The sequence below is a fragment of the Colius striatus genome, chromosome 2, assembly GCF_028858725.1.
Source record: "Colius striatus isolate bColStr4 chromosome 2, bColStr4.1.hap1, whole genome shotgun sequence".
Lineage (NCBI taxonomy): Eukaryota > Metazoa > Chordata > Aves > Coliiformes > Coliidae > Colius > Colius striatus.
The window spans coordinates 14,008,356-14,130,251 of NC_084760.1; the positions used below are offsets into that span (position 1 = coordinate 14,008,356).

General features: G+C 36.3%; 1 protein-coding gene across 1 annotated transcript; it reads left to right on the forward strand.

The window, feature by feature from the left end:
- The first annotated feature begins 60,172 nt into the window (after positions 1 to 60,172).
- Positions 60,173 to 119,854, forward strand: IMPG1 (interphotoreceptor matrix proteoglycan 1). Its single transcript, XM_061988986.1, has 18 exons — positions 60,173 to 60,239; positions 70,618 to 70,851; positions 75,509 to 75,675; positions 75,888 to 75,916; positions 78,606 to 78,673; positions 80,255 to 80,346; positions 83,287 to 83,433; positions 85,783 to 85,841; positions 87,460 to 87,480; positions 88,985 to 89,238; positions 90,659 to 90,735; positions 91,210 to 91,744; positions 111,223 to 111,785; positions 112,555 to 112,774; positions 117,144 to 117,354; positions 119,018 to 119,194; positions 119,293 to 119,474; positions 119,823 to 119,854. Exons 1-18 carry the CDS (start codon positions 60,173 to 60,175, stop codon positions 119,852 to 119,854), a joined length of 3,135 nt encoding a protein of 1,044 aa, XP_061844970.1.
- The last annotated feature ends 2,042 nt before the right edge of the window (positions 119,855 to 121,896 follow it).

The window sequence follows — 121,896 nt, forward strand, 5'->3', positions numbered from 1 at the left end:
GACCACTATTATGCCACAACTCAGATCAGCCTTTGTAGTACAGATGGGAAAAATAAAAAGTTTGTCTTAATGTAAGTGTGTTATAGAGCAGAATTTAGAACTTAGGTTCTGTGACTGTTCATCTCGCACCTTCCTTGCGCAGTCTTGCTCTCTTATTTCTTTCCAATCTTGAGAGTGAAGACAGAGATTTCAGCAGAAGCAGTAGAAGAAAGTGAACTCATGGAGGAGTCTGGCAACTAGATTTTTACAGGCTCAAATCACCAGCTACTGGAAGATATGACATAAAAATATGAAAAGAATGGGGTCAACTTTGTTAGGAACACTGCAGAAATGACAGTCAAACTTGAAACAATCTGCTATTGTATATGCATGTCAGGAGCAGAAACCTGGGTAGGATTAATGGGAAGCAGAGACAAGAGACTGTGACAGCCATGTCTGCCTAACTATGAAGAAACTGTCTTGGGACAGGCACCTGTGCATGTACATTCATGTAATAAAAGAAAATAACTCCATCCTGTGTGTGAATTGGTGTCTGCACACCAGGTGACAAACCCCTGCTTTTTGGGATAACAAATGATAAAAGATAAGTTACCGGGATGTAGCTCAAGTGGAAAGATAATACAGCAGCAAGGACAGGTAGAATAAAAGACATTTTCTAGGCTGATCTTGATCACCACTATCATTCGTTCCTGCTATTTTTCAATCCAAATGAATTCTAGTAATTCCAAGTGTACTGTCTTGATTTCTCTCAAGATTTTATTTTCTCTCCTTGCACTCATACAGGTTTATTATGCAATAGCTCCACAATGAGTGCTAGGCAGGAAATAATGATTCATTTAATTATTTGTTTGCCTTTGATAAAATAGCGTTCTAGAATTTGTTTTGGAACACAATATTTCTCAAGAGTCTTAGCAATTATTCTAAGATTGTAATCCAGCAGGCACACAGATGGGCTGTGCTAGTAAAACCTGATCAAAATCTTGGAAATAATGAATAATCATTTCCATTTAATAAATGTAAAGAAAATAGACATCTCTTTCGGTCCTTTTCTCCCTATCAAAAAAAAACCCAAAAACCACCCAAACATTATTTATCTAAATAAAAGTATAAAGACTCCCAAACACCTCCATCAGTACAGAAAGCTTTAAAATTAAAAAGTAACAGGCTATTCATTATATCAGATGGTGACTTCAGTGTTACAACTGACTTTACATAGGAAATTTCAACTTCAGTCTTCCCTAAGCAGCAGAGCAACAGTGTGCCATTCCTATGTAATTCCAAACAGCAACTTCCAGCAGCTTCATTGCAAAGCTATCAGAAAGGTGATAAAGCCTACTGTGCTGGAGTTACAAACTAAATTAAGAGCAGGATCCTTCTTACATGGCCTTCTAGTTCTTTCAGCAAGAATCAGACAACCTCTTAACAATCAAAATGTCACTGCTCTTTGCAGAGCCAGCACTGCATTTTTGCAGGGATGAGCCGTGGTTACTGTACTTGCTGCAGTATGAGAAACTCACTTTGGACCCAACTTCTCATTTCTTGTTTTGACAAGGAGGTCTCAGTCCCACTGTGCCATACCAAATGTGAACATCCATTCAGAAGAGTGAGCATACACTGCAGAGACTCTTACAAGGAATGCTGGCATATATAGTATCTTTTTGTCACGAGTAGGAGAGCATCACTCTAAAAATGCTCTTCTTAAACCATTTCATTTTGTTCATCATGCTTAATACTTTGTTTCATCTGTAAGAGTGGGAATGTCCTCAGACCTCCTCAGAAGACCGGCACTCTCTCTCTGCCCAAGACAGGAGACTATGACTGTATACAGTAAGCATCATTCAAAATCTTATTAATAAGAAAGATCCATGTGTGGTTTTAGAGCTGAAGAAAACAGTTGGTCCTTATTCAATAGTATGTGTGATGGAAACTATGAGTATTGGATTAAAAATATATATTTTTAAATATATAAAAATGTATTTAAAAATTATAGCAAGGTGGTTTTAAAAAAATTAATAAACTTGCAACATATGTTCTAGAGAATAGGTAATAAAAATTATCATTTTGCTTAGGAAAACCTGAGCATACATCTTCGTCCAGATGCTAAAGTTTTAGAGACTTTAAGTTTGAAATAACTGAAAATAACTATTTAATTTTGACTAAGTCAGAACCATAATCATTACATTTTCTTTAGCACAAGAGATCATTGTTTTAAAAAGACTGCAATTGCTTTTCATTATGCAAAGAGTATAATCTTCAGTAAGTGAAAAAGCTCTTGTGTACCACTGGTAAGAGTCACGTCAGAAAACGTTTTGTACAAGAACCATTTAATTGGTATATAAAAGTAATAAAATAAGACAGTGAAATTGTAAGAGGGTAAAATTGTTCTGCTCTCATCTGAGGAATATAAATGTGTATGGGAGAAACACATGCAGTATCTTTGGGGATAATCTACCATATTACCTAACCTAGGAGTCAATTCACAGTTTAGTATTTTTGTGATCATTAACATTTTTGCTCTTCCTGCTTGAAAATTAGGGTGGACTTTTACTGCTTAAAGGACACTTCGTGAAGCACTGGAAATAGAGGATCATATCCATCCTGTTGTTAAGAGTTTAATTTGTGGCTTCAATAGGAGCAGAGACCTCCACACTCCATTTAGAATTATACATTTGGTATATAGACATATCCTGCCATATTATATTTTTGGAAGAATCTTCTTGTACCTATGATGTTTTAAGGTGAAAAGAAAAACAAGATTTGGAGGTGGAAGTCAGTCATTACTTTTACAACACCAACGAATATATTTGTAAAAAGTAAGAGTCTTTCAGGCTTACAAGCCTTCCTTAAGGTCTTCATCACAGCAAAATTAAGGGTTAAGCATGTAGTTGTCAGTAATTAGAAACCCCACAACACTGACCTTTTAAAATTTCTTCAAAGTTTACTAATAAAAAATAAAATATAAAAGTTTAATAAGCAGTATTCTCAATATATTTCAAATGTTTTTTTATCCCAAAGGATCATCTACTAAAATGGTTCTAAAAAAAAAAAAAAAAAAACCACGTCAGGAAAATCAACTCAATTTGAAACTTCATAGCTCTCCTACAGCATATACTGACTGTGACATAAACTAAGCTGGACTTTCTCCACAATTCTGAGAACACAAAAAAACTCCAAAAGGTAGGCTGGAGTAGTGGGTTTTCATTCATGGTGATATTTTTGTTTAAGAAACCTTGTAAAATAAATATTTCTAAATGTTTCATTGTAATTTTTTCAAATCTACAAAATTTATTATCTTAAAGAGAAATTATTTTCATTCGGGGGAAGAAAAAAAGGCTAAACTAAAAAGAGTTTCCACACAAGCCTAAGTATTGTCAGCAAGAAGAAACATATACTTAACACTGTAACAATGAAACATTACAAATCCCTGTTTGCAGGCATTCATTTAAGTCAATGTCAGTATGTTCAGTAGGTACTATGGCTCACAAAAAGGCAATAACAGTGCTAGATGAGACCTATAGCCTTCACATGAATAAAACAGATAATATCAAAGACAAACTTCAGTTGGTTTGCCTAGAGATATTTACACATTCTTTTAGAACTCTTTTTAATATTAATAACCCCATCTCCAGACACGCCGAGATCATAGTTCATACACAACTACTTCAGAGAGAGCACAAGGTCACAAAAAGCCTTGACTAGACTCAGGCCAGAAACTAAATCTACTTCACACAGAGTCTGGAAAAAATATGTAACATCATAGACATCTACTGGGGAACTTGTCCCTGCAGAACTGCATCGAGCACTGCAACCTGCATGACTGTCTTCAGATGCTACTAAATCAGGCTTCTTTTCTTTATACATTAATATTAATCTATACTCTAGTTCTGAGCAGCAGCTCTGCAAAACACACACCATTACCATCCTATATCTAAAAAAAGCCCTCCACTTAATTAGATGCTTGACTGTTCTTATTTTAGTAAGATATTCTAGCAAATATTTAAGTGCATGACCAAGATGTACACAGACAACTAAAGGTTTCAGTATTTTTAGTAGAACAGAGAAGACATGGATCTAATTTGAAGAAGTTAAAGATTGTTCTAGGGACTACTGAGTAAAATGGTTTGAGATTGATTTGACTTTGACATTGAAGACAGCTCATCTTTGTTGCCAACATAAAAGGGTAACGAATCTGCTACTTGTCATTTTGTTTGGACTGAAAGGTGTTTTGACTAAGAAGGATAAAGCTAGTTGATATGATACTTGCAGATTATATTTATGAGAGACAAGTTGTTTTGACTTGAATTAATTAAATTGTAAGAGTAAAGATAACAGTTTTCTTCTGTACACACAAATGTCTCTATACTTACTAGAATATAACACTCTGACTTTATCAAGGAGTCGTAATGGCCATGTGCTACAATTTAACAAATGTGTAGGTATATTGGTGTGAAAATAAAAAGGTGTTAAGAATGGTTCTTTGGAGATGTTCCTCAAAGTGACCACTTAATGAACTTTGCTCAACTTTTTCTTCTGCCTTATCAAGATTTCGGACAAGTTATCCGTTGAAACTGTCTTTAGCCAAGCAATGACTGAACACCTTTTGCGCAGTTTGCCTCTTGCTGTGCAAACACAGGTAAACACATGGGTTTAACACATCTTTAACACGGCTTAAACACAGGTAAACACATCTGTTATTTATCCAAGTTGGAATAGAATTGCTGAGTTATTTTGGTTTGCTTGCTGCTAGTCTAGGACAGACAACAGCCTCTAAGAGGTAGAACCGGGGGAGTTTCTGTTCAAAGATATAAGGTAGGACAGCTTGGCACAGAAAACAGAAGAGTTTCAGGAGCTGTAGAGAATACCTGTATCAAGATATCAGTGTCTGATGTAATTGTTGTCAAAGGGCTCTCAGGACTGCGAATGAGATGGGCTGAGGCATTCAGCAACAGACTCAGGAGCAAATGGAGACTTATTTGGAAGTATAGTTCAAGCATTCTCTGGTTTAAATGAGGAACTTGAAAGACAGGTGTTGGGAGATGGTGTCTCTAGCACCTGTCTTGTTAGTCTTTAATGTATTTGACACTAACAAAAGCCAGCTGTGAGATTTTCACTGTCTCATTGACCACAAAGGAAAACTTCCTTTTGTAAAACAATTAATGGCGAACACTAGCTTTGCTTGAATTCTCCCACTTTGGATACCATTCACCTCTCTCTAATAGAAACATTCTTCTGGGCTAGTGGGGGAATTTCTTTGTTATGAATCAGGTGAGTCATACATGTATTTAAACAAAGAAGCCAATAATGATATTTTTGACCATCTACTGCTTTCAAAAGCACTCATTATTGTTCCTCTAACTTATTCCAATTCAAAGACATACTTACAATTAATTTATAGTGAGGCTTTGCTATGCTCCCTATTCTCAGAGAAATATTTAAATAACAGTCTTGTTCTTATAGCTTCCAAGGGCAAGATAATAAGGTGCATACCCCAACTGAGGAATCCTCTGCCAGTCATTAAAGAACCACTGATCAAAAGGATATTAAAACAAAAATCCTTCTTACAGTTGAATCAATCACTTGGTTTCTTTTTGAAAGTAGCTTTCTATTCTTGATAATAATGAGAGCATTCAAGTTTCTTACCCACAATTTTCCAAATAGAAGATGCTTTTATCAGTTTGCAGCACTACTAGGGAAGTAAAAGGTACTATGCTGTAAATTAGCAGAAGGAAAGAATGCAACAGAATGCAAGAGGAACTCCCTTAGTTACTTAAAAAACCCAAAAAACCCCCAAAAAACCAAAAAAAACCACCAAAAAAACACCACCACCACCAAACAAAACAAAACAGAATAAAACAAGACAAAACAAAATAAAACAAAACAAAACCAGTTCAAGGACATCTGGAAAATAATTTTTGAGTATGTAGATAACATTTTGCCAAAATGCAAATTCCAGTGAAGGGCACACATCCTTTAGAAAGTGTCCCCTGCCTACAGAAGTAAACTGTGTTTCCTTCAAAGAACAAAAGAAAGTTTCATAAAATTGTCATTTTAGCATTTTTACAAAGACTGTAACAACTGTTCAACCACAGAAAAACCTGGTCATTTTCTCTGTTGGACAACCCAAATTAATAGGGTTAATATCCAAGAAAAATCTACAGAAATTGCAAGGAAGTTTCTGGGTTTGGAACTGAATTTGAATCTCAAAAGACAGAATGACTATTGTGTGCCAAAGACTGCAGAAAGGGTTATGATTTAGGATAGCATTTTCTATAAAGTCTTAAAATTGTCTGTTCCTTAACCTTTTCTTAAAGGGCCAGGATTAACATGAAAACTGAAATATGAAAATGGTTTAAAAATGTATCTTTCTTTCATGAAAACAGAAATATGCATTTTGTGTATTCACCACAGACATCTGCGTTTTCAATCATTTTCATATTTTCAATAATGACATACCAGCTCTTTGAGAGAAGTTCATAGAGAGCAGAGGAATGAGGAAACTTTTCCAAGAGGACTAGCAAACGTAGGTTCTGAAAACATCTCAGAGCTACTTCTCTAGAACACCTCTAATAAGCAACAGAAAGAGATTCCTGTAGCACTCTGCCATGAGTGCAAAAATTATAGGGGCAAACTATCCTATCCATTACCTATCTTTTCTCATTAACGGTAGGAGGTGTCTTGTCAAGAAGGGTAGACAAGATACTTAACTTTTGCATGGTTAAACTAGGTGCAACTAATTTTTTCCTAAATGATGTGGAACGTGTGCTTCCTATTTCCAGGTTTATCTGTTAAACTATGAGAAGCCACAGTAACCAATCAAAACTCAAAGATAATTTATTATAAGCTGTAATTATGTAGCAATGGGGGAGTAAGTACACAAAAGGCTTTAAAAATTTAATTAACCCTAGGAAATATAAAATGAAAAGTGACTGAATGTGCATCGTAATAAATGCAGGATAAATTATGCTTCAATGACAGCTCAGACAAAAGACTCTTTTTCAGTTAAAATAAAAAAGATGATTTTACATTTAAACTGAACTCTCACTTTCTGAACACTAAGATTGTAAAGGGAAATTAATATAGGATATCTTAGCTGGTAGTAGAATGCCCAGAGATTTCATATTATTTCTTCCAGTCTAACACATTCAAAATATTGTGACTCCTTTATTTGACAAAAATTTACTCACCTCTCCGTCTCATGGAGAGAAAGACATGCTATGCTACAGAAAAAGAGAAAATGAGGGGTTGGAAGGGACCTCTGGAGATCATCTAGTCCAACACCCCTTCTAAAGCACCACCTAGATCGAGTTGCACAGGAATGCATCCAAGGGGGTTTTGAAAATCTCCAGAGAAGTCTACAACCTCTCTCTGGACAATGTGTGCCAGGGCTCCAGAATCAGATTACCGTGTGGTAAATTATCAAACAAACAAAGTCAAGAATAAGGAAATGTGTTTCCAGCCTTAATTTCAGCTTGGTTTATATATGTGTGTGTGTGTGTGTGTGTGTACACAAAAAATATATAGGACATATATTAATATATACATGTTGCAATACATACATAAGGTAAAAAGTTTTCTTTGCTCAAATATCACCATATTTTTGAGAGAAGCATTATCTACTTGTTAGTGACGCAGATGGTCTCGGAAAGCATTAAAAATACAGTATCTTACGTGTTTCAGGAAAACTAAAAAGCTATGCTAAAATGTTGAAACATTTTGGAGAGAAAATGGGTTTATGAATAGCATTAGACTTTTCTAACTGGGAAGAGTTTAGAGGAAAAGAAAATTACAGATGAAGCATTTAGGATATTAATTTTAAAAAAGCCAAAAATGAATCAACAGAAGAACACCAAAAATCCCCACCAAAAGTCAAACAACTGATGTTTTCCTGTTACAAAGAACCCTGTTTAATGGTTCCATCTTTCAGACTCTTACAGAACCAGAAGCTGCAGTTGCATGGCCCTACTGGATAACCAAATAATTTTACTGTCAAGAGATATGAAGGTCACATTTTTTACTCTGAAGGGATAATAGATACAAGATTTTAAGTTGGCACTTGTGCATGATTGAACAACTTTTTCTGTACTCAGACCAGCTTGTTTTGGAGGTAAAATTCCTTAGCTTAGGGACAATTGAGTTTCTAAAGCTGCTTAGAGACTTGGACTATTAAAACTTTCCTAGCCAAGACAGGTTCATAGACAGAAGACTGATGAAGTAGATAAAATATTAGAGGCATAACAATTACAGTTAATGATCTGACCCTGCATTTTATGACATATTTTTTACTCTTGCAAGTGGTCACTGTTTCTGTAGTAGTTGATCAGGACAAAATCATAACAGGACATTAATCTGCATTCAGGGATTATTTTTAACGAACAGACTGTTTTAAGATGACACACAAAAACACAATAGATGAGTCGCAATGCAAAAAGATAGTTCTGACAAGACTAAAAAGAGATCAGTTAACCTTGTTAGCACAGGAAAATCTGGTCTGAACGGCTGATCATTCTATTCATATTTTTAAAAAAATAAATGCTTGGATTTCGGTGCTATCGTAGGGTGACCCTGGCTGAATGCCAGACGCCCACCAAAGCCACTCTATCACTCCTCCTTCTCAATTGGACAGGGGAGAGTAAATTTAACTGCTGGCTCACAGGTCAAGATAAGGACAGGGATATCACTCACTAATTACAATCACAGCAAAAACAGACTCAACTTGGGGAAGATTAATTTAATTTATCAACAGACAAAATCAGAGTAGCATAATGAAAAATAAAACCAAATCTTAAAACACCTTCCCTTCCCCCTACCCCTCTGTTTTTCCCCAGGCTCAGCTTCTCTCCAAGAGGTGCAGGTGAACAGTTAATGGAGGTTATGGTCAATTCCTCATATATTCTCTCTTCTGCTCCTTCATCCTTGCACTCTTTCCCTGCTCCAGAGTGGGGTCTGTCCCATGGAGACAGTCCTCCATGAACTTCTCCTATGTGGGTCCTTCCCATGAGCTACAGTTCTTCAGAAACTGCTCTGGCATAGGTCCTTTCCATAGGTCTTTCAGGAGCAGACTGCTCCAGGGTGGGCTCCTTTCTCTACAGAGTCAAAGGTCCTACCAGGAGCCTGCTCCAACATGGGCTTCCCACAGGGTCACAGCATCCTTTGGGCACCCATATGCTCTGGCATGCGGTCCTCCTGGGCTGCACTTGTATCTCTGCTCCCCTGTGGTCTCCATGGCTGCAGGGGCTGGGCCTTACCATGGGCTGCACCACAGGCTGCAGGGGAACCTCTGCTCTGGTGCCTCCTTCCTCCCCTTTTTTACCTTCTTAAATGTTATCACAGAGGTGCAACCACCATCACTGATGATCTTGCCTTGGCCAGCTTTAGGTACATTTTGCATTCAGCTGGCATTGGCTCCACCAGACATGAGGGAAGCTTCTAGCAGCTTCTCACAGAAGCCACACCTGTAGCTTCCCTGCTACCTAAACCTTGCCATGCAAACCCAATGCACACACTGGGCCTCGATTCTTCTGCTGAAACAAAGACCAGGAGAACACAATCTTAGTAAATGACATATTTGTTATCATAAATACTGATCAGATATTTCTGACCTAAAACATACCAGGATACTAGAAAGATAAATCTAAGTTATGTGAGTTAATTTAAATTTGAACAATATAGATTCTATCAATCAAGAAATTCAGAAGTCGTTTGGCAAAGTCACATAGCAGACAAATGGTTCATCACTGTCTCACAGTAAATCACTGTATGCAGTCCTTTCTGCCAATCCAAGGGAGAAAATAAGGATGAGGTGTTGCACCCTATTATACTCTCTTATTAAATATAATTGATTAATCTTACACTAATACCTAGAAGCCATAGCCCTAGACCAATACCTGTGCTAGAATTAGTGTAATACATAGTGATATTAAACTTATTACAGCTGCTTTTAAAAGTGCAAATCAGACTGAGGACCATGGAAATGGATAAAAGACAACATTGTTGTGGGTAGCAACTGTATACCAGACTAGAATACACATTGACAGAAGAAACTAACCAAAATCTTAAAATCCTGAAACAATAGGAACACTAGAATGAAGGCTTACCTTGGTACAGGGTCAAGTTGTAATGACAAGGTCTGCAAAACTGCCTCCAAACCTTCCTCTGTCTTGTTTCATATTATTCATTTAAAATACAACAAGTTTAAATCTATTATTTTGAAGTACTCCAAAAGCCTCTTCCCATACATCTATGTCTATTTTTACCTCATAAGACATCAGTAAAGACGAAAAATATGAGAGGCTTGGGAAAAGAAACAGCTTGGAAAGAGAGAAGCAGAAGGGATAACATGCATGAAACTGCTAAAAAGCTACTGGGACACTAAGAAATGAGGTATTAAAGAGAGTGGACAGGAGTCAGATGGAGAAAAGAAAGGCTGGCTGTGACCTTTAAGAGCAGAAAATATGGAGGCTACATACAGCTGACATCTAATAACATGGAAGATAAGCATTCTGTTGGCAAGAAATGAGCCTGAATTCAGGGTTGTCTCTAAAAGCTCCATTTTCCTTCCCTGATCTCTGTTCTGAGACCTCAATAACTCTATAAAAAAGAAAATGGCTTTTGTATTGTATGGCAAAATTCAAACTTCAGTTGGTTTAGATGATTCTAATTCTCTTACTCTGCTATTTGTTCATATGCACAGCTCCTGCCGGTGAGGAATATCAATTGATGCTTACTGTACATATCTGTAAACTGATATATGTTCCACATTTGTTATTTAATAGAAAGAAACAGAGATACTAACCCATTAACATGGCTTACTTGAAATATGCTCCTGCTACAGAAATGATGTGTTATTTACTGACCAACAGCTTCTGTGTGTGATGTATTTTTACATAAGGCACCCATCACTGTCTCACGCCATGCAAGAATGCTTCACCCTGAAATGTTGGCTGTTAGCATCCTGACAGAAAAACACACAAGGCTGTCATGCCATTTTAAAAGGCATTTATCTGGTTGAGAAGCTATCACTAAATTTCCAGAAAAGCCTTCTTAAAGCTAAGTATAATGTTAAGACCCAAAATTTTGTATTAAAGTATATCTATAAAAATATGCAATCTATATTAATTTCTTATTTCCTGAAGTTTTACCATCTCCTGAAAAGCTTACCATCATTACCAGCTGCAGTAAGTTTCTGTAAAGTTGTATGAAAACCTTCCTATTTCTTATCTCTACAGAGAACTTTCAGCTATTTAGGTTTTCTAACCTCCAAATTTACTTCAGATTAGAGTTTGAAAATATGCCACTGTCTATTATTTGTCCTCTCATATATGGTTATTTCTCTTCTTCTCTCTCCAATACGCTCTACTTAGGACAGATTAACACATTTATAAAAGAAAATTTAATAACTATGATAATTTTACTTCACAGACCAGCTTTACGTTCCATAGCAGGTCACACCTCCGTTTCCTACTTCCCTGCTTTTGCAATGCATAGTGAACTTCCACATGTAACAAGGATGGTGGATCAAATCCTTATATAATTGTTCAGTACGAAAATTTGTATTTGGAACTATCATCCTTTTTTAAGATGAGCAACTGTAGTGCTTCTAAACAAAGGGTACCACAAGACCAACATTCTCCACAGGACAAACTCTTGGTTTAGCTATTTCCGTTACTAAACCACTGAAAGACTTTCATAAATCATCAGGATGAAAATATCTGACAAATGGGATTATACATAGGAGAATAAAACTCTAAATGAGAAAGCACAAAATAAATTTACTCTTGAAATCTCAAGTATGGTACTACAAGAGGAATATTGCTTTCAGTTGACTCCAAGATAGGTCATTTATTGACTGAACAGGTTTCAAAAACTCATTCCCAAAGGAAACTTTTTTTCCTTTGGGAAGGCTATGCAATTGCTAGCATTCCACCTGATTCCTTTTAATACTCAGGGAGAATAAATGTATCAGTAAGGCAAGTAGATTACATAGTAGATAATAACAGTTTGGTGAAGACAGATTTTTCATGACAGTTGATGTAACACATTTGTGAGAGATATTGCCCATTAAAGTCCATACACTGCAAGAGTGCCTCATAAAGGAAAAAAAAAATTACACTTCTTTAGCTTCTTTTTTTCAATACCTTGTGTTCTTTAGCATCTTATGACTGCAATTTCTATTTCATAAATAACTTGTCTAATTGTTTAACTTTTGTTACTGAGGGCCAAATGAGAATTAAAAAAATAACTTATTAAATGAAAAAAGCTAAAGAAATGTATCAGCCTGTTGACCAAGAATCCTCAGATAAGATAATAATAATTTATTTGCTAGGTGCTGTTCAAAAAAAACCTTTAAAATGGCTTGCAAATGAAATAATTTTAAAAAATTAATAATAACTTTAGACCTTAATTCATCATTGTTTTTTAAAGAGGTATCTTTATAAGGTTATGGAATCATAAATGTAGGTGTATATATGAATAATTTAATCTGAATTCATTGAAGATATCTAGTTTTATATGGCATGTTTATTCTAAACCTAATATGTCTGTATATATGTATTTGCAGTTACTACCTCTGTTGGACACCAGAGTTCTAACTTGATCATTATCTGGCTGCTTATTTCCAAAATATTATTTGTGAGTCAAAAACATAATTTTTCTTTTTTAAAGTTCACTATTTAATATTCCAAATGCTGGTACACACAGGATGGAAAAGTACAGCCTACGAATCACATGGACTATGAGAAGCATTCGTATGCAGATATATGCAAACACATAGCTTCTTTGCCATCCATCTGAAGCCATGATTTTCTTACACACCTTCATGGTATATCCTAGCAATTAAGCAGTCTTTAATGAGGAAAACCTCAAGGCCGAATCACAACACATATAAAAAGCAAAATCCTATCTTTGTACCTAGCAGTTAACACGTTATTTTTCAGGCACGGGCACTGTTTACCTCAAATGAAACACAAAAATGTGGTTTTGTATGCAGAGACCATTTAAAACCAGATGTATTGAAAGTAGCATTATCTTCATCCACAGAGCCTAAAAACAATCTCATGCCCTTAGCTCCTATTCTATCATCAGCTTTCTCCATACAGAAATACTTCATTCTGCATCATGTTTCAATGGCAAAATTCAGAACAAAAGCATATGAAGCACTATTATCCTCCTGAAAACTTTCTGAATAGAAGGAACAAGTATAGTAAAGGGTGCACCTAAAATATGACAAATAGGTGTTTTGTCATTTTGACTTGTAAATGTCAGTGGATTCAACTTAGTGGCTAAAGATGTTCCTGCCACAAGATATCCACCCACATACATTCCTTCATTGCTGTTGCTACATAGGAAGATGGAATAGCACCAAACCCACCACAGTATGGTCAGTAATCTGATCCTCATTTTCAGGTACCTTAATATGCTTCACTGTAAATGTTTCATCTCAGTGTATGCTTCAGCTAGCCCTGCCGTTTCTAGCAGAAAGATCTGCTACAGAGCAGACAATAGAAAGTACCAGCTGCCTCAGACACACAACTTTAATCCATCTGTTTTCGTCTGCATTTCATTAATATCTTGCTAATGGATATAAATTCTCCCTTACTGCTGTAAACAGCAAAGAAGATGTGTAAAAGATGAAGAAATTCTGTATTCCATATATACACAGTTTGAAAAGCACAGGAAAATCAGTAGCACCAAATAGCAGCATATAGAGCTGCTATGCATAGTAATCTGATTGTTCCAGAAATGCATTTAAAAAAAAAAAAAACCAAAAAAACCCCCATGCAATTTGCTGAGACAGAACCAAGATCCAAGAACAAAACAGAAGACCACATTCTGAAACACATTTACAATGAGAAAGGTTCTGGAGTCATGGTAAATGAGCTAATTAAACATGAACATGAACATTCAACACAGTGTTATAGATAAAGAAATTACTGTGATTCCTGGATGCTTAAACCAGCAAATACTAAGATTACTGAAGAACCAGTATTTATCTCTGTAAAGAGTATTAGTGAGACAGTTGCTGGAATATTATGTCATACTGTGTAGTGAACACTTCAAAAATTACTCAGTAAAAAGTTAGAAGGGATACAAAAAAGTTCTTCAAAACAACTTGTAATACAAAAAAGTCATCTATGAAAGTGTCACTAAGCTCTAAAGGGCTAAAATATGACTTGATCAATATCTACAAATACATGCAATGAAGATTCCTGATTTATAGCTCCTTGCAATGAAATGTTTGATGAGAGCCAGTAACCGGAAAACTGAACTGCAAGGCTGAAGAAACCCTGAAAAAATATTAGGAAAGTGGCCAATTCTCAGACATTTTTGTCTTTTTTTACATCATACCTTTTTTTTTTCCCCAATATACGGCATATCTTATGCAGAATTTATGTGCAGCCTAGGGACTAAACACAATGATCCCTTTTGCTCTTAAAATTCATGAAGCTCTGAGTATTCTTCAGATTGCATGGTTAAAAGAATTTCTTTTAAAAAGCAAGGGAGTCCCCAGGAAAAGTATGTTTGTTTTGCTATATGTTTCTCAAGTGAGTAGACTATTTACAATACATAAATAATCTAGAACAGTATCTGATTGTATTTCAAAGTCCTTCACAACCTATTCAGAACCTATTTGTCATATTCAGTACTCAAAGATTAGTTCCTGAAGCCTTTTTAGAGGCATTCCTGAGAGCTAAACCTAAAGACAATCACATACAGCTCGCAAACAAGAGTTCCTGCAGACTGCTTCTAAATAAACTCTTGCTTTTAATGCTCTAAACAATGCTTTCACTTTGACCATTCTAGAATAAAATCTTTCACTACTATGCATAATTTGATTTTCTCAGCTTTTCAAATTGTCCCTTGTACAGCGTAGCAGCTGGACAGCCACCTTCCTGCCCTCATTCAAATTGTGCCTGAGTGTCTGAGATGCTTACAAGAAAGTTTGAGAACATTTAGGCTGCTAATACTCTGCATTTTCTTTCTAGGTAAGCAATTTTGTCTTAATGTACTATACTCCTATTTTATGGTAACCACATTTTACTCATAATCTGTATAATCTGGAGACTGCCTTTTTGCTTTAACTCTATACTGGTCTAAGCCAGTAGTCCTGGGACAGAAGTAGGTCCAGCTGACAATAAGAATTAAGTACAGATAACTGACAAAAGCCCTGCACTTTACAATATTTTTATATCTTTGAAAACCTTGAGCTGAAGATAGAAACTATAATTCCCTAGTTTATGTTTGCCACCACTGCTATCCCCAGATAGTAAATATACTTTTACTTGTGATGCAGACGCAACTTTTTCAGGATTGAAAAATCTCACTTCACTTTTTGGAAGTGAGTTCAGCTAAGGTCATCTACAACATCAGACTACTTCAGAAAATACTTTTTTCCAATATCAAACTATTGTACAATGTTTTTAAGTACTGCTCTTTCCAGCAAGTCAAGGAGTCTCTTCCTACAAGGAATACTATCTACTAAATATCACATTTAGCAATCCAAAACAAACTTATCCAATTCCTACTATGGACCTTTACTATTTGGCCTTGCCTAATTATTTATATTCCTCCTTTTCTCTAGGTTTCCTCTATTCCCTTTTTGTCAAAATCATTGAGTGCAAACATCTATTTGTTTACTTCACAGCCATCACTTTCAGAAATATTTTTCCTGTACTGGCATCACCATCTGAATCTACTTCACAATCATTTCCTTGATTTTCAACACTTGGTATAGCTATGTTGCTGTCCATACAGTATTTTCAGACACCTGCTACTCTTCCTCCCAAATCTCATATTCTTCTGTGATAATGGCCATTCAGGTTCCTTCTGCTGACCTCTCTCAAAATCTGTCTTTTGTGTTAGCTTTTTTTTGTTATCATACCCTGTATGCAGAAATGCTTTTGGAAACATGTATAAGAATAAAACTTTCCCTACCCTCTACAATGTCTCCTCATTCACTGGCATTTTTCCCGATCTCCACAAAAATAGTTTTCTGATTACCTATAAACTGAAGAGTGTTATCTTCTTCCCTGATTCGTGGCTCATAGCTCAAGACATGCTGGTGTTATCTTTTTTTTTTTCTATTTGTAAGACTATGTCTGATTTACTTAATCCATCAAGATATGTACCATACGTAAATAACTATCTGGTACTGTTCCCATAACAGTCTTATCTTGCATCTCATATTATCTGCTATTCTTACGTGTTGCGGGGTGTCAAAATTACACAATAAGTCTTGTAGACACCCCTGTTCACTCTGTGATAGGCTATGCTCACTTTTGGCCGTTGCACAGATAATGTAAACAATGGAAGATTTGTATGGATATTACAAAACGGATTTTGCTAACATAAGGAACATTTTAAGAAATCATAAATCCCAGAGGAAAACAGAAATTGCATTGAGAGAGCACTATGGGGTAGTAATAAAGCAACAGGCAGTTAATATCAAAATCCTATTAGCCTCTGTTGATATAAAATATTATTTGGTGACGTTCTCACACACACATGTATCCTCATCTTTAATGAGTGCACTGTCACAAAACTGTGCTGGTAGCAAAAGGTAGCTATTATGCTCAACAACCAGGTCAAAGTTGAAGTAAAATCTAACCCTGTGTGAAAATATGAATAAGCCAAAATTGTGAAAAATAAATTGCAACCTGTCCTACATGTTAGAAGGAAAGGAGATATTTCTTTTAGTCTTGAATGTCTAAAAAGACACGAAAAAAGTAAGTAAAATACGCATGACAGCATGTCAAGCTATTCACTATGTGAGAGTACATACTTTGGCACCCATATCTTACTGCTCACCTCGTCCAAAAGCACTTTTGCATATGGAATTATACTTCAGAAGCTAATCTGGAAAGTTTACATCTAGAGGGCCTTGTTGATTAAATATCTTCCTTTCATCCCTTCCATTCAATTTGCAAAATAAATGTATTACCAATACCACTCCCCCTTGGTGGTCACAAGCTTTCAGAACTCTTTTTCAAGTTACACAGTATTGTAACTTTGGTAGATAATAATTGGGATGAGCTCTTTATCCCATATGCCTCATTTTCTTTGGCCTTTTGACCATCCTCCCACTTTCACTAGGGATTCAGTTACAAACGCCAAAACTAATATAAGCACATGCACCTGTGCTTTGTATTAATATTTTGTGTGACCAGACTTGATCTTGATAAGCACACTTTTAAGACTACAGGCTGCACAGGAGAGGTGCATTAATCAGGCATGGTAAAAAAAAAAAAAAAGTTTTTTAACATTAGTCTGGTTTTGCAACAATAGAGTGATTTTTAGAGTCTTTTTTTATTTGCCATGTGGACAATTCAGAAAGATAGGGCTGATTAAATAAATGAAAGTTCTTTTCAGATGAACTAAAAGGGAAAAGGATCTTTGAAGGGAAAATTATACTCAACTCCATTCTGCAGCAAATAACTATGTAACTCTAGTTTGGCTAACTTGCTACTGCTACAACAGTACAGAACACATAAAAAAAGGGGAACTTATTTATTTATGGTCACCTAGGGAGAGTAGCCAAAAGACAATCTTTCTGAGTTCAGTTAAAATAAGCAAAGCTATTAATATATTAATATGTGTTTCAAATAAATACTAAATTTAGAAAGAACATTATATTACATTAGGGCTTCATCTTATTAATTAATTTCTGGTAAAATATTTAGGGCTGAGTTCTGAGAACTGACACCATCTGGATGTTAAGTTTATGTCCAGAAGGAAAATTTCTGACATCAAGTGTGTCTGGCATCACATGTGTCTTCATCTGTCTTTTCACAGTATATTGAAAGTCAAAATCCTGTTATTTGTATCTTCATCAGTTGTATTCATCAGTGGATCATGGCACAAAGTCAAAAAATGTTTTAAAAACTTGTTTAAGACCTACTTTGCATAAGCTGTTCTGTGAAAAGAGAAAAAAAAAAAGTAAATATATACAAACAAAAAACCACAGTTCTGCTACTTAGCGCAGCTCAGATGAAATGATATTCAGATAGAAATCATTAAAGCTCTAGTATTAAAGAAGTTAAAGCATTTCAGTGCTATGAGTCCTTCAGAATAATAATTTAAAAATGGAAAAATCCTCCATTATTCGTAAGTATAGTGGAGATATGAGCTGCAAGTGTACTTCATTGCCAATTATTGCCATAGATGGATGTGCTGGAGATGTTTGCTTTGCCCAGATCATTCTTAGGACAGTGCAAATTAGGATGTATGAAGCAGCACAGTTCCTTTCAAGCTGCATCTCCATATATCTCTTCCTGCTAATTCTGAAATCAAGAATATTCTACACCATCTGCTGGACTATCTACTCTTCCTATTGAGAAATTAATTTCCCATAGAAGCTTGTAATCATAATTCTACTTCTTCAAACAAATGATTTTTCATTTTAATGACAATTAGAAATCAAGTGGAAAAATATGTATTTGGATCAGAAATGTAAATCTTTGTTTTCTTCAATAAAGGAAAAAAGTAGCATTTTTTACTATTACAGGATGAATGAAGAATCTCTCTTCTCCCTTTTTTCAACAGTGAAATATTAACAATTGATGGAGTAGACTGAGAAGACATACCCAGAACTGATGAAGAAAATGTGGCATCTTCTTTTTTTCAAGCAGCCCGAAAGCAATGCCTTTCAGTCAGATGTGAGACTCATGTTCAAACATATACCTGTTCTTGTTGATGGGATTTGAACCTTTGTATCCTAGGAGAGTTTCTTTACTAACAGGTTTCAGTATATTTCTCAGTAAATTGCTCTCAATCCCTCTTCTTGACAAAAACACTTTTCAAGAAAAGCGCAATATATATTGCATTAGAAAGGGAGTAAGAACTATTTTACTCCTGATGGTTTACTTCCAAAACTCAGTTTTCCATCAATGTCTCACTTAAGATACATTTTCTGTAAGTGGAATAGCAGGACAGACCACAAGAGACAGCATACTTGCAATTTGCCTATGGAAAATTTGGACAGAAAAAGCTACAGTTAAAAGGTGTTGAAAAGAACTACCTGCTTCTCATTTTTCTGAAATATTTCTTCTTCTAAACAATCAGAAAAAAATCAGTTCACAAACTGTTTTGCATTAAAGTAATTTTTAGTATCTTAAAAAATTATCTGTAGGATGGATCCAAAGGACATCCAGGTACTTCTGAAAAAGCATTGTTATTTTGACATTTGCAGCAAAACACTTGCAAAGCTGAATTTTAAGACACATCAAATTCACTGTCTTCAAACAGCAAGTTGGCTCAGTATTGGCTTAAATATCTGAAAATATTACTGATTTTCATTAAAGTTTGCTCTTGAAAAAACTTGTGAGAGTTGCACATGTGTCATATTCCGCTACAATTTTTCCTCTTCGTGCTTGTTTTTCCTAGTAGATATATATTAAATCAAATAAAAACAAAATCATATGAGAAACGTTCCCACAGCTTGGTCAATATACCACAGTGCTTCAAATCAATTGTGTAACTGACAGAGGCTACAGAAAAATAATCACTTCCTGTTTTCTGTCAAAGTGTTGAAGGAGCTGACATATTGACCAACACAAATTAGCAGACAATATTTTAACTGTTGAACTGAACCCTAGTTTAATTATATGATACACTTCACATTATAAAGCATTTTCAACTGCCAAAGGAGGCTTCTGAATACAGAATAACATAAGGAAGGGCAATTCCTGAAATAGCCTCAAACCTCTCTGTATGGCAAAAGGGCACAGGCAGACATGGTGCAACGACTCTAACTACTGGTTCCAAATGAGTACAGGTGTATCCTTGTGACACTTGGTTAAATGAATGAACTGTGCTTTATATGCAAACAAGCTGCTTAGCATAAGTAACCCACTGCTGTGAGATGGTTACATTGCCTCCAATTCTGGTTTAGTGAGAAGTCAGGTGAGTACTACTTCAGCATTGTTATTTCTATCTAACTTCAGTAATATCTAAACCATTTTTTTTTTGTTCACAAAAATAGAGCATAAAATGGAAAATGGATGTAAAGAAGAAATGGCAAAGTTACACTCCATATTGCAAGAGTGCACGGGGATCTGAACCATAGTTCATCATCTCTCTAGAGGTCTTTTCGAATCCCTACCATTTTATGATTCTATGATTCTAAGTATGATAAATATACTCAGACTTATAGATGGAAACAATTCAAATGATTCTATGATTCTATAATCTCTAGTTGAAATACTTCAAGAGATATAGTATATGAATAAACTTGAACTTTTAGAAAAAACACTCTTTGCAGAAAGACCTTGCATGGTCTCCACTCAGAGCTCTGCAGAAGTCATAGGAGATCACCTGTGCAAATCAGATCATAAATTCAAAAAGAACCACTGGCAAAATTAGCTCTTGGGCTTGAAGTCACTTTATGAGATAGCCCAAGAACGGGTGCTTTAAGGTATAAAGTCAGGATCCGTGTGATAAAAACAGCTTCTACCTACCTTCAAAGCCAAGGTCTAAACTACTGCTTCCCATGGCAAGGCCACCACTACTGCTTGAAGACAAAGGCTTAAATGAAAGGTGGTAACTCATGGTCTAAGCATATTGTTCTAAAATTTGGTTCCTAAACTCTATGCCTGGGTCCTGTCCACTGAGTTGCACGAACTTTCAGAAAGGCTGAAAATGGCCTGGTTGCACACTGTTAATTATATGTAGTGAGCTAACTTTTTGAATCAATTGTTGGTGTTTGCAGTAATTTAAGCATTTAAGTGGCTCACCTGGCATTTATTTCTAAGTTTCTAGGAGATATACGAAGGAAATTGAAACAGAAATAAAGTTAAAACACTAATCCTGCCTCTCAAGGACATGAAAATCAAATGGCCACACAAGTCTTTCACAGGCTATCATTGGGAAACAAGTAGGTAGTCAGCTAAAGTCATAATGTCTTCAAAAGAGCACTACAAGACAGCCTGACTGGAATGTTAGATATAGACACCTCTTTTCCAAAACTATAAAAAATTTCAGTGTTCAAAGGCAACAAATTAATAGTATTACTCAAAGTTTATGTAAAGACAATTCAGCAGATATGCACTTAGACTATATTTATTTGAGGTAGAAGTTGATTAGAATTTCCTTGAATAGTAACATAATACTGTTTTAATTTGGCCCTAGGTAAGCTCTGTCATGGACTATTACTATGAGACTTCCCCCCCAAACTTCAGCATTCCCTGTAACACTGGAACCCCCGTCTCCAAAGCAACATGCATACTGTGTTAGCTGTTCTGTGACAATAACAAACATGTTCACGCTCTTATTTTTGTAGACAGGAAAGAATACCCCACTCAAATTGCATTCAAGGTTATTTCAGTGATCTTAATTTCAACTCCAGTTAAATTACATAGCCACCTAATCCCACAATCTGTTTTATTCTTCTAGCACCTAATAGAACTTCTTCAGCTGCTCAGTCCAAAATTTTCAAACCCAGAGATATTTCTCTGAAGTTGAAGTTCTCCACTTTTCTCTCTTTGGACAGGACACAGTGGTTCAAGTTGTTCTATAATGGTTCAAACTCTCAATTTATTGCTTCATCATATAATCAATGATATTTTCAGCTCTTCAAGATCTCCATGTCTACAGAATCTGGAAAGGCAATTCTGAGTTCAAAAGGATTTCCTTTTTTTCAAGGTCAAGAGCAATCCAATCTTCTTAATTCTTCTCTTTACATACCCAATGGATGTCACTTTAAGGAAAGAGAGCAAATTACATAAAGAAAAACAGAGTCTGAGATATTCATACTTGTGTTGCTTGTAAACCACTTTCCAAAGGCTTTTACAAAGACAAATACACTATTTGGCTATGTATTATCAGAACACGCTCTGGAAGAGAGAGGGCATGGGAGTGTACATGGGGAAATAGCTCCTGCAGGGCTGCTTCTCACAAAACATACATCTAGAAAGGTAGCAATGTATTGGAACAAGTCCAAAGAGAGAAACAAAGGGTTGTAGCAAATTATGCTCCTCACTGAATGAAGAAGGCAAAAGACACAAGATTATTCACAAGTAGGTTCCCATCTTCTTAAAGCAAACTAAACAAACATATTATCTTAGACTACAATTAGACTGCAAAATCACAAATTAATGATATACAAAACAACCTATGTTAAAAGAGCATTATCAAGGTTGCCAATCAAATGCGGAAACCAGACTTTGGAAATGACAGAACTGTCTGTACAGACATCATTCACCTCTCATCTATTCCAGAAATACATCCTCCACAATAACATATTCTTCAATAGTCATACTCCAAGTTCAGATTTACCAAATCTCACAGACCAACAGTGAAACAATGGGATCACATCCTATTGTCTCTCACTGCAAGCTCTATATCTTTTAGTACAACATGGGACTTTCCTGTTGTCCAGTGGCTTCAAATCAGGTTTCTCAAACTGCATGGGTCTGAGGCAACCTGTGTGCAGCCCACAGAAGGAGGACTTGTGCCTTCTGAGTAATGTGCCACCCATTGCTTCACTGCTGTGTTCCACTTCATGTCATAGTGCATAGATGTAGAGGACTGAGTACACTGAAAGGGAAAAAAAAAAAAAAGAGGCATGTATTATTTCTTCAACTTCAGAACCTATCTGATTTGATCTGCAGAATAGTCTATGCTCAGCTAATGGGCTTACGGTTTCACGCACAATATTCAAACCATTTTATGCAGGCAATTTACAATTCTTCCTATAGAGATTCCCAGGGAGGGTGTGGAGGCTTCTTCCTTGGAGGTCTTCAAGACCTGCCTGGATGTGTTCCTGTGTGACCTTATCTAAGTGGACCTGTTTCTGCAGGAGGGTTGGACTAGATGACCTCTAAAGGTCCCTACCATTCTATGATTCTGTGATCCTATGTTCGCTTATTCTACAGGATTCATTTTGGGATCTATCTGAGAAAAAACTGATATGAAGAGTTCTATTGGTCATTTTAACCATGGAAATTTAAAAATTCTCTATCAAGTGTTTGCCAATTTCAGTTTTCACAGAGATTGCAGAAAGATAATCTTTTCTCCAAACATCTGGGAAGGCTACAGAATTTTAAAGATATAATTACAGAACACTACAGCACAGATAAAGCAAAATATCTTTCCTCTGATAGTATAACAGTGTGTGAGAAGCAAAAGAGAGAGAGCAAGTGACTGGAAAAAAATGACTGTATCATTTTGGTTGAAAATAAAATCAAATATGGAAAGTGAAAGTTTGAAAAGCTACATAACATTAAGGTATCCCATTCAGACCAGTTTCCGATTACTACTGATTGTAAGAAATATTGTAAGAAACATCTATACTTATGTATCTTTTAGCACTTGTGTTTCTGTGGGAATTGAATTATTTATTAGACAAAATTTGTAACATTTTGCATACTATATCTATAACTTAGATTATAAAACTAGAAACTCTATGTCTTTCTACATATTTGACAGGAATAGTTTGTGTGCCATCATTCTTACAACAGAAGGGTGAATTCATGTTTTTCTAAGTTTTCTTTCAAATCTATTTCATTACAAGTCCTACACCTATACATCCTTAAAACTATGAGTATGGATATTCACATCATCAGTAGCTTAAAACATTCCCTTGTGCACCAGCAACATAAAAAGAGAGGCACTAACTGCTTTTGCTAAGTGCAGCTAAATTTATCAAACTAAGTCTTTTGCCTCTAGCAATTTCAGTTACTTCAAGTCATGCAATTAAAAAAATCCAAGGATTGTTGAGGTTACATTTCCATTAACTTCCAATAGAAGCAGATTTATAGGTGAAACAAGTAGTGATGAAGATCTATCATAGTCACTAAGAGACGGATACATATTTGGGGTGTTTTAATATGGCCTAGCCCTGTTCTACTCCCATGGACAGGCAGTTAGCTGTTGGAGTAGAGAGGGTTGGCTTCTGAAGTTCATCTTCTGACTTAATTTCATCAGAAAGCAACTAATTCTCTTTCCAACTGAAAGACTAACTTCAGAAGAGCACTCCTGGCCCAAAGCAGGACTCTAATATAGGCACACCTTGATACCTTGAGATTTCTGAAGCTATAGAGCAAACCAAGACCAACACTACTGAAGTTAGTGTTATCAAAAGAAGTAAGCAAGATCTAAATCTATATTACTTAGCTTTAAAACTGACTTAACAATATTTATATAAAGATTATATTTGTATACAGAGAAAAGGAAGGAAAGTAGACAGCTTGAGGTGTAAGCATTTAAATTAGAGATGGTGTTCATCAACATTTTAAAGAATCATCTGGAATTCTTACTTTAGCTGGTTAAGCTACATGGCCTGTAAATTCATTACCATCTTAGCTGAATTCTCCAAATATGCCGCAGGAACAGAAAACCTACTTTACTACTTCTTGGGGTCATGTAGGGCTAGATGCTGAGAATCCAGATGGACTGTGTGACATGAGGAATTTACAAACTTTTGCAGGGTAGCCAGAAGCTACCAATTTCTAGATTCCCAGAAGTCCCTATTATAACTAAATTGCAAAAATGTAAGAGGAAGCTGTGATGTAAACATATGCATTGTTCTAGTTATAATATCTTCAGCCCAAGTAACTCTTTTCCAAATGAGGTATATAAATGAATTCTTCTGATAAGCAAAGAGACTCTCTGCTTATTTATCCAGTATGGGTCAAGGGACCTGTGCATGTGTGGAAGGGTTTGAGGAGTCGTTTCTTTGATTTAATGAGTAGAATTTCTGCATTGAATTTTCAAGCACACATGAAATTTCAAGCAGGCCATTATTTCTATGCAGAGTATCACAGAACTATGCCCTTACAGACCTTAACAAAGAAAAGCCCACTACATAGTTTAAAATTTTACTCCCTTCTACTTTTCCATAGAACTAACTAACTAAATAAATAAAGCTATAGCAAAATCTGTAACTTTAAAAGAAAGTATTCAGCTAACATGGAAAAAAAACCCCTGAAGATTCAGACTCTTTCTTCATGATCAGCTTTTCTACATTCCAAATTCAGCAAAAAGAAATCCAGCAAAAAGAAATCAATGCTTGATCTAGATCCTTGGCCACATAATAATTCTTTGAAGTATTTCAGACTTCCACAAAAGTTTGAAAGGTTTTCCATTCTTCTGTTGTTCCAGGACCAGAAGATTCAAATGCAAAGAACTTATTCCAGTAGTTATTCATCATCCATGATAAAATGAAAATTGCATCTTATTCATACTATGTGTTCTAATAAGTGGAAAACCTTATGATTTTTGTCTGTTAGGTTAAAAAGTTTCCTACTTCTCAATATCTGTTCTCTTTTTTCTCCATAGGCTGTAGTAAAATAAATTCTTAACTGTTCCTTGAGATATAAATAGATTAATTTCCTTAAGTCTTATAAGTGTAACCCATTTTTCAAGATATCAAATAATTTCTCTGATTTTTTCCTAGGTATACTTCAGTTTTTCAAGTCATTTTTAAGTGCGTGCTCCAAAGCTAGATTTTAAACCAGAAGTCTAAAATACAGGTTTCAGAAATGCCAAGTGTGAGCAAATATTTTTGTGCAAAGGCCGATCTTCTAAATTGCCAAACTAAAAAAGAAAATATGTCTGAACTAAAAAAATCTGTTTATAAAAGTCAACCAAAGCCCAAGTGAAACAGAATGGTACAAGTTGTATGGTTTTAAAAACTCTGTGACAAAGGGGTCTCAAAACACCTGGTACAGTTGTAGGCCAGTATAATTTTGATCTGAAGGATTCTACAAGCAAAAAGAGACGTTTACCATTGAGGTCACATACAGATACCTTTTCTGTACATTGTTAATGGATTGAGGCTGCTTATGTCTCCTGAAACTTGTAGAAACACAGGAGACAATTAGAATTTACTGTGAGCTCTGTTATCATAGTTATAGCACTCCTGCCAGTGCCATCAGCACTCTAGGATGTACCCCATCCAACCCCACAGATTTGCGCACATCAATGTGGATGAGCAGGTCACTGACCATCTCCTCCTGAATTGCAGGGGGGACATTTTGCTCCTCACCTCCATCTTTTGGCTTAGGGGGCTGACTTCCCCCCGTGGAAGTGCTCCTATTACTAAAGACTGAGGCAAAAAAGGCATTAAGCACATCAGCCTTATCCTCATCTTTTATTACTGGAGTTCGTATCATCCTCAAGACTACCTAAACCAAGTCAGTCATCTGGATTTTTCTTCTAAAAGTACTTAATAGCTGAAGGAATAAAGAATTCTACCTAAACAAGACATATTTCAGAGCTGTTGTTGAAGTTAATGTATACTTCAAGTGCTTTAACATCCATCCTAGCTGTATTAACATATAATGATGGTAATCTATCATAAACTCAAAAAAAGAGTTAGTTTTTAAAGAGAAACTTCCTACCTTTTATGTGCATTTATCACTTTACTGGCTCACTAGTCACTTTTCGTCTCTTCAGCTTAAAAGGACAGAGGGGAAACTGGCTTCATACCCAAATGAACCTAGAGAGGAATTCTTGCATAAAAGGAGACTCTTGAGAAGTGAAGTTAGATAAATTCAACTGCAACTACATTGGAAGACCCTAATACAACTCCCTTGGATCTCACACCAGCCCTGTGCTTACTAGGATTACCATTAATAAGTTTGGGGATTTTTTTACTGTTTATAATTACTATTGCTACATGTTGCTAAAAACAACACATTTCCACATAAAAACGGCATGCATGTACAGTCAGGAAAGATTATGTTGAGGCATTTTGATAATTATCCATGAAACATTCAAATTTCTCTGCTGTTTTTTTCCCCTGAGAAGTGGCTAAAAGCCAACACTGCAACAATTGGAAGAAAGATTCTTTCCCTTTTCATTTCCCTCATTTTAATCAAAGTATTTTCTTTTGTCTTTGGAACAACCTTTCAGTCAAAAAAAAGCTACACAAAATCAATGGAATTATTTTCTTTGTAAGGTATCATTTCTTGTTTCACATTGAAGTCTTAATAACTTCAAAACAACTCATCCTTCCCAGGGGATGAGAACTTGTCAACATCTTAAATCTACTGCATGAGCTCTATGCTGTATAAACTAGATAAGAAAACAGTTATACAACATGATGCAATAGAAATCTGCATTACAGGAACTTTGTTTAAGTGAAATTCTGTCAGGTTACCCTGAGATAATCAGAAAGTCAGGGAGACCTCATCCAGTACAGCAAAAAGAACATGAGTGCATAATCACATCATCCAGTTTGCGGCTTCTACCTTGGAACTTATGCAATAAGCACAAAAGTGTTAATAAGGACCCTGAACCACTGAATCAACTCTTTCCAGTTAATGTTCATTGCTGCTGGAGTGCTTCAAGCTGTATCAGTGAGTGGCAACGGCCTGCACTGTATGGTATGGAGTGGAAGAAAACCCCACTTTTTGACAAGATTTCTTTAGACTAGACCATTACACCACAGAAATAGGGGGTGAGAGTTACAGCACAAGAGGGATTGAAGAAGGACAAAGACAAAACCAAAGCTTCCTCACATGGTTTTGCTGCCAGGAGCAAATGGAAATATCTATCTACTCTGCTCAGGTGTTGTCCTGAAGAGCAGGGCAGACACATCAGGGACAGGGGAGCAGCAGGAGAGGTTTACAGCTTCATCAAATCTATGTCCTTCCCACACCTAGGTCCACACACTCCACTTTGTGAGGGGCTACTTGCAGGAAAGATATTTGGCTCTCAAGGCAATCACGTCTCTTCCATTCCAAGGAAAGGACCTCACAGAGGCACAAGTATTTTGAGAAGTTTGGAAAAGTCTGTCTCGAAGCCTACCCATTTCTGTCAATATGTAGCCTTTCCTTTTTACATATCCAAAGAGAAAATCCTGTCAGAAAGATTTTTTTAATAGCAGAAGTTGTTTTGTGACGAAGAACATGGAAGCCTTATTTCAAGCTTTCTTCCTTCTTCTGTCTTTGTCTTGGGTACACTGACACGAAATTTATCTCTTCTCAAAGTTTAAAGGACTTAGTTCCATATTCTTTCGTGACTGTTAAAAAAAAAGAAGCAGGAGGCAAATTTAACCACAATGTGAGGTTCAATTATTTCAATTACCACCTCCTGCCTAAATGAAGTCTGTTCCTTCAAAGACATCTGCAATTTTACACTCATTTGCTCTTAAAATAGCATTAATTATAACAGTTTCACTGGAAATGATAAAAGACTACATGAACAAATTAAATAATTACTTACATGCATTTAAAAGTTGCATGCATGTTTAATTTATAAATTAGTTATTTACCCCACATAATTAGCCATGCAACCAAGAAGAAGTCTAAACAAGCATCTCATGAATGCAATGTGAGATTTTGTTCCCTTTTTTACATATATTGCAAGAGTCATATTAATATGGGATGTCATTTTGGAGGCCATTTCACAAAACAGAATAGATGGATCTTGAGTACCATAAAGCAGCGCTGTTTTCAGAAATGGAGATTGCAGATGTTGGTGGGACTGATTCTCTGTGTGGGATTTTGCTAAAGGGTGGATCAATGAAATGAAAGAAAAAATAAGGAGAAAAAAAATCAAAATCAGAAACAAACAAAGCAGAGCAGGAGATAAGAGAACAAAAGATAGTTACACAGTCAGAAAAGGAATGAAGTGTCTGTGGAGCTGGCACTGATGTTCCACTCAGTGCTCCACTCTAGGTCCCAGAACACCCACTCCCAAAAGCATGCAAGAAAAACCATGGATAAAGGCCCTCAAAGGAAGGAAGGAAGGTCTTTGTGACTTTTCCTATAGAAAACAGTATTTGTCAGTCTCTGTGTAAGCATTTTATTTCAGTTATGCAAAGTGATAGTGAATAAAGGCCTTATAGCAGAGAAAATACTTCAATGTAGCAGGAATTAAATTAATTATAGTTACAGAGTACCCTGTCATCTGTTAGTGTTACCGAATTTCGTTAAAACAGAAAATAAATTGACACAAAGGAGTACATTTCTGAAATGTCCATTTTAAATCATAATCATGTTTTGTGTCTAATTCTAGGCAATGAAGGCAGATGTTGTAGTTTAGAGTTGAATAAACAATGAAGTAATTTAATTTCTGATTAGACTGACAGATTCTATTCAACCTTACCTACAGAAATCACCCTCTATATGGAAGGCAAGATGTATAATCCCAGCATAAACAATCAGCAAATAAAAAATTTCATTCCCAGTTTTCAGTCAGAAGTACAATGATCACTGACAACAAAACAGTGCAAGGAATCTTTAATTTCTTTGCTCTTTTTACTGTGCTCCATAGCACAGACTGATGCCACAGCTTTGCTGGGATAAGTGTCAAAACCACCCCTACTTATTTTAAGATTACTTCTGTGTGTCTTGTTTACTGGCTTCCCAAGACATGTACATAGTTAGGTACATAGTGTTTCTGCATTATTATCTTAGAAGATTGAGTCAGGAAGACCTCTTTTTGCAGAACAATATTATTTGTCCCACTTTGATATAAGGATAATGTTTGTCATGATTCTGCAGTGGATTTGGGTGACCAGGTTTAACAGGATGACTATTAATGGAACCAGATACTGAAATTCTTGGCACAATAGTGAAGAACCTCCTGAGTTAACATAGTACTAAACACAATACCATCATTCAGCAAATAACAATGAATCAGATCCCATATGATTGCTTATCACTAAATCAAAAACATGTACATTGATTTTATTCCCCATTTGTAGAAAAGTTCATAAGAATTTTATTCTGGAATCACAGTCTGTGTGTCCAGTTACAACTCACTGGCTCTCTGTAGGACATGTGAAAGCAGGGACTGCACTTTTAAAAGAAAACTCTGAGTATTGTCAGCAGCATTATGGGTAAAAAAATTGTACACACATAATAAAACTGACCGAAAAGCAACTAGCATCTCCTCTCTATTATTTCAAGATAGTTGGTAAAGGGTGCAGGAAATCTTAGCTTTGATGACTCACTGAAGGCATATTTTCTTATTAAGATCTTGTTGAAGGAGATTTAGTGCATAAGAGCCAGGAGATTACCCTTTCTGATTGAGTAGTGATTAATGGGTGATATAAAAAGTGAGTGGAAGTGTTGTTGAATTTTGTACCCCTCAGAGAAGTTCCATCTGAATTGCAAGATTGTTAGATAATAAGAGGTGCTGGCTCCTCATTTCTCTCCACCACAAATAATTCCAGAAGTAAATTTCACATACAAAAACTCTCACTATCTGAACTGTGATTTTTCAATCATTCTCTGTCTGCATTTCACTTTCTTGTTCCTTCATGCTTCTCCTTAGCTGTGTCACAGTTGTAAAAATTCTGCAAGTATGGCATGATAAAAACGTGTGGACAGATAACTAGAGTATATGTTTAAATCTCAAATATTTCTATATTAAAAATATAATTTTTCTGTTCATTGGATATTATTTCCTCCCACTTAATCAGCCATTGGCAGAAATAGAAAACAATTCTGAGGAACATGAAAAAAACCACTTTGTGCAAAAATCTGTCATATTTTTTCCATGTTTGGGGTTTTTTTGTTTTGTTTTTTTTTAAATAGATAAAGTAAAATTGTGGGGGAAAAAACTCCTCAAATGCTTATCCCAAATCACTTTTGTTCTCCATAGTAATGCAAACATTCTCTATATGCCAAAAAAGTCATAAAATACAGTATAAATAGAATGAAGATTTAAAGGAATTTTCACAAATGTGAAAAACATCTAAAAACAGCTGGTAATTTTATTTTCTGCTTTTATTAAGTTGAAAAAGATATAGCATATTCCTTTATTAGCTGACAGCCTTTAAACTCGCACTTAAAAACTCGGCCAATGATAGCTAAGCATCATGCAGAGATTTCTTTTTCCTGCATTGTCCTCATGAAGTTACTAGTTATGCTGTCACTGGAAACACTCACCTGGAATTTGGTGGCCAATGACAATGGACCTCTACCTTGGCATCGCCATCTAGGTGACAGGGGGTCCTAGAAAAAAAGAGACTGTGGTAAGCAGTGGTTACCCTGAAAAATGTTCTTATTGACTCTTTCAGAGGGCAGAGCAAATAGGATCTGGGACCAAAGAAAAGGAAGAGCTAGATAAACCATCTAAAGAACTCATAGAGATATCATAGAGATATCTCCTTGGTCATTTTTAGCCCATGATCCAGTGGTGATTTCTACGATACACTAATTCCACAATAGTCCTCTTGGTTACATGAGCAGCAGCACATCAGCTACATGAGTAATTTTCATTCTCACAGGAATGCAAGTGCTTCTCATAGTATTTGCCCTTCTCTAGAATGACATGATGAAGTCAGAAGGTACAGGAATGGTAATTGCTAACATATTTCTATAGAATATTTCTCCAGGGACATACTAGCTAGCCTAGATTATGTGATTCTGTGATTCTGTGAAATGTGGAGCAGAAAGAAACATTCTCAGCAGGTATTTTTGGAGAATACTACTAACAAAATTAACGGCAGACAAACTGTCTAGATTGCCCTAAAATAGCCTGGATTTCTTTATTGCTTAAATAAGGAACCTAGCCACCTGTTGATGCTGCTGGACTCAAATCCTAGCTCTTAAGCACTACAGTATTTAAGAGTAGCTTGGACGGGCAGAAGGGATTTTATGCATAGCTCTTTTTTACCATCACTACTTATCAGCAAAATATAAGCATTTGTTTTAAATTGAGAGGTGATCACTAGCTTAGGAACAACCACATATTAGGAAAATGAGGAAAAAACCTATTTCAAAGAGCCTTGTACATTTTTTATAGCAGGTGCAGGTACATACACATCTTTAATTCATCCAGTCTCATCTTTACTATTTTATAATTCTATGTCATTCAAATGGGATTTTATGAAACTATCCAAGTCCCTGCAAATATCTGTAGTGACACTGTTCCTGCTGACATTTCTGTCATGAGAGATATTAACATTTTTTAAAGATGCAAGTGACCCTCTAAACAGCATCTGCTATTATACCGATATAAAGCAAGTAGGTTTATACCCCAGATCAATTCCCATCCTAGTGAAGAGAAATATTTTGTGTCTTTAATATCTAGGTGAAAACACTGGTGAAACATATGGAATCCTTTTTATAATTGTTACTGCACTCTTTCTGAATCCTGTTAGCAGATTTCTCAGGAAAGGCCCATTGTGGCATGTTACAGGAAACATGTTACATGCCTCCTAACCTAGCCCAGAACAGGAGAACACAACTAAAGAAAGAAAATTCATACAGTCAGAAGCATTCCAGAAGCATTACAGAAAAGGACTCCCCATATGTCTGTCTATTACTGTACAAAACAATTAAGAGTGAAAATTAAGCAACAACAAATTTCTGGCAATTGCTCTTTCTGGTACAATTAGCTTTTGTTGAGTTTCCCTTAGTAGAAAAAAAAAAAACACAACTGCAGTGTTTTTCACGGACCCCTTTTATATAACCATCCAGATTAAAATATTTCTTCCAATTCTTTTCATCTTTGCTATTGCACTTTTTCAGCATCTCCTCCAAGGTAAAGGAAAACCATACTAAACTATAATTAAAGGACAATTCTGAGCTACTGTTGGTGGGCAGATTAGAAAAAGACGAAACCAGCATTATGTTAAAAACACTGCAGGTATTTTCTACTTCCACATGAAATTTCTCAGCTAAATGCAATTCTAGATATAGTTCTGCAGACTATTGGGAAACAATGTTAATATTGTACATTATAAGTATTTATTTATGTTATGTCTTTTTATCAATATTTCATTGCAGCCTTCCTTTGTGTTTACAACAGTGAAGTCTTTGAAAGAAGCAGCTGTATGGATAGATATGTGCTAAAGAGAGCCTGCCAGCCAACAAAGTCACACAGGTTGCTGATTAGGGAAAAACATACATATTTGAACACAGAACTAAGTAAAAGATTGCTTATCCCAACATACTCTCTCTGTCCGTAGGCCAGGGACTGTGCTTGAGGAAAGAATTCAAGAAACAAGGTGACTGAAGATTGATCCTTTCCCCAGATTCCTTTAAAAAAGCCTATTGAGGACCTTCTTCAGTCAAAAGTTGTAAATAGACTATTATGCCTAATAGTTATTTCATGAATTCATCCAGCTGTATGGTCTTATTGCCTGTACAGTATCCCAGTGCACTAAATATCAAAGTTAAATTATATTTGATCAGCAGGTTCTCTTTTCATTTGGTTTTGGTTTGGTTTTTTTTTTTATGTGAAACAAAGAGGAAGTATTCTCAGGTATTATTTTTACAAGCTGTGAGATCATCATGTTTTGTGTATTCTCATTTAACAGCAATCCTGTACTTCAGGACCATTTTGTTGTCCTTCACAATTCCTTTTCTTGTACAGCTGGGATGAGCAGTTTCTTTCAGCATATGTAGATGGAGTACACAAGCCCGAGTCGTCCTAGCCATCACCAATTTTCGTAATTCTAGCCTTCATCACAACTGAGCTTAAGGATGAATTACAAATATAAAGTACTTAAATAACAGATTTTAAGGCAGAGAAATTACCTGTATAATGAAATAACAGATACTGTTATTTGGTTCCCCAAGTTATAGAATGATATTTGTGACTGTTAGGGTTGTTCTTTTACCTTCTAATTTTAGAATAAGGGGTTTGAGATTGCTTAGTTTTCAGTACTTAATTCTGCTATGTCCCTAGTCAATCCTAGTTTATTTGAAAAATTACAGTCTGACATAGTATTAGACTGTAGTATTATAAACAGAAGACTTTACCTTTCAAGCAACAGCAAAAGAAGTTGTGTCAATTTGTATCTAGGAGGAAAGATTTCTCATTCAAAGATATATTTTCAGTAAAAACAAGTGGAACGCAGTGAAAACTGAATGTTTTTTTCTATCAAGTTTGGGGGTTTTTTTGCAATGAAAGTAAAAGTCATAAAGTTTTATGCATGAAAAGTAATGCATAAAACTCATCCAAAAATTATTTCTAATCCTAAATATTGAGTTAAACTCTCAACATTCAATACAAATGTGTAAATTAGCTGTTAATGGCTGTGTCACAAATACTATGTAATAGCATCACAGCTGAACAAATTTAACAAAAATTCAATAGCAATCCACTGATCTAAACAAAGTAGAAGCTGTCTGGTCTTTCATGAGATGAGAGTGATATATGTCTCTGCTTTCTGGATAAAGTTAAATATATTTAGGGGAGTCATCTGAAATAGTGTTGCATTAAATACCACATTGAACTTGTATTATTTTCAGGCAGGTCATTGAAGTTCAGAATGCATTCACATCTAGCAGATAATAACATCACTGCATGTACAGTGAACCTTGACACAGGGCAGTTTACACATGAAAGGCAGAAAAGCATCCAGGTTGATCCTTTTTAGAGTTCAGAGTTTGTAAGCTACTCTGAGTGTAAGGACTAGAAAATAAAGATATGACACAATGCCAGCTTGAGAAACCACTGAGAACCTCCTCTCCTCTTAACATTTTTTAGTATCTTTGGATACAAAATAACAGTTCTAGAGAAATAAAACTATGATTTTACCATCTTGAGAGGATAACAATGGGATTCCATAAAATTCTCGGGTTGTAATTACATGACAGAGGTCAATAAATGTATTTCTCTTTCTTAATAAGCTTCTGTAATTGTAAAAATGCCTGAAGTGTGGGTTCAGTCATCTTACTAAGTAGAATTCCAATATGTATGCCTTCTAACATGTCCATAATTATCACAAAGTGAAATATATTTTATAGTTGTGTCATTTATTAACCACTGGAAAACTATTCCTTCACATCTAATACAGATTACTGATTATCAAGTTATAAAACATGAGTCTTAACAAAAAAAATAGGAACTCTATGATACTTTCCCAGAACTGAGAAATTTGTAAGACACATCCTATCTCATTTCTTTCAGAAGTAGCTATATCCCAAAAATAATGATTCAGCAAATAACTTCTCTGGTAGCTTTGTTAAGATGGCCACAGAAAGTCTCAATCAAAAGGCATGATGAGAAATTTTGTGTCATTGAGAGAAATGAGAGCTAGTCCTAGCTGGAAGATAGCAGTCTAAGAGAGCTAAGCAAGTATGAAATAAAAACTAAAGCTTATTCTATGAAAAGAAAGCCATAAAATTAATGTTTCTATAAAATGCAATCACTACTAAAGTCTGAATTTAGAAAACAGAATTTAACTGGTCTTGCAGATTTTTTTACAGAGTTTTTTGTTTACAGAGTGGTTAGGTCCAGGCTGTAGCCAAGCAGGGAACACTTTGCCATTATCACTGTCTGATACTGACGTCAGGAAAGGTTTTTCGTTACACAGTGACTGGCTTCTTTTTGTGGTAGCAAAGGGAAAGGGAAAAATAATTATTAAAGTTAAGAATATATTTCAAAGCATCTAGGGATTGGTGTAGTTATTGACCTAGGCTGGATGATGAATAAGTATTTCAGCTTCATGGGATGGACATTGTGAAGCACAGGATTTGTTCACCTCTAGACTGATAAACTTACCAGTATAGGCAAAGGTAAGCTCTGTCTGCCACTAAATGTATCAAAAGTTCTGTGCTGAACACACGCAGTATACTCTGTCTAGCTTTGAGCACCCAGGGTACAAAACATTAACACACTGGAGTGATTCCAGTGAGAGCCACCAGGATGGTCATGGGCCAGAGCACAAGATGTAACAAAAATGTCTGAGAGAAATGGGCTTGTACAGCCTTAGGAAGAGAAGGTGAAGTGGATGCTTTATAATTGTCTTCAGCTCTGTAATAGGAGGGTATACAGAGGACCTGCTTCTGCAGGGGGGTTGGACTAGATGATCTCTAAAGGTCCCTTCCAACCCTACCATTCTATGATTCTATTACAGATAGCCAATACCTTCTTGCAGGTTAACAGTTTTTTTCTAGGCCACTCTAATAATGAAGACTTAGCTTAATGAAGGCTGATAAACATTCAGAAGCAGAGTGAATTTTCTCACATCTTTTCTTACAGTGTATTTACGTCTATATTTTGTGTCCACATGTGTAGATGTGGCTTACATTTTTGACTATACTGGAGAGATAGTGTGAGCCTGAATACAGTCACATGTCTATGACCATTGAGAAGTAATGACACTAATGCAAAACTAATTTTCGGGCATTATAAGTGGGGACAGAAATGACATTTGGAGCCATTTTACAGATTTTTCCTACACATTATTAGTAAAAGCACAGAGGGCTTACTTTCAACTTCACTATTGTACTTTACAGATTAAGTATATCTTGTAGTCCAGGTATAAAACTGTTCACTCCTTTAGTTGCATCTTATATCAGCCTGACAGACCTTTATTGATTCAGCAGGAAAACTCAAACTTTTATTCCAGTATTACGAATGCACCATGCTAGCAGAGAGTTCTGAATAGTGCCTGCAATATAAAAGCTTTCCCATACCAGTCAAAAGAATCTGCTTATAATGTATATAAATTTTCCTTCTTTCATTTAAAAAAACTGTAATTGACTTAGTAATATGAATGACAGGCCTACAAAAAATTGTTGTAGCTTGCTGCTGTTGTTTTGGTTTAGCTGAGTAGAGCAAGCAAACTTTCAAACAGTTATTAACATTTCAAGAAATGCCTGTTTGTCCTTCGTGCTTTAATTTGTGGCAGAAGCCAATGCAGTTAAAATTCTTCAGGCCTTGAGGGATACTTCAGTTTGTCTGATGGAGCTCTTTAGTTAATGTTTTGATGTGGTCAGCTTTTCCTCTAGTTTAGTCTGACACTGCTTCACATTTGCTGTCTAATAGCAAGTATAAGGAAAGCTTTTCAACACCAAAGAGATTTGCACTTTTCTTTAAACTCCCTCACCAGTAACAATACAACATTCAGTAATTCCTCCACAACTCCTTCAACATTAAGAGAGTTATGCTTGGCTTAGAGGAGCAAGGAAGTTTAACACTCTTGGTAGCTCCACATATACCCTAAATTGGCCATTAATCACACTGCTGAAGATCCAATTTAACCGATTTTAAGAGCACATTGGTTGTTTCTTCACAGTAGTTGAGAAGTATATTAAAAATAACACTTTGAAAATGTTCCTGGGGATACTTTGGTAGATATGACAATGTGGTTCTTGTCATCCTGTACTAATTCATTTTCATGCGGGAGGATGCAGTAGAGCAGGTAAGTTCTTTGAACTTTCAAGAACTCTGAAGTTCTAGAGGTATATAAATATGAACAAGTCATCATTTGCATTTTAAAATGTATACTTAGATTTGACTTTACGTTTCTATCCAAACCAAGGTAAAAGAGCTCTTTGCATACTTAAATTTGACACCTTTAAAATAAAATATCAGTTTAATATCATATGATAAAGACAAGTTACCATATGTTCCTTCTGAAAATGCTGCAACAATGTGTGCTGTGCATTCTTCAAACTACTTTGCAGTTTGTATGTCAGAGAATATAATTAAATTCATATTTCACATTCAGAAAGATGAAAAATTTGTTACTTTGAAAAGCATAAGTACAACTTCAGCATTTATTGATATGCTGTTCAAGCTCCATAGACATAACAAAGAACTTGTTCCCTCTTTCCCCTCTTTGTCATTTGAGAATGTGATCTAATTCCACAGTTCTACTGCTGAAGCTTTTAATACATATTAATCACAAAACAAATTTATACATCTCTTCAGCAACCTTTAAGAGAAATAATGATCCTGATTCCCCTCTCACTTGCATAAGTTACTGAAGTTTTAGAATTTATTTAACCAATATAGCTAAGAACACAAGGTCTGATGCAAGGAGCCATACATTATGTATACTTGATCTGCAGTGATGCAAAGAAAAAAGAAGTGTAATATAAATTCTCAGAAAAGTAGAATTAGTACTTATTTTCTACAGGCATCCTTCAGAGCATAACCTAGCATTGTCACAGAAGGGCATGGGATGAATGTGTTAGTGTCATAAGAAGTATCTCAAAAGTCAAGGTCAAACTAAATCCTATTTTGGTGCAAGAATATTCAAACAAGAAATCCAGTGATCCCTTGAGGGGAAGGCTTTATGATTTGACTCTTTGGCAGTACATTTTGTACTGCCTGTCAGTCACAATTGTATTCCTATGCAAGACTGAGTATATTTTCAGGACTCAATAATTAGCATTAATGATGGAGAAAAACTTATTAAGACAGTAACTCAAGTAACCAGTAAATTAAAGTCAATGAAAAAGAAGAGTGGGATTTTTAAATGTTGGGTCATGGTGGACATTTCTTTCCAACATTTGCCCTATTTCCCATATCTTTTATCATTGCAGAGTGACAAGGACCTTGTGAAAAATAAAACCTCAGAACCTGACAAGTCAATTAGAAACAGATTAATCTTAAGAGCTTGACAGGAATAAGAATGCAGCATTACTGGACTGATGTTGGCATTAATACAGTTCCAGCAAGCTGTGGTTTAGATTTGTCTGACCCTTGACTGCTAAATTTCCTCTCACAAATTTTTCTTCCTCACATTTTTTAAACTTAGACTGAAGAGGAGCAAGTTATTTAAATTAAATTTTAAGAGATGTGAGTCGGCATTCAGAGAACACACCTCATACCTCTGAATAAAATAGTGGGCAATAGATTTCAGTTCTACAGCCTTTCACTTATTTTTCCCATCTTATCTCTTAGATGCTAAGAGGTGACTCTGAGTGTTTGAAAATTACTTGTATGCCATCCAAAACTGCAAACTTGCAATCAAGTTCGAACACAGGACAAAATAAGTAGCCATAAAGTTAAATGACCTACTATTCTGAGGCAGTTGCAGAATGCTAAAATTTTGTCTCATTTAGACATCACAGTCTCTGTATCCCTTTTATCTATTTCATGAACTCAAATTCAGAAAAAAAAACAATAATTTCCAAATCATCATCATTCTGAAATCTCAAAGCAATAGTCTTGTCACACCTCAGAAATATCACCTCAATCTTTTAGAAGATCGAAACACATGGGATTATAAACAACAGTGATATTTCAGTTTTCAGTTCCTTAGCTGAGGATTTAAAAGTATGACACTTAAGAGAAAACAAGAAAAGACAGAATGCAGCTATGAACTAAAGACAAATTTCTTATTCAGTGACAGAGATTTCACATAAAACCCTCAATATACTGTTATCTTTCAAATTAAATGGTGATCCCAATTATGATTTTTTTCTTTTAGCCATCATACAGAGTCAGGGTTTACTTTCTTGGTTGAACAAAGTGATTTCCTTAACCAAACTCCACTTTCCATAACAACTCCATAAAGAATCTTTACTCATAGAACATTTGCTGAAAAACTATCAATATATGTGTTCTAAATGCAATAATGAAACCACAGCACGTGGATAAATACTTCACCCAGCTCTCAGTTTTCACAGATGTGGAGATGTCTCCTCTGACCTTTAATGAGTAAGAAACGTATAATGCAAGAAAACACCCTGAAGCCAAGAATTTTGCAAGGGGCTGGTAACAATCTGAAGAAACTATTTAAATCATATCTACTTGTGCTAAGATAGAAACATTTGCATAATGAATTCTACTTCAATGACATGAAAATAGTAGATAATACATGTGTATAACCTGTGTATATGCTATTGATAAACTTTAATTACAAGAACATGTAGACTTTTTATATATCTAGCAGATGAGAAGTTTACTACAACATACTCATTTCCAAGTCATATTATTACTTTAACATTCCAGCAGTTCAGAGTAAAGCCTTTAAGAGGTGACAGGCAACCCAGCTGAGACCATTGTCTAAGTGCTTCTTCAATGCTTTAGTGTTTCCTATAGTTACTTCCCTGCTGCAGTGGACTGTAAAACCAATAATTTCTTAGAGATTGACATGATTCCAATGAAATATAGCTCACGTGCTACATCTCTGTGTGAAAGAGAGTACAGTGCAACATTAGCTCCCCTCGGGATGAATTGTTAGAAATGCAAAGATATTTCATATAAATCAACACTAATCCCCACAAAAACAGACAGAGCAGCAGCATTTATTTCCCAGATATTTTCAAGAGAGGTTGTTAAGTCACAATATCAATCTACAGGATGATTTGTGGAATGGAGACAGCACTGTGTTAACACTCTCTTGAGGTAGAGCAAGAAGTCAGGCCTTGGCTAAGACTATTAAGTTCTCTGGACCAATCAGACTCAAGGAGATTAATTTTAAAATGGCAACAACAGCATCAACAAAACCTACTGAATATATTTTACTTCAAAAAAAGCTTCACACAATTACTTGTACTTATTAAGTCAATCAAGAAAAAAAAGCTCCAGGAGCTACTGGAAGAGCATAGAAAAGACAGAACCAGACTCTTTTAAGTTAACAGTGAAGAAGAGAGACAACAGGCAAAAGCTGCAGAAAGAGAAACTCCAACAAGATATTTGGGAAAAAAATCACTATGGAGGCAGTTGTAGAAAAAGTTGCTCAGAGACATTGTGGCATTTCCAGCCTTGGAGATACTCAAAACTTTATTGATCCAGGTCCAATGTGACCTTCTCAGACTGGATCTGTTTTGATATGAGGGTTGGATAAGATAAACTTCAGCCACCTCTTTCAATGAGATTTATTTTATTGTTTTGAATATTTATTTACAACTGTAAATACAGATACCTCTAGGTATAAATCCTGTTGTGTCCAAAGGAATACTCCATCCTGATGTTCCTAAATCTAATTTTAGTTCTTATTGGATATAGAGCATGGAAAGCAGTTCACATACACCTAGACTCGTAACCTAGACACCATTTTTAACAAGATAACGGTCCATCAGTCTATCTCCAGGAATAGTGACTTGTGCTTTTAATATTTTGCCTTCTAAGGACTGATCTTTGATCTTCCAGCTTCTCTGAAGTTTGCATTGTGATATGAGCAGTATGGACTCTTCTATGCAGGTACAATATGTATAGCCTCCTACTTTTTTTTTTTTTTTAATGAATTCCATTCTTTTAAGCCATGAGACTTGGTGACAATCTGTATGATTCAATAACATGCACACAACGACCCTGTAATGGCAAGCACAAGTTCTACAATAATTTTGTACTGCTCTGCAGACAGTTTCTGTCCACATTTCAACCTCATAATCGAAGTACAAGTGGCTATTCCTATTGTAACTAAATTAAAATTGCTGTTTGTTCAGTCCAATACACGTTTTTTCGCCATTGTTGACAAGTGAAACCTGGTTAGCGGTCCCAGTTTCATTGTAAGAGTGGGGTGTTACCAGCCTGACTCTAGATTCTCAAATGCCTCTCTCAAACATATTGCAGAAGTCCTGGAGCATTTATGTCAACATGCCTTATGTAACTGCTAGATATACAAATATTGTGGGGTTTTTATTGAATGTGATAAATTTTTAATATAAACAAATGCCTTCTTTTGAAACAGAATCTTGGATATAAGTTTTCATTTGAAATTTGATTTAAGAGAGTGAGTTGGCCTTTAATAAAAAGTTTAAAGAAACATCAGACTAAGCAGATTCCTCCACTAAAGCAATGCAGTCTCCCTTATATAAGTTGTTATTTCTGTCATTTCCGTGCTTAAACTCTGAAAGTATTTTTCAGCAAGATTGTCCAAGAGAGATACTCATTTCAGACTTCTTCCAAAGTTTTCATAGCCATGGTATTTAGTGCTTTACTAGCTCATAGAGAGTTAGTAGAGGTAAATCAGTGACTTAAAAATTGGTTTGAAAATGAATTTGTATGCAAAGATAAAAGTACTTTCTTGAATTTTATTTTCAGCAACTGCCTCATCATACATACTAGGATTTTATAAATGCTGTATTTCATTTGGGAGGTACAATAGTTGCAAGGTGAGCAGAAAAGTTGTTTCAGACTTAACATTTTGAATCAATCAATATTCATGGAGTCTCTTTAGGTGCTAAAAATCTTTGCCATTTTAAATGCTAATATAATGTAATAATAATGCTCTGCACCTGTTATATCACCTTTCAACTAGGAGTCTCAAGATACTTACCATGCATCCATAAATTAGGCCTCAAAATATCATTGTTAAAACAGATTATTTACTAGAAAGGAAATAGGAAAAGAATGGTTCCACTTCTTGCTAAAGGTTATACAAGAAATGTTGTGTAGGAAAGACAATAGAATCAAACATAATATTCCAGGTAATTGTACTCCATTAAATTACATGAAAGCTTTACAGAAGTTCAGGACTATTTCTCTTCTATTTGGAGAATTCTCTAACCTTGTTTTAGTTTTCACTGAGGTGTCAACTCTGGTGGTTAGGTCTTTGTATCTGAGTGGCTCTGGATCCAGAACCCCGTGAGAGACACCAGAAGTTACAATTTCTTATGACACTGACTACATTGCATACATTAGCTATAAATTCTGGTTACTGTCTTACTGCTCAACTTCCTGATTCCCTCAGGAGTTATTTATAGAACCAAACAAAAACATAACAGATCCATGTAATAATGCTTTTCAGTGGACAATACATATGCATGTATTTTTGTAGAAATACGTTGTGACAAAATCTGTTCTAACGTAAGACAGTACAGCTCCTTCCATCTCAAGACTTTGAACACATTTACCACTACGTAAAACTGAATCTTTTAAAATCTTAATCAGGAAAGGAGTACACCATTGCTGGCAATATTCAACCCTACTCAGCACAAGAGAGTTATTATTAATACATTATTTTTCTCTTTTTTTAACGTTCATTCTTGTCTTTTCTTAATGAACTATGTAGACAAACTGATAGTTCTGATCCACAACATAAGTACTCTTCCATACTATTTCTACTGTCTGTGTCTACAGCTCTGTGTTTGCAGGGATTCTTATAATTTTCAAGGGATGAGTTTGATAAAAGCACACAGATTGGACCAGTGCAGGTAAATTCAATGAATCTCTGGCTCCAAAAGTAGGGTTCCAGTTCTAGCCTTATGTAAACAAACTTAAAACAGCCTTTACCTTTTCTACAAATAAAGTATTGTTCATGCCTTAGGAACTGCTGAAATGTGATAAAGATGATTCCTGAAAATCCATTTTGTAAGAGAAAGACACAAACAGAGAGACTGTTCAAAGGCAGAAATTTGAAGAAAAATTTTGTAATAGATTTTTTAATGGAAGGAGAAATTCTATGGATAAACATTACATCAATAATTTAAAAGCAACAGGGAGGCCTATAAAGTGTAAGAATATGTGCTGAGAGTCCACTGACATTTAAAACATCAAGAAAATCTGTTAGAGATTCTTTTCTTTCTTTCTTTCTTTCTTTCTTTCTTTCTTTCTTTCTTTCTTTCTTTCTTTCTTTCTTTCTTTCTTTCTATTTTGTTAGTAGCCAGCAGGAGTTTTATAGATCCTAGGAAGATATTGCAATTAGGCAGGTAATGACAGGCAGTCTAAATAATATCATAGTTCCATGAAAACTTTTATAAGAATTCCCATTAACTGAAGAGTCATCTGATGAAAGGAGAACTGACCAGCTACAAGTTTCACTGCTAAGGGCTTTTATTTCAGTCATCAACCTTGACTCAAAGTTGTCTTGTATCTAAAAAAAACTCAAGAAAACTTTTTCTCCTATGCAAGAAAGGAAAACTCTACTATTATGATTCAGTCAGGCATCTGCATGCACCTTTTGAAGACAATAGGTAAGGTCAGCAACTATGCACAAGTCAGCCTTCAAGTTTTGAAATGTCAGTGGTACTTTTCTCGCTACTATAAAGGAATATTTTTTTTAAGGTGTTCATCCTCCCAATACTGCCTTGAGACAGGAAAGTTTTATGGAAATTAGTTAGACTGATCAACACAGCTCCAGATTATCAAAGGCTATTGAACCTCGAACTCCCTGACTGAACTCTTGGAGATCTGACCCAAGGCAGTCTGAAGGTCATACAGACATCTGCAGATGAACAGGTAATTCAATCCAGCTTTCCAAATCCCAGAATACTATTCTAATGACACTTCCTCAAATCCCTATGCCATAAGTACTTTTCTGAGATTACTTTCCAGTATGATCAATACTCTGGTTTTTTACATATAGATATATACTGTCATTTAAAAAATATACACCGTTCAGTGGCAAAAATATGGGGGGTGAGGGCTGTTGGTTTGAAATTGTTTCAATTAGCTCTTCTTTGCATCCGTCAGGATTATCTCAGTTACAGTCTCATTCAGGTTTCATATTAAGATAACAATTTTATTTGAATTACATAAGGAAATATTTGCATATATGTGAGGTAATTTTCTGAAAACATGCTTTGCTGCACCCATCCCAGCCTAACCTGTGTACACTTCTTTCCTGTGTGTTCAGGCAGCCTGAGCAATATGTTTAGTTGCAGTCTCTGATTCAGTCATTAGATGTCCCTGTGCACTGTGAAGGATTCTGTGTCAGGTGCAGTCCCTGGTAAATAAAATACAGTTGAACTCGATCAGTTATGAGGTCTGCTAGTTGCATTTATCCGTGGTACTATCTTGTTATTAGTCCTCCTTTTGAAGAAGGCCTGTTTACCGTTTTGCAAATGTAATCCAGGTGATTACATATGCAGAAACATCAATTGACTAATCCTATTTAAATAGCATAGTTCCTTTTATTCAGTAGGATGGAATGCTGTCAATTGTTCTTAAATTTATCCAGTTTAGATTAATAGATTTAGCAATGAGAACTAAAGATCAGATTGACTTTCTCATGCACCATGAGCATCTTTGTATTTTCCTTTCTATTTGTTCTTGAATCTGTGCCTGTGTACACTTCTGGCTTTTGCTCTCTACTCATCTTCTGTGTGCAAAATGCAGTCTCCTGAATAATGAAGTAGATGCTGTGGGGATAAAACCTGCTGTTTTTCTCATAACTCAATTCTGTGGGGATGAAAACCTGCTGCTTTTTTCATAAGTAGATTCTGTGGGGATTAAATCCTGCTGACTTTCTCATAAGCTGGAATTCTGGACCCAGCAATTTTATAACAATTCCCCTTCATATTCACTAAAAATTGGTTAAGAAGCCTTAAAAAGGTAAACAATAAATAGTAAAATACAAACATGGGTATAAAACATTCCACACTGATTCCCTTGAGGCCATAAAAGTTTATCAACTTCAGCAATTAAACAACGGCACAATTAAAGCAGAACAGACCATTTTGTATTATATCAAATTACTTAACTGCTGTGTCAACAGAGGGAATGAATTTTTGTAGTGCACTCAGCAAACAGTGGAATTTTCAGCACTGATTGCCAGTATCAAAGTATCCATTCTGCATTTGTAGACATGAAATAAGACTTGAAAAAAGCGGAAAAGGTGCTTTTTTGCCCTGTTACTTGGCAAACTGGAGTGTTGCACGTTTTCATATTCCCCAATGTTTCAGTAGCTGTAGTGAATTTCACAAAGCCCTTTTATATTCTGAAGTGGAAAATATATTTAGAAGCATCCAAATTCCCTGATATGAAATTATTCTCTCTGTAATGAAGCCTCAATAAATTTAACAAAAGCAACTACTGTGGCAACAATTCCGATTACTTTCCTACAGCACTGAAATAAATGATAGTATTTTAATGGAGGTTTAATCTCTGCAATTTAGCAAAGATTGTATTCCTGTTATTTCCTTTATATTGTTTTATACATTATGAAGAGTAGGACTGTATAGGTTTTCCCAGCCTCCACAAGTATGTCAGCAAAAAGATTTTTAGTGAATCATTTTCTTGCTGCTCTTTTCACCGTTTTTGTATTCTGTGTAAAATGCCATAAATGAGCTGTGCATTTTTAAAGAGATTCTGACAAAGTGTGTACCATACTACATTCCCATCCTAAATTTGTCCTAACCTTTGTAAAAGGCAAATGCCTTTAACTTCTTGTGTAAAAATAATTTGTCTACAAAACTACAATCTACTTATAGAATCCAGTCGCAATGCAGAAGAAATCCAAATTCAGAATCCCAAACAAATAACTAATTTGGCTTGGTATATTATTCATACCATGTCTTTGCATCTTAAAATTTCTGTCTCTAAAATTGTAGCTAGGGGGACGAATACATTTATTATGTTGAAGTAGAAAACTACAAATGTAAGTCAAGAAAAGTATATGTCCAGAGCTTGAGTCCTGAAAACACATGTATGCATGCTAAAGTTCCTTTACAAGTGGAACTGGTCATTTTGATGAAATTGACTGTGTACTTTAAGTCAATTATATACTATTTTGTAGAAGTCAAGCCAAAAAGATGACTTAATAAATTTCTTTATTAAGAGTACGCTTGGGACACTAGGTTACAGGACCCTTCTGATTATAGTTCTCTATCTGTTGCATGTTAATGGGAATTAGAATAAAGCTAATTTAAGAGCTAAAAGGCAATGCACTTTCACTAAAAAAACACAAATCCAGTCTGCTAAGAGGGTTACATGAAGAAGAATCGGTAATGCAAATATACTTATCTGATGTTGCTGGCTGTGTGCAATTTTCTGGAGGTAGAAGCTATCTTCCCTTTTGGCAGAAGCCCTACCTTCAGTCTTTGAGAGTTTTCAGTAGAACTGTCTGCGTTCATACCTGAGTTCTATAGAAGAAAATTATTAGGTCCCATGTGGGACTTTTCAGCTACTCTTACAAAACACTTAAACTGACAGCTATTCTACAGCACAAAATTCTTTGTGGAAAGTAATATAATTTAATGGTTGCAATAAAATTAAGCATGTAGTATAATACATAACAATTTGAATTTATGTGACAGTAACTGCTTTGCTCAGTAAAGCAAAATATAATATGAAAACATTTATTTTCCATTGTGAATAAAGACCCAATTTTGAAGTAATGATGATGTAGTACGGAAACCTTTCGCTACCTTTTGGTAGGCTCTGTAATATTGAATGAGGAGCTACATATCTTTTTACTGTTTCTCAGACAGCCTAGTGGTGGTAGCCAATAGTTTGGTTTTTTAGACAAGTGTTAGCTGTGCCAGGTAAATCACTTGTGCCTCTAGATTGAAGTATATGCAATCAGCATTCTTTCTCACAGTGAATTCCATTTGTAAAGGCCAGAAGTACATCTAGTCTGTTCCCATCAAACATGCGATGCATGTGACTTCAATACAGCTTCTACAAATTCAGTAACAAGATCTTTTTATTCACCAGTTTTGCTTATTTATTTATTTTCCACAAAATTTGCTAAGTAAGTAGAGTTTCCAAGGTGCAACAGGAAATCAATGTCAAAAGTCTTGTTGGGGGGATTCTAATATATTCAAATTTTTTTACTGTGTTACTTAATCTGTTTTACCTTTGGTATGAGAAATCTTTTTGTCACATATGCGGTAAGACTTTTTGTTACTGCATTAGAAAAATGAATACTGATAAGAGGCTTTTAAAAATGATGAAACTTTGATCAGACTGTCATATTACAGAAGAAGAGAAGTCTGTTCCTAGATTCAAAAAATTACATTAACTAAGAACATGTAGCACACTGACTCCCTTTCATAGCTGATGTAGGGGTATTGAAAGTGGTTCTATTCAAGGATTTGTAAAATATTTGTAAGATGGGTTCTCAGTCCATGCATTTCATCCTCTTGCCTGGTTTAGCAAAGTTCTACAGTATTTTAGGTAAAAATAACCTTTGTTTCCTGCGTATTAGACAGAGTATCACATTCCATTGCTTTCCATCATTGCTATTTCTCACATTATTTTTGTTTGCTTCTACTGGGCTTTCTTTTTCTCCTTTCTCTACTTCTTCCCTGTGATCCTTTTATTTCATTATAATATCTGCATTCCATGCTCTCTTTATGGTGTAGGTTTGTTGGGATTTTTGCACTCGCTTCATCATTATGCTTCTGGATGAAATCCCAGTCACTATAAGGGATTTTTGCTAATCAAGGTGGGATTTTTTCTAATCACTTCCATAACACCAAGAACTCAGTTTTTTAATCTATGCAAATTCAGTTCTCTTTTCTGACTTTCCTGTGTCAAATTGCCCAACTTGTTTGGAGATTTTACTGACTTAGATAAGTTACATTTTACAGCACAGAGTTTAAAAACACATGTAATGTTCCTCAGAAGTAACTACTAATATCTCCACATCCTAGAGTATAAACAGTGTCTCACTTCTGTGTTGTAGGAGTAGATTTGACAGATATCTGACCCCAAATCCAGATAGCACTAATCCCAAAACTACAGTCCTGAAGACACTAGTGTGGGAATCTACTCCACTTGACAGCTAGAAAGCCTGGCCGTCAACAACTTGTTTTGTACTCTACCCTATATATCTGACCTGATACCCTGACCTGAAACTAAGATCAACCTCAGATATCCACAAGCTCTTTTGTGAAAGTCCTTAGCAGCAATAACAACAACAACAACAACAACAACAAAGTTGCTTGTTAATAAGTATTGTTCTGTTTCAGAATCAATTGCTTAGGTTGCATTATTACTAGCAAGACTCAGTAATGCCAGTTGAGGAATTTCAGCTTAGTAAAGTGTTCCTTTGCATTGTTCTAAAAAATAAGTTGGATTTCCAAAAGTAGTTAATTTTTGCCAGCTAAGAACAGGGAGACAATTTCTACATCAAGATATGTAGACATGTTTGCCTTAGATGAAAATGAGATCCAGGGAAAAATATACAGAAAGAAACATGGGGATAAATAGGAATTTGACACTGTCTTCAACATAGAATTAAGACATGTTGCTTTCATCTTGTTCTTGCAGTCTAGATGATCACATGTTTATCACTTTCCTACGGTAAAGCAATAGACAGACCCTGTAGACAGAATTCCTACAAAGCAGGGCCCCTTGACTCATGAACACTTCAAAGCTATTTGATAAAATGGCCCTCATGGACAGGTCACAAATTATTTTCAGATAAAATTTATGCCCCAAGAAATCAGGAGCTTCATCACATATGATGGGCATGCTTACCCATGTGGAGTCTGTAGACAAAGCAGCTGCTATGGACTCCCTTGCATGGACTCCCACTAGAGATACTACTACAGACCCAAAACTAGGATTCTATTTGTTCTGTGCTTAAAATAAGGTTGATCATGCTTGTTTTTAACTAAAAAATTCAGTTACTGTGAAATATATATATATATATATATATATATATATAATGGAACTTTGCATTGCCTGACTGTTTAGTTTTTTTCTTGCCTCACTTTCACAGGCAGTGCTGGGTGTACTCTACTCACCAGCTGCACCTAAACACTTAAGATATTGCTACACAATTTACAGAAGTTCTCAAAAATACTCATTCAAACTGAAACCAGACACATCTGTGGTAAGTGGAAGAAACATAGGGTAGTGGCTTCCCTCCAAAGACACTGTTCTCTTTATTCCATCCCAAGCTATTCAAGCTGAGGAAGTAAGTTGGAGCTGCCACTCAGTGTCACATGTCTCCATGTCCTCACGTGTGAACAAGTCAATGAGACCTGTTTTTTTTACAGCTTTATTCTATGAAACACTCCTGGAACATGGCAGATGGCACCCAGGAAAGCATCTGAGCTGCAAGAAGCTTCCAGCCTGATGGGAAGGTGATCATTTCCACAAACAGGACTTGTTTTCCCAAGTAGGGTCCCAAACAACAGTAAAACAGCTGCTACTAGCACCCTCAAGGTGCGGCAGCAGCAACCTCTGGTCACCTTCAAATACAGTGTGATAGTAGCACTTATTTATTACCACAGTGCTTATTAAATTGTGGTTTGTACAATAAACACACAGCATCCTTACTCCACAAGAGCTTCTTATCTAAATAGACAAGCAGATAAATTCTAGAGAGAGGATTAAATATACAAACAGAGTAAGAGGAGTAAAAGCCTGCAAATTTCATGTCAGTTCAGCTACTTTTGTTTACTTGCCCTTTGGGCAGAGTTTAATTAGTAAGGGATTAGTTGACAGAAAGAGAGAAGACAGAGGATGTTAAAGATACACGTGAAATAGACAATGCAATGATGGAAAGGAGAGCAGAGAGGCATTTTAAAAAAAAAAAGTGTCTGGAGTGGAACTGAGCTCAGTCTAAAAAAGGAAACTCAGAGTCTTACAGAAGATGGATGCGTGGCACAGGGTTGAGGTATTCATAACTGGAACTATAAAAAGCAATTAGATGTCTGTGGTGTTAAGTGTATATGGACAGAGGCACTCTCATGTTTTGCCTCTAATAAGTTCATAGGAAAGAGGGAGCCTTCAGTGGATAATAGGGAGACAGCCTACAGTGTGTCTTGCAGAGCTGCTATACGGAAATTTTGGAGTTTTTAACTTCTGTGCCAAAATCAGCCTTGAACTGGCTCCTCCAAAACCATTTGTCTGGTTGAGAGTCAATGTGGTGTAAAAAGCTGATGCACCCCAGAGCATGCCTTTACGTTGCTGTTCAACTGAGAAGTCCCAGGGACTCCCAGTTCGCTGCCCAGTCATCTCAGATGGGACAAATCCTCATGAAACATCCTCCCATCTACATTATGCAGAGCATCAAGACCAGCTGACAACAGGTCTAATTTCCAGAGCCTGCTTTGGCTCTAGGAAAGACCCTGTGGGGAAGCTGGGAGCTACTGGGGGAAACTGCAGGTAACAATGAAGAAAGAGGCATTGGAACAAAAAAGATGTGCAAAATGGAGCTAAATAAACCTTCAAGTTAACACAAGACAATGTATGGGATTGAAGAAAGTACAGTGCTGTGTAATTTTTCCTAATAAAAACATAAGCTATTCAACCATTCTAAATAGTTCTCTTGTGAATTTGAAGGCAGGAGTTACATATGTATTGCTGTAGCCATTAGTGAAAAGCAGAAGGAAGGGAGGAGGAACTGCCAGCTGAGGGTGGTATTGTATAAGATAAAATAAGAGCTTCTTCCTTCCTTCTTTGGAGTTAACCGACTAGGGGTAGCTAATAAACACCACAACAATCCTCTACTCCACCCTTAGCTGTCAAAACAACACATTATAGTGGGCTGAAAAGAAACTGTGGAAAGAAGCAGCATGAAATTAGGACATGGGATGAAGGTGGTTCTGCTTTAGCAGGGTGGTTGGACTAGATGATCTCTAGAGGCCCCTTCAAACCCTTACCATTCTGTGATTCTGTGAAATAAGGTCAGAAAGGAGAAAATGCAGAAATGGAGAGGCTTAGAAACCTGAGGAAAAGAGAATAGACAAGAGGTCAAATAGTCACCTGGGTAGAGGATCAAAAAAAATGATGTAAATAACTTGGTGGAGAAGGCTATTTTTAAAAATGAAACAACAGGTCAGAGAAAGATTGAATATTTAAGGTTCATTCTGGACAGAAGGAGAAGGAACAATAGGGTTTGTGTACAACAGGGCTTCTGACCCAGCTTCTCCCTTCCTGCCATCCTTATGCCCCATCAAAGCTATGCAGAGGGTTAAGATTCTGTGATTCTGTGAATTGTACTCTAAATAAAGGATGCAAGTTATGAACTGGAAGCAGCTTAACCACTTAATAAATTGATTTTCTTTATACTTTAAAAATATTTTTTAATTCCCATCCTATTACTTTGATCAATCCTGTCCATTCTTTTCTGGGAATGGTTCATCTTTAATGGAGCATTTGTACAATGTGCCATGAATTGTTGAAGTCTAGTTTAAAAATCACAGTAAGAATAATAATTGGAAAACAAAAATCTTCACAGCCTATTAAACCATTTCTAACAATACACACAGAGAACCTTTTGACACATCACAGAATTCTGTTCCAGAAATGAACAAATTCTAGATCTCTTTTTTCTTCTTACCCAGTCTAAGGTTTTCTCCTCTTATAATGCAATTTCAGCTTTCCAGGTTTGATCAACTCCTAACCATATATGGAATAATTCTTCCTGTTCTCTGCAGGTTATGCTCTAAAATCTTTCTGTGTGAGTATCTTTGCCACATCAAAGAATCCCATTGTAAATACTGTTTGGAGCTGAGCATGGCTTATAGAGGCCCTAGAGTAGCCTGAAACAGTACTCAAATAAATTTCAAAAATAGTTACTTGCCTCTTTACAGGGAGTTGCTTCTGTTCACCAGCAGTGAGAGTATCTTAGAGTCATAGAATGGCAGAGGTAGAAAGAGGCCTCTAGAGGTCACCTAGTCCAACCCCACAGTGTGACTAGGGTCAGCTAGAGCGGGTTGCTCAGGACCATGCCCTATTGGGTTTTCAGCCTTTCCAAAAGTCTTTACAGCCTCTCTGGAGATGACTGGTCCAGTGTTTGATCACCCTTATATTAAAAAAGTCCATTCAAACAGAATTTCTTATACTTCTTTATGCCTATTGCCTCCTACCCTTTCACTGGGCAACACTGAGAAGACCAATTCTGCCTCTTCACTCCCTCCCATCAGGTATTTTAAAATGTTGTTAAGATTCTCCCATGAGTCTTCTCTTTTGAAAGATAAACAATCCCAGCTCTATTCATCATGCAGAGTAACACATGTATAATGCATTTGGCCTTGTAGAAGAGTACACTGAAACTGAAAACACTTCCAGAAATACAAATATGCAAGAAAGAAAAGTAAATGGAAATGAGAGGCAATTGGCATCTTCATTGAAAAGCAAGGTCATAACCTTACTTAAATAATACATAACATCTTCTCAAGCTGCTTGATAAAAGCAAAAAGCAATTTTAAAACATGAGAACAATTTTTCAATTACTAGTTTTGGAAACAATAAAAATACACTCATCTTCACAGAGAATAGTCAAAAAGTATTGAAAATGTTTCTGTTTGGAATGGACACTTACAGAGAACTCATTTAATTGCTTCATTTTTACCAGCATCAAAATATCAAAATGAGAAAAGGCAACTGAGCAATAAAAACAAGAACTATAACACAGTTTGGAGGAACCAGAGCAAATATTTCCATACCCTCAGTCTACATCAATGGCATTTTCAAAAATGTATCTATGAGTTGCAGAATAGTGCCCAACTGGCACAGAGACCTTTGTAAAGAATGTAAAATAATAAAGATTTACTTAGCAGTCTAATATAAGGTTACTAGTGATACAAGATGCAAAGTATGACCTGAAAAATGGTGACGTCACACTGGCAATATGATACTGAACAAACTCTAAAGGAGTTTAGCAGTGGCAACCACAACATTGAAAACTATTTGAGATTTTGTGGAGGGATTCAGCAGCAACAGTACTGAGAAAAACAGATGGATTCATAGACAGAATCCTTTACATAAGCAATTACAAGTACATTACTGTCAGCTGGATAGGAGAGATCTATCAAAAGCATAAAACAAGCTTGTTAGGTGAGAGGCCATATAAAATTGACATACAGCCTACTTCTCAAAGCATCTTTGACACAAGAGAGTTTTCACAGGATTCTTCAAACACAATAAGTTTATTACTGGAAGTAATTGAAGTAAAAAAAAGACCAATAGTACAGATAACAACATGTTTAAATTACTTAAATAATATTCCAAGCCATGTCAGGCCTAGTTAAATGCTAATTCTTCTAATTTTAATACATTTTTTGTTAAATTTTGTTATATTATTTAAGAAAATATTATAATTATATTTGAATATTTACTGTTGCTGGAACTATGTGTTATCATAACCATTAACTTTGTTAATGACAGTTATCGTCACACATACAGACCTGGAAGTTTCAGGATATGGTCAGATCCATAGAAGTTCTGCTGACTGTCATCTGTCCCTTGTTGAAAACAAAAGCAACACTCACACAATGTTCAATTATGATGTGCAATTACAATGTTCAACTTAATTTGCTACACTGCTATGGATAGTTTTGAAAATAATAAATCCATCAGTTAACTCTTTCACCTAAGTCTAGAAGGATCTTTTCTGAGAATGAAGAGAAAAACAACTTGTCAAGTATGTGAAGAAAAGTATTTCAGCTCATTACAGCTCCCAGTGATAAGCTTAAGCAGTTCCAGGAATAACAGAAAGTTGTGTATTGGTATGCAAGCAAGTGTATGGTAATCTGTTTGAGAGGATGTACTGTGGTCTTTATCCCCTCTGACTGGAAGCTAACGGTCAGCTTGTACCACTGCCCAGTAGAAGAAAATCATTTTAATCCACTTAAATGTTTGATGAAATCAAACATTGTATAACTATCAACATGTGGATAATTTGTTTTATCAGTGATCATTCTGAAACAGCAGTTCAGCTGGGATATTTTCCTCATAATTGTGCTGAATTACTCATTTAATATCATGCTTTTTTCATACCTTTGCCATACTACACAACATCTAAATACTTTAATCCTTTTGAAGAGTGTACAGTATAATAAATTTCAGAAGATAGCACAGATTATGAGGTTGAGCAGCCATCAGAGATATATCTGCAACTTGTCATGTAAACAAATGTATGCACATAATAGTTTTTCCAATTCTAAATAAGAGCTGCTAGAACTTCATAACTGTGTTAATAAGAGAAAAAAAAGCATCTCTTTTTAAAGACCCCAGAAAATCCTGGAGATATGTTTTGATATTAGAAGAGATCTAGGCTTATATCTGTGAAAGAAAACAAAGAACATTAATGCAGTAACTTATTAATGTTTTACTTGCTTCAATTTTGTTTTCAGACTAGAATTGCACAATGTTTGTTGCAACTATAGAACAGATCAGGCTCTTCATTTTGTAGGAGAAATGTATTACAGAAAATAGATGATTTTGCTGCAGTATTCAGTGTGAGTAGGAGTTGCTATAACTACTGGGTAAGCTGGACTTTAAAGGCAGGTTAGTGTGAGCTAGAGACTCCAGCCCAGTGCCTAGTATCAGTCACGTTGCATCGAATAAGACCCAGTTAATCTACTATCTCATCTATATTTATGGCCAATAAGTGGATAGAGAAATAGCATAATAAACCATCAAGAAAAGTGATACAGCTCCTAGTCTCCACTCACAGTGTTTGACAATCAGTGATTAACTAACTTTGTGAAAGAGGTTGCAACTCAAACACCACAAGTATCTTTTTTCCTAAATGGAGCTAGTGTCCATGGATTTGTCAAAATCCTTCTTATTCTTTTATAAAGGGAGCAAATTTTCATTAAAAAAGTAATTAAATGGGAAAATACATTGTCCCATCAAGATGAAGAGGCCAAAATAGATAGAGACACAGGAAGAAGATAGAAAATAGATACATGAAAAATGAATTGGATGTTGGATATTTTCCTTTTCTCATATTACAAGAAAAACTAATTAGTTTAATCATTTTCTCAACCTATCTGTCATCTCTCTTTTAGGGCACAAACTCCTATCTTTCCTCATATGTAAACCATTCCATTCCTCTGATAGTCCTCTCCACCTTTTCATTAACATTTCTAGTTTTACTAGATATGCTGTTATTGCAGGACCAAAGCATCATTAAATATATATGATATACCATTTTAGAAAAAAGTACTGTCTCTCCTTCCTAATAAGCCACTATTATTCTATTCTATGATTACAGATTGAGCCATCATTATTAGAGAATGATTCTTCTCCTTGCCAAATGGCTATTATCAGTTTAGACCAAATAGTTATCTGTTCATTGATAGCATGATTTTTTTTTCCCATGGATATATTTTATCTCCAGCTTTGTTATCAACATTCAGCAGCAGGACACAGGTCTGCATCTTTTCACTGTTAGTGTAAACCTTAATGATTCTGAGCAATTCTGTACCATCATCAAATGCCATTACCTTCCCATTTGCCCCCTCTTCCAGTGTAAAACCTAAAGGCAATACCTAACCTTTGAAATGCTTACTCCTTTCCCTTATTTGTCATCTTCTAACAAGCTATTAATAGAGAAAATTTGTCTTGTTAGTCCATGACATCTCAGTTTCTTTAAGAGTAGACCTTATGAAAAACTATTGGATGTCCAAGGATATTGTATCAGCCATTCGTTATTTCATTATTGTATCATTCATGTGTTTGTGCTTATTTCTTATACTATGATTTCTAACAATTTGTCTACTACAGAAGTTAGACTTGCAAGTACAATCCTCCAGATTTCTAACAAAACCTTTCTGAAAACTTTGATTTAGTAGAGAGGCTGATTTAAAAACAATTGCACAGTTAGCACTCTGAACCTTAATCTCTGAATTTCTTTCGAACTCCTGGCTCACTGATATCTGTTATTGGCTGTTTCTTGCAACTCAAATTTACTACTGTATTCTAAATCAGATTATAACTCCACTTCTGATATTTATTCAGACTAAAAACTAACTTAATTTCCACAGCATTTGCTGCATTATTATTATTTCAATGACATTCCGATAGAAATATAGTGCATTATCTCAATGCTATCAGTCTATCGCCACCAGCAAAGTGAGTTATGTGGCAATCATCTAGGACATGCTGTCTGCATTCAGTTTTGAAGCAAGAATGTTAAGAATGTCCAGAAAGAAATATTTTAAATAACAGATATTTTTCATAAAAATAAGGTACTATTCACAAGCACAATGTCTGGACACCGATCAGTGCTTTCAGGGAGAATATGTTTTGCTTATTTTCAAATTGACTTTCACTGATGTGATCACATTTGTTCTCTGCTACTAATGAGAGACACCAAAAAAGAAGAATTTTCTATGAAATACAAACAAAACTAGTAAAAAGTATAGGTAATTTTAATCTTTCCTGAGGGATATGTGTTTATTTTTCTTTTTTTTTTTGTTTTGATTCATTTTACTGACTAAATATAAATCTTGTATTAATTCAGTGAGAAAAAGAAAACACTGTGTCTGGGCAGCGGTAGAGGGCAACATACAAATACTTCCCAGGAGGCAGAACTCAAAATCTGAAAAAACAATTTGTATTATTCATGACAAACTCTTTAAATCCAGTAGAGCACTACTGCTGATTACTAACTTTGATATTCAAACCAGAATATCTAAAAATAAAATATCATTTGTTACATTTTAAATCATAATTTTTGAAATATTTTATCTATATTGATGCCTGAGAAAGAGGGAAAAAAGACATTCTCGTTTGCACAGATTATCTTGTTTATTCTAGATGTTTTTCTAGCTCTACCAGGATCATCATAGAATTACAGAATCAAAGAATAGTAGGGGTTGGAAGGGACCTCTAGAGATCATCTAGTCCAAGCCCCCAATTCATTCTTTCCATTTGCAGATATGGAGGCTGAGAAGCAAGGCTTGGTTTGGCCAAACTCATCAGTTCCTGTGTGACCTGATCTAGGCAGACCTACTTCTGCAGGGGGGTTGGATTAGATGATCTCTAAAGGTCGCTTCCAAACCCTACCATTCTGAGTCTATGATTCTATGAACAGCAAAGAAGGGAGCAAAAGAATCCAGATTTCCTCACTGTTAATCAGAAGCCTAAGGGTGTGCCTGGTATCTACCGGCTGCCAAGTACCAATCCTATGGAAATAATGAATATTAGAGAAAGATTTAAGGTTATTTAAAATATAATACAAAATTATATACATCCCCTTCCTCAGTGTGGTACAGATCTCTTGGGTAAATGCAGCATTGAAATTACGAGGGAAACAATTGTCTATACCAGTAGAAGAAATTAGTCAGGACAACTAAAATCAGAAATCAAACTTCGATGATAAAGGCTCTGACTCTGACATCGTAAGAATCTGACACCTAAGTTGACTGGCAGCCTACATAGGGTCACTAAAATTCAGCACTAAAATTCAGCACTATACATATCAAATTTTAGATCATCTTTATGTGACAATGCCTTGAGTCCTAGACTTATCAGCAATTTACATCAAACATCTTCTCAATGGAGTCCTTGATGGCCTCAATTGTCATTTTTCTGATAGCAAAGAAACAACTTTAGTTGCATTTAAACAACACATCACATGTATTATTCTAGATACATGCAGTGATTCACTGAGGTGATCATTAATGGGTCTGATTTAACCCATCTACAATCACTTATCCTGGGTGAATGGATATTTTAGCATAGTTTTGCCCTTCCAATGTCTTGATAGTACAGAATTATACAATCATTTAGGTTAGAAAAGACCTTTATGATCATCAAGTAATGCACTATTGAATTTCAATAGAATTTTTTAATCGCTTTTTTAACAATATATAATTACTGTTGACAGCAAACCAACTAGAAGGAACTCTTCTAGATTAATTAACAGTGACCTATAATTAAACACTACAGTACTTAGAGATGGAGTGCTCTCTAGATAATATTGCTTTAGCTTTAATGAGTGTTTATCATTCTTGTTTGCTTCCACAGTGGCAGTTATCAAGGTTAGTTACAAAATTTCTTAATTAAATGGAAATACAGAGAAGGCACTGTCTTAACAGAAAATAACTTGAAATATTTATTAACCATCATATCAAAGTATGCAGACTGTTTCCCTACATTTTTTTGGTCACAACTTGCCTCTGGAGCTTAATATTCTCCTTAAGCCATACCGTGACACTAAATAACCCTGTGGTGTGTTCTGGGATTATTCCTGTTCCTTTATCTCTGAAAGATAAGAGTATGCTTTATTAAATGTTTGTCTTCTCCAACATGTGAAGGGGCTCAAAAATATATTTTTAAATTAAAGCTTTGATAAAGGGTTTCTGATTCCTGGCTCAGGCTTCACTAACAATCTCTGTATGGTAATTAACTAAATCTCTTTTTTTGATTAAATTAGATTCCTAATGGAATTAAAAGATCACATTACTACCAAATTCCATAGCAAGTGTGGTAGTTGGGGTGGTCTGAGGAAATAATCTTACTTTCACCAATCCTCCACTTTCAAACGTCACCAGAAGCAGTAGATTCCACCACATTCAGAAAAAATTCCCAACACTTCCAGTTGCTGAAGCAATTAAAAACAGCACATTGAGGAAAACCCCACCTTTCAACTGTTACATGCTTATAAATACTGGGTAAAACTTAACTGTTTCATAGAATTAGTACTTACATGACTACATTTTATGCTGTGTGATTATGATATATAAAACATGTAAAGACAAATATTGGTATTGCTAAGAGGTGATCCTAATGTAATACTCAAATTATCTCCAGTAGAAATCTTGATAATCACCACTACTGCATTGGGCTGCTGGCAATTGTTTTGTTAGAACAATAAAACAATGTACACTGAAGATCAGAGACAGATTGTGAAAACTAAAAAGTAATTTAAAAAAAAAAGTTCCTGTTTGGTCCCAGCCCAGTCTGTGTACTAGCTGCTCTGAGTAGTTAACATTAGGCAGTCTTGGGAGGGGAGGGAGGTTAACGTTTAAATCCTAAATAAAAATAGAATACTGATTGGGTTCAAATGAAGGTTGCTCTTAAAGTAACTTGTGCTTATAGAGTCTTGATGCTAGGCTAGATACCTTCTACATTAAATCACAAGTGCACAAAAATCTCTAAGGAGGTTTGACCATTACAAGTGTGCACCTGGTAGCTTTTTTAAGTGTAATGCAACCCTAAAAATGTTCTGGAAAATAAAAAGTAAGTATGGAACACATACACATGCCAAATATGTAGCTAAGACAGTTATTTGGGAAACTGGAACAGAGCTGTTTGAAAAGCTTTATCTACTCACTGCCATTTCTTCGCCTGGTTATAGCTATGTGCTTAAAACAGCATTTCCCACCACCATTTCTTATTCTTCCTCCATGCAGCACCTTCCCTCCCCCACTCCCATTTTGGCATCAGATCGTGCCAGCCCTGAACACTGTTGCAATTTACTGCTGAGTCACATAATTTCACAGCTGTCACAGAACATCACCATCACTGCTCTGATAGGAATACTCCAACTACCCCTTGGTATGAGAAGGGAGAGAGGCTTGCAAAATATATGCAGTGGAAAAGCTGAGTATAGTATGTTCTTTTGGGAAAAAAACTGTCTTCCTCTTTTCCCTAGGTTTTATGATCACTGGTTTGGAAATAGCACAATTATCTCTCGCCATGATTTCGCTTCTGCTCACATGCAGTGCCTCGAAGTACCCAAAGGATCAATGCGTGAAGGCAATGGGCACTAGAAAACACTTCCGTTGTTTATCATGGTGCTGTTGAAGTCTTCTGGGGTTGACAGATGCCGCTCCAGAAGGTTAATAAGATGAAGAAAGCTCTTCCAGCTGGACCGTAAGAGGGATTATGTCTGAGCAGCAGATAAACAGATTATTCCAGAAACAGACACTGCTTTTTTTTTTTTTTTAAACTTCGTCACTCTTGTCTTACCACTCCAGTCTTGCAGGCTAAAAGTGTGTGCATTTGGAGGGGTTTGTCCAGCTCCTGCTTTCTGGCACCTGTTGTACTCTTTGCCTAGTTGCAATTCAAAGCAGTTGAAGGCTGGGGACACCTGAAAAATAATAAGAGTGAAGAAATTTGGGGATTTTAGTTCTTTAAGACAACAAAAATTCTTCTACTTGAGCTAAATATTCTTATTTCCTGCATGGTTAGTCTTGAAAACTGTGAATGATCAATAGACAGCATGAATTTGAAAACTGGATTAATATTTTTGATCATTTGCCTTGCTCTCCAAGTTCAGGGAAGCAGAGGTAAGTTCATATATTAGAGGTTTATACAAATTTACATTGCATATGTTTAAAAAAAATGAAATATTAGGATATTTCCACGTTACAGAATTCTTTCTTTGGATTTAACAGCTTCTTTGGTGGTTTGACAATTCAGGTAAAGACGGAGCAGTTACTGACACTGCTATAAAGCTAGAAAAGGAAACATTGGTAAGGTCTCTTACATGTATTATCCAGGCTTTACAGTCTCTTTAAGAGATGTCATTTAGTTTCAATTTACCTGCATATGTTCTGTCATGAAAAAAAATAATTATAGTTATATAGAAGGGGCAGAATAGGTGAAAGAACACGTCAGTGCTGACATTGTTCAAGATGGTCTGTCATCCTTGAAATTAGGAGAAAGTAGTAAAGTGTATCTTTGTATTTACTAGCCATTGTCAGAAACAACTTCAAAAACTTTTAGGTATACAAATTCTAGAGGAGTAAGCCATACTGGCAAATATACAAAAAATGGTAATGTTGGTAAGGATTACCATAATAATAACTGTAAAATTATCTGCAGAAAAAAACCATCAAAAATAGACAACTCCTCTGTACTTGGAACAACTGATTATTCATCCTTTAAAAACATTAATCAGTTCACAGCAGTTTTAAAGTTTCTTTAACAACAAAAAAGAAAATGTGATGGTGTGATTTTTCCCTGTTCAGTTACATATTCAATACATTTAGAGCTTTGGTCAACATGCCTAATTTTGGGAGAGATTTCTTAACTTAACTAGTTAACTTAACTAACTTTTCCATCTATGCTTTGATATTTATATAACTGAATTAAAACCAACATTACAACGGCTTTACACTTTCCCAAGTCAGTGACCTCTTATGTCAATCACAGCCATGTTAATTAAATGCAAAGAATGTAAAAGAGATAAAAGAGAAGACTCTTCAGTGGTATTTAATTATAAGTTAATGAGACGGTGTGAAACAGTCTTCTGTCAATACTATGAAAGTTTTATTTACACATCTTTTGAAAAATAAAAACATGTTTCTTGTATCTCACTGAAATGATGTAAAACTTCTCTAGTGGGTAATTATAGTACTGGGGAAAAAAAAGTATAATTAACACTATATTTATATTCTGTTGCTCTTTCATTTTACTTTTGAATTCCACATCATGGCATTTAATCGTAAATTATATTTCTGAAAAGTGGCAAAAAAGAACAAGTCATAGTTCATGTGTGACAAGAAGAAAAGTATCAAAACGCACTGGGTTTGCATTTAAGTTACAAATTTCATGATGGAAAGAGATAGAATTAATTCTAGGTTATTTGTGCACGCTTGATGACATTGTTACAATCCCTATGTATAATTAAGAACTGAGAAAGCGATAACGTAAAAAAAGTGGGGTCACAGTTTCACCTATAGCAAATTGCAGCTGTAGGTTACATTTCCCGTAAAAGACACAGTCAAAATTCAAAACTCTGTATTATCTTCCTAAGAGATGTAGCAGAGGGTGTACAGAATGTATAACGCTCAGGAAACAATGATTAATAATAAGCTTCACATAACACTTATGTGGTAGTGTTGGAATTTTCCAATTTGTGGTCTCCTTCTCAGGAAGTTTTTTAAAACCTGCATGGACTCATTCCTGTGTGACATGATCTAGGTGGACCTGCTTTGGCAGGGTGGGTTGGACTAGATGATCTCTAAAGGGCCCTTCCAACCCCTACCATTCTGTGATTCAGGGATTCTGTGAAAAAATACTTTTCTATACATGCATGTGAATGATAATTGGAAAAAAATGCTTCCTACCAGTTTCGGAAAGTACATATGGTATGCCTGAATGTGTAATTGTTACTTTTTATTGCCATGTAGTCATGCCATATATATCTTTAAAATACATTATCTTAAATGAATGCACAAAGATCTCAAAAGATTTAACACTTGCGTTAAGAAACTTCTCTGCCAAAGTAGGGATGCTTCCAGGACTATTATTTTATGACCCAGCATAGGGTCAGACACAAATATTTTGAAAAGTACATAAGCTCTCCCAACAGTCTAGATACTTATAATTCCTTAGTGATCCTAACATAGATGATTTGAGGCTTTTATGGCTATTTAAACTTGCAGTACCTGTCATCTGTGACAGAATAGGAAATGAGAGATATAAAATACTTCAATCTTAAAAGGAAAAAAATGCTGCTAATAATCTCTAAATATTTAATCTGTTGATATTTTTCTTTTTCTTCATAAACAAAACTATCTTAAATTCAAATTCCCGATTTACTCTCTCTGTTTAACAAAAATTGCATTAAAAAAAGTGGGGCTTGCTCAGTAATGCCTATTAGTCCTTTCTCCCCATCTCTATTTTAGGACCAAAAGAGTCTTCCCAGCTGTTTGGACAGTGTCTAGGAGAACCTCCAAATCCACAGTAGACAAATAGGAAATTGTAGGAAGCAAATTATATCAGTAATTTTAAACTGTTGAGTTGTGAAACACTGAAAACCTAGACTAATTAGCAAAATACAGAGGCACCTTGAACTCCCAAATCTGTACATTGATACTGGGTATATCCTAGCACTTGATACCGAGGAGTCAGTGAGTGTTCAAGGCTGTTTAGTGTTATTTTTTATTCAGTAAGCAAGCATTCGCTATTTACTCAGCCATTCTTTAAGATACAAAGTCTTTGTGTGTGCTCTATGAAATCATTTTAATTCATTCTGACTTAGCCCTTCCTAGTCGGTTGTTCCAGTTCAGCAATAAGTGTTGCAGATCTTCATTACTATAATTGCTCTTGAAAAAAACAGTTAAGCAAATTTGTGCCAAAAGGAAACGGAAGTCAAACAACATAATGCTTCAAAGAAACAAAAAAAATGCTTTTTGCACTGAGATTATTTTCCACTTTCATACATAAAACAAGAATTATCAAGTTAAAGTTAGCTTTCCTGGGTGTACTTATAAACAAATGAAAAGTAGTCCTTTTTTTTCCTTCCAAACAAATAGAACACTGGATGACAGATGGATTTTAAACATAACTATTTCTTGGTTAAAAGTCAAACTTAAATAAAAGTACTAGGCTATTGTCACTGATTCTTAAAGTTTAATGCCAGATATAATTGCACCCATACCATAGTGATTAGTGAAATATATGTGAATGAACAGTTAGATGCGTGGCATTTTTTCTCTGAAAACACCCATGGACAAAATGTTCACTATTAATAATTAAAGGTTTTGTCCCTTTACAGAACATTAATTTACAGGCTACAATAACATAACTTTGCTTGGAGTCTTAACCTGCTAGAAATCCAGATTACTGTTTATGCTATTAATTTCCCAGCTAACTATGATGTCCCAGGTGCTTCAGCAGTGCACTGATATGTCCAACATTCATCAGAATGTTCCTTCCCAGAAGGAAAACTCTATGTGCATTCTACTGAATTTTGACAATTTAAAATATTAAATATGTGTTTTCCGCTCTGCTTTTGTGCCTTTGTTGTATTCCCAATCCCTTTGGGATTAAAATGAGTCTTCTGATATTCTCTGTCACAGAATTCCTCCATTTTTGACAGGAATTAGGTGCACTATCCTGCAAATTCTATGTGCTTTGCACTTCACAAGCCCAGATGCTTTTCTATTTCTTTACCTTAGGAATGTGTCATATTGAACAAAACACTTCATAAAGAGAAATATCTCTCTATCTCTATGTTTATATATCCTTACATAATTGTAGCAACATTATCATTTTATGCAAGCATATCACCAGCTTTAACCTTGCAATATACCTATCTGACAGAGTAACGCTATCATCCTCATTTCACAGAAGCATAAGGACCTAAGGTGAAACAGAAACCAAGGCCTGACCTGTAAGAAGTATTGCAGTCATAAAGCAGGAGAGTTTGACACACTTCTTCTCAAAGTAACTGCCTAGTCACATAGGTGACTGCAAATAAGCAGGATGCAGATTCATAGCTAGATTGCTAATTGTACTTAACCATGCTTGTCTTTCAGTGGTGAAGCTCCACTGGCTTTTAAGAAGCTCCACTTCTGTGTAGAGCCAAAATTATCTTCTTTTTTTGCCACTCCGAACCTCTCAGTACTTCTCTCAGACTTTATCCAATTGTAGATTAACATTTTTGGTAACCTGGAAAAACAGTGTTAATGGGTATGCTCCAGGTATATCTTTCATAGATATGAATAAACACAGATCATAGAAGCCCCATCAGTTTCAGGTAGCAAGCAGTAATGTGCTCATCTTTCATCTTGTGATTTTTGTGGTTACAACACAAAATGAAGACAAACGTAATTAAGTTATTTTCCCTTTCCTCTTCTCCCTCAAAACTAGATCCATTTCATCTCTCTCAGGAGCTGGTCATGCTTACAGGAAGGAATTGGACTAGGTGACTTCCCAATGTCCTCCCAACATAACTTGGTCTAGGAAGCTTGACATATAACTAAGTTAACTAAGGTTAAGTCCAATTCATAAGGTTAAGTCAAAATGAGATGAAGTCAATTAGCCACAGATTGTAGACTGTATTGCAGAATGAGTGCCCATAAACTCCAAGTAAAATCGACCAGTTCCAATTACACAAGTTCATGCAAAGAGATGACTCTGTGGTTTCTGTCTACTGGAAGATTTCTCATACACCAACCATCCTAACCTTTGTAATATTTGAATGCTGTTATCTCAATAAGCCCATTCTGCACTGCATCTATTTGGCTCACACTATCAAATTTGTTGAAATGTTGACGTACATGTCAATATATCAATTGAATTTGAAAATTCTCAATGGCTTTCTCGGAGGATGTCTGTACATTTTTAGTAAAACTAATTAGAAAATGAATAGCAGAGATGCTTAAGTGAATGTTTCATCACCACATCCCTCCAAGAACTGTTCAAACATTTAAAGAATTTGCTTGAATCCTTTGATGCAAACCATATCAGATAACAGAACATCATTTCAGGTCAAATGCTTCAAAGGTGGCTAGGAAAATACAAATAGATGTATGATTCATTTAGCAAAATTAAAACAAATCAATATTTGTATGATATTTCTAGTTTGGGTCCTGGACCTTAAGCAGACTGTTACAGAGTTCAGGGGTTGGCAACCAAACTGTAGAAGACCTTTGATATTTTCTAATAATTACAGCAGCAGTAGTTAGTAGAGTTTATGAATAACAAGGAGGATTCTTCACCAAAACTTGCACTTTTCTGCCTGGAAAAGATGGTATATATTTCTACCTTAAATGAGATACATAATGGTAAGGAAAACGTAGGTTTCTCTTTCAGGTAGGAAGGAAATGTACCAGAATCCACGTGTTGACTCACAAAGCTTTCAGTACATTCAATATTTATTGTTGGCGCAGACTGCATTTATTGTGAACATAGATTCATTATTAGTCATAGAATCATAAAACCGTAAAATCATTTTGGGTTGGAAAAGACCTTTAAGATCATTCTCCAACCATTAATCCAACACAGCCAAGTCCATCACTAAACCATGTCCCTCAGCATCTCTTCTATGAGTCTTTTAAAAATGTCCAAGGATGATGGCTCCATCATCTCCCTGGGCAGACTGTTCGAGAGTCTAACAACCCTCTCAGTGAAAAAGTTCTTCCTAACCTCCAATCTAAACTTCTTCTGGAATGACTTTATTATCTGGGAGAAGAGACCAGCCCACATCTCACTACAACCTTCTTTCAGGTAGTTTTAGAGAGGGATCATGTCTCCTCTCAGCCTCCTCTTCCCCAGGCTAAACAACTCCAGTTCCCTCATTGTAGGACATGCTCCAGCACCTCAGTGTCCTTCTTGTAATGAGAAGCCCAAAACTGAACACAGTACTCATGGTGCAGCCTCACCAACGCAAAGTACCAGGTGACAATCATTTCATGGGTCCTGCTAGTCACACTATTTCTGATACAAGCCTGGATACCATTGGCCTCTTGGACACCTGGGCTTACTGCTGGTTCATATTCAGCTGCTGTCAATTAACACACTCAGATCCTTTTCCTTTGGGGAGCTTTGCAGCCAATCTGCACCAAGCCTGTAGAATTGCATTCAATTGTTGTGGCCTAAGAGCAGGACCCAGCACTTGAGCTTGTTAAATCTCATACAATTGGCCTTGGTCCACCAATCTAGTCCATCCAGGTCCCTCTGAAGAGCCTTTCTGCCCTCAGTCAGGTCTATGCTCCCACTCAGATTCATATCATCTACAAGTCAGTAGATTTCTTCCATTTCATTTAAAGACAAATATTGCCTATATGACTGCATCTTCACTTTAAATTACCTTATAACAACGAGACAGTTACAGGTCTATGGGTTACTGCCTCTTGACAAAGCAGGAACAATCACTTGTTCTCTTCAATATACAATGTCCTGTCTTTCATACAAGATTCATTGAGCAGTCGACTTTTTTCCATTTCAGAGTATCACCTGCTTCATAATATATGTCATTATTGTGATTTCCACATAGTAAGCATTCAGTGTTTGCTCTAAGTTAAACAAGAGCTGAGACATAAAAATACACACACATATGTGATACTGCCATATATGATAGAATATTCACTCAAATTCACATCATCTACAAGTCAGTATATGACAACTATCAGTGACATATTATGTTTTTTATTCTATATTATTCTAGATAATTCATCATAGTTATTTTTCTGTTAATTGTACAGTTAGCATAATTCAAAGATATTACCAACTTGTCTATTTAGAGAAGTAGAAAAAATCATATTTGTCTATTATAAAAGGCCTATGCATAAATTTAATTAAAATTGTTTCACTTTATCTTCTTTACTTACTTTCTGAAGTTGGTTGATTTAACAATTGTTTTTCTCCACTTGGCACAGAATACCACACAGATTTGTTTGAGTATCTGAGAGGAGAAGAACAACTGAGGGATTATCTAATTTAATACTTAGGTGTTACCTACTTACAGAAATTAAATTCTTCACACTTACTGAACTTTCAAAGCACGTTGGTTGATGACAACAGAGAATCATTATCTAATGTCATCCCTAGCTTTTAATGTAAAAAAGATTTTGGAGTTTTCATTAAAATTTAAACATTTCCTATTGTCATCATTATGCCATATTTTCAAAATAATTTATCATATTCTTCTCCACATTTATTTCCATATATGTTCTGAGGTACAGATTGTTTCATTATGTTAAAAATACTAAAGGTTGGTTATAAGGATAACAACAGGAATATTTTGAAAATCTTTTGTTAGATTTGCCTAAGTTCAGGACTAGATGTCAGGGACTCCAAATTTTAATAACTGTTGACAGTGCCTCTGTAGATCACCTTGGTAAAACTACCTCAACTTTTTTCCTCAAGTATACCGCCTGGAAAATGGAGCCAATAAAGACTCTTTCATCTGAGAAAAAAAAGTTACAGCTTTCTTCAAGGCACCTGGGACATGAAGCTAAAATACAATAAACTCTTGCCAGACTTTGACAGTTATCTGCCCTTCTGATGTAGAACTATTAAAGAAAACAAAGACTCTTAGACATACCTTTTAAATGTAAAACTGACACAGTCACCTGTCTGAAATGAGTTAAATAAAAAATCAAATTGTTAGAGGAAAAGAGGAAAAAAAATTACACCTACCGTGAATAGTCTTGTAGAAATGTGATAACTAGAAGTAGATATTGTATGCTCACTTTTTCAGACTGAAAAGCCCAAATAGTAATTGTAATACAGAGTTTGAAATCATTACATCTTTTGAGAGGAATCTCCTTTGTCAGTCTTATGAATAGTATAATTCTTAATTCAAGTTAAATCCTGGGAAAGAAACAAATCCTATAGGAAAGGCCTCTGCTCCGTACAAAAGGTATCAAAGAGCTTAGTCACAAAATCTGTTTCAACTGGTCAGAATGCCTTGGTAGCTCATCTATCATAGTTAATATACCTTGTAAAATATTTAAAACTGGCTACTATTGTGCATTTTTGGTATTTTCTTCTGTAGAATTTCAGTGGTCTGCTATGAGATTTCAAGTGCATTGGATATTCTCCTCTCATCCCATAAGTCATTCATAGAATCATAGAGTCATAGAATCATAGAATGGTAGGGGCTGGAAGGGACCTTTAGAGATCATCTAGTCCAACTCCCCTGCAGAAGCAGGTTCACCTAGATCAGGTCGCATAGGAACATGTCCAGGCGGGTCATTCATTGAATTTATTTGAATCATTATTCAAATGATTCAGTGTCTCAACTGAACCAATGTTTGGACGGTTGTGGTTTCTGATGGACTCAGAGCCATGTTTTCACATGTTTCACGTTTCACATGTTTTTATGCAGTTTATGGTCCATTATCTGATATTACTGGGGAAAAAATTCTTCCATATCATTTAAAGACAAATATTGTCTATATGACTGCATCTTCATTTTAAATTACTTTGCAACAACGAGACAGTTACAGGTCTATGGGTTACTGCCTCTTGACAAAGCAGGAACAATCACCTGTTCTCTTCAATATACAACATCCTGTGTTTCATACAAGATTCATTGAGCAGTCAACTTTTTTCCATTTCAGAGTATCACCTGCTTCATAATATATGTCATTATTGTGATTTCCACATAGTAAGCATTCAGTGTTCGTTCTAAGTCAAACAAGAATTGAGACATAAAAATACACACACATATGTGGTACTGACATATATGATAGAATATTTCACATTCTTCAAGTACTATTCTTTTTGTAACAATATGTCTCTATGATATTTCTCTTAGCATTTATTTGCCCACTTTCCTTTAAACAGTTAATTAGCACAGTCAAAATCGTCAACATAACATGTTTTTATCTTCCTTGTTTTCTATCGATTTGCCTACAAACGTGATAATTAGTGTTTAGTGCACTATTACTACCACTAATATATTCACAACATTTCTTTCTCTAGCAAAGTGGGTTTTTTTAACTCTTAAGTTTTTTGATCATATTACTACCAGTGAACATGTTCCTTTTGAACCACATTATTTCCTTTTTTTTTCTTCTTTTACAAGTTTTTAAACCATTCTTCATCAGGTATAAATATACTGTGCCTTACTTATGTTCTATCATTTATTTTATTTTAATTATCTACAAATTTTACACATCTCTATCAAAACAGTTCCTTCAAAATGTGTTTTATTCTGTTCATATTTTTCTTTATTTTTCTTCTGTAATGACTACATCAAATGTCTGAAAATGCAACCAAAAAAGGTATTTCCAAGCTAATTCTAACATTTTTATTAAAATAGATGCAATATTTTGGAAGATAACTTAAAAAAATACTAATTATTCCTGTCATAAGTTCCTGCAAAATATCAGCTCATTTAAATGCATATTTCATATGCTATTTTTATCAGTAACATTTTTACAGAAATTTAGCTGCTATGTCATTTAGTACTGGATTACAAATACTTATGGAGTGGAATCAAATGAGTCCTGAGTTTTTGTGTGTCTTTCACAGCAGTGGTTCCTTTGTTTAAGGCTAATTTGACACCCCAGAGTCATTTCCTTTATTCATAACTCCAGGTCCATAAGTAGAACTTAAGTCTAGATCTTCAGTTCTCATTGACTCATTTCACTTTTTTCTACTGTAGCTGTTTCATTTTGCCAAGAATAAAGATCTCTTGAGATACACTTCCAGAGTGTTCACAACACCTATCATCCAGTGGCAAAGAAACATAATTGTCATCTATTGTGATTAGTACTTCAGTTTATGTGAGGAAAGGATAGAGAAGTGCAATGTGAAGTAAAAGAGGTAGACTGGAAACAGCTCTTTCTTTCCACAAAGACAAGCATACTCCTGTTCAGCTCTTGTTGTTGGGATGGGTTTGAGACTCTGAACCTGATGTGAAGGGAGATGTGCCTTGAAGCCCAAAGGAAGGATATGAATCTCTTAAAAGGATACAGATTTAAGGTTCAATTTAAGGTTCTCATTTCACTTATCTGTTAGCATAAAAACCTTTTTATCACTGTAAGCTGATAGACAGACTTTCCCTAAGCTTCAGAGCATTACTTATCACTGTACTGTAAATTTCCCTACAGGGCGATGTGCTCACAAATTAAACGCTGTAGCACAAAGTTCAAACATTTACATGTCCTTTATGGATCTAAACAGAGTCACTTTTGGAAACAAGATTTAGGGCTTCTGAAACTTTTACCCTGAGTGTACTATGGTCACCATTTGAGATATAAATAAATTACTTAGCAGGTCTCTTGAGACCCAGTTCCTTCATGTAATGACAGGACATTTCTCCTCAGCACATTAATTCGTTCAGGGCATTGATGCGAATGTAATGTAACAAAAAGAACTGTCATATTTATGTCCACTTTCCAGCTGTGATCTTTCGTTGAATACCTACTGGCTAGGCAATGGATGTTTATGTGAATGCTTACTTTTTATCTTTTCCAGAAATCCCTAATAAAGTAAATCGTGGTGAAGCCAAACATCTTGCAGATGCCTCAGGGTCAGAAAAAACAGAAAGAACAACAAAGAGGTCCAGAGTATCAACCATAAGACGGATATTTGACATGGCAAAACACCGAACAAAGAGGTCATCCTTTTTCTCAACTGGTGTGAAAGTTTGTCCACAAGAATCAGTGAAGCAGATTTTAGCCAGTCATCAAGCTTACTACAGATTAAGAGGTAAGATGATGATTGTAGCACGTACTTCTCCATGAAGGTATTTTAATTGAGGAAACACAGTAATTTTCCAGAATCTTGTTCTTTATCTGCAGGCAGTATCTGTGAAATTTGCTTTATGCTCTACTTTTAACATTGCTAATCGAATGTTACATATACATCAGCATGGTTCAAGACACATAGTAACCAGAACTGAATAAAACAGTGCACTCAAATGACTAATGAACTGAGAGTAACTGCATAGTGTTCTAGCATGGCAGAACATGAAGATCGAATTATACTTGCTCTGCTGTGTAGAGATGTATTGTCTTTCTCAAAAATACTACCATTGCTACTCAGAATTAACCTCATAAGCTCAAGACAAGTAATTAAACTATTCATTACACTAATATCATAGAATCATAGAATGATAGAGTTGGAAGAGACCTTTAGAGATCCTAGTCCAAACCCCCTGCAGAACCAGGTCAACCTAGATCATGTTGGTGTATCTGTAGCTATAAGCCTGTGGCAGTGTTACATGGCATGCTACAAACCCTGAGATAATTGACTGTAGCCCATGCAAAAACCTTAGTCTTATTTTTTAAAAATCTAGAATTATTTGTCTCCCCTTTTCCACTTATTTCACTCTTTCCCAATCCCTTTCTTTACTTCCCTTGACTGTAGAAAATCTACCACTCCAATTTTAGGTCTTAGAGAGCACAGTGAAAATAGCCTTCTGTTTTTATATTTCCTCTCTTCTTCCCTTTATCTCTCACAGTCTTTAATTCTGTGGATGTACCAATTTGGGTTAGAAAAATGCATATTTTCATGGTGCAGCTAGATGGTCCAAAGTTAATTCTAAAACCTAGTCAGTACTTCTGGGATGCAAATATCTAAGGCAACATCTATTCTCTAATAAATCAACTTTTCTTATCTATTTGTCCTCTATATCGGTCTCCAATCATTCTCATATATTATGTAACTTGGCTGCTCTCTAGCTGTCTTTTAGGGAATCAGTTAGATTCCTGGGAAATGAAACGTGGATGTAGAGCTCCAAAATTTTACTCCAGAAACAACTTGCTGTAGACTGCATGGGTAAACTGCACCAATGTCTGTAGCCATTCCTATAAGTATAAACATATTTGGTATCCATATTTGAATTCCAACCCAATGAGCATTAGACAGAATTCCAAAACACATTGAAGAGGCAGCTCCAAAAAGCCTTGCTTAAATAACAATTCATACTGAAAGGCCCTAAAACTCACTGGTTAAGTCCTTGGGCTGAAAACAACTATCCTGAGACAGGCTAGTATCACAGATCTGAACTCAAAGAAGTGCAACTATGACATTTTGTTTTAAAAATTGATGATGATAATACTACCTTCTTGGAGAGCAGCACATCAGCTGAGGTATTGGGTATTATAAACCTTGTAGTGTAAGTAGGTTCAAACTTAAATATCCTCTTTCCCAGATGGGTGTCTTACCCTCACAAAATTCTCTGGATAGGTGTTATCCAGTTCTTCAACTGAAGCTGAAGTACTTCCCAAAAAGTAAGTGAGAGAACAAATAGCTGCAGTTGAATAATTTGTACACTCACTCAGAAAAAAAAGTGCTTCTGCTTCCTTGAATAGTTGCACATTTTTCCATTACATTGTCCTTCATTAAAACCTTAAAAATTCTTTCCCTTAATGAAAGATCAGAACCTAAGACTTTGGACCCCCAGCTAAGCATATCAATTTATCTGATGAAAGTGATCAAAAAGAAGAAAAAAATTGGAAGTGAAAATGTAGTGATGCAAACATTATCCTTGAAGCTGTAACCACAATACAAGTCTTTACCAGATAATCTGGTAGTCATGCTGCTGCTTTAGAGCCTCTGAATCTCTGTGTGACAGTCTTACCTTCATTTTATTTTTGCAAACATACCTCTTCTTTTCAGTATCTAAAGTCTAGGAGAGCATTTCCACCACTCCAAGTCCGATGATGCATTTAAGACTTTAACAGCACTGTGGATCACATCAGTCCTCTAGAAAATTTTACTGCTTCCTAAGACAAGTGACGTTCTTTTTTTTACATATATATTCTGTGCTTTTAGGAATGAGCACACAACACAAGGTAGCTCAGATATAAGAGCTCTGACAGTCGCTATTGGATAATCTGAGTCTGTTGTGGCACTATACCAACTCTGAAATAACACATCAAGCTTAAGTAGCCATGAAGACAGTCCCACACGTGGGGCAAACCGGAAAAAAAATCATGGAATCAGCTACCATACCTCCTCAGCTCTCCATGTGTCATGTTTATCTAAATCCTGGTAACTGGATTACTTTTCACCAGGTAGTATATCTTTATTCTGCTCAGAAAAAGACATATCAGAGAGTTGTGAGAAAAAGATGATAGAAATAACCCTTAACTGCTATCTCATAATGAATAAATATCTTCAAAAGACAGCCTGTTCCTTGTTAATAATCTGACCACATCTGCTCCACATGCAGCTGCTCTACTGGGAGGGCAGGTCGTTCCTGAGATATTTTTGAGGTGCCCTAACACAGCTAGGTGAGTACATCCCTACAGCAAGTTTAGAGGATGCCTAGAGAAACTGATTGCACTGATTTCAGAGACACTGATATCTTAGATAATGTAGATAATTACCTCTAAGTCAAAACAGATATCGATTACTGAAAATAAACGTGTCAGGGTAACGAACTTTGTGATTTGCTAAAGGCAACAGTTTTTAAATTGCTAGCAAGGTTTTTGTTAATGACTTTTCTCTGATATGGTTGAAAATCCCCTTTCCTTAAAGCATTTAACTTTAAACAACATTTAGAAGTAGTTCCTTCATCTTGAGTGAATATACGTTATATTGTCAGAAAACAAAAAGTACTGCTGGCTTTGTTGACTCTAACCACACCAGAGGAATCAAGTAGTGACAGAGGAAATCACCCATGAATGGGAAGGTATAGCAAGAGTTGAGATAAACTGAACTGGCTCTGTTCAAAACAACTTGGTTCTAGCAACCACTGAGCCATGTTGGTTATCCTACACAATTGAGTTCATGGACCTTGCAGATGACAGCCTGTCTTAAGTGTATGTTTCTACAGTTAAATACAAAAGTTCACACAGAATAGCACCTTCTGGTGAGCTCTCTACAGGTTGGAGAGTCTCAAACCAGTATCTGAACAGAAATCCAAAGACATGGTAGTATGGTTAGTCAGGTATGCTACTGGGAAGAGTTTGTCCTCCAGAATCCTTTAGAAAAGGTTTCAACTTACAAAAAAGAAAAGACTCCATCATACTATTGGTAAAATGCACTCAGAAGTGTAGCTCCATCTGGCCATCTACAACTCTCAAAAACTCACTTCTGCAGATATATCTGTGTAATCAGAATCATCAGGAGAAAGTAAACCTTATAAAATATTCCTGAGCAGTCATTTTATAACCTAAAGCTGTTACTTTCTCCCTTCCCTGACATACTCATGCATGTCATGATCCTCACTTATAGTGCTACAGAGCAAGGTCTTTGCAGCACAAGTTTTCCGTGAACTGCCTGACAGAGCTCTGACTGCAAGAAAATAGATCAAAAAAAAAAGGATATCAAGCCCAAATATGCATTCTAATATATTTTGTAACACACTACAGATGAACTTCACAGCTTTCTTGCCTAAGCAATGAGCCAACAGAATACATTACAGTATTACTCTATTATTATATCATGTGTTTTATATTACCTCATGTCATTACGTCTATTTACAACCAGTAAATGAAGCTCCCTCAAAGCCATTCCTGAATACCAACTTTTCAAGATCTCACTCTCTATCTTATTTTCTTTATGTTCATTTCCATTTCTCAAAAGGATGCAGAATGCTACAGTGCTCTCTGCAGCCATGATGCCATCTTGTCTGATGTTGCCTAGCATTTGACTGGGTGATTCATCACTGTGGAGGAGATGTTTAACATTGAAAATATGACCATGTACAATTGTCTGGAGAGTAAGGAAACAACGTTCTTTCCAAAGGAATTTTACCAATAATAAGTTGTTCAGTTTTTACGGGTGTTTGAGATGTTTGAAAAAACATAAAATCATCTACCTGCTCCAGGATGTCCTTAGGATTTTGAAAAGATCAATTAGGTTGAAAATTTGGAAAACAATCAAATCATTTTAGCCTGTTGTATTTTAAAAATATTTTTCTCATTAAAATATGTTATGTGTGTGGAATATAAAAATCTTATTCCATGTATAATTAACCATACTAATGTACACAACCTTAGTATACAGTTAAAATTATAATTATCCAAGTATGATGACTGCTAGAATTTTTTTTTCTCTACTTCCTTGTTTGCTCTCACTAGAACGTTCAGTGCTTAATTTGGTATGTATGTACCTTCAAAGTCAAGGAATTATGCTTTGTGTTTGCTCCTTATTCATGACATCAGGCTAAATTAATCTCTCTTAGAAAATGATGGAAATTAGTAATCCTTAAAGAGGGTTAATTAGTTATTGTAAAGGCAAATGGCTGCAAACTCAAAAATATCTAAAAGACAAAAAGGTCTAAAAATGCCTAGAAGCTGGGTATGTTTACTAAAGGCAGAAAAATGTGTAATTCTCAAATCACTTTTAAAAGACTTTAGAGTTTGCTTTCTGGTACAAAGCATCCATCTCCAGCCCCTTCTTTCTTATTCAGTCTGCCAGGAAGCTGTATGGGAAGCCTTTCGTATTTTTCTGGATCGCATTCCTGATACTTCTGAATATCAGAACTGGGTTACTGCTTGCCAGAGGGAAACCTTCTGCATATTTGACATTGGCAAAAACTTCAGCAATTCCCAAGAGCACCTGGAAATAATCCAACGGGTAAGAATTACTGGCATTTGTTTAGAAAATGGGGGAGACTTTTAGTCTCTCCTCATTTGTTTACGTAAAGGAAAAGTATTGCTCAGGAATAGGAAGGGGCATGTGTTGGAAGGAAAACATAAAACTACAGTAACTGAAATAGCTAACAGGCTTCTGCTCAACGGTTGGATACACCCAGTAGTAAAATGCTGTTTTTCTTCATCTTTTTGCAGCGAGTAAAACATAGAACCTTCCAGGAAAGGTAAGTAGCACAAGTAGAACCTTGTCACTTGATGTTACCGCCTTTTTTTGAAAAATATATGTGTACATGTGTTTGGGTATGAATAAATAAACAGATAGTCCTATGGTGTTATTTGGTGTGTGCTGCGAAAGATGTGTATGCTGTATGTATCATAGTACTCAGTAATCTAATCACAAATGATGAAGGTTACCCAATGTCTGACTTGCCTGTTCACTTTGAAACACCACAGAGTGCCTTTTTAGACTGATGCAAGCATGAAACCCTCATAGAGACATGGCTCTGCACTAGACTAGTGTTGGTTGGGAGTGTAACAAAAGATTACCCACAATTGCTATAATTCTCAAAAGGAAAGTCAGAGAGCTTAACAAAAGTTTATCTGGGAGGCTTTTCATATCAAGCAATAATATGAAAACCCTGTGTCATCACTTTAGTTTTTTCCTGTATTTTCACATGTCATGATAGTGTTGACTAATGTGATGTTTTATTCCTTAAACTTTTGGAAAAACCTATGCTCCTGGAAGTGCTCAGATGTTTGTGAACAGCAGAATTAAAGTTACAATACTGAGCTCTGCCTCTGTATATAAATACTATACTGCAGCCAGACAAATCACTGTCCACAGTTTCTCTACTAATATTTTTTTTCCTTCAATTTATTTTAACATTTTCATGTGTATTAAATAATGTTTTTCTTTCATAGATTACACTATCACACTGGAGCTTTGAGTGTTCTTTTCTCAGAAATGTTTTTTTAATAATGTAGGGCCTAATTAAACTCCCCTAGAAGTCCAAAGGGAGGTCTTTCTGCTTCATCTAGTGTCAGCATCAGCAGCAAGACAATAAGTGACTGATGTCAGAGTTCTCATGCTCTTTGACAACAGTATGGTTTTCCCCAGACACAATTCGGAAGGTGAATAAAATTTTATGAAATTACTTGTATTTTAGGCGGAAATACAGGCAGCTGTGATTATGCCATGTCGGACTTCATCTTTACTACTGTGTGCTTTGGCAAACTGTTTTGTATCTTCTGCAGATGCTATGTAGAGACACCAATCTATGCGTAAAGATCCAACACATAATTAGTTAACACTGTGAAAACATGACAGATTACAGAATCACAGAATGGTGGGGGTTGTAAGGGACCTTTACAGATCATCTAGTCCAATCCTACTGTTAAAGCAGGTCTACCTAGATGAAGTCACACAGGAACATATCCAGGCAGGTTTTGAAACCTCCAGAGAAGAAGACTCCACACCTTCCCTGGACAGCCTGTTCCATAATACTTTAGTTCTCACCACAAAAGATATCCAGAGGATGTGATAAATATTAATATTTTTTAGCATCTAGGTTAACATCTGTATAGAAATTCAGCCCAGATGTCTTGTTTGTCTATACTACAAGCCTCAGGTCTCAGTTCACACCACACTACATATCTGAGGTGCCCTTAGTTCTTTCACTCATAGCAGTTTTCACAAACACTCCACCTGAGTGACTTGCCTTAATAACAGCTATTTCTATAGAAACTTTGAGAAATTCTATTGTCATTTATTTCCACGACTGTACTTTTTGTTTTGTGCTAGGTTTTTTCCCACACTTTAATTAGAAACCAAAACTATTTAAATTCTTCACCCACCAATGTCATTTAGAAGATTATTAGCTAAGAATCTAAATGTTTCCAAGAGCTACAAATACATATAAATCTGAGTTTATACCAGAAATTATTTTGTAGCCTTAACTGTAGGAACCTTTAATGCATCTATTATAAAAAGTACTTATATATACATACCACTTCTTCTTTTTGGGCAAGATAACAATTGCAGTTACAAAATTTATTCATGAACCCATAACTGTAAAACTTACAAAAGAAAATAATATAAAAAATATAAAAATGAATACTGTGATGCAAAGCAGACAATCTCTACATCACACCTCCATATTCTTTAGTTTTCAGCTGTCTGACATGAGGATCATGGTAAGAATTAACCCATTGCTTTTACATCCAGATCCAAGCATAAACATTCCTACAATTCCTAATAATCTTGATTTGGAATTTGATTTTAAACTACCATTAGTTGGAAGCATGTTACTATATTATAATGCAGGCTGACAACTGAAAAAAGAATTTCATCCATCCTCTTCTCACATCAAAACATTTGAAATACCCTTGGAATCATGAAGCCTCCACTGACTTTAAAATTGGAAAAAGCCCAAAGCCCTAACTGAACTATCTTGATAATAGTTGGTTTAGATAATATACAAGAAGTCTTGCTTTTGTTTTAGGCAGTGGTCAACCTATACATAGACTTCAAAGAGAAATAAAGCAGACTCTGTGCATTGACTTAATCTCTGTGACTCTATCCCTCTGATTGCTTGGAGAAAATCAGTCATGAAACCTGATGAGAAGATTTTTGACAGGATTGGTAGTACTTTACAGAGGAAAATAGATCTAACTAGTATTTTTGTTCATAGTAAGAGCAAATACCATATTGAAAGAAAGGAAAGGAAATTTATAAACTGTTGAATATAAAATTTCGTGTACTGTTCCATTGCTTGTTTAATCAGCTTATCAAATATTCCATTAGAAATAACTTCTCTCATTTAAGGTACAATTAATATACGGGTCATTTCTACCTTTGTCATTTCTAGTACAGCTTGCTGATCATTAAATAATTAATTTCTATTTAATTGATAGGAAAGATGAAATATCCCCAGAGAAAACGAGTGGCAAAAAGCTAGAAGACATTCCTTCCATTTCTACAGGTAACATCAAATCTGCTTGCTGTGCATTTTATCATTAAACAAAATTGCTAAAAACAGTGATTCCTAGATCCTGGAAGGCTGTAATTTAATGAATGCAGTAGAAGCGTAACAAGGACAGTCAAGTGTTATGAAAATGTTGTAGCAAAATAATCTATAGGAGTATTTTTGAATTTCTTTACAACATGTCTGCCACTCAAATGGTGCATGCTAGATTTGTTTTGCAGCTTATAAATGTATACATTTTCCCAGTTTCACCTGCAAAGAGTAGAGCTAATTTTGCTTCAGTTTTGAAATAACATTTAAAGTGTGAGCTGACGTATTTTGTTAGCCAAAACAAGCAAGCAGATAAAAACAAAGAATTACTTTAGCCAGAAATTCATTGATGTCAAGACATTAATTTGACATTAATTATTCCAGATTGACTTAGCAACACTGTTGTGTAATACATTTCTTTAAAATAACGTTAGAAATTCATGTGACAAAAATATTCAAATAGAAGCATTTTGGTTCAAGGAGGAAACATCCTGAACACATATGTTTGTGACAGAACCTTGTAGCAACTTCCAGCTCAGTAATTTTGCTTCTAGCTGTAAAACTCTGTCAAAGTCTCTTGCTATTTAAATTAAGCCCTAAAGAAAGATGGATATTGTAAAGACAAAATCTCAACTGGCAAAATCAAGCTTAGACTTTTGGTAATATAATTCAGTATGGCAGGAAATGATCAAATATTATTATTTAATTCACACATGTTCATTGATGCATATTCACTGTCATTTTTGTCTTCAATTGTGTATATGCAACACTACTGATGTTTTCACCTGGAAAGAAAAGCTGTCTGTTGAATAAAAAGTTGCAGCTTTACCCATGCTATACGTCATGACCGACTTTCACTGTGCTTATACTCAAACATACTCTTGTGGTAGTTTGAGCCTGGCTGGATGCCAGGTGCCCACCACACCGCTTTACCCCCCACCTCCTCAGCAAGCCAGGGAAGGGGAGAAAATAAGATGGGAATCTTGTGGGTTGAGATAAAAGCAGTTTAATAAATAAGCAGCAAAGCCGCGCGCGCGGGAAGCAAAGCAGAAGCAGATAAGCTGTTACTCTCTACTTCCCATCAGCAGCGATGTCCGGCCACCTCCCGAGAAGCAGGGCTTCAGTACGCGTAGCGGTTGCTTTGGGAAGGCCAGAAATGAATCTCGCCTCCCCTTCCTGCTCCTTTCCCCCAGTTTATATTCCTGAGCTGACGTCATATGGTATGGAATATCTCCTTGGTCAGCCTGGGTCAGCTGTCCTGGCCATAGTCCCTCCCAAGATCATGCCCACTCACAGCTATTGGTGAAGGTGGGGGAAGGAATGCTGGAGGGACAGCCCCGATGTTGTGCAAGCGGTAGTCATAATATTGATATCAACAGTAAGCACAGCACTGCAGGAGCTGCTGTGGAAAATCACTACCGTCCCAGACCCACTACAACTCTCCATAAGGAATGCTTCTCCAGTGAGCTGATATCTGAACAATTGAGAATGAGGAAGATTTTTATTGTGCAAAACTATACTTGCCTGATTTTATTTTAAAACTCCCAGGGTCCCCTGGAACACCCCTCTCTCCATATGCACCAGTACCTAATGGCACGCTGCTCAATGAAATTGTTAACGACACGAAGACTCCTGTGAAGGTGAGGGCAGCCTATCTTTCTATCCTTTTTCACTCACCTTTTCTTTTTGAGATCAGCTAGTAGAAAAGTGGGAGAAGCCTTCTAAACAGTGCTTGCAAACTATGAGTGCTCCTCTTTGTTACTGATAATAGGACTGAAGGGTTTTATTGGCATCCTTTGTGTACTAGAACAGCGCATAATATTTCTTGCCTACATGGTAGAAAGTATAAAAATATGGCAAATAGCTTTTAGGCAGCCTTCACTTCTTTAATGAGGGACCTAATGCTTATTTTGTATCATTTTCTAACCTTGTTCTTCATTAGATAATGTAAAAATGCATACCTTCTGAGCTTTGCACAACACAGGGAGTAGGACTAGACTTCTTTGCCTTTTTCCTGTCAGACAGTGAGTTGTCAAACAGGACATCTCTCTGATGTCTCCTCAGAGGAGCCATGCAGCATGGCACCAGTGGCCACCCTTTCCTCCACAGATTTATGGTAGCAGCCACAGGTTACTTCTGATACATGGGTGGGGGTGACAGGAGGGGCTGTTATTTATTTCCCCTGTCCTGGCTGCTGAGACCAGGTGTGGTAGGTCCTGGTCTCAGCACAGCTGAATGGCTTCAGTGAACCTTCAAGAACCTTCCTCTACCAAGGCCAAGGCCTCACCAGGGCCCAGGGTGGACTCTGCTGCTGAGGAGTCCTGGGTGAGAGCCGGCTCTGGCATCGCCTCTCTGCTTTGCTCTGAGATTTTTTTCAATTTCTATAAAGTTTACCATTCTAGGGAAGATTCTCAAAAACTCACTGTGGGATTTTTTTGGAGGTTTGTGCATACTGGCAGTAGGAAGAGGTTCTTTCTGCCTCTTTCCCACTTGGATGACCTCTAGGTCTCTGTGCTGCCACTGTCAAGAATTTGAGGGCAGAAATGCTGGTGAAAGCCTTGTCCATCACACCCCTGGCAAATGGCCACTGCTCTTCATTCTGCCTTTACAAATTTCTCAGCTCTGGCACAGGGTCTGCATTGCAGTGATCCCAGATAAATGCCATTTTTTTTGTCTGAAACCATTACATCTTCAGGACGTAAGAAAGTAGAATAATCTTAATATTCTCAACTGTGCATTACCTACCTGTATCACAGCTGTTGGAGTGAAATAACAGAGAGAATATGAGGAAATAATGGATTTAAAATCACTTATTTGTGCTGTTTGAGATGTGTTGGGAGATTGCCATTAACCAGTTCCAACATGTTATAGGTCTCCTCATTCTTTCTTGGTTGTGGTCCTTTGTCCTACTTCTCCCTAAAGGCTGGATTGTCAAAAGTCATAGAGCAGCTATATAGAACATGTCTATTCCTTAATCTCCTGTTTATGTGATAGAACATTATATTATTCTTTTTCTGACTGATGAGTCATATTTTTATATACATTTCTCTAAAACTGATGCATCTTAAGGAATGGCTTTTCAGAGCTGAGTTATGCAGAATCAATTGCTGCAGAAAATGTTCTCTCCTGTTTCATTTGTTACTGTATCAACGTCTTATTTTTCCTCTTATTCCCTGACACATCATAATTGCACATACTTCTTTTTTATCTTTTAGAAGCTATCAAAACTTATGTATTATGTATGGGACAGATTTCTCTAGCAGGCTCACGTTGACCCATCTGACAGCAGAAGTAGAAACCCTATCTCTCTGGAATTCAGGCCAATGAGCCTACTGCTCTTTTGGGCCAGTTTTCTTTTGACTATTTTCTTACTCCTGTTGCATTTGTTTGTTTACCCAAGGTATAAAAAGCCTGGTTGAGAGTAGAATTGTGCTTGAGCAAATAAGCATAGAAAAGAGTGTTTAAAGAATACAGACTATGTAAGTATTTTTAATAAGTATAAACATGCAGTGTATGGGCAGTACATGCAGTAAAGAAAAACTTGTGTTCCAAGGTCTCCATATTTTTAAAAGACAAATTTTATAGAATCTTGAAAGATTTTATTCAGGAAAAATCCAAAACCTTCTCTTGTAATAAAACATATTGGCAGGGATGTTGATATGTGTTAACATTAGTCACAAGATTTGTGAAGGACTGAAAGATTGACAGAGGCAAGAGTCTGATGTGTGACCTCTCTGCATCACCTCTTCAGGTACTTACATTCAAAGATCTGAAATCTGAAGCTCAGCTCTGAGAATAAGGAATGAGACATACCTTCTGATCTTAAAATTAACAAATGTGTAGCTTTATAACTAGAATAAATCCTGAATTCTTTTTGAATGTATACATCCATAGTGGCTTTCCTCCTTGTTGCCAGCACACAGTAACCTACAAATGAATTGGCTTTCAGAGCTTAATGTTATTAAAGGAAAAAATTAATAAGTGTAGGCAAAAGTGCAAATAATGTTGGGAAAGCAAACAAAATAAGAGTACTTTTAGTAACAGCAAAGTCAACTGCACAGGAAAGGTGTAACACAGATAGGGTTAATGCTACTTTTTTATCAGGAAAAAACAAATGCTAAGATCTGAACATGAAACAATCTGTCAGTGCACTCCAGTTGACCACAGAGTTTCTGAGGTAGGATACCAACTAGCTTTCAGCATTTGCTTGTCACTGTCCTTGATGTCACACACTTTCCTCCAAAGTGGCAGCAAAAGCTATATGGCTTTAATGATGATAGAAATAAGACTTGGAAACATGCTCTGTGTAAGAAATGACGTGATTAATTTCATGACTTTCATTTCTGTGTATCAAAGACAACTCTAGAGTCACAGTAACAGAAACTTGTTTGCAAAGACAGAATAATTAAGCCAATAGATGTGGCTAGAAACCCTTATCTTTTGTAGGATGTGATTCAGAAAGTGATTTTGGAAATGAGCTTAAAAGCTTTTACCTATTAAATATTGAATTGTAAAAATTCACTTAGTGTTATTTCTCCCCTTTTTCCCCCTCTCCTTCTTATTTCTTTCTTCTTTTCCAGGAGCTGGGAACAAACACAGTCCCAGAACTGCCTGTGGAGCAAATGGTAGAATTCAGTGTCACTCTTACTGATCAGGAGTACACACCTGAACTTAATGATCCCAACTCCCCACAGTACCGACAACTAGCTGCCAAATTTCAGCTACAGGTGAGAGTGCTGAGTGAATGCCAAACTGTTGGCTTTGTACCTTGTCTGAGATACATGCTATGAAACTACCTTCGCTGTTAGAATCTACTACTTTCACTCAAAATAGGCAATTCCTGTCATCTCTCTCAAGATCTTCAGTTTTCCATCATATACAGTCAGCTTTTCCCCTCGTTTAAACCATATATTCAGCCATCAAGCTAACAAGCCAACCTCTTTGTCAGCAGTAGAGCCTGGAAAACTAATGAACAGAGTGACTTTAGGCCCATTTGGGCCTAATCAAGAATTCATGGACAGTACTTTCTCATAATTTAATTTCTATAATAAACCTAATGAGAAATGTAATATAAATGTTAAAAGTAATTAGCTAGTGTTGTGTGAACCATTCTTCAAAGGACTTTCAGGCATTTTGTTGCACATTACCATAGTTTCTGTAAGAACTGGAACATCTGTGGTGTTTTCATATAATTAATAATATTAACTGAATGTTCAGCTATCAACTTAATAGATAGCAGTTAGTGCCTGGATGTTCTCTAAAGGTTTTCGTAGTAAAATTAACTACAGCTTCTCATCAGTTTCACAAGCATTCCTTAATGCAAGCTATTTCACTGGTTCAGCTTTAGGTATGCATAGAAAAATGGTGAAGGAAATGTTGGCGGAGCTGATAAATAGCCTCTTCTCTGGAGATTTCTATTTCCTCAAATAGAACTGCTTGCAGACTTTGTTTACTACACTAATAACGGTGTAATTCAGCAATTTGAATTTTAAGTTATTTCATTATTTGGAATGGATGAAATGCAAAGTTTCTTGATTGTTATTTTATAATGTCATCAAATTTTATCTGTCACTTTAAAGAGTCCAAAGCTCTTCTTTACATTCAGTGTTGAATAAAACATTATTTGTAGACCAAACCTGATGTGCTTTCCACCAAATACAGGTCATGGATGAGGCAGAGTGTAGTCTTGATTCAATACAGTTTCACAAGATGGCAGGCCGTTTTTTTTGTGCAATACATTTGCATCACTGAAAGTAGAAGATAAAAACATCTGGGCTTATATGGTGTGGCTGATATGTGGTATGGTAACAGAGCGATCCTCTGCTGCTTCTTCTTCATTTAAGCCTATATTAGAGATACAGTGAAAGCTACGAGTCAGATCATCCAATTCCCTTTCAGTTCTGACAAATTCTCATGCATGGATGAATGAGTTTTAAACATAGAATCATAGAATCATAGAATGGTAGGGGTTGGAAAGGACCTTTAGAGATCATCTAGTCCAACCCCCCTGCAGAAGCAGGGTCACCTAGATCAGGTCACGTAGGAACATGTCCAGGCAGGTCTTGAAGACCTCCAAGGAAGGAGACTCCACAGCCCCTCTGGGCAGCCTGTGCCAGGGCTCCCTCACCCTCACAGTAAAATAGTTTTTTCTTATGTTTAAGTGGAACTTTTTGTGTTCCAGCTTCATCCCATTACCCCTTGTCCTGTTACTATCTACCATAGAAAAAGGTAGATACAGAAACATATGCTGGGTTTGTACAGAATCGTATAACTAAGGATCAGGAAAGACTGCCACTTAAGTTCATGTACTTTTTAAGTGATATGCTGAATTAAAAGGACTTAATTCCTCAAAAGGATCTTTCAATTCTTTTCAAATGCTGAATTCCCCCAACTCTACAAGCTTTCCTTGCAGATGGAAGTCTTAGATGTTTTGCCTTGTACTTCACAGGATCAGGAAGTGAATCAGAAGGTTTCCACAGAAATACACTATGGAACTGTGTGTTGAAAAAAAAAATCTCTTTCCTCTGACATAGTATATGTACATAGAATATTTCATTAGCTGTAAAATGTATAAATTGCTAAAGAACAAAAGATCAGTCAGCACATCTCAAAATATTGTTAATTCTCAAGATGCTGAAAAAAACATTTAATATCCTAAAGTCTGAAAAATGTATACAGAATTCACCTTCTCTAAACAATGTTTATACTGTCTCTTCTATCTAGAACCATATAATTAGATAATTTTTTACATTAGAAAAATTGTGCTGGAAATGAGAAAACCATTTGACTCATGTTGTTTGACTTGCTCTGTTATGAACTAGATAATCCCCAATTTATATAATTGCACTACTAAAAAAAAATGTATTTTTTACTTTATTTTGCCTATTAACAGGTAATACAGGCAGCATATACAAGCCAAATATGTTTGAGCAATGATGCTACTACAAAGAAAGCGGCTAAGACTATTTCCTAAAGGCCTTTTTGATATTTTGAAAAATATTGTCTAGGTAGTCAACCTGTGCCTACTTTTTAGCCTTATAACTTACACTGAATGATAATTTTATTATTTTCTATAGATGCAAAAAATATTTGAGAAGCTTCCAGGATTCAAAGAAATCCACGTATTAGGATTCAAGTAAGTAAGAAAATGGGACTCATTTTCCTGAGAACAACACAAGAGACAATATGGAGAGAGAGAAGTAGCTCTGATTCCGTGAAGGTTGATGTAGTCAATAAATCCTTTGAAATGCTTTGTTAGCAACATGATAATTAGGACTTTTTAAAATGACAAGATAAAGAGAGCTAGGAGTATGTTTATTTAGGTGGATACTTTTGTGTGTGTGAGTCCTATGCCCTTCATAGATGACAATGAAGGTGTCTTTGCAAGAGAAGGCTGCAGGAAGACACATGTTCATAAACACAAAATCTTTCTAATAAGTGTTTCCCAGGTGTTTCAAACAACTAAAAGTACCTCATTTTTTTATGTTCTGCTTTGCCATTTCTTTTGGTTTTAGCTTCCTTGTATGTTTACTGCTAATGCAAGATGCTGTGTAATTATCAATAATCCATTTAATCTGGGTATTTGATATGATTATGCTTCTCTAGGTAAAAGTACAATATGTGAAAAATCAAGAGGAAAACAAATTACTAACAGTAAGAAGTAACACAAAATTACAAGGGAATAAAGAGCAAGGAAAGAGACATCAATTCATGTGGGTTTATGGCACAGCATCAGAAATCAGTCCTTCTAGTAATATTAAATACATGTTGAAGGGCATACATATCTTGACGTAATTTTAAACAAGAACAGACTTTTTCCTAGCTTTTCTCTCTACAAATTGCTGGAGAAAAGGAGAGAGAAGAGCAGAATAGAACGAATATTAGTTGCTTACTTTTTGATAATAAAAGTAAGAAAACAAAAAGCCAGCTACTGCAATACAAGCAGAGAAAATCTGTAGTAGCATCTCATAGTTACAGCTTGCAATAATTAACCTCTTTCAGCTGTGACTGCAGGAGATCTGGGATCCACTTCTGTTTAGTATCTTGGTCTTAGAAATTTGTATGGAAGTGCATTCATCAATGTGGAAGATCAGGACTGTTTCCCATCATTTAGTAATTTAGTTAGCTCCTGAGAGCTACAGATCAGCAAAAACAGATGTTGCAGTACATTTTGTCTTAGCCGTATCACAGTGTAAATTAGCAGCATTTCCCACAAGGCAATATGGAAAGACAACATTACAGATATGCTGGAGAATTCATCAGAGAAAATAAGAGGGCATTATATTACAGTAGATCAACATAGACATGTCTTCCAGAGGTTATTAATAGGTCAAGTTACCCCTGTGACTAGGATCTGAGTAGGCACTGTGTGTGGTAACACTAATAGTTGCTACAAGTGTCATAGTTGTTCATTGCCACTGGAAAGATACAGATTAGCAGCAACAGTGCTCAGATTGTACTGTTTGTAGTGGGAAATAGGAAAGCAGATATGTCAAATTATCAAAGGAAAGTAAAATTCCTGTTTCCCCGTTCAAAACACAGAGATCCCTATGGTTTGGATTGGAAAATGTGAAATGATGTAGAATAGGCTGTCATTTTCACACAAAGATAAGAATTACAAATGACATATAGAAGATAAATTGTCAAAAAATGGTTTTGATGTATGACACATTGATTTACTGTTATACATGAATCCTTGTTTTTCTTTCTTTTGCAATCCTCTATCATACCCTTTCTTCTGCGATGAAATGAAGACAGAAAAAGGAAAAAGATGGGTAATTTGTCTGTAATTCATAATTAAGATTAATCATTTTATAGACAATTAAATGTGCATAGATACATTAATAAATGTTTTTTATCTTGACATGACAAAGTAAATTGATTTGTATTCTGCTTAAGTACAAAATCTGTTATATAAAGCAGCAGGGACATATTTTACCTTAATCAGAAATGTTTATGTAATCAAATTTTGTTAAGAACTCTCTGAAGGAAAGAAAATAGTTTGACCACAGAAAATTAATGCTCAGATGACTTAAGATCTCTATCAGTCCTAAACTGAAAGTGAAAAACAATAGGGAAACTTCAAATTTAATTTTTCTTTTTTAATCTGTTGTTTTCTAGAAGAAATAATATATTTCCACATACATATTATCTTCAGCAAGTATGTAGAATTTGATTTGGTATCTCTATTATCAGGCTAGATAGAATGACAAAGAGAGCAGTTAGTAGACTGATAAAATGCAGGGGGCTTTTTGACGGGGGTCCTAAAACAGACTGCTACAGAGTCTCTTGTTGCTTAAATGTGCTACTGAGGAATAACTTGTCTAGTAGTTCCCAGATTTTTTCTTTTCCTCATAGTTTTAAAATAATTGGCTAATGCTTTTCCAGAATTCTTACCATGTCACAGATGTGTAAATATACATACTAGATAAAGCGAACTTCCTCTTCTCTAGTTATTTCATATTATAAAAAGTTATCTAGTGCAATACAAATGTTTTACGATGTATTCATTATGTTTCATTTTAATTAGAAGAATTTAGCATTTATGAAAAGTGATGTATCAATAAAGGTGAAAGGAAGGAAGGTCTTTAAGACCCACCTGAACATGTTCCTATGCTACTTGACCTAGGTGAACCTGCTTCTGCAGGGGGTTTGGACTAGATGATCTCTAAAGGTCCCTTCCAACTCCTACCATTCTGTGATTCTGTGGTTCTATAAACATTTATTTGGTCCTGGAAAAGCTAACTCTGACTGTGGAAAGTGATTTATTTGCTACTTTAACGTTCTTGCTGTTCAGGAAAAAAAAAAAAAAAAAAAAGGAGTAAAAAAATGATCCTAGATGTGATAGAATTTTTGCTTATCTGTACTTCTATGAACTGAGTAGTCTCTTTTCATACATTTCTGCAGAGGTGATTATGGCTCCTAATACCTCAGCATGCATTTACAACACTTTGAACCTCTAATCAATGATTTCAAACTGTATTTCCAGTTCTACAGGTCTCTGAGTAGTCAGATTAAACAGGATTGTGTTAGGACATTTTTATAGTTCTCTTCAATATTGGACTTTTCATTAAAAATTATGCAGAGAAGAAACAAGAGCTTTAGGTATAGCAATACTAATTTGACAATGACAGTCTCACTAGAAAGAATACTTGCATTATTTTAACAGAAAATAATATGTTATGGTTGTATTTATTTTTATTTGGTTGTTTTTAATATCAGTCCTAAACCAGTAACTGATTTTGCTGCACTGAGGATTTCTGCATCTTCTCATTGCAGATCAAGCAGCACCATAGCACGATATGTGGTAAACTTTGAGAGAGATGGCTCAGAAATCAAAAGCACAGCAGGTGACATCTCAACTATTGGATCTAATAAGGTTGAAAATGAAAAAATTCCACTTTCTCCGAAGGAAGAGAGAGAGATATCAGCAGCTAAACTCACAGTAACAGACCTTCAGCAACTGGTTGCCATAGCACTCCATGAAGACCAGTCCCTGCCAATGGACCTTGGAACACTTCAGTTTACTGATGGTCAGTAAACAGGCCAGTGCTAAGCTCAACCCTGTACCCTACCCTTTCAAACTGATGCAACTTCAGTAAGGTCTCTGCTTCTCTAACAGATCTTTTAAAATTTACATATGCCATTCTCTTAAGTATTGCACAGCAACCAAAGAATGCACAGATCTAAGTTAAATTTTATAGTAAAATGTACCTTTATAACTCTAAAGCCTAACTCCTAGTCATATTGCAGAATTCATTTTTCCAGATAGTTTGAATACTAAGAGAAATAAGAGGAGGGGGGGGAAAAAAAGTACTATAAATATTCACTGTATCATTTTAATTTCCCAGTATGGACAGTCTCTTTAACAACACAAAATTTAAGGCACCCTATAACATAAATTTAGCTTTTTGAAACTTCTATTGTAAAGCCAGCTATCTAACCTCCCAGTGAAATCAGACACCTTAAGCAGCTCAAGGTAAAATCAGTGGTGTGAAACACACTGTAAAGCTGTATTTGGCTGTCTAAAACACAAAGTGAATGTAGATAACAAGCTATAGGTAAAGACCTCCAGCTGAAGGTTGAAGAATTAATCCAGCTAATATAAATATCCACTTCTAGTCCATCAATGAGTTTTTCAAAGGTAACATAGCCCTAGTTTTGGGAGGGTGGGTTACAATGTCAAAAATAATGTAAAATATTTTTTCACATGTATATTTACCAAACCAATGTTAAAATACACACAAAATTTTAGCTGTATTTTTTACATTTAAAAGCAGCAACATTTTCATGCCAAAAATAATATTTAGATGAGCTAATACCTTCTGTAAATATGAAATGTAGTATTTTAATGTAGACGTCAAGTCCCAAGAAAAAAAAATAATCAATTATATAGAACACTTTAATAATAACTATTTTCCTCAACTTTTTCCCACTGGTTATTTTTAATAACTAATTTTAGGAAAACAGCTTGCATGAAAGTACATTTAAAGAACTCCTCTGAGGGGGGAGAGAAGCAACTGAGCACTAAAGCCAAAACACCAGGGGTAACAATGGTGTGAGTTCTGGGTAAAATTGAAAAGAATTTAGGCTTAATGAATAAAACAATACAGTGAGTCATCACAGCCCATGTGGATTTAGCTGAGTAGATCATACTTCAACTGATATTAAGCATTCATCCATGGTTTAGCTCTCTGCAGACCTATCCCATTTACATCAAATAAAGAGTACAAAGAATACTGAAAAAAAAAATCCTGTTTTCCTCATAATTGTCAGTTTAAATAGAAATTTATGCCTCTTTCTTCTTAATGTGGATTTTTAAAAATGATTTTTTTACTGGAGAACAGTTTTAATATTGCTTTTTACTGAGTTTATGTTTTTTGATGAGTTCTGAGTGTGCCACTGCTGAAATATTGTGCTCTCTCTCTTTAATTTTTGGGTGTGTTTTTTCAGAAACTATCATACCACCTAGTGATTTTGACAATGACATCCAAGCCATGGTCACTATTCCTCTGGCAGGACCTGATTTGGTAAGTTAATATTGGTTGTTTGTTTATCTCTCCATGAGAAATTAAGTTAAACAGTGTTAAGGTTTAAGGTAATAAAGAAAATGGCTCTTAAACTAAAATTTTATTAAACTAAAACATTCCTGACTTTTTATAAATGCTGTAAGGATGAATGTTGTCTTATTGTACTGCAACAGTCTAGAGCATTTACAGGTGAATGTTACTTCTTGATTACTTTTTCCAGTTTTAATTGCAAACTATGTCTTGCCAGTTCAGTAGTACATCCCAATGACAGAAGAGGAGCAATTGAGAGAGACAGTAAAGTCCTCTGAGTATTTTTTTAAATTACAGGCAATGTGATTAGGATCACATGCACATGCCAAACATGTAATAGATCCTGTGACCTCATGCAAGTTCCTATGGCTAAGGACTATTGGACTTTTTAGCAAAAAAAAAATGAACTTAATAATGAAAGTTACTTTTAAAAAACTTTTTCAGGAGGACTCCATGAGTGTGGAACTCCCACTAGGTTACCCCAGCCCAGCAACAGTTGATCAAACAGGAGGCATCTTGCTCAATGAATTTACAACTGGAATCCCTGTGCTAAGTGCAGAGATCAGTACCCCTGAAGAGTTCAATAATTTTGTTACTTCTGAGCCTGTGTTCCCCACAAAACCCTCCAGAGGACCATTTCAGGACAAATCTTCTCCATACACAGAAGGTATCGGTACTGACCACCAAAGTTTCACAGTGCCTTTCGGTGCTCTGGGCAGCACTAGCAGTCCTCCAAAACCAGAAGATTCTTATTTGCCTCCTTCAGCAGATGATTCTGCTAGCAATGACTTAATCACTGATGGCTATGAATCTCCAATGGAGCAGGCTACCACGCTGGCAATTTATACCAGAGGTAGCTTCACCCCACCTAATCTGCAAACCAGAGATGAGAGTAGTGAAGCTGAGGAGAAGAAGGAACTGACCGAAATAACCGAATCATATTTCAAGGAAGCTGACCAAGATAGTCTATCTGGACAAGGTAAGACACAAAAGATCTTTCCATAAGAGAAAGTAGGCTAGATTTAGTTGTCATTACACATAACACAAAGCATTTCAGTACTTAAAACACAAAAGGTTAATTACTTTGACTTCTACGGACAGATGTGGATGACAGCAGCAACAGTAGCTTGATGTAATTTATTCCAAGCAAAGAATACCATGGCTCAGAAGAGTTTATATATCTATATGTCTGATGAGTGTGAAAAACTTTTTTAAAATGTCCAGTTTCCATGTTTGTTTATTCAGTTTTTCTCTATGCAGAAGGGTTTTTTAGAGGCGTTAGATACCAGAAAGAAATACATTATATACATGTATTATATGCAATTTTATACATATATTGTACCCAATTATATGCATACCTTACATATAAATACATGTATATGTACACATATGTCTAAGTGGAGAAAAGTCTGTATAATCTGACCTCTAAAATGAAAAAAGATGGGAGACATTTTCCACAGTTATCAGAGAAGCGTTGATCTTGCAAATTAAAAAAGTTTGGAGAAAGATAGTAGAGTCAGCTTTAGGGCACAGGTAAATTAGACTTTCCCCTAGAACAGCAAAGTGTCAGTAAGGCTACTGCCATCTTTACCTCCACCAGCAGCTTGAAAAGCCGTGTTAGACACTGTGGAGAACTATGGTGTGTGGGTAATTGGATTTTAAGGGCCAGCAGCCTCCACCAGCAAAGCAGCAAGAGCCATGGTTCCCGCCATTGCCTTCCATCTGTTCCAGCTCTTGTGTGCTCCCTTTCCTTCTCCCTGACTTGGCCTTAGCGTCTTGGTACTAGCTCAGTGAACTTTTATTTTACTTATATCTCTAAGAAGCATGTGTTAGTCGTGTAAGATGCAAGAGGTTTGCAACAAACACATTGGAGGAAATAGCTCTTGGATGAATATTCAGATGTACTGTGTCTAAGATTTTTGACTGACTCAAAAGAAAAGCAGAAGATAGCTAAGAACTTCACAGGAATCACAGGATTCTCTGAAGTTCCCACTTATCCTCTAAGCAATACCAAAAGATCTGCAGAGAAAAACAAACAAAAAAACAAATTTGGGGCAAATTCCCACAATCTACAGCAGTCTGCACAATCAGACACAGTGTTTCTGTATCCCCAAGAACGTAATCCTCAAAGCTTTTAAGTTTACTTCCTGCTGCAGGAAAGTCCCCTGCTCTCATAGGAGGTTCTATTCTGTTCTTGTTCTGCCCACTCCCTCCTTACTCAGTTCCTGGCCTTTCACGTCCCACCTTATACCCCAGAGAAGTCCCTAAAGAACCCTCCTCTGCCTTTCAAGTTGTTTTTCCTGACCCAGCAGTTTCTACACAGCAACAGCAAGAAAGCACCTTCCTCCCTGATGCTCTACACATCCTGTAAGGCAAACAGGCAGTGTTAGCAAAGCTGATTGGAAACACCTCACATCACGGTGTTAACATCATTCACAATGGGCCCACACAGCAGAAATGTGAAGAGGAATACCCATGTGCTGTACTATCTGTAGCATTGTTTTTTCTGGATTCACTAAATAACAAGATCAGCATTCTAAAGAACAAAGAATGCAAAAGCTGTCACTTGGGATCATCTGCTAATCAGCTCTGGACAGGGAAGAACATATTCCATGGACATGTTGTATGTTGAACCTGGTAGCTTATGTGTTGAATACAAACTTCCTGTTCTATAGTCTTGCCTTTATACAAGTTCTGGAGAGGCAGAAAGGTGAACACTACATGAGTGACTACAGAGTGACTCAAAGATTAGAAGATCACTTTTTATAAGATGCAATTGTCAAATGTTCTTTAAAATAAAGTTTATGAAGAAAAGCTTTAAACACAACTGTTTTTAAAGGTATGCTGAGAATTCTTGCAGTGCTACTGATAAAAGCACAGCATACCTCCAAGTAACAGTACAGCATAATTTTAAACAACATTCATTATAACTGTAGAAAAGTGTTACATTTGCAAGGGGAAAAAGACCTCATATGCATTTTTCATTCTATTCACTCATTGGGTTAAGGACTTGATGTCATAAAACCTGACTGATTTTCACCAAATGGGAGGGAGGATAAAGGAGATGGACTCCTCTCTGGCCTCAAGGTTCAAGCTTGCTTGATTGTTCCCCAGTGACAGTGAGTGTAGAACCACAGTTCATTTGACCTATACAAGCTCTGATACTTCAGTTCAAAATGGAGATTAGATTCTGTGTTTCTAATTGATCCTCAGAGACAATACATTGCACAGTTTAATGAGTTTCAATGTCATCAGGGCTGAAGGAAATTTCAGGAAGGATTGTAGAAATTGAAAGTTCACTGCTTACTAACACAGATTTCTTCAAGATTTTTTTTTCATATATTTTGAAATTCAGTACAAATCTTCCTAAAGCCATTATTACCTGTGCCCGCAGAGCATGGAATCATTCACTTAAAGACATGTGTAAGTGTAGTTTTTTCTCCTGTAAGCACTTCACACTGAGCCTTTAAACACTAAGAAATTATTCATGGCACATTTGGGTTGGAACTTGTAAACCTGCAAAATAAAGCAAATTATCTAGAGCTGTAAAAATAAAACTTCCCCAAGATAAGGCCTACTGTCTTGTTTCTGCTCGTTAAACACAAGGTATGTCTAAAACAAGCAGTAGAACATAAGATTTCCATCATTATCTCTGCAACTGTGTAGCAGGAGAAAATAATAGTTCCCTGCCTAAAATGCAGGGATGCTATGTTTAGCAGTGACACAAAGCTGAATAACATCTTTGCTTAAAATTTTACAGTAGACAAAACATACTGCATGCTTAACAGAAGAGGGATGTTGAAGATCTGTTTACTGAGTTCTTAGAAGAATAAATAATGTATATTTTTTAAAACTTTTTCTATTTTTATAGCTTTTTTCAATTCTGGCAGCCCTATGTACAGCATTCCCTGCATTTTTTTGTTTTCCTATATGGTTCATATTTCTTAGGAACTGATAGAACTTGATCTGGTAATCCAGGACTTAACAACATTTATGATAGAGGTCTTATTAGAGTCAATAGTATTGGTAATATTAATTTTAATATGGCAAGCAGAATTGTTCACTAGCTGGAATAGATGGTGCATTTAATAGCTGTGTTCATTAATAATATGAAAACAAAACAAAATTACTTTTAACTATTGCTGCTGTAAAACAGCAGCAGCTATTTAGACAGAGCTGTATGAGGCTGGACAGGTTAAAATCTAAACACTTCCCTGCACTTCTACATTAAATTCCACCCATTTCCACATGCTACAGTCCAGATGATGGAGTAAATTTTCTTCATCGCATGTTTAGAGCTTTAAATTCACTTTTCTTTACCATGAGAGGAAGAATTGGCTACCATAAACAACATAGTCTGAGATTCTTTTAGGTGTCCTCAGCTATACATTTCACAAATAGACTTCATTACATTGCTAATCACGCATGTGGAACTACAGGAAGAGCATACTATAGACTCCTAACATTGAATGTCTACAACCTACACTAACTACTTTAATTGTGCCTACTTGAGGTAACTGTGCAAAGCAATAAGAAAAAATCTTTCACAGCTCACAAAAAGTTAATCAGACTCAGCCTCACATGCACAAATATACAGAACGTCCTGTAAACAACATGTAGGGAAACGAGAGTGAAAAAGAGGTGATGGACAAGGAGATAAACTAACTAGAGGTGTCCTTTTAAGCCATCCAGGATGAGATATGTCAGATTTGGGCAGCCAGTGTCAGGAACGAGCCAGAAGCACCTGTGACGCTTCTTTCACATGGTTCTGTGCTCATCCTGGACGGCAATGCTGCCCATGGGCAATAAAGAGCAGGCAAGTGAGAATTAGAAAGCCTTACTTGCTAAACAGTGGTGACAGGTGCTCCACCACTTGAAGTAGCCCACAACTACTAGGAGGGTGCTAAGCTGTCTTTAAAGAAGGCCTATCCTTTGAATTTCAAATCCTGTTTTGAGATTTCACAATAGAATTAAGAAGAAAACCCTGGTACAAATTTCTAGACATCTCACTGAAAAGTTCAGAAATTCCTGGACCAGATGTCATGGTTTAAACATTTGACTACTGAAAAAGGTTTTCCTTTCCTGTAGCCCCTTCAAAATTTAGGCTATTTCTGTTTTATCTCTTGTGGTGGTTTTAGCTCTGGCTGAGTGCCAGATGCTCACCAAGTCATTCTGTCACTCCTTATCCTAAACTGGACAGAAGAGAGAGAAATATAACGAGAGATTTGTGAGTCAAGATAAGAACAGGGAGATCATTCAACAATTAGCGTCACAGGCAAAACAAACTCAACTTGGGGAGAAAAGGTTTGATTTGGTCTTCACCCCAGCTCACAAGGGATTCTTTCAATCAGGGTCTAAGCATCTCCTCTTTCTCCTTCTCTACTGACCTTGGTGTCTGTGGAGACATTTTCACTTTCTCACTCCCTGTTGCTGCTGCAGTTTAGCAACTCTGCTACGACTTCTTCCCCTTCTCAAATACATTATTCACAGAGGTGTTACCTCAGTCACTAATTGGCCAGGCCTGGGTCAGCTGAGGTTCCATCTTAGAATTGACTGGCAATGGTCCCACCAGCTACAGAGGAAGCTTCTAGCAGCTGTTAGTTTGAAGAAGCCACTTCTGTGGCTCCCCACTACCAAAACGTAGCCCAGGTAAAACCACTACACATTTAAAACCAGTGCAAAAACTGTGCCTCTTTTCTACTGAATGAGATAACACCTGTTCACTGTTCTCTAGGATTCCTCCTTCTTCCTCATATTTTTTTCCCTCTTGAGTTAACTCATCAATATCTCTTGTGTTGTCAAAATTCTTCTGCACCTCCCATGACTCTACCTAAAACAACATGACCATTCAGAACAGAAGCCCCTTGTGTAACTGCACACTGTAATGTCAAGAACTCAGAAAATTTCAGCAGAAAATATACACAGTTCATACACTTTTATTTCCTAGACAGTAAGAAGTATTCTAATTTGTAATTGTTTTAATTGTAGCTACTAATAAATTATACAATGCAAGTAAATGGTTATCCCAAAATCCTGACCATCATGGAGGAATTATTACTTCTGGAGCAGGTATTCAAGAAGTAGGGACAAAGCGAAGCTAACAGTGAAATACTTGAGCTATTCTGTTCTATTACATCCCAGTTTCACCAGCCTGGATCATCCTGCAGTTCTCAAGAAAGACTCTCAGAGAAAACTCTGTAGAGTGTATTACAAAGTTTTTTCTGTGAGAAAAAACAAACAAAGAAACAAACAAACACTCCTGAGTAGATGGTGGTCACATCTCTCTGTGTAACAGATAAAATCTGAATTTTCATAATTACTCTCATATTCATATAGCCTGGTTGTGAGTGGTCCCCTTAATATCTTTGTCATGCCAGTTAATTCTGTTGTGCACTCCTCACTCACTATTATTTTTAAATAATCTCTAGAAAAGCTCAGTTTTCTGGAGGTTTGGGGATTCTTTCTGCCTCTGGTTCATCCTCAGCTGCCTAAGTACCATCTGTGCCTAGCATAGCTTTCTATTTGACATAACCAGCCTTGTCATGGAAAAGACAAACCCATCACTTCTGTCAAGAACTTCTCTGGATGTTCCCAGGACTGGAATTCACTCATTCTTCTTGCCAGGAATGCTCCTCAGATTTTATACATCAATGGTTATACAGGGTAAGGACTCCTCTGTTTCATTTTCTGTTTTTCTGCTTTCATTACATATTCTTTGACCACAAACTGACCGGATTTTCTCTACATTTTCCCCCATCAGCTTCTCTCTGTGCCCTTTTGCTTGTTGCTTGCTGCTTCAGACATAGAAAGAATGCTTGTCATGAAGGCACAACTTCAGTCTGATACTTGGAGGAGTCAACAGGTAGGTCTAGCTATGACATTTTCTCAAGTACTAAGTACAATATTGATTAACTTCAAAGTTACCTGTGAATCAAAGATGAGGTTGAATGCAAAAGTTTCAACAGGCCCATATTAGGATATCTCAGATTTAAGAAAAAATTCATAGTATATTCACTGTCATGATAAACTTAGAATTGCATACTCAGAGTACTACAGGTATCCTGAGGAGTCCTCTAATATATTTATTAGAAGAAGTGATTAGCATATGGCCAAAATTTAATGATAGCCTACTGCTCATTATCTTTGTGTTGGGAAAAGCAGAAACAATCTCAATGGGGAAAAAAAAAAAGGCATAATGTCTTCAAAACATACTTAAAGACACTAAAATGAAATAAGTAATCCATGCAAAAAAAATATGAGAGAAACAATGTGCTGGCTGTTTTCCCAATCTAATGCACCACTTGTTAAAACTGTTAAGCCATCCAATCACTTCAGTTCAGTTTTACTTTAAGGTTAAGCTTTGCTTCCTTCAAATGTGATTTCTTCTTCATGTCCTCTCCTAATATACAATATAAATGCATATTAAGCAAAGCAAATGAACTTTAAGTGCAGTTGGTAATTCCAATGACTCATTGAAATTGCTCTGTGAAGTACAGAAAGCAATTTATATTTCTGCTAAGAAAATTTGCTTATTCAAAGGCAAATCTGAGCCACTTGTATAATGACCATCTCATTCTCCAGCTGTATAGATAGCAGGAAAATATACATCAGTGCTCTGCCACTTCTTCACTCATACATTTTACTCTTAAGCTTCTTCTCCCTAACACAGGCACACTTTTTTACCCTGTTATTTCCACTTGTATGCACCTGGACCAGGTGCTCATATTCCACACACACACACACACACACACACACACACACACACACACACTTGCAGTTTCTCTCTCGTGGTCATTAATGTATATTGCTAGTCAACTCCATTGCTCCTTCAGCTCATTCGCATGTACCTCACATACACCCTTTTAAAGTCAAAGCTAACTATCCCTCACTACCTGTTTCCTAAATGCTATCACTTCTCCTATAATTAACATTCTCCTGATGTTTGGGTCCTTCCATGTTCAATGCTATTTCACACCAAACTAATCATCTTCCTCCCTCCAAAATCACTACAATCCTACAGATTTAAAATTACTCAATTAGTCAAAACAAGCTTTTCATTGATTACAGGCAACTCTCCACTATGAATGAAAAGTAAAATGGGTTAATACAAGCTTTCACACATGTCAGTCTAAGATCTCATCTTTTGTTAAAACCAAATGTTACTGCCTGTGTGTAGAGATAAGATCTAAAGCTGTTAAATGGGAAAGTTCCTTTGCCTGCTTCTTGGAAAGACAGGAGTAGCCACAAAGGCTATAGAGACTCAGAGGAGAGACAGGAAGGAGTACTTGGCATATGATAACACTGGAAACCTGACAAGCCTACAACTCACCCATAATTCTTTTCCATCTTTGATACTGTGCATGAAGGAGCTCTCTCTCCAGGAGGGTCATGTAGCTGTTGCTGCATGTGGTCTAATTGCACTTTGTTCCAGAAAATTAATTTTCTTTAGAACTAAAGTAATAAAAAAAATTTTGAGGAAGTTCACAGTCTTCAGACATGATTATGGTAGTTTTAATCTTGTAATAAAAGTGGAATATTAAAAGGCAGAAATAAGTATAGAATTTGAAGAGTCAGTATCACAAATAACTTTACTATATTTATGCCCTGAATAAAATTATTTTAAAACCTGTGACCAATGCAGTAGTAAAATAATAAAAACATTTTAAAACAAGTAATACAATCTTTTGGGCTGCATTGTAAGATTATCCTTTGCCAGATAATAAATGAATGAAACTAATGAAATTTGCATGTCTTGTGTCCCATTTGGAACAAATATCAGGCAAAATGTCATTGCTGAGACTAACATACCCTAAATAATGCATTTCCCTCACTCATTAAAAATACCTGGTCCTACTATAAATGTTAGCTTTGAGAAATAATGTGTTATGATCCAATTTGATTTTCTAAAATTATTACATTAATTATAATGTCTACTACATAATTATAGTCCTTTCTTTGGAGGATTGAATATCCTTCCAGTGTAGCAGTGTCCATCTGTGCTCAGTCTGGAATTTTCTGGTAGTCAATTCCTTGTTAGGGGAGAACTCATGCCACTTTCATTAGACTGTTATAGGCTAATTGTAATGTGGGTGCTCTTAATCACATCTCTGGATGAAGATTTATATCTCTATCTACAGAGAGGGCTTATTTTTATAACTTTGAGTCTCTCAGTCATACCTGAGATTCCCCACATAGATGCCACTGATATTTAAGCTGATCTTCAGTTTGGAAGATGACATATAGTATTCAAACTAAATACTAAAACAGCTAAACCAAAAATACATATGGATCTTAAATAGGGGGAAAATTGCAATAATCTTTATACTAAATTTAATGGAGGTTGTGTTTGTGAAAATGTAGGGTGTGCAAACCTCCTACTAGGATAGATCTCTCAGATATACATATTATAGTTTTATATTTAAAAAAAAAAAAATAAAGAGAGAAGGAAGGAAGGAAGGAAGGAGGGAAGGAAGGAAGGAAGGAGGGAAGGAAGGAAGGAAGGAAGGAAGGAAGGAAGGAAGGAAGGAAGGAAGGAAGAAAGGAAGGAAGGAAGGAAGGAAGGAAGGAAGGAAGGAAGGAAGGAAGGAAGGAAGGAAGGAAGGAAGGAAGGAAGGAAGAAATGCAACTTTATATATAGAAAGATATGTAGAGGAAAGGACTAAACACAATTGCAAGCCATGATGACAAAGTGTAAACTAGAAGGCAGAAGTTTCACTTTCATTATGTGCAGCAGTTAGTGCATCAGTAACAATATGATTAAGTGAAGCCTGGATGCCAAAAAAAAAAACAAAAACACATTTCTTTTTCATTTTGTTGTATTACATGTTTAGATTTCTTTTTTCATTCTTCTCCACTTGGTGGATTTTAGGGTTTTTTTCATGAAGATAATGCAGAATACAATACTTATATAACAGTGGTGCCACTGACAGATAGCTGAGTTTACAGTCAAAAATTTATATATGGGCAAACATTCCTTCAATAACCAATTGTTTTACCATGCATTTTGAAATGCTGGGCTTTGAAGTCGAGTGGGAGTAGGTTTGCTGACATTGCAAACCTTGACAAGAGTTGACTCAGAAATATTATTCATGAATGGCATCTTCAAATCTGAGGGTTTCAGTCCCTAAGCTCTTACCTTTTGTTAAATGTTGCCATTGTTTTCATTTGTTTTCCTAGAAATCAGATGGAACAAAGTTGGAAAAACATTGCAGGAGTAATTAATTTCAGTCTTTTCCCCTAAATCCATACATAACCTATGGCAGTGGCTGAAGATATGGCTAAATTTCTCTTAGATCATAAAGATAAGCCCAAAGTTCCATTCTCATAGCTATCAAATATTTTATTCCCCATTTCAGAATCAGGCACAAACTGACACTCTAAAGTGGATCAATAAAAATCAAAACTATGCTGAACCACTCTAGAAGAACTTCACAGTATGTCTACATGATTCTGCAAAGCTCTAATAAAGAAATAAGTACTGTGGCTTGAAGAGAATGCATGCCTGAAAGCAACAGGACAGACAGCTCCACTGCTGATACGTGGCAGGGCATCAGCTGCAGTTACAAAAAAACCCAATCAATTTCTTTCTACAATCCAGTTTTCTCCCCTCTTATTGTCAAGTTCTTTTTGAACTATTGTAAGACAGCTAGTATTAGATAATCACAGAATCTAGTTTCTTTCATGTGAAGGGAGGAAGGTAGTTTACAGACAGCTGACTAGTTATAGATTCTCATTATATCTGAAGTTCTATGAGGAGTCACTCTTTCATTTTGTTACAGTAACAAATGAAGTTTCCTCTTTGTATTATGACCACCAATCAACAACAGTTTAAAAAGTTAAATGAAATCTATGTACCTCAATCCAAATATTTTATGACAGAATAATCTCAAATGTCTATTTAAATAATTTTTTTAGAAACTAGCATATTTCTTCTAGACTCCTCTACCCCAGTGTTATACGAAAGTCTCGTAGAGACTTTCAAAGCAAACACACAGCTAAAGGCTGTATGGATCTATTTTACTGTCCTGTGTAGTTATTGCTGGTTTTAACATTTTTAACTGCCTGCTCCCTCGTAACAGTTTTGTGGCTTATGAGCTGCTCATATTTATACTCAACCACGATGGATGGATTTAACAAGTCAGCACTGAGGCATCTGGCCCAAAGTCATCATCAATATCACTAAAACAGAAGTGTATTTTTATATTTGCAACATAGAGTAAAACCGTTAGGATCTTCCCAGATAGATATCTCCTCCCATATCTCTCTCAGAATCCCTTGTTCCATTTCAAAACTACGAGGAAAAAATTACCTACATCCAAAGCACAACCACTAATTCCATGGTTTTCACACAACTGTATGGCATGGAAAATCAAAAGTGTATACAGTGTTTTCATTTTTCTTGGCAAGTCTTGAAGTGTTCATCTAATGATAAGATTTCAAGAGAGTCACAGGTTTTTACTTTCTAATTTCATTTTTGTCTCTTCTGTTTTTAGGTCCATGGGTCAACACATTACTTGAATTTATATTGTGTGACTTGTACTTTGTTTCTACTGTTTGCAAACTAATAAAATTCAATATCACAAAACTGGTTGTTGATTTCATCACCTATCAGATCTGCTCTTTTGGTTTTTTTCCCTATCACAAAGCTGAGAAAAATAAAGTGGGCAGGGATTTGAAGAGTACATTCAATTCTGAAGAATAGGTATTGTAACCCATCAGATTTTCTTTCTAATCATTTTAAAGTAAAATCAATCAAAAATAGTATTCCACGTTCTCCACTAAGGGTGCTCCAGGATCCTTACAGTGCCACACATTCAAAAGGAGTATTCAAAACATTTAGGTGGATACTTCTTTACATTTCCAGGTATTTGTAAAATTTTAGGTTAGAATCATAGAATGCTAGAGTTGGAAGGGAACTTTAGAGATCATCTAGTCCAATCTTCCTGCAGAAGCAGGTCCACCTAGATCAGGTCACATAGGAACATGTCAGGGCGGGTCTTGAAGACCTCCAAGGAAGGAGATTCCACAACCCCTCTGGGCAGCCTGTGCCAGGGCTCCCTCACCTCACACTGAAATAGTTTTTCCTTATGTTTAAGTGGAACTTTTTGTGTTCCAGCTTCATCCCATTACCCCTTGTCCTGTTGCTAGCTACTATAGAAAAGATGGATTTCATAGCCTCCTGACACCCATGCTTTAGATATTTATAAATGTTAATAAGAACTCCCCTCAGTCTCCTCTTCTCCAGACTAAACAGCCCCAGTTCCTGCAGCCTTTCCTCATATGAAAGATGTTCCAGTCCCCTGATCATCTTGGTGGCCCTGCGCTGGACTCTCTCCAGCACTTCCCTGTCCCTCTTGAGCAGAGGAGCCCAGAACTGGACACAGGACTCCAGATGAAGCCTTACAAGGGCAGAGTAGAGAGGGAGAACCTCCCTTGACCTGCTGGCCACACTCTTCTTGATGCATCCCAGGATGCCATTGGCCTTCTTGACCACGAGGGCACATTGCTGGCTCATATTTAGCTTATTATCAATCAGGACTCCCAGGTGTCTCTCTGCAGAGCTGCTCTTCAGCAGTTTGACCCCCAGCCTGTACTGGTGCAGGGGGTTGTTCCTTCCCAAATGCAGGACTCTGCACTTGTCCTTGTTGAAAATTGTTTTACTATGGCAGCAAATAGTGCAGAACTTCAATATAAAATGGCTTACAATAACTAACAGTCAGCCTCTGGCATTTTTTACATGTTTTCATTGCAAACGGACTTACTAATTCCCTACTTTACGAGAGTATTCTAATCTCAGATGGATCATTTCTTTAGCAAGGACTTTAGCAGATGACTTTTAGAGTGCTAGAGCATTAATGTGTCATTTTATCTGACAATCTCAGTAACAGATGAGGTAATGGTTCTGTAAATGGTAAGAGTGATTATCAAGTTATGGAAATAACCTGCCACTGACCTACTGTCCATACAAAGTATCTAATGATGCACCTGTCTGTTTGATATTCCTATAAAATGCAGGAATACTGCCTAAACAGCTAAATTTATCATCCCTTAATTACAATGTGTACACTGCTAACTTCCCAAAGCAATTAATACAGAAATACTGAGTTTTCTTCTGCTGTAATCAGAAGTGTCCAGAGCTAAATTAATGTTCCTACATCTTTTCCAACTCTTAACCTGAAGAGGCAGAACAGTCATGGCAACCAGGTGCAGCAGCTCTTGAAATCAGTGGAGAGGTTGTAGTGGGATGATGGTTCAGACCCAGGTTTTAAGAGAGTATCATTGACTGCTCTGTCATTTCTCTTCTGCAGATGCTTCCATTGTAGAGCTTCAGTGTAAAATGTAATCAAACACTGCTACTCAGAGCTTTGGGGATACTTTAAATACCAGTTATTCTTGTATTGTTCAAATTACTTATGTGTATCTGAAATGCCTAATCCTCTAGAACTGCTGAAACATGAGAATGCCAAAGACAGTAATTAAAATTCAATAATCAGTTCTCTCAGTATAAGAATTTGACACCAGCCTATAAAGTAAGCTTGTCCAATTAATTGTATATCTACCATATTTCTACGTGTTGTACTTAAAGACTGCATCAAAGTTGAAAAACTTTAAAAATAATATATTAAAAGCATTTATTACATTCTTTCAAAGCTTTAAAGGGCTTGTTCAAAAACATGCAAAAATCTTCAATGACAAAACAATGAGAAAATAGCTAATTGAAGTAAACAAAGTCCTTAACAAGACAGAAAATAGCAAGTTGAATCAGTATTTTTCAGCTATCGTTGGCTAATGAATGCAAAAACAATAATCAAAGGAAAAATGAATTTGAAACAGTACAAGAAACTAGTATTTCAAAGGACTCCTACAGCTATGGCAAACACATGCAATTGACTCTCTTTTGCTACTGACTGACTTCCATGAAGGCTAAGGGAGCTTGCATTTCCCAAGCAGTGCTGGATCAACAAAATATTAACCCTCGGACATTCTATAAAGGAAATTATTGGAAGTAAAAGTAGACAGGATTTGGCCTTGTTCTTAATTATTTCATAGAATCACAGAATGGTAGGGTTGGAAGGGACCTTTAGAAATCACCTAGTCCAACCCCCCTGCAGAAGTAGGTCCACCAAGATTATGTCGCATAGGAACATGTCCAGGTGGGTCTTGAAGACCTCCAGAGGAGAGTCCACAACCCCTCTGGGCAGCCTGTGCCAGGGCTCACTCACCCTCACAGTGAAATAATTTTTTTCTTATATTTAAATGGAACTTTTTGTGTTCCAGCTTCATCACATTACCTCTTGTCCTATTGCTAGCTACAATAGAAAAAAGCCCCAACCTCCTGATATCCACTATTTAGATATCTGTAAATATTCTTTACTCTAAATCTTTATGCATCTTTGAAGAACAAGTGAAGAATCCTTTGCTTTTAAGTTATTTCTTCATTTAGTGCAGAAGTATGTGATACTATCATGGTAAAGATCCCAAAGTGAGATAAGGGCCATGTCATAACTCTGTTTGGGAGCAGACAGGTCCCAGAGTCTGTTGCTCTTGTCAAATCAGTCAGCTAAGCATGAAAGTCAGTAAAAGAAAGGTTGTCCAGGTTATTCATTTGTAACTAAATGGATGCCAGTGTGTGAAATACATCTAAAGAAGCACCCTTGGAAGATTTTTTTTCATAATGAACATACATGAGATAAGTAAGTTACTCAGCACCAAAGTTGCTCAGTACCTTGAATTCTACAGTTTTGGCTTTTCAGGTCTTTCGAGGTCCCTACTAGTCCTTGAGATTCTGTGATTCTCAGAGTATAAGGTAGAATTGTCTGAAAATAAGAGATGATTATCATTAGTAAATACTATTTTACTGGGATACAAAATACTCCTATTGTGACACCATGTCAGAATGACATTTACATACATCTCTGGTGGTGAAAACATGATGACAAAGCAAAGCTGTAAAGTATGAACATTTTCAGAATAAAATATTTCATAACAATTTGACCTTTCCCATATAGTAATTCCTTACTCATGGCCAATTAGGAGGGTTTTCCTCACTTAAAAAAAATATGAGAGGACAAACTACCTGGATATCTAAAAGTTGTTGAAACAGCAGTTGATTTTTTTCTGATAAGTCAAATGTATGTATTTTACTCCCTCAGCTGGGAATAAATGCCTACATGCAGCATTCTTTTTACAAAGATTTAATACAGCAATGCACTCAGGAAATTGCCTCTTAATTCAGTGTTTACACATCTTTGCCAACAGCAGTTTCATTTTAGATATAAAACTCTCCTCAGTACAAGATTGCCCTGCCTTGTCTATGTAATACAAAAAACATCTGGAGACTTCAGTGAACATCTTTGTGGGAGGGTAAGTGGTGGCTAAGAGCTGAGTTTTTTTATTGCTGACAGCAGTTTTTAATTCCATGCCATTGTTTAACCTTCAATATGGTTACTCTGGGGGTATACTTGAGTTCAGCATTTTATTTCGTGCTCTCTGTGGGTCCTTTACACCTGAATGATAGTGTTTTAGACCAAACTGTATGCTGAAATGAAATATGCTGAGCTAAGAACATCTAAATCTTCAGTGTTTGTGGTTTTAAGAGGTTGCATAAAATAATTGCCTGTGGTTTTTCTAGCTTTCTGCTGTAAAAATCTCATCTATCAGGCAAACTGAGTGAAATATTATAAACAATTGCTTTATAATGAACCAGTTTAAGTGCATTTTGTGTTCCATTTCAAAATTATATGCACATACAGAATCATTGAATAGTTTGGTTGGAAAAGACTTAAAGGTCATCTAGTCCAGCCCTGCTGCAATGAGCATGGACAATTTCAAATAGGTCAGGTTGTTCAGAGCCCCCTTCAGCCTGATCTTGAATGCATCTAGGGATGAGGCATCTACCAACTCTCTGAACAACCTGTTCCAGTGTTTCACCACTCTATTGTACAAAATTTCTTCCTTAGATCTAGTCTGAAAATCAATATATGTTGGTTTTATATAGAAAATCAATATTTTAAATGCAAAGGAGTTTTGTTTTTTTCATTCCAAGTGTCTAGGTCGTCTTTGTTTCTTCCATAGTTTTTAACTCCTTAAGATTGATTTGTATCATTCTCACGCAGACAGTGGAAAAGCTTGGCAAAACTTGTTGCAAATCATTTTAGTGCTGATTTCAACATGTCACTTCATGTGCTGCAGGACACGCCTATGCAACGTGATACACATTAAACAAAGCACAACTACCAGAAGGGGCCAATAACCCCTGAAGTCAGGACTGATGCTGTGCTTCAGTAAGTCCTCAGCAGCCTTCCAGTTGAGCCCATTTCCTTGCACATTGCAGAGGACTAACACCACCTCTCTGATCAGTCGCTGTGTGTCTCAGCTGGAGAGAGAGTGACTGATAAATGAGAATTGTCAGCTTATGAAAACAGGCAATACATGCACAGAGATCATCTTGGTGTGCCCTCAAGGCCTTTTAAGTCACTTTGCCTGTAATAAGAGGATGCCAGAAGACCTTGATAGTCTATGTATAGCCTATCTATATCTACACATATGCAGAGCCATATGCCTAATGTGTGCTGCATGTATGGTGATTCTGCTTCATGTTTGCCATTTTAGTTCTTCTTTCCCTGTAGGTATCTCTTTCTAAAATATTATCTACCTAAAATATATCATCACAATCATATGCTTGAGTGTATGTTTTCAAACTGAGAGATTTCTCTATGGTATTGCAAGTTCATCCCATCAGATCATCCTGCATTAATGCCTCAAGCACTAATGCTAAGAAATCTGTTCTGAGTTCCCCTAACGTTCATTCCTTACTAGTGTAACAAGTAAGAGCAAGAGCTCTGTAAACAGACATCACTAGGTTTTGTTTTTCTAATCTGTCCATATCCTTGATTGCACAGAAACATGAGGACACGGCAAGAGAAAAGTACCACATGTTCTCATTGCAGTATTAACATGTGAAGCTGTGGTGCAGCTTTCAGTGCTACATCTCACACGCACAGCTCCGGTTCCCCACAGCACCTTGTTGTTCTCTCCTGACTGCTCTCTAGTTACACAGATGCTTCATCCAAGCAGTATACTTCAGTCTTTTTCAGAATCAACAGTACTCTAAGCCCTCTTCTTATTTGGTACACTTCAGTCATGAAGAGCCATGAGGGTTGTGGGGAGTGAGGTGGGAAAAGCTCCTAATGTTGAAAGGAAAGGAACTATTTTACAATCCATCAGAAAACTGAGGGCCACAGGATTGGGAACTCTCAATCTTACTTGTTCAGGTTTTTATGCTACCACAGTTCCATGGATTTCAGTGAATTCACTGCTGATAAATATGGGAGTAGAACTCAACTCTAAATATCAAAGCTCAAGTAGGTGAAATTTAATCCCTTATCAAGTGGGAATTTTTGTCATCTAGATCATTCTGGTTTCCAAATATTATACTAGTTAAAGTGAGGCACTTGGGGCATGATATTTTCATGCATAAAGATGAAGGCAATAAAACTGACAATAAAAACTTGCCCTGTCCAATATGGGATAGGCATGCTAAATGTTGATAGAGACGAGTTATCTTCAATAACTTACCATCAGCCAGCTAATGGTAGGGGCAAATTAGGCATTCCTTGCAGCATGCAACTGCTTTGCAGTTGCCTCTCCGAAAACCTGGTCTCTGGAAAACTTTGTCAGCATCTAGCTCCTACTAATTTGTTCCATAGTAAAACAAAATGCTTTTCCATAATCATCAACTGTCCAGGAAAGTTTTGGAACTGTCTTTGATGACTGCTCTACTTTGAGCTTCCAGGTAATAAGAGAATCCTGTAAGAACATGTAACAGTATGTAATAACCTGGTCTTCAAACAGGGAGGGCATCTTGCATTTTGTGTATCCAGAAAGCAGCAAATGTGGAAGATGTCCTTACCCTCATTAGCCCTGTCAGAGTAGTCCACATCTTGTTTCTAGAATGCTTTTTTCACATGTAGCTGTGAGAACATGCCCTACTGATGTGATAAACTGTGCTCTAGCAAGAATTTGCCTGATATTCCTCAGCACCTTACTGAAATTCAGTGTCAGCATCTGTTAATACGCGTTAAAAACAGTCTGAAAATTCTTTCAGACAGGTTTATTTGTAACTGAAAAACACATGCACTAGTTACTGAAGTGATGACCGCATAAATAGAAGCAGTTATAGTAATGATCCTTTCACACTGCTTTATCTGAGGAGCTCTGCTTCAGAGTATTCAGGGGTTTTTTCCTAGAAGTTCACTTCCCCCCCAAAAAAAAAAAAGATGAAAAACAAAGAACCTAGTTCTTCCCTTAGCCAAGGCATGTGAAACACTTGAAACAAATGGAAGAGCTTAGAACTGAAAGTAGGGGGAGAAACATTCCAGTAACACCGTGTTACCATGTTACAACATTGCAGAGTGAAATGCACTGATCATTCAGAGCCAGAGCCGCACTGCCCCGCTGGTAAGGTCAAACTTCCACACAATGGAAAGTGTTTCCCTTTTTCAAAAAAACATTTAATAGTCCTTATCATTCTAATACATCAGCACTTCAGAGAAATCAGTGAACCTTAATAGTGCTATAAGGGGCTGAAGGGTTTGATTTAGGTAACAGAAACTATGTAAGTGGAAAACCAGTCATCTCACATAAATTCATTGTGTATGTTCTGAAGTCAACAGAAAGATACAGGCACTTAAAAAGGTCCAGCACATGGGTGGATGGTTTTCTTACAAGTGACATAAATGCCTCTCAATTGACAAAAAATAAAGCAAAGATGACTGGCTTAAAGGACAAATCTCACTTTTAGATGCCTCCTAGAGGTGAGATCAATACCACAGAAAGGTATATTCTTAAGACTCCTGAGGAGTTTGAAGCAGAACTGAAAGTAATCTAGTTCTCTCACAACCTACTGCAATACTTTAACCACAGGTCAGTCTATTACGTTTTCCACTTGTTTTATTACTGTTAATAGTATGTATTATATATATTATACAAATTCTTATTTCTATATTATTATTTCATTAGCATGTTTTTCTCTTCACTATCACTAAATCACTATATATGCACTACAACATACATAATTAAAAAATTACAAAGGAAGAAAAAAAAGTATTAGCAGCAGTTCTTAACATAAGTTCATGTAAAGTGGTACACAGGTAGGAGGAAATTTTTTTCAAGCATCTAATTCTAGTAAAACCACATACCATACCTTAGAATGATGCTTTGCTGATTTACAGAGCATGGTCATCTTGGCAGAATGGAGCTATGTATAACTATATGGAAAATAATGCATGTTAGAGCAAGGCACAGTATCTGCAGAGGGGAAGCAAAACGCAGTATGCCCTGTTAAATTAACTGTCAAGAAACTAGACAGCTTTTCTTTGTTGGAAACTTACAGTTGTTCCTAAAACCAGCAATACCATATGCAGAAGATTGGGCCTCATGCATTTAGAAGGAAGGAAACAGAAAGGTACACAAAGAACATCCATGGGCAGCTCCATGCCATGGATAGAATAGTTGACACCGCCTTTGGTCAAGGCTATTCCCTCTGCAAAAGTTTGCTTGCTCTCCTTTAGTACTTTCATTGGCCACTGGAATTAAATCAATGTGTAGGGTATGTTCATCTTCTTGTTAGCAGCTGGTAATTGATTTGCCTGCAGAGGGCTGCTAAAGTCTCCGGTGAAGAGCTCACCTAAGTATATCATTAGAAAAGAACAAAGCTGTCAGCTTAGGTAGGTCTCTATTGCTTTGAGGCTGTTGTTTTCTGTGAAGTCATCAAGGCCTGGCAGTTGCAAGTCAAATTCAGAGTCTCATTCATCAGGCTTTAGATTTGGATTTCTGCTCCAACGATCACACATCCCAGATCCATAGCAAACCCCAACAAAGACCTCATAGAAGTTCAGCAAATGCCCACTTCAGGTGCAGCTGATGATTTCTTAAGGTCTGAATATTTTCACTGGTGCTGTTGTCTTTTAGGTAAATTAACACAGTGTGTATCTGAAGATGTTGCACTGTTTTTCATAACCATATTTTATGATTACTAGCAAATAATAGCTTTAACCTCTTGCAGAGGATGACAGAATGACTCAGGCACATAACTGATCCAAGCAGACAACTCAAAGCTGCAATCTACCCTTTCAGTCAGTATAAACTGAGTGTGTGATTATGTGCCTTCAAAATAAGAATGTTCCTTAGGTTGGCTCAGTGAATACTTATCAAGTGTAATTATTGTTTAAACAGAGCACCCACATGTCTCATCACTCAAACATGGATGAGGTTTTTTATTCAAGTAGTCCATCCTTGGTGATAGAAATAACATTTCCATGTTTAGATATTGTTAAATGTTGTTTAAAAATGCTTCAGTGAAAATATAACATGTATCTTATTTTGGTGCTCAATGTTTGTTATTCTTGCTTTTCAAAATAGCTATTTGATTTCCACCCTTTTTTTTTTTTTCTGCAGCAGTTAAGATCATGGATGAACCAGAATCATCAGGCTATGATGACATGTTAGTTACAGCCAGCATTTACGAAACATTGCCTTTCTTTATTGGTTCAAGTGATCTCTCCACCACACAGCCTGAAGACACTATAGACATGCTAGCATCAGTCCAAACAGTGCTGCTGCCTGCAGGAAGCAGCCCATCCTATGGCCACTCTGAGATCATCCAACAGTCCCCTGAAGTAGCAGGTTCCTCAATGCCCGCATCTGAGAGCGTTCCTCCTGATGGCAGCAAGACGGGGGTGCAAGATATCGCTGCTGAGTTGGATCATATCGGTGTGACGAGCACAGCAGCAGTGGATGAAGTGGAGCATGGCAGTGGTTATATCTCAGTGCAGACAACTCCTCCCGCAGAAGCTCCTACGCTGAAATATGTGACTACCAGCTCCATGACAACCACAGCCAGAGGAAAAGAGCTGGTGGTTTTTTTCAGCCTGAGGGTCACCAATATGCACTTTTCTGATGACCTCTTCAATAGGAGTTCGACCGAATACAAAGCACTAGAACAACAGTTCATGCAACTGGTGGGTGAAAATCAACTTGAACAACATATACTATTGTCAGGCAAAGTTTAAAGAAATACACAGTGTTTTAACAGTATCAGACCCTACTACCATTTGGTCTGACAAGCTGTTTTCTTAAAGGATCCATAAGCCTGGGATGCTCTCAGGGTATGAAGAAAAAGCTTATGAAGTTAGTTATGAAAGTTTTCACTTGTTCAAGAGACTCCACAGGTATATGCCTGGAATGTAATTTGTTTGGCTTTTTCTTAGATTCACATCAACAGCATAGCAGTGCTGATTACACCTAAGGCTTCTGCCTACATGCTGGATTTAAAAACAAGCTATTCAAAATATATCATAGCTTAGCAGAGGGAATGTCATTAGATATGGATTTTTCTCTGTGGGTACAATAGGGCATCAGGTCAGCTCAGTAACATGCCTATTATGCTATGCCCTAACCTGCCTGGAGTCAACATTTGAAAATAATTAAAGCTGGCTTTTGAGGGAGGTGACTTTTTTTCTCTTCCAGATGAATAAACTCCCCAGCTGCCATGCATTTCATTACAGGGGAAATTGCTACCCATCGGTTTCTCAATATATTGTTGAGAAGAATGCAAAAGTCCAGAAGATGGTGTTAAACAGAAAAGTGAAAATTATCGTGAAGTTTAACAATTGTGCTAAAATTCAGAGAAATAAGATGTGTGTACTTGATAATGAGAAGTGGCTGGAAGAGAAATAGCAGGTAGACATTGACAATAAGTTAAAATAAAGATAAATTTCTGTTTTGCAGCTACTTCCATACCTTCAGTCCAATCTTACAGGTTTTAAGCACCTGGAAATACTTAACTTCAGAAATGGAAGTGTGATTGTGAACAGCAAAATGAAATTTGCCAGGACAGTGCCATACAATATCACAGAAGCTGTACACTGTGTTTTGGAAGATTTCTGTGATGCTGCAGCCCAACACCTCAATTTGGAGATTGACAGCTATTCCCTGGATATTGAGCCAGGTAAGACTGTGTTATTACTGTATGTACAAAATCAAAACCAAGCAGATAACCTTTTCCAGATTGTTACAGGTTCAGAAGTGCTACTGTTTGGAAATAACGATGTTAGAAATAGCCTCACAGAGATCAAGAGTAATGAGGAAAACAAAGATGTTGCAAGTTACCTGGAAACTTATTTTGATACTATTGTGAAAAACTGGGTGGAGGCATTGGTCTCTGCATATATACCAACTGCTTTTTAGAGCCAAATATAGTGAACTAAAAACTGTAGAATAAGGGCTGGACCAAAATAGGTATAAAGAAGGCTCACATGCTGTTTACAGGAGTGACTTACACAAGTCTTGCACCTGAGTATGTAAATATAATTTCTGATGCTTTTTGCAACATTGTGAGTAAACCATCTAATTTTAAAGGGCTTCAGAGTTCAAGACAGGAGGAGATATTTATAGGAACAATTGGATTCTACAGATACTAACCGGAGCATGAGTACATGTAGAACTCTATCCATTTGCAGTTACAGAATCCCTCATGATTAAATACCTTTAAAATAAAACTGCAATCTCTGTTAAACAGCGGAAAGTCAGCAACAACATATCTCAACACTTGTGTTGCCAGAAGTTAAAAGTTTTCAAAAACTATATTGTTTTATAAAATTGAAGCCTGGATCTATTTTCAGGTTCTGGTAATTATTTCAGGGCTGAAATTAATTTCATTGACATGGAGAAGAATAATACCAATACCTTAGCATATACACACCTCTAGCAGTATTTGTAGAGCCGTCTTCTAATGTACAGATCTTTCACAATTCCAGAACAAAAAAAGATCTTTGCAATTTATGCAGGCACTTTCTAATCTGTTTTCATTTTGCATATCTCCTTGTGGCCACTAAAAGCATACATAGTTTGTGGTAAATTAAGATAACAAAACCACAGTATTCAGGCTTTTAAATAGTGTTGTAATAAGCTGATGTTTTGTTGAGTAAAGTATTAAATGAGTTGACTGAAAAGAGTGAACTTGGGGCTACCACACGTTCTCTGCTTTAGTATCAAATTTTCATGAAATAAAAATTAAAATTAAAAAGCTGCTAAAATGCAATCACAAAAGAATTTTTTAAGTCTTTCATCTTCATATCAGTTGCTTTAGTGATGTGGTATTTCAACATTAATTTAAGAAAATGGTACCTCAATGAGTTTGCCTTAAGAGCTGTTGTTTCAAGTTTTATAAGTAAAATGTGAAAATAGAAGAAATTCTGTTTAGAAAGCTGGTATATTCCCACACATTTTTATAATATATATGTTCCCACTTCCCTGAGCAGCCTGTGCCAGTGTCTAACAAACCTCTTAGTTGACAGTTTTTTCCTCATATACAATCTAAACCTGCCGTGGTGCAACTTGAGGCCATTTGCTCTTGCCCTATCACTTATTACTTGGGAGAAGAAACTGCCTCCCATCTCACTACAACCTCCTTTTGTGTAGTTATAAGAGTGCAATCATACTCACCTCAGCCTCCTCTTCTCCAGACTAAACATCCCCAGCTCCCTCAGCCACTCATTATCAGATTTGTTCTCTGGTCCCTTCACCAGCTTCATTTCCCATCTCTGGACACGCTCCAGCACCTCAATGTCCTTCTTGTAAAGAGGGACCCAGAACTGGACACAGTATTTGAGATGTGGCCTCACCAGCACTGAGTACAGGGGGACAATCACCTCCTTGGTCCTACTGGTCACGCTATACAAGCCAGGATGCCATTGGCCTTCTCAGCCACCAGGGCACACTGCTGGCTCCAGCCAGCTGTCAACCAACGTCCCCAGGTCCTTTTCCTTTGAGCATCTTTCCAGCCACTCTGTCCCAGCCTGTAGCATTGCCTGGGTTTGTTGTAGCCCAAGTGGAGCACCTGGCACTTGGCCTTGTTGAATCTCCTACAACTGGCCATGGCCCATCATTCCAGCCTGTCCAGGTCCCTCTGAAGAGCCTTCCTGCCCTCAAGCAGACCAATACTCCTCTCCAACTTGGTGTCCTCTACAAACTTACTGAGGGTGCACTCGATGCTCTCGTCCAGATCCTTGGTAACTGTGAAATATAAATTCATATTTATTGTGAAACTAAGAGCCATCTAGTGGTAATAATGTTGTACTAAATTAAAACTGATGGAAACTGACAGTCCAAAATATATATAAAAGCTCAATAGCTGCAAAGGGCTGAGTGTGTTGCTCATAAATAATACCATAAAAAATATCATGGCAGGTGTTCAAAAAAAAACTACTATGCATTATTTTTGTAATCTAAATAAAAAGAAAATGCAGAAAAGATGACAAAATATGGCAGGTATGTAGCCCAACACTTTATTAGGGAAAATGAAACACTATCATCAAAAAATGACCCTCTAACCCAGTGAAACACTCGTGCCAAGCTCTACTTGTCAAACAGAAATGTGCTGAGACCTTTCAGCTCCTGAAAACTGCAGGGCTGTAGCACATACCCCTGACTGATGATTAGACAGAGCCTGAGTCTCCATACAAGCACTATCAACCTGTATATCCACTGCTATAAAGGTAAACTATGACCATCAAAACTGGGAAGAGACTTACAGGAGACTTGCAGTTAAGGCAACTGCTACTGTTTTAATCAACTACTCAATTGCACAAACTCTTTTATTAATTGTTTTTCCTTCAGAAGTGTTTTGGTTTTGCAGGGACTGGAATTCTGTATGGGGCAAGAAAAAAAGTCTGTAACAAATATCTCCTTTCAATCTGCCAGGTGATTGTGATTCATTAGAGACTAAACTTTGTAGCTCCTCATCAGTATCAATAAGCAAAGCAAACTGTTTGTGGGGTTTTTCACTTTTTGTTGTTGCTTGATTGTGATGATTATTTTTTGTTGATTGGTTGAGTGGTTTTGGATATTAGCAAAAGTTTGCCTGACAACAACATTCCTTTGTAATTTATTATATTATTTTGATGCCCAATTGTCAGGGTTTACATGTACATACTCTTCAGAAGCAAAGTAGATCCCCAAATCAAAATGCACATTGTATATAGCCAATGAACTAAATGAACTAAACTGGGCATACTAAAACTCACTAGTCTAAAATTTAAAACAAAAGAACTAGCTATAGATTTATAGGGCTCTGCTTAATTGCAACCAGTTAAGGATATCCTATTGTGTGCCCAGTACTACTATAAAGAAGGTGATGTTCATTTTTCATTGAAATTACAATTGCTAAGCATCTAGTACAAGGCATGAACTGACTCTAGTAGAAAATCCTCAGCCTAGTCAGTATTTACAGGTATATCCTGCAATATCCAACACAAATATTTTTAAACTACAGATTTTTCTTCTTAAAATATTGTAAGCCTCTATAACTAAGAAGGGCTGCGTAATGCAGCTTCTGTGTATATATCCACTCTCATTTCTTTCCTTTTTTTGTGCTTTCTATTCCCATTTTTGTACACCTTTTTTTAAAAAAAAAAAAAAAAGTCTGGATTTACACATCTCATAGGAATCATTTGCTGGCAAGAAGAGAATTTGTACTCCCTGGGGTGCTGTTCATCTTTAACCATCTAAGGGCTTTAACCCATAGTATATAGGAAACTGCCTCCATAAGCCCTCCTCCTTATCAACCCATCAGCACAAGCTGGGCTGAGCATTGGGTTAAAATGTCTCCCCCTGGGCCTTTTTTTTCACTTCTAGTAAGAAGCAGAGAATTGGAAAGGAGAAGTAGACTTGTGTGACAGCTGAAGCTAGAACTTTAAGCTGTCTCTGATTTGGACCTTCCTCTGAACATCAGCAGATTCATTTTCCTTTAATCTCACATAGACATCCCTTACTAGTATTAAAAAACAAACCAGCAAATTTTCCCAATGTTAACACATCATTTTAATAAAACTTCACATCTCTTTTCTAGACTGTGCCAATATTTCTAGGTTGCAGATATCTATAGCTCTATAGTATTGTGCAAAATTTAATAATTTTCCTCCTGCCACATCCTAAATTCTGCATTTAAGATCATTACAGCTGAAAGCTTCTTACACATCTACAAGGTTGTAGCATAGGATCCATGAGCATAAACCTAGCGATTGCTGTAAAAAGGATTAAAACCACATAAATGTGAAAATTATTGTCAATGAGATGAAGATAAAATCACAGTTCAATAGTGATGGAGCAAACAAACATGCAAGTAAATATAAGCTTGCATGCCTCCTACGTCATCTATAGAAAGAAGGATGTGTGTCCTTTTCTGCTAGAATACAGTCTCCTATTAAGATGCACAAGCAGCAGGCCAGTAAATGGAAAGTATTGTCTCTAGCTGCCACAAACCCTGCCAAGTTACTTTGGGATAAGGCATCAATTAACAATCTGCCCGTCCTTTACAGCCGATCAGGCAGACCCATGCAAATTCATGGCCTGTGACGAGTACTCCGAGTGCATAATGAACGAGTGGACAAGGGAGGCCGACTGCCTTTGCAAGCCAGGCTACGCCAGCCAAGATGGGTTCCCCTGCCGCAGTCTCTGCGAGCTGCAACCTCACCTCTGCATCAATGGTGGGAAGTGCGAGTTAGTTCCAGGAAGAGGAGCTGTCTGCAGGTAAGTAATGTCAATTCTGTTAACAGACCCCTGGTCTCTCTCGTGTACGAACAAGTGGGGCTGAGCATACACTTTTCAACAGCATAAACGATGTGAATAGGACAAGATCTCAATATTCAGACACTTTAAGCTAAGTCACAATACCCTTCTTCAGTGTAACTATTCTCACGATGGATTAATCTATTTCTTCCTGTTACTACACACGGAGCACCATGACACAGCTATTTTCTAGAGATGGTTTTAGAAGTTTATTATAAATTCAGAATCAGGTGCAGAGATGAACATGTATTTTCCAAAAACACTTTGGAAATTCTAAATAACACATTCAGTTTTGCTAACGATTACAGAGTAGTACATTTGAGAAATTACATTTTTCTAAGTCATATTACAAAGGAAATCTCTGTGCTTACAAACACACCTATGAGCACTATTCTGACTCCAGACCAGCCCAATAAAGCACACAAAGGATGAGGTTGCTTTCAAGGCTTTTTGGGAAAGACTTGAAGATTAGCACCTCCTCCTAAATGCAAACACATAGAATCCTACGTGATCTTTCAAGGTGCCTTCCAACCCTTAAGATTCTGTGATTCTGTGATGAAGTACTGAGGAGTATGGTTTAGTTTAGTGACAGGTCTGGCAGTGTGAGGTTAGTGGTTGGACTTGATCATAGAATCATAGAATGCAAGGGGGTTGGAAGGGACCTTTAGAGATCATGTAGTTCAAAACCCCTGCAGAAGCAGGATCACCTAGATCAGGTCGCAAAGAAACATGTCCAGTAGGGTCATGAAGATCTCCAAGGAAGGAGACTCCATACCCTCCCTGGGCAGCCTGTGCCAGGGCTCCCTCACTCTCACAGTGGAATAGTTTTTCCTTATGTTTAAATGGAACTTTTTGTGTTCCAGCTTCATCCCATCACCCCTTGTCCTGTTGCTAGGTACCATCAAAAAAAGGGATGCCCCAACCTCCTGACATCCACCATTTAGATATTAGTAAATATTAATCAGATCAACATTCCAGAAGCATTTTTTCCATTAAATGATGGAAAGCCAATATTGATTTTTAAAGTATGTTAAAGTATGTTAAAGTAAGAGATGTTTTCAAGTATGTTGTGAACCGTAGCAAATTACAAACAAATTTTGTGCCAGTCTCAGATTGCCAGCTCAGGCAGGCCTGGTCAGTGTGCTGGGAGAAAATTATGGTGATTATTTGCTTCAGTCAAGTTCTTGTTTTGCTTGTGAATTTACTCAGAATCATGGTAGTTTTTCCACCAACTAGAATCCCTCTGCTGTCATATAGAATATGACAGAATATTAGGCTCCAAAGATGTGTTTAGACAATACTGCAAAACACACCTGAATTTCTAAACCATAAATGTTATTTCAACTTCACCTGTGGAGCTACAAATTTGATGGAGATATTTCAAACACATAATTTCCTTAAAATTTAAAGGTTGGCAAAGAATATATCAGCGTCTCATGAATCTAAGAATACTCTCTTTCGTCTGTCATCAATCACATTACTTCATACAGATGCACAACAATTAATTACACTGGGAATACTGTACTTACATTTAACTGCAGATTTTCCTTTGTTTTCATTTGAGGTACTCTGCATTTTCTGCCTTCAAGTCCTGTACATGTTTCTCTTCCTCTCCCAATTTTAGATGCCCTGTACTTAGACACGACCTTTACCATCGACAGCGCTGTGCAAAATTTGCTCCAGAACCCACACAACCCTTCAATTTTAAACCTCTCATTCTTGGCTTACTGAGCCTTGTTTTCCTCTTCACCATTTTAATTATTAAGTTACGAAGAAAAAGCAAAAGAAACTCTAATCTGCAGTAAGCTGCTCACCATCTTTTTCTACAAGTTTCAAAAGATTCCTTTTTCCCTTTTGCAATTTAAAATCTCACCTAAGCAAAAATGTTCTGCATTGTAGAAGTCCTACTCTCAACAGCTGCCATTCCGAAAATGCTGTAAGGATTAATCCTGCTTTTGAACACGATGAACCCGTAACTAGCTTTTGGCATACGGCTTCTAGTGTAAGTGCTTGGGTCAGTTCCTCAGAGATCATTGATCACGAAGCATTAAGCGAACCTGAAAACACAACCCAGCGTGGAGGTAAAATGCATGGAAGTCCTTTTCTTACCCCTCAACAAACAGCCCTACCTCAAATAATAGATCCAGCTTCATGGATTAACTCCACAACTAAACCAAATTTGATTCTAACCTCTTGCTTGTCGATTTCAGTAACTAAAATTGTTGATTTCAGCAACTAAAAATACTAACTCATTTATTTTGCTTCACACATTTCCTACTGTGTAGGTTTTGTAACACAACTGTAGAACTGCTCTTCATACAACTCTCTGGTATGGCTTCGGAGGTCCACCCTGTCTGAGTGCCCTTGGTGATTTAATGACACCATTAATCCAGTCCTCTGTGTTTGTTTTTGTTTTTAAACTGTTGCAGGTCACCAGACCAGTTTACAAAGCCAACACTGACAAGTTAGTCTCTGAAATTCATCATTTCCAGCATCAGCCAGACAAAACCAAGGTTTGTGACTATTTTCAAGAGCTTTAAAAACCTGTTGACTTTCCTGTTTATCAATGTTACCACGAAGCCTCTTTGTACAAATTTCATGAGAAGAAAAGCTCAGGCTTGTTGAATGCTTGATATGAGAACAATTCCTTCTTATATGCTTTTAGACATCAAAGTTCCACTCTATATAACCATTTACTAATGTAGTGGTCACTGAAACACCTGAATGAAGAAATAAAGTCTGAATTGGCAAAGCAACACAAAATGCAGACCAAAGTGGTGATTTTAAATAGCAGTAATAGATAATTTAAAAGTAACTTGTGCCCACTTCAGCTGCAGAGTTTGAACAAGTAGGAGCTCTAACTTCAGCAGAATACTGCTCGTATCTCAAATATTATTTCAAGTTTTGCAACTTGAAACCTCTTGTATCTTTGGAGTCAACAGACAGAAAGGAGAAAAGCTGAGTCAAGAAACAGAATATGGACCTGGAACTGAATTTTCAACTCCTAGGCCAAATTGAAAGCTCTAGTCTTTAAATTCTGTCTTGCAATGTGTAACTAATGACAGCAGTGACAGCTTTTTAGAACAGATACCTACCCCAAGTACAGTTCTGTATTTATAAAGGCATATGCAAAAATAAGCATAAAATTCCAGCAGAAGCTACAATGATTCTCAATTTCTTCCTAAAGGGGAAAAAAGGTCTCCGTTATAGAGCCACCACACAGAAAATTACTGTGAAACTTCGTTACCAGAAGGGGCTTTGTTTGGTTGAGTTTTTATCCTATTAGTCATCCAAAAACTAACAAACATGGTTGATGCTCAGGTGAAGAACTTACTCTTCCTTCTGCCTGAGCTCAGTAGAAACCACAAGAACTTGCAAGCAGCTGAAAACCACAGCTACCTCTCCAAATGGTTAGGTCTCTGGGAATTTAGTATGTCTCGGCCCACAAATAGTGGAATAAAATGACTGTCATGGTCATCTTTCTTTGGTCCAATGCAAAATGAGACCACGAGCTAGAACTTACATATTCAAGGGGATCAGCCAGTCCACATTTGACCTGCTAAGGTTGAGACTCTAATAGGCAGAAGTTCTCTAGAAATGATCCTACTGATCTGACTCTGCTTCTTTGAGATGAAAACAGAAGGCACAACCTCATGCAAAATGGAACTCTTCTCTTGTGATAGCTGCTGTCCCCTGTTAGTGACCATGCTGGACATTATGTAGTGAAAAAAATGCTGAAAAAGAAAGCACACTGCATTTCAGCTGTAAGGGTCTTATGTCAAGCTACCTGTAAAGTCTAATATTTTTCAGTTCATTAAATGGACACTGTTCTACAAAGATCTCTTATCTTTGCTTATTCATGGCATGGGTAAGCAGGCTTCTTTTTCAAGACATTGTGTGGCAAAATTCAGTAATGGATTTCGCCCTTGAAAAATGGTCTCAAAAGATGATCTCATCACAAATTTTTCTAAGCTTGCACAAGAATTCTGCTGTAACAGACACCAAAGAAAATCAGTTTTACCAAACTTAGATAAAACCTTAGGGAGATCCACAAATATTTGACACAAAATTACCCAGAAGCATGGAAAATAAATCACTCAGTGAAAGGATAATCATAAAATCATAGAATGGTAGGGGTTGGAAGGTATCTTTAAAGATCATCCAGTCCAACTTCCTGCAGAAGCAGGTCCATCTAGATCAGGTCGCATAGGAACATGTCCAGGCGAGTCTTGAAGATCTCCAAGGAAGGAGACTCCACAACCCCTCTGGGCAGCCTGTGCCAGGGCTCCCTCACCCTCAACAGTGAAATAGTTTGTTCTTATATTTAAATGGAACTTTTTGTGTTCCAGCTTCATCCCATTACCCCTTGTCTGTTGCTAGCTACTAAAGAAATGGAACTGTTTGTTTCATAATGCTAAATCTAAATCAGCATGGACAAAGGGCACTTCAGATGAAGCCTAAAGGATTTTCCATGAAAGAATCTGTAAAATACATCATGGAATC

Coding starts and splice junctions, on each gene's coding strand:
- IMPG1 (XM_061988986.1), top strand. CDS start 60,173: ATGAATTTGAAAACTGGATTAATATTTTTGATCATTTGCCTTGCTCTC. Junction 75,917..78,605: donor CATAGAACCTTCCAGGAAAG/GTAAGTAGCACA, acceptor TTTAATTGATAG/GAAAGATGAAATATCCCCAG. Junction 90,736..91,209: donor CTCTGGCAGGACCTGATTTG/GTAAGTTAATAT, acceptor AAACTTTTTCAG/GAGGACTCCATGAGTGTGGA.